The 123,340-nt window shown below is 57.9% G+C and overlaps 11 protein-coding genes across 14 annotated transcripts; 5 read left to right on the forward strand and 6 right to left on the reverse strand.

The window, feature by feature from the left end:
• Window positions 1-26,037: 26,037 nt before the first annotated feature.
• On the forward strand, window positions 26,038-27,139 carry CPLX2 (complexin 2; the record flags this gene model as incomplete). Its single annotated transcript, XM_084215798.1, has 3 exons — window positions 26,038-26,068; window positions 26,546-26,721; window positions 26,893-27,139. 3 exons carry the CDS (start codon window positions 26,038-26,040, stop codon window positions 27,088-27,090), a joined length of 405 nt encoding a protein of 134 aa, XP_084071924.1. The 3' UTR covers window positions 27,091-27,139.
• Window positions 27,140-29,315: 2,176 nt separating this feature from the next.
• On the reverse strand, window positions 29,316-32,730 carry THOC3 (THO complex subunit 3). Its single transcript, XM_084215784.1, has 6 exons — window positions 32,522-32,730; window positions 31,982-32,138; window positions 31,033-31,237; window positions 30,549-30,710; window positions 30,360-30,460; window positions 29,316-30,041 (listed from the first exon to the last, which is right to left on the reverse strand). Exons 1-6 carry the CDS (start codon window positions 32,702-32,704, stop codon window positions 29,878-29,880), a joined length of 972 nt encoding a protein of 323 aa, XP_084071910.1. The 5' UTR covers window positions 32,705-32,730; the 3' UTR covers window positions 29,316-29,877.
• A 108-nt stretch (window positions 32,731-32,838) lies between these two features.
• SIMC1 (SUMO interacting motifs containing 1) lies at window positions 32,839-41,712 on the forward strand (the record flags this gene model as incomplete). Its single annotated transcript, XM_084215818.1, has 11 exons — window positions 32,839-33,060; window positions 33,247-33,393; window positions 34,315-35,031; window positions 35,181-35,401; window positions 35,996-36,065; window positions 36,465-36,610; window positions 37,081-37,236; window positions 37,707-37,835; window positions 38,761-38,917; window positions 38,998-39,082; window positions 40,401-41,712. 11 exons carry the CDS (start codon window positions 32,839-32,841, stop codon window positions 40,619-40,621), a joined length of 2,271 nt encoding a protein of 756 aa, XP_084071944.1. The 3' UTR covers window positions 40,622-41,712.
• A 197-nt stretch (window positions 41,713-41,909) lies between these two features.
• On the reverse strand, window positions 41,910-48,830 carry KIAA1191. Its single transcript, XM_084216151.1, has 7 exons — window positions 48,700-48,830; window positions 48,436-48,626; window positions 47,048-47,171; window positions 45,760-45,884; window positions 44,470-44,576; window positions 44,033-44,169; window positions 41,910-43,610 (listed from the first exon to the last, which is right to left on the reverse strand). The coding sequence occupies exons 1-7, from the start codon at window positions 48,725-48,727 to the stop codon at window positions 43,402-43,404; spliced, it is 921 nt and encodes a 306-aa protein (XP_084072277.1). The 5' UTR covers window positions 48,728-48,830; the 3' UTR covers window positions 41,910-43,401.
• Window positions 48,831-49,450: 620 nt separating this feature from the next.
• On the reverse strand, window positions 49,451-51,659 carry NOP16 (NOP16 nucleolar protein). The gene is made up of 5 exons (XM_084215841.1): window positions 51,533-51,659; window positions 51,284-51,395; window positions 50,639-50,708; window positions 50,043-50,149; window positions 49,451-49,806 (listed from the first exon to the last, which is right to left on the reverse strand). Exons 1-5 carry the CDS (start codon window positions 51,637-51,639, stop codon window positions 49,663-49,665), a joined length of 540 nt encoding a protein of 179 aa, XP_084071967.1. The 5' UTR covers window positions 51,640-51,659; the 3' UTR covers window positions 49,451-49,662.
• Window positions 51,660-51,780: 121 nt separating this feature from the next.
• On the forward strand, window positions 51,781-52,728 carry HIGD2A (HIG1 hypoxia inducible domain family member 2A). Its single transcript, XM_084215726.1, has 2 exons — window positions 51,781-51,934; window positions 52,111-52,728. Exons 1-2 carry the CDS (start codon window positions 51,820-51,822, stop codon window positions 52,275-52,277), a joined length of 282 nt encoding a protein of 93 aa, XP_084071852.1. The 5' UTR covers window positions 51,781-51,819; the 3' UTR covers window positions 52,278-52,728.
• Window positions 52,729-53,697: 969 nt separating this feature from the next.
• Window positions 53,698-60,118, reverse strand: CLTB (clathrin light chain B). Of its 2 annotated transcripts, XM_084216051.1 has the most exons (6): window positions 59,841-60,118; window positions 58,266-58,309; window positions 57,050-57,167; window positions 56,651-56,762; window positions 56,219-56,272; window positions 53,698-55,722 (listed from the first exon to the last, which is right to left on the reverse strand). In XM_084216051.1, the coding sequence occupies exons 1-6, from the start codon at window positions 60,022-60,024 to the stop codon at window positions 55,551-55,553; spliced, it is 684 nt and encodes a 227-aa protein (XP_084072177.1). In that variant the 5' UTR covers window positions 60,025-60,118; the 3' UTR covers window positions 53,698-55,550. The 2 variants fall into 2 exon arrangements, with proteins under 2 accessions (XP_084072177.1, XP_084072178.1); XM_084216052.1 differs by lacking the exon at window positions 56,219-56,272.
• An 86-nt stretch (window positions 60,119-60,204) lies between these two features.
• On the forward strand, window positions 60,205-75,154 carry FAF2 (Fas associated factor family member 2). Its single transcript, XM_084216050.1, has 11 exons — window positions 60,205-60,985; window positions 66,825-66,893; window positions 67,310-67,444; window positions 67,914-67,990; window positions 69,143-69,281; window positions 70,570-70,655; window positions 70,736-70,827; window positions 72,219-72,396; window positions 73,290-73,461; window positions 73,649-73,792; window positions 74,354-75,154. Exons 1-11 carry the CDS (start codon window positions 60,923-60,925, stop codon window positions 74,534-74,536), a joined length of 1,338 nt encoding a protein of 445 aa, XP_084072176.1. The 5' UTR covers window positions 60,205-60,922; the 3' UTR covers window positions 74,537-75,154.
• A 2,190-nt stretch (window positions 75,155-77,344) lies between these two features.
• Window positions 77,345-94,010, reverse strand: RNF44 (ring finger protein 44). Of its 3 annotated transcripts, none has more exons than XM_084215653.1 (11): window positions 93,871-94,010; window positions 81,913-82,093; window positions 81,314-81,530; window positions 80,638-80,805; window positions 80,288-80,464; window positions 79,945-80,106; window positions 79,742-79,866; window positions 79,490-79,577; window positions 79,226-79,347; window positions 79,036-79,135; window positions 77,345-78,833 (listed from the first exon to the last, which is right to left on the reverse strand). In XM_084215653.1, exons 2-11 carry the CDS (start codon window positions 82,017-82,019, stop codon window positions 78,771-78,773), a joined length of 1,329 nt encoding a protein of 442 aa, XP_084071779.1. In that variant the 5' UTR covers window positions 82,020-82,093; window positions 93,871-94,010; the 3' UTR covers window positions 77,345-78,770. The 3 variants fall into 3 exon arrangements, with proteins under 3 accessions (XP_084071779.1, XP_084071777.1, XP_084071778.1); XM_084215651.1 differs by lacking the exon at window positions 93,871-94,010 and adding an exon at window positions 82,219-82,258; XM_084215652.1 differs by lacking the exon at window positions 81,913-82,093 and having other exon boundaries at window positions 81,314-81,433; window positions 93,871-93,962.
• Window positions 94,011-95,580: 1,570 nt separating this feature from the next.
• CDHR2 (cadherin related family member 2) lies at window positions 95,581-105,323 on the forward strand (the record flags this gene model as incomplete). Its single annotated transcript, XM_084215795.1, has 32 exons — window positions 95,581-95,672; window positions 96,115-96,173; window positions 96,527-96,592; window positions 96,672-96,811; window positions 97,040-97,093; window positions 97,306-97,395; window positions 97,978-98,067; window positions 98,344-98,466; window positions 98,549-98,692; window positions 98,835-98,910; window positions 99,095-99,201; window positions 99,281-99,511; window positions 99,610-99,765; window positions 99,990-100,157; window positions 100,409-100,470; window positions 100,554-100,794; window positions 100,893-101,129; window positions 101,408-101,477; window positions 101,565-102,179; window positions 102,414-102,485; window positions 102,759-102,808; window positions 102,923-103,074; window positions 103,265-103,367; window positions 103,447-103,535; window positions 103,733-103,807; window positions 103,922-103,999; window positions 104,079-104,139; window positions 104,247-104,371; window positions 104,532-104,645; window positions 104,756-104,833; window positions 104,937-104,997; window positions 105,204-105,323. The coding sequence occupies 32 exons, from the start codon at window positions 95,581-95,583 to the stop codon at window positions 105,321-105,323; spliced, it is 3,999 nt and encodes a 1,332-aa protein (XP_084071921.1).
• A 13,621-nt stretch (window positions 105,324-118,944) lies between these two features.
• On the reverse strand, window positions 118,945-122,642 carry SNCB (synuclein beta). The gene is made up of 5 exons (XM_084216018.1): window positions 122,518-122,642; window positions 121,018-121,056; window positions 120,552-120,670; window positions 119,712-119,801; window positions 118,945-119,566 (listed from the first exon to the last, which is right to left on the reverse strand). Exons 1-5 carry the CDS (start codon window positions 122,636-122,638, stop codon window positions 119,534-119,536), a joined length of 402 nt encoding a protein of 133 aa, XP_084072144.1. The 5' UTR covers window positions 122,639-122,642; the 3' UTR covers window positions 118,945-119,533.
• Window positions 122,643-123,340: the final 698 nt, after the last annotated feature.

Here is a 123,340-nt window from a genome sequence, read left to right on the forward strand (position 1 = left end):
GCTGTCCCCGCGGCAGGATGGGGGCACGGAGCCCGGTTTGTTTCCAGGGCTGCATTCCTGCTCCCGGCCCAATGAGCCCCCTGGGGCTCCTGTGTGGGCGTCGGAGCCGCTCTCAGCGCCGGGGCTGCCCCGTCCCTCCACCCGGCCTGGGCGTAGCTGGCAGGTGCTGCTACCCCCGGGTGTTTGCTCAGCTGTCGGGGCCTCCCGGATGGATCTGCTCTCCTGGCTCACAGTTCCCATCCCACGGGCAGCAGCCCGTCCCCTCCCTGCCGGCTGGAGGCAGAGGCAGCAACGCCCTCCGACCCCGGGCACACAGGGACTGGCGCTGATTAAACGCAGCCCCGGTGCTGATAATTAATTTCTTAGAGGATGAATTACTTGGGAAAGCTCCAGAATGAATGTTGTTCTTCCTGCCACAAAACTGCTAAGTCTGTTCGGGCTTTTAAAAAAATCTAAAAGCAAAGGGGAAGAGCATCCCTGATGAAGAAGTGCAGCCGTGCCCTGGGCAAGGGGTGCCTGCTGGTTTGGGGTCTCTGCTGGCGCTGTTCCCTGGACCCATGAGGTTGCAGGCAGGGCAAGAGGATGTGCTGGCACTGCCCATGTCCCAGCAGTCAGGGGACCCTCAGGACAGGCTGTGGGCATCGGCCAGACACCCTCCAGCAGCTCCTTAGACCCAGCTCAATCCGCACCTTGGGCTGAGGCATCCCCATCTCCCCATGGGACCACAGGGATCTGCGTAGAGAGCACCCACCTGCCCTCTCCCGGGCACTGCCTGCCACCCGTGGGGCTGGACGTGGCTGTCCCCGTGTCCCTGTGCCCCAGCCCGGCCCCCTGCGGGCGCTGGCTGCGCTGCGGAGGGAGCAGCCCCTGCAGACAGCGCTGCTATGCAGGGCTCTCCATCCCTTTGGCTTAATAGGAAGCATTTTTCTGTTTCATTTCCCTTACCCTTGGAGCTGAAACCGCCTTTCTGCAGCAAAACACACCAAGCCAAGGAAATTCTTCTCCCTTTGCAGCTCGCAAACTCCCCTCCCTCCTCCAGCAGCAGGAATGGCCAGCCCGCAGTGCCCCCCTTGCCTGGGGCACTTTGTGCTGCTGGAGGGACAAGGGATCCCCATCCTGTCCTCCCATGGTACCTTGGAGACGGCAGGGACAGAGACACTGAGGGGGCTGCAGGATTCTGTTCTCTCCACGTACAAATATTCCCAAACACGGCAGAAGGCAAAGCCTGCCCTCGGCTCACCTCCTCTGGCCCTCCCCGAGGGCACTTCACTCGCTTGGCCTGCTTCAAGGCTGAGCTAAGGCCACCATTCCTTATTGGGTAATTAAGCTCTTAATTAACAGGCTGATTTCCCCTCAGAGCCCTGCCAGCAGCTCTTGGTGCCTCTGTCAGCTGCCTCCAGCAGGGCAGAACCTGCAGGGCCTGGGGGTGCTCCTGTCCCAGCCATGGCTCCGGGCTGTTTTTCCTTCCTCCCCCATGATCTGTTCCTGCCAGCCTGGCACTGGGGCACCGTGACCCAGCCTGAAGGCGTGAGCCTGCTCCAAAAATGTGCCTGCAGCACAAGTGAGCCTGACACATGTCTGGGCTCAGAGTGACACCAAGGAGTCGGGGGCAAACAGGGGTGAGACACTGCCACTGTGAGTGATGCTTAAACCTAAAGCTCCAAGACTAGAGAACCTCCCAGCTTATAAACCTTAAAAAAAAAAAAAAAATACACTATTCGAGACATTCCTGCCTAAATAAAAAATCTCTCAGCAACCTTTGCCACCAGCATGTCCCCTCTGTGTGCTCCTCCCTCCTTCAGGACCGAGCTGGGTGAGGAGGCAGCAGTGCCGTGCCCCAGCCCCAAGCTGGCTGGACCGTAGGGGATAAAATGGAGACCCTGCCCCAGGCTCCCCACCAGCCTCCAAACCTCAGAGAGCCGCAGCAAGCCAGCCGTGATGAGCCGCCGTCCTCGGTGAGATGGCAGGAGCTGCCCTGCAGCGCTCCGGCTCTCGTGTATTCATCACTTGTCAGTTCCCCTTAGCCGTGAAAAGAGAGTTATCCTCCCCCCGGGGCAGAGCCGTCCCGTTCCCAGCAGGGCTGGGGACACGGGGGGCTGGCACTGAGCGCTCCCCATCCCGCTGCCGGGGCGTCTGGGTGGGAGGAGAGACGAGAGTTTGGCTAATCCAAGTGGAAACTAATTGTGTTTCATTGAGGTTTTATCTCTGCAACTGGCAACATGCTCCTGCAGGAGATTTAGTGTGAAGTTGTCTGGTCCCTGCCAAGAAGGCTGGTTTGGTTTTTTTTTTTTTAGAGAAAGCACATTATGCATCAAAGTTGAAATTCAAATCCCTTTTCCTTCATTCCCAGAGTGTATTTATGACGTTCCAGATATTCCTCAGTGCATCACGGTTTGTGGGGAGCCCCCAGTCACTGCAGGAGTCCGGGACCAGCTCAAAGAGCTGCCTGAACTTCTTCTGCTCTATGGTTTTTCCCTTTGCTTTAAGTTGTTGCTGCGTGAGTGGGGGGCTGTGGGCAGGCAGGGATGAAGCTGATGCCCATGAGTGGCTCCAGGTGAACTCCCCCCAGCCTTCCCAGGGCTTCCCAGCCCAGGGTTGCTCCTCTCCTGCTGTAATTTCCACACCCCCGTGCCCCCCGTGTGCAGTCGGGTGCCTGCAGTCTCATCCTGGATGGGGTTGGCAGCAAATTGAGTGTTTTTCCCCAAAGATGCTGCACTCCTCCCTTGGTGGGGGTTTAGCAGGTTCTGAGTGCAGCCAGGAGGTGAATCAGCCCAGCCAGGAAGGGGGAGGAAAGAGGGGGGCTCCAGGAGTTACGTGAAACACGGGACTGCAGCCCTCTCATCCAAACCCTCTGGGGTGTAACCCACCTGGTTTGCTGCAGCAGGCAGGGAGGGTGGATGGGTGGGGGCTCCTTCTCCCCACCCAGCAGCTCCTCTCAAGGCGTCAGGACAGGCCCAGCATCTGCAGTCACTGGAAAATCACACTCCATTTCCAGAAAGGAAAGCAAAGTGTAAATCTCCCTCTCAGATGCGCATTTGTTCCTCTGCAGCAAGAAAAGTGGTGAAAGCTTTAATTTCCGAGCTGGGAGGGAGAGACAAATACATCAGCAGCACCCCGGGTGCAGAGGGAAAAAACATCAATTCTGGGATTACACCAGTGGCCACCGAGATCTCTCCCTCCCTGGCTGTACTCCAGAAACACCACAGGTCTCTCTGCTGGCCCTGCAGCTCCCACCTCTCGCTGTGTTTGGGGGAAACCTCTCTCTCTCTGTGGCCACGAGGGTGGGTATTGCACCAGTGTTTGCCCACAAGCGCCAGGCTGGGGGGAGGCAGGGATTCCCCCGGCTGCATTTCACATTCAGAGCAGGCTGGCCGTAGTGCTCGGCTCTCCCCAGAGATTCCCTTCATAAGAGGGAGCAAATTCCACTTATCTATCCAGGGGAAATTTGCATTTTAAATATCCCAACTCCAAATGTCACCCGGTTTGATCCCCTAAGCTGAACAAATGCAGTGGAGCAGGGAGGAGGCCAGGGTGGCTCACCAGTGTGAACAGGCAGGAAGAAAGGAAAAAAACCAAGGTTAAAGGCATGTACAGATGTTTAATCTGTGCTGAGGTTGAGGATGGGAGCAAACATGGCAGAGACCTTCCCCCTCTTCCAGCCTCCATCAGGGCAGGACACGGGGGAACAGGTATCCGAGGCTCCAACCATTAAGGATTAGGGATTTCGTGTTTGAGATTTTGTTTACACAATAAGACTTAAGACTGCATGGAGTGTAGGTGGATTCTCCCCAGTGCCTGCAGAGGGATTAGTGCCTATAAAGCAGCCAGAACGAGCTAAAAATTGGAGACATCAAAGTGCAGGAAGAGGAATCACGTTCTCAGGGATGGGAGGAGAGGGGAGGAAGAGGGCAATGGTCAAGCCTGAGACAATTGCAGCTGCTGGCCCTGGGGAGGGTGGGGAAAGGCATGGAGCATCCTCCCACTGCAGCTGCAGGGATGCCAGAAGGGATCTCAGGGAGCAGCTGGACCCCAGGTGTTTTCCATCCTCTCCTGAGGCTGCCAAATCTCCCTGACCGCTCCAGTCTGCAGGAGAGGGAAGAGCCCAGCCCTTCCTGAGCTCTCTGCTGCCACAGAGCCATCTCTGGGGAGCACAGCAGAAGAGGGGTGTCCAGCCTGAACCCCTCTGCAGGGCTGGGGCAGGGGGGGAAGCGCAGCTGCAGGGAGGGGAGCCTGATCCTGCTGCTCCTACCAGTCCCCCGTGACCAAGGTGACACTGCCACGAGTCAGCCCATGCCACATGAGGAGGGAACACACTCGCCAGGGCCTGGGGGGGCTCAGCCAAAGCCCTGGACCTGCAGTGCCCAGCCTGCTCTCCCTGCCTGGCTGAGCAAATGAGCCTTCTCCTCTTCACCTCATTAAAGCCATGAGCTGATTCGATTAAAATGGGGCGCCAGCCCTCGTCCCCAGAAGGCAAATGGGATGAATGTTTAAGGCATGAAGTTTTCTGGCCCCCAGCACCTCGTTACCAGTCCAACCCCCAGTGCACAGGGCACTGTCTCCTGCCAGCTCCCTGCCTGCCACACACCTGGGGGCAGATAAACTCACCTAGGGCAGGAGTAGTGCCAGCCCTGCACGACTCTTGGCCCAGGGACCCAAGCACATGGCAAATCAGCCCAGGCACAGCAGGCTTACAGTCACCTCCAGCACTGGCACTTGGGGGTGCCTCTGGCTGCAGCAGCCCACAGCTGTGTGGCTCACAGGTCTACAGGCAGCCCCTTTTCCTCCTTGGCACCTGCAGCGACTGAGTTTGCTCCATCACTCTGGTTTTTGGGAGGCACAGGGTGCCTGTGCTCGCCCTCACAGCCTCCCTGCATCCCGAGCCTCTCCCGCACTCAGGCACGGGACTCAAGTTTTATCCTCACCCCTGTCTCCCAACCTGCGGGCAGGCAGGCACTCCTTCGCCAGAAATGAGTCTGAAACGGTTCAGAGAACTAATTCCCTCCCTCCTTAATGCATGGAAGCTTCTTACACTAAATCTATACAGACACAATTAGCATTATTCATATTCCATATGCTCCACTCCCTTGTGATGAATATTAATCTCCTTCCCGCTCCCAGGCATTAGAGATAACAGCATTGCTGCAGTGGCACAGAGGGTCTGAGGGAGTGCTGCTGCAGGTGCAGACAGTCTCATCCCCCATCGGGAAGGGCAGGTTTTGTGTCCTCTTGGAGCTGGTTTACAGCTGCAGGGCTGGCTAAACAGGGCTGTCCTTTCTGCTCCCACTCCCGGCTGAACTGGTCTCCACCGGGGCTGCTTCAGTCCCCCCAGGGCCCGTGGTTGTGTTGGGCATCATAAAGCCCCAAACCTTCCTGCACTTTTCAGCTCTCCACAGGTTTTGGAGGTGGAGTAGGATTGAGTCAGACTGTCCTGCTTCTGCCAGCTCACATTTCACAGCATTGCTTAGGCTGAGAAGGGGTCACGGGCATTGCAGGAGCTAAACTGACGCTTCTTGGTGCTGCCGGGGGCAGGAGCAGCTTTGCCGGCATCCCAGAGCATCCTTCCTGCTGGGACTTCATCCCTGAAGTCAGCACAGCTGGGCAGCTGCAGCAGCTGGGCCACTGTCCCGGCGCTGGGGCTGCCAGCTCTCTGCACAGCATCTCGCCCCACTCGGGGCACCGCTGGGGCTGCCAGAGGAGCGCAGGGAGGAAGCGATGCAGCCGATGCAGCTCATGCACTGCCGCTATCACACGGGGACAGGCGGCATTCACAGGTCAAGAAGGGGCCACCCCGCACGCAGGCAGGGCTGCATGGACCCTACACAACCCCGTGTCCGTCTGTCCGTCCATGCTTGCCCTCCACACGTGGCTCCAGGCCAGGCCGGGGGTGCTGTGAGTGGGGGCCTGGGGGCTGCGAATTGAAACGCCATACGTGTGGTGGGGGTGGAGAAGATCCAGGCCAGGAGGCTCCGCGTCTCCATACATCCATTTGCATGCCTAATCCGCTGCCGGGGAGGGGAGCGTCAGGTCCCCCATCTGCTCTGCAGCTCACATCATTAGCTGGCTGGTTTCCGAGCCGGCACCGAGCAGAGGTGGGAGTGGAGCAGAGAGCGGAGAAGGGAGGCTGCTCCCATCCCCACGCACCATCACATGTCGGCAGGCTGGGGAGCTTGGGAGGATCCTGCCCCTTGCCGGAGCTGGTGGGCAGCACACAGGGGACAGAGAGAGGCGCGGGTGGAGGAGGGAGTCGGTTCCTATGAGTTCCTAGGTTGCTGCTGTGCTCCAGGCTTCCCCCTGGGCAGTGTGAGAGGCATAGGGCATCTCCTCATCCATCACGGGTGCTGCCCACACTTTAACTTTGCCCCGGGGCAGCGAAAGTCCCCATAGGTGGTTCTTTGCTGCAGGCAAGCCAGGAAGCACCCACAGCCACCAGCCCACTCACGGAGCTCAGCTCCACCTCACGGATCCAGCCACATCAGCCATCCCCACTGCCACCAAACCGGCGTGACGGCCCTGGGACACAGCCCCTTTAAATCCCCACACTCACAGGCTGGGCTGGGACACTGTAAAGGGAAAAATAAGGCAAAGAAATTATTTTCTTCTCGCCAGCAAGCCTGGACTGCTGCCCGTTCCTCGGCTGCACGCTGCCAGCCCGCCCACGCAGCGCACGGCGAGCACTGCAGAGGCCAGCGGGGGCTGGGGGACGCCAGGGGGGTCGGGGGGCAGCGAGGGACCCCCATGCTGGACACCTCTGCTCACTGGGGTGCCTCGGGGGGAGATGTCCCAGCCGGCCCTTGGCTCCCTGGGATGCACAGAACATCCTTCTGCTCCATTACCTGCCCCATTCTCTGGGGCCGTTCCCCTCTCCAAGCTCTAAAATCCCTGCTGAACTCCTGAGGCTGGGGCCACAGGGACCTGCTCCAGCCAGCAGTGCTGAGTAAAATGGGGGTTTCTCAGCAAGCAGCAATGAGAAGGGGGTCAGAGGGATGAAGGAAATGGGGAAAAAGGGGAGCAGGGAGAAAAGAACCCCACATTCCCCCAGGGTTACTCTCCCCCTCTGCTTTCACGCCTGGCTGGGTTCCTTCATTACTTACCCAAGCTGTAAATTGTCTAATTTGGAGCACACCATTTATCCCTGATGTGCACTTGAGCAGCCAGATTTTGTTTTCAGGTGTGTAATTAATTTTTTTTAACGTGATTTCTCTCCTAGGAAACTGCAAACAAACAGTTCTGGCTTTCATGGCTGGGCAGCTCGGGTGAGCGTCAGGGCAGGGATTAGGCAGACAAGGACCTGAGGCTGGATCTCAGAGGATGTGAGGAGCTGGGGTTTTGCAGAAACCTCTTGCTCCTACTTTCCAAATCCTTCACCCTTCAGTGCAGCCCTCTGCCTCCTCCAGCATCACCACGCTCCCCATGGGCACTGGAGAAGGCTTGAAAGGGGAAGCAACAGCCACCTTCCCTGTTCCCAACTCGATCTGCTGGGAATTACCATTTTTATTAAGACCTAACGTGTCCTTGGCTGCTGGGAATGTGATTTGCTCCTGGAATGAGATTACAGCAGCTCCTCAGGATCCCATATCAGCAACCACCTCACTGTGATGATGCTCCCATCCCCAGACAGAGGTGTCTCCATCAGTGGATGCTCACAGGCATCTCCACCACCAGGAGAGGTCGTTCTCAGGCATGACCATGGGGATCCCCTATCCTCAACTCTTTGCCCTTTTCCACATCATCCCTGGGATGTTTGCTGTCTGGGAAGGATGCTGGCTATTTTTGCATCACCCCTCACCTCTCACAGGGCAGGCAGAAGGGAGGATGGAGGAGAGGCAATGCTGGGGGGGGTAATGTCTGCCCCTGCTGCACGTCCCAGATCCCCGCTGAGCGTGGGCCAGGGTCACAGGGGTTCCCAAGTGCTGCTCTGCATCCCGAGCCAGAGCCATCTTCCTCAGAGCAGCACGGAGAATCACCTGCTGTGAATGCGAGAGAGAAACCTCTTCAACACTCCCGCTGCCAGGGAAGTTGTTAGATGAGTTTTGCCGGCGGTTTTCCAGATGAAAGGAGGTGAAAATCACCTCCAGAGGCAGGTGGGAGGATCTGTGGAGAGAGCACTTCGGGGCTGATTGTGCAGATCCCAACCCTCTGCCCTGAAAGCACGGGGTGACAGCTTGGGGGCACAGGAGATGCTCTTGTGCCACCCCAACAAGAGCACTTGGGATGGTGCTGACACTGTGAAAGTTTTGGGGTGGCTGGAGGGAGCAGCCCTGAGGGAGGGCTCCCGCTGGTGACACCCCTGGGACAGGTCCCGTGCCCTCCTCTGCTTCCTGCCCCACCAGCACTGCCCCACCAGTGGCAGCTGCCTGCAAAAGAGATCCGCAGCCCCCTCAAAATGATCCTCCAGGAGTGGATCTTGGCCACCACAAAACCTCTGGAGGGGGGATTCCACCAGCCAGGCCCCCAGAACCACGGGCCAGACTTCCTGGGTGGGGGGGTTTCCCTATGTGTTTGATTATCTGTTGTGACTTTTGGGAAGAGACAGTGCAGTCTCCAGGGGCCACAGGAGGGGGCTGACTGCTCTGCTCCCCCATCCTGCTCCCCTTTGTTCTTTCAAACTGCTTTCCAAGGAGCTGTTTAGCATTCGGAGCAGGCACCCACACCGATTCAAGGTAAAAACTCTGGTTTGCCTTCAAAAACACATCAATCTTCTGCAGTCTGCCATGAAGGGCAGCTCTTGCCCTCCAAAACAGGACAGAGGGCACATGCAGGCTGACTTGGCTTTCCCAAATGTGTGTGGTGTAAAGTGTGTATGCTCCATCCTACAGCCCCTCACCCATCACTGCCCAGCTCTGCAAGCCCCTGCTTTCAAAGGAAAAGGCATCAAAACCCCAATCTCTTCAATTTCCTTTTGGTCTTTTTTTTTTCCCCTTCTCCACTGAGGGAGTTCAGCTCCCAGATATTGCGTGCACAGACACAGAGAAGAAAATTTCCAGGAATTGCTGCTCTCTCTGGGAAATTCATCACAGGGATCCAGGCAGCTGAGTTGATGCCAGGCACTTCCTGCCCAATGTCTGGGGCTGTGGGCAGGCTTTATCTGTGTCTGTGATGAGCTGTACCCCAGCATTCACCAGGAACCAGCACCTTTTCCCATCAAGGTTTGGTGGCACATGAGGGGTAGAAGCTCATCCTCCTAAGGAGAATGGCTGATTTATCTGCATTCCCTTGCCTGATAGAGGCCTGGCTGTGGGCTCACCAGGCGGAGGAGGCAATACTGAAATAGCTTCTTTTCTTATACTTCACGTGGGGATTGTTATTATTATGCCTCTCATGAGTCCCCCCTCTGCTGCCAGCACAGGAAAAACCCCCGTGGTGCCACCATCAGCAGCCCTGCCACCAGGCAGAATGGGACCGTGTCCCCTGGCGCTGCAGCCTGGCCCCTGGCACCATGGGCTTCCCTGTTCCACCCACACATGGTGGGAACATCCTCCCAGGCACCTGCAGTGGCACAGGCAGAGCTGAGGAGCTGAGCATCTCCTCCTGCACTGCACCTGCGCAGCCACCGCCCGCTGCTGAGGAGGGTGAAACGTGTCCCTGCAGAGAGCAAATTCCCAGCACGCCACAAGCCCTTGGACCTTTGCTCCAAAATGTTTATTTATGACTAATCACAGCTATCTCAGTGCCAGCTGGGGACCAGTGTCCACTGTCCCTGTGGCCTTGGCAGCCAGCAGCTCACCGGTGCCCGGTGGCAAAGCCCCAGGCTGTGGCAGCACCGCAGCTCCTGGGGACTCTCACCCTAAGAGTGCAAAGGAGGAGTGGGTGCAACTCCAGCCCACTCCTGGCCATCTCCTCTTGGCAGCTCTGGGCTGGTGGCAGGGCTGGTGGCTCCCATTAGCAAGGTGAAGGCTGGGGAGAAAAATGAGTATTGATCATCACTGTGAGTCCAGCATGAGGCACGCACAGCCCACGGCCGGATCGATAGAGCCGGGGAGGCATCTGCTCCAACTGAGGTTTCTGTGTCCGTCTGGGGCTCCAGGAGGAAGCCTGTGCTGTGCCAGCATCCAGCACGGCCCCTGCACAGCTCCATCCTCCACAGTGCACCCTCTGTCAAGCTCTCCAAGCCGAAATTTCCACCCGGAGGAAGCTCGAGGGTAGGATGCTCACACGTGCATGGCAGGGGTGAGAAGGCAAAGCAGCCACCCCACAGCTGCAGCTTCTCCATCCCTCAGCTTCCACACTGGTGGCATGGAGACAGCCCCAAGGATTCTCTGCCTGGCAGGGCTTCCTCTCTCGGAGCCCCGGCGGCTCCCATCTCGGCAGGGATGCTCTGTGCACACAGGCTCCCGTCAGAGCTACGTTCCTGTCCTGCTCCACATCCCCAGGGCTGACTGCCCTGCTGTTCCATGGGGCGCCCAGCCTTGGTGCGACAGGAGGAACGCTGAGAATTCGGGATTCCCGTCCCTGCAGAGGAGGATGTCGGCAGAGGATGAAGGCAGAACTACACTTCCCAGAGTGCTCCTGGCACTGCCGGGGGAAAGGCTGAGGGACCCAGACACCAGCTCCTCCCTGCTCCTATATTATTCTCCTTCTTGTTTATTTGTGGGTTTTCTGCACTTAACTGTCTGCCTCATCCACTTAATTGGGGGATTATTGCCACTACCTGCCCGCCCGCCAGAGCCCAGCTCATTACTGGGGTTTATTTATTAGCAGCGAGGCAGCAGAAACGCACCCTGCAGCTCCCTCCTCTGCTCCTCGGGCACAGGCAGCTGGAGGCCATGCAGGAAAGCGAGCAGGAGCCAGGATGGGCCAGAGACAGGACCGGGTCAAAGCCAGCCTCTGCCATGCACGGACACGGCACAGCCTCCTGCGGCGCCTGGCATCTGCCTGGGGCACCGCTGCTCTTGGCAAAGCACAGGAGGAGGACCAAAAGCCTGGCTGCTCTTTAAAAGTGTTCCCTGAGCTCGGGAAAGGCCAGCACAGCGCTGTCCTTCCGCTCGCAGCAAGGCACCCCTGTCCTCGGCACGGTGGCAGCTGGTGACAGCCGTGTGGCAGGGCCATCGGGAGCCCACGGCGGGGAGGCGACGAGGCCACTGCCCCCCGAGCCCAGGAGGAGCCAGCAGCGCCCCACGGCTCCTCTCCAAACCGCTGCTCCCATTTCCAGGCGGGAGAATCTGGGGGAAATGTGGGACAGCAGGAGAGAGCTGCATATTGAGCGCTTTGATAAATAAAACATGTCGGGAAGGCAATCAGAGCTGCCCACTTGGCTGCAGCAGCAGCTCTGTCTGCGGCGGCTGCATGGGGGGAATTCACAAGCGGTGCCACCCCGACCGTCAGGCCGCCAGCCCCGGCGCTGCTCCTCTGCTCGCATCCAAGTTTTGCAGCCTCAGCACCGAGGGGGATTGATTTATTCATCAGCCTCTCCATCCCGCAGCAGCCCTGCAAGAAGGAGTGGTGCAGTGAGCTGCTGCGTGATGTGACGAGCAGCACGGCGGGAGCAGGGAGGGACAACCGGAGGTGGCTCCCGGGTGACCCGCAGGTGACCCTGCCGGGATGCCTGGCGGAGGAGGGATTCCCCAGGGTGGGAAATGGGAGCAGCAAACTCCCCTGGGGCAGTGGTGCTGAGCCCTCCTCGGGCATTAAGACACAGCTGTCCTGCACCCCCTTTTCAGGAGGGAGAGACAGGACCCCCCTGTTCAGAGAGCGATCAGAGATCCCAATGGCCAAACGGACTGCAAAGACAAGTTGCAATGCAAGGAGCCCAGCCAAGAAAGCACCAACCCCAGAGCATCTCCAGGGCTTGGTGGGAGCTGTTCTGAGCATCCACAAACCCAAAACAAAATCTAGGGGGGAAAAGGGCCTCAGCTGCCTGCCAGGAACACAAGGGAGCAGCCTGTGGACAGGGACTGGGCAGGGGGAGGATGAGCTCCAGACCCTCGGGCCAGTGGGGATCTTGCAGTCCTCTTGGTCATGCTCTGCACCAATTCCTGAACCAGAGTTTTGTCTTCTTAAAGCCTCTGTAGACAAGTTCTTGCTCTTCTCACACTCCCTCCTTCTGCTGTTCCCTGCCCCATGCAGGAGCCCATGGCCAGCCTGGCCATGTCCCCATCCTGGAGCTCTGCAGCTCCCAGAGCAGCCCCTGCTCCAGCCCCTCCACCTCCTCTGCTCCCCCCTGGCTTTCGTGTGAGCCCTGCAGGCTCCATTGGGCTCATGGCTCTTCATCACCCCCATCCTTAGGATACCCTGTGAGAGAACCTGGGCAAGGGCTTTGTGCGGCAGGGATCACCCATCTGGGGAGCACTGCTGGCACCTGAGACACCCAGAGGTGCCCTCTCTAGAGACCCCTCCTCTGGAGGGCCTGGCAGTGCCACGGGAGAGGAATCACCAGCTCAGGGGGCAGAGAAGCACCGGGGCCTGTGGGGAGAGAGCAAATATTAGAAGGAATTGCTGGATGGGGAGAAACTGGCAGGTTCAGGGGGTCCAGAAGGATGGCCAGGGAGTGGGGGGAGCTGCTGGGTACTGGAGAAACGGGTGGCCAAGAAATGGGGTACTGGAAGACATGGCCACGCACTGGGGGTGGCTGTCATGGCACCGGAGGCACAAACGGTACTAGGAGGGACGCCTCGTACCGGGGGTGATGCGGGGTGAGGGGGGCACAGCCGGGTTTCAGGGGCGGATGGTTGAATAAAGGGGGGCCTGCCGCTCGGTACCGGAGGAGCAATTACCGGGTACCGGAGGGAACCCGCCCGGTACCGGGGCGGAAGGCCGGGCCGGGGGCTGCCGCCCGGGGCGCGGGGCGGTCCGGAGGCGGGCACGGAGGCGGCCCCGCCCGGGAGGCCGTGCGGCGGAGGGGGAGCCAGCACCGGGCCCCCCCTGTACCGCTACGGCTCCCGCCTCCCTTCCGGCGGCGGCTCCTTCTCCGCGCCGGGGGCGGACGGGGCGCACCGGAGCCGCGCCGAGCCAGCCAGGTGGGTGCGGGACCGGGCCGGGCCGGGCCGGGCCCGCCGTGCCGCAGAGCCCGGGGGGGCCGGGCACGGGCGCGGGGATCGGCCCGCCGAGCCTCCCGGGGCCGCCGGCTTATATAACGGGGCGGCGGCCGCGGAGCGGCGGGATGCGGCATGCGGGGCGGGATGCGGGGAAGGATGCAGGTGATGCGGGATGCGGGGAGCCATGCAGGTGATGCGGGGTGCGGGTGCGAGATGCAGAGCTGAGCGGCGCGCCCCCGGGCTGCCCACCCGCAGGTCTGGGGAGGGGGGCACGCCGGTGTGCAGGGAAGGGCTGTCACCCCCGGACCGGGCTTTGGATACCCCTCCGTGCCCGGCCGTGCCCTGCGGTGGGGCTCCGCAGAGCGGGGCTCTGGGCAGGGGGAGGATGCGACCTGATCCCGCCATCACCCCCTGCCCGCAGCCGGGAGGCTCCGTGCACCTTTCTGCCGTGGGGATCTCCGGTACCTGCCGGGCTCTTCCCGTGCCTCCCCATCAGAGGCTCCCTCCTCCACCCTGCTCTCCACGGCTAAGTCCAACCTCTCGTGGAGCATTCCAGCTTCGCCGTTCCCAGTCCCCTGAGATTCAACCCCTCTCCCCTCTGCACTGTCCCTACAAGGCACCTCCTAAGCCCCACAGTCCAGCCCCTGTCCCCGCCGTGTCCCCAGCGCCACGGCTGCAGCACACGGGCAGGTGGCTGCCGTGATCCAGGCCTTGGCAGCACGCGGTGGCAGTGCCACCCGCATGGCACGAGCGTGACCGGGCAGCCGCTGCCCGAGGCTGCCAGTGCGGTGAGTCAGAGCACAGAGGCAGCGCTGGCACCGTCGCTCAGAACAGGGCTCAAGGCTCAGGGCTTCTCCCTGCAACCAGCCAGGCTCCGTAGTCAGGCTCCACCAGCTGCTGGCCAGGGCTGGTGAAGGAACAGGAGTGATTCAAGTCAAGCTGAGGGGCCGGGTTTGGCAAATCAAGGGTGAGGAAGGATGGGCTGGGCTCAGGGCACGGAGAGATGCCCTCCCTGCCAAACCTGCCCTTGTGCCTCGGAGGCTGCAGGACCCCGAGGGCTGCCAGGACAGGCTCTAGCATGGAAACAAAGGAGCTCAGTCCCCATCCAGTAGCGCTGCTCACAGTGTCTGACCCTCACCCTCCTGGGGAAACTGGAGATGGCTCAGCTGAGACAAACTGGCACAGAAAAATGTCTCAAAGTCTCACTTGGCTGTGGGCCGAGTGTTTGTTTCTTCGATTGCCTTGCTTGATGACATTAGTATTGAAATGACCCTGAGCAGACAGAGCTCAGAACACCTCACAGCACCAGAGGATGATTGTGGTTCACACCTTGGCTCTTCCCTGGGTTTCTGCAGGGGCTGCTGCCAGGCAAAGCCCACCAGGTCCAAATCAGGAGCCAAGGGGAGCTGTGTTGAGTTGCCCAGGCTGGTTTATGCTCTGGAGATGAGAAGTCCCTGTGGAAAATCCCTGTGGGGAAGAGGCGGTGATCACCGGCAATGTGGCACATCTCCATTCCTACCCCTGGGCACCAGTGTGCCCCTGTGGCCTGGAGCTCTGAAGGTCTGGCATGGCAGGAGAGCATGATCCCTGCAGCCCAGGCTGCATGGCACCGAGCCCAAGCCCTTGGGCATCACACACTTCCCCAGCAGCCAGGGCTGGACCCAGAGGATCTTCCCCGTGGCCAGAGGATCTCTGCTCTCGCCCACAGCCTCTGTGTTCCTGGTCAGGCCTTCCCATTTGTTCTTATGCCAGCATCATCCTGGAGTTTAAATGCTCCCTCTCCCTCCCTGGTGTTTATTCTCTGGGTGTATTTATAGAGAGCAATCAGGCCTGCTCAGCCAGGGTAAACAAGCCGTGCTCCTGCTCCTGCTCTCGCCTGAGCGCTCGCCGCTCGCTCGTCCCAGGAGCTTTCCCCTCTGCCTCTCCTGGTCCCACAGAGCCTTCCTGCCTGCAGAGACCCTGACCAGCTGCCTTGTCCAGCTGTGGGCTCTCCAGGCTGTGCCTGGCCAGGAGCCACTGTCACCTTTGCTGTGTTGTTCTGCACCACCCTGCTCCTCCTGCACACAGCCAGGCAAGCAGATCCATCCCTCCCTAACTGGTGTCACCAGCCCCTCTGTGACAGTCCCCAGAGGCTCAGAAACATTGCTCATCTCAGTAAAATCCCAGAGCCCCACAATGGTGCGACCCAGACCTGCCCCGGTGTGAGGTGAGAGGAATTGTGCCAGAGGAATTGAGATGTTTGAGGCTGAGGATCTTTGCTTTTTGAAGGCAAGGCAGGTCAGCTTAGCTACAGACCTCAACTGGGGAATGCCTTTGGGGGCTGCTCAGTGTGGCATGGCACCCTGAGTCCTCTGCACCCCTGCAGGAGAGCCAGGACAGCACACTGCCAGCACAGGCTGTCCTCAAACATTGTGACTCTGAACCCTCCTTCTCACCTGCTGCCCCAACAGGAAACTGGTGCCAGACCCAAGGCAGGCCCCAGGAACATCTCCCTTAGGCAGGGAAAGCGCTTTGAGATGTGCCTGAGTTTCTCAGCCCGTGCACCTCACTGCTCACCCTCCTCCTTCCCCAGCCTCCCCTCCTCTCAGACACTTGGACAAGCTCAGCTACTCGAGCAGGGTGCTGAGGGCTGGATGTTCCAAAGCAGAAGAGCTGTGGACTCACTAATGTCTCATCTCGAGCATTAAGTTTTCCCTGGATACTGTGTCTTGTGTCCAGACTGGATGAAAACATCCCTGCCAGTGCCTGGGGGCACTGCTGGCCCTGGAGCTGGGGATGTTCTGGCACCATCACCCTGCTCTGCTTTTCCCTGTCCTCTGCTTTGGCTGTGGTTGGTGTCTGGCTGCCTGGACAGACAGACAGACAGACTGAGCTAGTGCAGCTGTCCAGGTGAGATGCATTTCCATGGTACTGCCAGGCTCTGCCTATTGCAAAGGAGATTAAAAAACTCTTTGGTCTGGCTGAAATAAAAAATGCCCTGCAGGGATTAGAGCAGCACCCCTCAGGACTCTCCGTTTTCTCAGGTGCCTGGGCAGGGTGTTCCTGCTCTTCCCACCCTCTGGGGTTTCAGCAAATGAATATCTGCTGATCTGCACCCAGGCCATGGCAGCAGAGCCAAACTGCCTCTGTCCCAGCCCGGCTGTCTCCTTGGCACGGCGCTGTCTGGAAACCAGACGCCCCCAGGAGCACATCCCTGCAGCTCTCTGCAGCCCGTCTCACCCTGCTCCAGAGCCTTCCCACATCCCAAAGGAGGCAGTGGTTGTCCCCAGCAAAGGTCACCTTCATGCTGCTGCTGAGCCCTTTGCAGGCTGAGCCCTTTGCAGGCTGAGCTCTCTGCATTTCCCAGGGCACCAGGCACCATTCTGGGGTCTCCTTGAGGTCCCGTTGGGGACCCTTTGCCTCTTTCCACAGCCAACCTTCCCAAACCCTCTTCCCAGGGGCTGTCAGTGTCTCCTGCTCCCAGGGTTGGGATGAGGCATCCCTGCTCTGTAAAGCTTTTCAAAATGCAGGCTCCATTATCACAGCCCCTGCTCCTCCACAGCATCGGAGTTTGCCTGTGTTTCCCCTGGGTCATATATTTATCTCCAATTTACCAAAGCCTCCCTCCTTCCCCAGGGTGGAGGAAAAGCTTTTGCTTGAAGTCAGGATGAATTTGTAACTTCCCCAGGAACCTGCTTCTCGAGTTGCAGAGGAGAAATCGCGCCCATGACACATGTCACAGTGACATGAGCCACACCACAGGGACAGCCCACCCCAGGAACTGCCAGCGTGGCACCCAGAGCTGGTACCCAGGTCCCTGCACAGCCCCTGCCCAGGCCAGCATCTCCCTGCATCTCCCCAGGCCTCACAGGGGGATTTCAAGGGCATTTGAGGAAGGGATGAGGTCCCCAGATAGAAGTTTCCTGAGGTCCAGCAGGAGGGGGGAAACCAAAGCACCATCAGGCTTCCTCCAGTTGCTGAGTCTGAGCAAGGACTTTTGTCTGGTGGCTTGTTTTAACTTGCCATTATGTTCTCCAAAGAAGAAATTCATCATGTGCAAGCTAAGGAAGGCAGAGTTAATGTGAAATTTTAAAACCCTTAAAGAGTTGAGAGCCCTCTAAATTTTTAATGAAGGCATCCGAACTGCCAGGTACCTGCAGAGATGGCCAGGAGCCCTCTGCCAGCAGCAGAGTGGGTGCCCCTGATCCAGGAGAGGACCAAAGACCGTGATGAGCTGCCACCTCCTGCAGCTTGTCACCCTCTGCACGCCCTGCTGGGCTCCCACCTGCAGGGAGATGGTGGCTCAGGGCAGCAGGTCACTCCCATCCTTGGAGATCGGGATGCAGGGAGCACACAGACCCACGCAGGTGGAGGAGAGAGAAGCAAGCAGTGGAGTGCTCTGTCTGTCCCCCACCAAGTGGTTCCACTTTGTCTCTGCCACCTGGTGCTGTGGCCCCTCCAAGGCACTCATGCTCTCGCTGTTGGTGTCTCTGCAGGCCCTGCTCCCCCTGCGATGCCCAGCCACCCCCACGAGGTCCTTGTCCCCTGCGTTAGGTGCTGAAGCAGCAGGCTCCTGGTGCTGCACACACCAAGGTAGGAGCGCTGTGGCTCTTGGGGGGCTGGGGGGCCATTTCACTCCCCGTCTTATGGGGGGCACAGCAGAGTCATGGGATGGGTGGGGAGGCTCAGAGGTACCATCTGGGGCTGCCTTGGTGGAGCCAGTCTGATCACCCAAGATGGGGGGGTCTCATCTTGGTGACAATTTGATGGAGGCAAGAGGCACCTGAAGCAGGTCAGGAGCAGGCAGAGTCCGTGGGAGTGAGGACAGCTCAGGCTCTCAGCAGATGCTGGGCACGGTCCCACCTGGAGACCATGGCAAGGATGGTGACTGTGGAGGTGGCACAGGGCCAGGGTTTCTTTTTATTCTTCTTCTTTTTTTTTTTTTTTTTCCATTTGAAAGCCCCCAGATGGGAAAGGTACGAGCCAAACCCCTCTGAAACCAGCCAAGAATGAATTTTCTGGCCCGAGCCCCAGCAGCTCTTGGAGCAGCACGGTGCCTGTCCGGCGTCACGCCACAGCAGAAACCCCCAGCACAGGCAGCTGGGGTGGGCAGCAAGCCCCACACCCAGCCCAGCTACTCCTTGGTGTCCCCTCCCCACCTCCCCAGCCAGGGCAGCTCGGGCTCATCCTGCTCCCACTGAGCTGCAGCTTGGCCCAAGCCCAGGCACCCAGATGTCCCCCCACGCTGCCATGGTGCCCCCCACCATGCAGCCATCTGCTGCCATCAGGGTGCCCCTGGTGTTGTCCCCCTTATCCAGCTCTGTTGCCCAGGCCATGGGGCATTCTGGGCTCCCAAATCTCCCCTCTCACAGGATACAATGAGCCCTTCCCACGCAGAAGGCAGGTGCTCTCCTCAGAGCCAGGCTGGGAGTTTGGGTCAAGTGTCCCTGCTCCTCACTTCCTCCAGTCCCCAGCACTGGTGGCACAGAGAGGGGTTAAAGCACCCCAGTCTCTGTCCTCAACTCAGGTGCCCCAAAGAGCTTACAGGATCTTTACAAAGGCACCACTCTGTCAGCTTGAGGCTGAACCTCAGGGGAGCAGTGCCAAGGGTCTCATTTTTTAGGGTGTTTTGGCTGGCCATTGCTTTGCTCTGACCTGGATGCCCAGCCTTGAGCCAATCACACCCTTGTCCTTCGTGTCTTTTTCCTGCCAGTGAAATGAGGGTGGATATAACCACTTTGAGGCTTTCTGTGGGGAGTGGGTGCCCAAATCCCATGCTGACACAGGGCCAGGAGATGATCCTTGTGCATCCACTACCCACACCGTCCTGACCACCTCAGACAGCGGTGCCTGCACGGGTCCTGTCAGTGTGGCAAGGATGAAAATCTGTGCGTGCACAGGGTGAGGCGCTGGGGAGGCAGCATAGGAGCTCCGGGGGCTTTTGTCTGCTTCCCAAGCAGAGTCTGGTGTGCTGTGCCCAGCCCGGCTCCGCACCGGCCCCTGCAGAGCTGCGGGTGTGCGTGCCTGCCATAAATATTGATGGGGGGGACTCGGCGCCAGCGTGCCCTTGGAGAGGCCGTGGGGATGGAGAGGCTGTCCCTGCTGCATGGGCAGGGCAGCACAGCCTAGGTGAGAGCGCCAAGGTGAACACCCTGTCTGTTCCACAGGGAGGTGGGAGCCATCCTATATGGATGGGGGGTTGGAAGCAGCCAGGTGAGTAAGGCCAGGGGTCATAAACCTGTTTGGGGAGCTGGCCAGACCTGCAGTGAGCCTTAATCTGGTAGCTGAGTCTGCAGAGAGCCACCACAGCCTGTCCCCGTGCAGGCACACCAGGATAAACAGCGAGGGGCTGCAGTGCCTCTGTTTAATAATGCACAGCACAGAGGCACCGGACACACGCAGGGAGTCGGGAGCTGCGGGCATGAGGAGTCACCACTGCAGCACTCCAGTGGCAAGGTCCATCCCAGCAGGGTCCCCCTGGCACTCACAGGTCCATCCTGGCATGTTCCAGTGCTCATTTGGACTCCTTGGGGTTCTGAGTGGCTCTGAGACCAGGGCTGGGTGAGCAGAGGGCACAGAGCAGTGGTGGCAAAGCCAAGGTGGTCGGTCACACCATGGCTGACAGCCCAGCCACTCTGGAGTCATCTTAGCTGGAGCCGGGAGCTGAGTCCCTCTCCGCTTGGGAGGTCCTGCTGGGAGATTCACCCCTGCATCACTGTGTGACACAGATGTAGGTGTAGACGGCAATTTTGGGGAGCTCTGGAGGGCTGAGCAGCACCCCTCTCTCTCTGATACCCTCCTGGGACACCGCCGTGCTGGGAACAGATGGCATTACGGGCTCCATCCTCTCCTCGCCCCATCCCTGGGCCAGCCGCAGCCTCCCCGGCCCGCAGGCGGGGCTGGGACGAGCAGGTGCGTGATGGGGCCCCGCAGGGGTGAGCTCACAGCCGGCTCCTGTGAATGGCCCCCGGGCACAGCCCTGTGAGGAGCAGTCCCGTGATCCGGCCCCACCGCCCATCTGCTGTGGCAGCTCCCTGCCACCCGCTGCTCCCCAAACCACACTGCACCCCGTGGCACCGAGACGGGCAGGGATGGGCTGGGGGTGCCCCGTGCACCCCTTGTCCAGCAAGGAGAGGGCAGGCAGGTCAGCCAGAGTGACAGTGACAGGGCTGTGGCAGCAATGCAGATGGGCAGCAATGCAGAGCGTTGTGATGCAGGAGAGCCGCAGTGTCGGCCCAGAGCCCCTCTGGCTGCAGGGGTGCGCAGGGTGGGCAGCAGGATCCCCCCCCCAAGCCAGCCAGCAAAGCCCAGAGCCAGGGAGAGCCGCAGGGCTTGGGCTAGCAGAAGTTACCCCACAAGGGTGGGTTCTTGCCCGTTTGCTCTGTCCCTCTTGGTGACCTCAGGGGGTCCTGCCACGGTGCTTCTGCCACAGCTGGGAGCTTCATGGTGGAGTGGGGGTCAGGCTATGGCAGCAGCCCACCTCCCTCCCCACCAGCCCCGGGGCTCCTGGTGAGTGCTGAGCAAACAGAGACCACGCTTGCACCCCGTGTCTGACATGGGTGTGATAAGGGCTGAGTGGGTGCTGGGGTCTCTCCCACGTCTGCTGGGGGTCTGTGACTTGCTGCAGGGGCAGAGTGGTGGCCCCGGCATCCCCAGGGACTGATGTGGGTGGCTCTGAGCACCACAGAGTCTCCCCGCCCTGAGCACAGCATGAGGGAGTGACGCCGGGTCCCCGCTGTCCCCGGGCAGTCTGTGCTCAGCCGCTGTCTCCAGACTGATCCCACAGCACGGCTGGTGCCTGTCCCTGTCCCTGCCCCCGCCGGGTGCCAGCCCCAAGGGACCAGAGCTGCTCTTCAGAGGCTGCAGCTGCTGCATGTTTCGTGCTGCCTCTTCCTCTTCCCTGCGCTGCTGTTTTTGTTTTGTTTAAGAGGCTGGGTTACGAATTTTAAACAGGCTCCTGAAAAACCCAATTACCTCCAGAAGACAACCTGATAAAAGCTGCCTAAGTGGCACTGTGGAAATCGCCTTGTGCAGCAGCTGAGGGAAAACCAACATAACAAAGCCTTTGGAAATGGAGTTAACCACTTTTAATCCCTCGGTGCAATGAGAAGGACCAATAATTATTTTCTGCAAAGATGTTTGGGGGGCGGATAAGTGAAATAACTGCCCTGGGCTAATGGGTGACAGTAGGCTAGGCTGGCAATGCTGCAGGGATGGGTGCAGGTATTCCCTCTGCCTGGGGGCTTTGAAAGGGTCCACAGAGGCTGTGACCTTGCAGGGTCCCCATCTGGCTGTCAGGGGACAATGGGGACAATGCCAGCAGGCAGGTGCCACTCAGGCATTGCTGACAGCGGATGCTGTGGCCGATGTGGTGGCACCAGCCAGCCCCATTCCCTCCCTGGGTGCCAGCATGGAGTGGAGCACAGAACTGCTGGGGCCCTGGCTCCTGTGCTGACTCCACAGAGGCATTTGCAGGGTTTGGTGCTGCTGAGAGCTTCCTCCCCCATTTGGCTACGGTGCTGCTACCCAGCCCCTCACACCTCTCCACATCCCTTCCCTTCCTGCTCCCCCAGCATCTCCAGGCAGGCACCCAGCAGGTGAAACTGCCCAGGATGATGCCAAAGAACAGCAGGGCCTGAAGGAGTGCTCGCACTGGGCACGAGCGCCTGGAGCATCCCCCAAACAGCAGCCGGAGCTAGCTGAGCTCTGGCACTGTGCGGGTCCCCTGGATCCATCTCTGTCCCGCAGCAGGGGTGTCTGCAGGGCTATGCAGGGCAGGCGTCAATCCCCAGGGCTGCTGGCTGCTCTTCCCAAGGGATCCTGGCCAGCAGGGCAGAGCAGGGTGCCCACCAGCCCAGCAGCTGCGGTGGCACTGCCGGCACTGGCAGCTGCAGTGCTGGGGCGGGTGGCCTCAGCTCACACGAGCCTCGTGCTTCCCGCAGCAGCAGGGACGGGGGCTGCCTCACCCACTCCCCCCGGCCACCCCACACCCCACGGGGGGACAGTGCTTGGGGACAGTACTCCAGGACACTGACTCCCAAGAAAGGCAAGCCCGATTTAGCACTGGGCACTGGCACAAGGGATGTCCCTGCCAGTTTGGCCTCAGCTGATACTGGGAGCAGTCCTCTCTGGCACACTGGGATCTACTGGAGGAGGATGTGCTTAATGAGCCGAGGCATCTCCAAAGATTGAAAGACTCAAGGACCCATCCCAGGAACAAAAGGAGGCGTTTGTCAGGCGCTGAGAGACGGGCTCGTTAATTCCTCCTGGCTGTCACACTTATCTGTAATGAATTTGTGCTCCGCTGTATTATTTTTAATACAATAGGAGCGGTGCCGCCCGCCCACCGCCCGGCTGCCGGGAGCGCTGACGTCAACGCCCGGAGCAGGGCTGCCGCAGGACGGACGGACGGACAGACGGACGGGCCAAGCACAGGCCTGTCTTGCCGCCCACATGCCCGTCCCACCAGCTGCCAGCAGGCAGAGCGGGGCTGGGCACTAGGGCAGGAGGCTTTTTTACCTTGGAGGTGGAAAAAGGAGTTGTTGGTCAATGCCAGGCTGAGGGGCTGGTGGAGATGGGCTGTGCCAGGGGGTGTTTTTGGGAGCAGTGAGAGCGGGTGAACAAGAGGGACAAATTCCTGATGTGCTGCCCCTGTGCTGAGAGTTGTCCGTGGCAGCGGCCGTGCGTTGAGGCAGGAGCTGGCAGTGGGTGCTCATGCACAAATCTGCCAGTGCATCTCTCTGGAGGTGGCACTTGCACACCAGTTTAGGACTCCCTGGCAGCGAGATGTCCCCCCACTCCTGCCCCACATTCTGCATCACCCCCAACCTTCTCACAGCAGCCCCAGCAGCACCCAGCAGCACCGGCAGCATCTCCGCAGCCCACCCCAGGGGGCTTGTGGGGGCAGCTGCAGCCTGTCCCAGATCCCTGCAGCCTCCCACGTTTAGGGGGGAGCATCCCTGAAAGGACCCCGCACCCCGATCCTCTCCAGCGCCTTTCTGGGCCCCCGCAGGCTGCTGGTCCTGAGCCTCACTATCAAACACCGGCTATCCCAAAGCCCGGCTCCAAGTACCGGTGATGTGATTTGCACAAGGCTCATCTTGTCTCTAAGAACCCAGGGCTGGATTAATTAGGAGGCACCGGCTGCCACTCTGAGGAGCACACACTGTCCCTGTGCATCGGGACAAGGGTGGAGAGTCCTGTCCCGCACTGCAGAGGAGGCTGCAGGAGCCCATCTGCCTTTGGGCAGGTGCAGGGGGGCCAGGCAGGGTGGTGCACCCCATTTCCTACCCAGAAACCCTTCGCTGAAGGGGGTTCTGAGCTCCGTGGGCATCATATCCTCGATGCCACCATAGACCCCCTCTGGCATCCCCTCCCTGAACACCCCAAACCTGCCCTGGGAGCCACGCACGGGGAGCAGCACCAAAAATCCAAAGCTGGGGCCCCCGAGCAGCAGCTCTTGGCGGAAGGGGGAGGGAGGGTGATATGATTTATCAGGGACTTTAATTAAACTCCCGCAGCCGCCCCGCATCGCTGCAGAGGAGGCCGGGGAGCTGCGGGTCGGGGGGTCTAGTGAGGGAGCCGGGGGGTGCGGGACTGGGGGCACCTCCGGCTGATGAAAGCCTCGTTTCGCCCGTTAATTGCCGCGGCGGTGAATCATTAACCCCGCGCAGGACGCGCTTGCCCTGCGGGGTGGTGTCCGAGGGGGCCCCGTCCGCAACCTGGTGAGAGGTGCGGAGCTCCCCGGGACGTTTCCCGGGGGCCGTGCGGCGTTTCCCGGGAGGGGTCCCGCATCCCGCCGCCCCCGCGGGGGCCGGTCCGCGCGGTGGGGGGGGTGTCGCTCCGGGCGGGCCCACGCGTGCCGCCGGGGGCGGGAGGGGGCCGGGCCGCGGCGGGGCGGGGCGGGGCGGAGCGGCGGCAGCGGCGAGCGGCGGCGGAGCCGGTGAGTGCCGGTGCTGAAGGGACAGCGCCGCCGCTGCGGCACCGGGCGGCCCCGGGCGGCGGGCGGGGCCCCGCGCCGCAGACCCCGGGATGGGGTGGGGGGGAGAGGGGTCCCCGCGGCACCGCGTCCCCTGTGCGGCCCTCGCCCCCCGCGCGGTTCCCGCCTTCCCCGTGTCCCCGCGTTCCCCCTCCTCCCCGGTGTCCCCTGCGCCCCCGGTGCGTGTTCCCCGACCCGGGTTCCCCCCTCGTCGTCCTTGTGCCTGCGCCCCACCTCCCCCGCCTTCCCCACGGCGGCGCGCCCCCCGGTTCCCGCACCCCACTGCGGTCCCGGTGTCCCCCGCATGCTGGCTGTCCGCTACGTCCCGTGTCCCCGCTGTCCCCCGCCTTCCCGGCGCCCCCCCGTGTCTCCCGCGTCTCTGCAGCCCGGTATCCCGATGCCTGCCGGTGTTCCCCCCGTTTGCTGTTTGCTGCGTTCCCCCTGCATCGCCCGTGCACCTCCCGATGTGCCCCACGTACCCCGCTATCGCTACGAGCCCCCCCGCCACACGACCCCAGTGCTCCGGTGCTCCCCATGATCCTTGCACCTTGCCTATGGCCCCGGTGTCCCTGCGCTCTCCGGTGTTCCCCCGTCCCCGGTGCCCCCCAAGCCCCCGCTGCAGTCCCGGGGCTCAGCACTGTACTGCCTGGAGGAGCCCCCCCCGCGTTGTCGCGGCGTGCCTCGGGGCTGGCAGCAGCAAACTTCCCGGGGTCACAGCTCATGCGGTCCCCCCAGTCCCAGTGGGGTTCCAGGGAGCCGGGGTGGGGGTACCCGCTGGGCTGCAGCACCCACCGGGCACGCACACACACATGCACGCTGCAAACTGCACCCCCAGGCTCTGAGCACAGCCTGCAGCACCCCACTCACACGGGGCACGTGGGGGGCACGGGCACCCCCCACACACACCCTCTGCCTGTAGTCCCCCGCACGCACACACACACGGAGCACACAAGCTGCCTGCAACACCCCCACACGTACACACACGCGACACAGTCTGCAAATTTGTGTGCACAGCCCCCCGTGCAGCCTGCAAACCCACGGACCTGCACACACAACCCCCCACACTCACACTAACACAGCCTGCAGCACCCCCCGAGTGTGCAAACTCACGCTCACCCGCAGCACAAACACCCAGCAGGCAGACACAGCCCGCAACCCTGCGTGCACACACATCCGCAGAGCCCGCAGACCCCAAAACTCGCACACGCACGCGCTCCAAGCTTGCAAACAGGCTGCAAACCCGCACATCACGGGGACACACGCAATCTGCAGCCCCACAAACTTATCCACATGCGTGTGTGCACGCACCCCCCATGTAAACACAGCCTGCAAGCACCCGCAAACACACCTCTTGAGCAAACACAGCCTGCACGCAGAGCTCACACGCAGCGTGTGCAGGCACGGCGCGCACCCGCTCCGTCCTGCACTGGCAGTGCCCCTGCACGGTGTCACCCACCTGCAGCACCCGCACGGATCACGCACACAGTCACAGGCTGCTGCCTGCAACCCCTGCAGCCCCCAAGCACTGCCGCAACCCGCCAACAGCCTCTTCCCCATCCCTCTGCAGAGCACTCGCGCTGCTGTAGACACACACACGCACACACAGCACCCTGGGTCTGGCTGTGCCACGCTGGCACCCCCACACGAGGTCTGTCACCCCCTCCTGCAAAGCAGGGACACACAGTGCATGGTGGCGTGGTGGGTCCCCATCCCACCAGCCCCCAAACCAGGTGTGGCTCCTGGTGCCACACCAAGGGCAGTGCTGAGGTGGAACATCCCTCTGGAGTCCCTGCCTTGGTGCCTCCACAGGTCCTCAAGGCCAGAAAGGATGTAGGAAGGGCACTGAGGGGAGCAGGCACAGGTCACTTTCTGCCTGCAGACCCCAGAACCTCCCTCTGCCCATCCTGGCAGGCATTTGGGCTGAGGGTGCAGAGGGTGCAAAGCACAGCCCCAGAGGTCATTCCATCCCTCAGTCTGGGCAGCAGGGAACCTTAGCATGGTATCCCCAACCTGTCCTTCTCTGCCTGCACAGGTGGCCCAGGTCAGCAAGCCCAGAGAGCGGTGGATGAGCGCTGGGCACCGGCCTAGCCACACGCACACATCGGCACCATGGACTTTGTCATGAAGCAAGCGCTGGGCGGTGAGTGGGAGCTGTTTCCCCTCAGGGGTCCCCCCTTCGGGAGCAATGCTGGCCCAGCACCCCAGTAGCACAGTGGGAGGGACATGGCAAGGGGACAGAGTCACACAGCAGTGGGGAGCTGCTGCTGAAGCCCTCCAGGTTTCCCATTTCCAGTGCTGTCAGCGGCTGGCTGGGGAATCCTGGCTCTTCTGCTGTTAAGTGGGATTCCCCAGCAGGTCCCCAGGGTGCTAAAGAAGGAGCTGCTGGCATCTACCCCAGCTGACACTGAACTAGGGCAGAACAGTCAGCCCGTGGTACTCCCCAACCCCACAGCCTCCTGAGCCTGTCTGCAGCCCGCTTCAGCACAGGTGGCCCTGGGGATGTCCCAGGTCCTCCTTGCTAGGGACCTCCTTGCCCTCCCTGCTGCTGCAGGGGCTTTGGCAGCAGCACCAGGCTGCAGCACCCTTGGGGACCAACCAAGGGTCTCGTTATGCACAGGGGCCACCAAGGACATGGGGAAGATGCTGGGGGGCGAGGAGGAGAAGGATCCGGACGCGCAGAAGAAGGAGGAGGAGAGGCAGGAAGCCCTGCGCCAGCAGGAGGAGGAGCGGAAAGCCAAGCACGCCCGCATGGAAGCGGAGCGGGAGAAAGTCCGGCAGCAGATCCGTGACAAGGTGGGCACACACCTCCCCTGTGCCCGCCCCTGCCTGCGGCAGGCGGGGTGGGGCTGGGACAGGGAGCCGGCATGGCCGGGAGGAGGGTGGCCCAAGCCGGTGGCGATGGGCACGGGGCACAGCGCAGGCAGTGCCCACTGCCTGCCCTGCTGAGAGCCTGTGTCCTCTCAGTACGGGCTGAAGAAGAAGGAGGAGAAGGAAGCAGAGGAGAAAGCTGCTCTGGAGCAGCCGTGTGAGGGCAGCCTGACGCGCCCCAAGAAGGCGATTCCGGCAGGCTGTGGGGACGAGGAAGAGGAGGAGGAGGAGAGCATCCTGGACACCGTCCTCAAGTACCTGCCCGGCCCACTGCAGGATATGTTCAAGAAGTAACAGCACCGTCAACCCTGCCATAGGGTGCTGGGGCATGGGCGCCCTCTCTCCAACTCCTCCATCAGTTCCCTTGGCCCCAGAGAGGGGGTCCCCACACCCCCTCCCATCCCCTCCTGCCCTGTCCCCCAACCAGACCAAAAGCCCGCCCCGTCCCGTCCAGGCAGGGCCCCCCCACCACGCCAAAGGGGAGCAGCCCTGGCCGGACAGGGCGAACCGGGACCAAATGCACTGATGTAACCTCGCGGCAGGCTAGGGGCATCCAGGCCCTACCGGCCCCCCGGGGTGGCTCCTCGTGCCCCCTGCCCTGCCCCTTCTGTTCTCCCAGGGGACCCCAGTAGGCCTCTGCTAGCCTGCCCCTGTCCCCAACACTGCCATCCCCCTGCCCCCTCCCGCCCTGGGCCAAGCCCAAAGCACAAAGCCAGGCGCCCTGCCCGCAGCTCCCCCATCCCCGGTCGTCGGGCACGGGGGTCCCCCGGGGCTGCCCGGTGTGCTCCTGCATCGGGGGGTAGGAGGGGACCCCCCTCCCCGCATCTCTGGCCCCATAGTTAAAGCCATATCAGTTAGACTGCAATACTTCAGCACCGGGAGCAGCGGGCGCCGCGCTCCGCCAACCGTGTACAAAGGCACGCGCGGGGCAGGGGCCCCCCTGCCCCGTCCCCCGTCCCCGCCGCTCGCTCGTCTGTGTCTTGGCCCCGCTGGCCCCCGTCCTCGCATTAGTGTCTCTGTGCCAGGGTGCGCCCCGTCGCTCCATGCGTCCTCGTGTCCGCTGCTCAGACTCCCACCCCCGAGTCCCCACTGTCCCCGGGGGCCACCCGCGGCGCCCCTCGCCGTGCTGCCGGGACCCCCGCTCTGTCCCCTGCAATAAAGCCAGCGCGGGGCCGAGGGCTGCCGGGCCAGTCCCGGGCTGGGGGTACCCGGCTGCCCTCACCTGACGCTGGACACATGGGTCCCCGGGCCTGGGAAGGGATCCCTGGGCAAGAGCCCCGGGATGTCCCAGGAGCCGCTGCTTGCACCCCAACGGGGGGAGGCAGGGGCACACCCTCATCCCGGCCCGTCTCTTGCCACACCGTGCTCCCCCTCCCTGTGCTTCCTCAGCCACGGCCCCCAGCCGCTCACCAGGGCCCTCCCGGGAGGTGGCGGGCAGCTCGGGGCCCCACAGACATGCTGTGACCATCCTGCTCGAACTAGTCTTTGACGAACTAATAAAATAAAGGGATTTGTACATTGCTCCGGCCTCTTCTCATCCGTTGCTTTCCTGGGCCCCCCATGTCAGCTCCCTCACCCCATCAACCTCAGGGTTGAAATCTGGCAGATCATCACCCCTGGGCTGGCCCCCAGCCAGGCCTCTACAGGTGCATGAAGCAGCCACATGTGGCTCCAAGTCCTGCTCATTCCTGCTGCCTTCCTACTCCACAGGCATCTGTCCTCTCTGGGGCTGGGGACAACACAAAAGGGATGTCCAAGTCATGGCATGACGGTTTCTCCCCCTTTCCCTTGACTCCCTCACTGAATAACTGGGGATACCCAGGGGTCCAAGGGCTGTTTCTGATTCGTCACAGTATTCCACCACTCCAAGAGAGGAGCATGAGGCTGTGGGCATGGTGCACCTCATGCCCCCACACTGAGGCAGACACCCTGGCAGTGCCCAGGTTTGCCACAGCTTGGGAGGCTTCAGCCTGGTGCCAGCCTCAGCTCTGACTGATGTGCCATCATTTACCAGCAAAGAGCTCAGCTGTTACCCAGGCGGCATCAGCAGAGCAGTCACCCAGAAAAGCTTCTGTCAGAAGGAAATATGAGGGTAGAGAACGGCAGAGATCTCGCAGGCAAGGTCTCCACTGCAGGCAGGCTGTGCCCTGTGACCCGGCACGGCGGTGCAGGCAGGGAGAAATCCCCACAGCTCTCCCTGGGCAGTGCGGACAGGGCAGGGGCAGGGCTCAGGCCGGGGCTGGCGGCCGTGGCATGGAACCTGCAGCGTCCTCCATGTCCCGATCTGAGCAGTGTCCCCGCTGTCACCTGTCCCCATCGTGGGGACGCAGCGCCCCCTGGTGTGGTGACAGCGCAGGACAGGGGGCACAGAGAGCGGGGACAGGCAGCGGGGACAAGAGCGACAATCCCCGACAGACCCCTCTGCCAGGGCCTTGCTATGGCCAAGGGAAGGAGGCAGGGGAAGGGAGAGCAGCTCAGCACCCCCCTTCTTCCCCTTCAAATAGCCACAGGCACCTTCATTAAGGAAGAGGATTTATCAAAATTAGAAAAAGACACCACAAATATTTTAAAAAAGACCCAGGTGGGAAAATATCTACCAGTTCAAACCCCGCAACCCTCCCCTCATTGTCACAGCACAGGGAAGGGACATGGGATGTCTGGGAGGGGGAAAGGCAGGTTGTGCTCCCAGAGCTGCCCTTGCCACCAGGTTTTTGGGGACAAGGGAACAGTCACATATTTCATCACTGCTGGGGAGCCTGGTCAAAGCAGAGCACCTCCCATGGGAGGCTCCTCAGCAGCCACCTTCAGTGACTGATTTTCTTTTGCCACTTGCCTTTGGAACAAGCCCCCCACGCCCCAGAGATGAGGCAGCAGAGGGGGGGCCCTGTCAGAGTCCCCCCATTCTCCCCAGCACACAGCTGCCTGTTTATAAAGCTCCCAAGAACAGAACACACAGAGCTGAGCTCAAGGTCACAGCCCTGCCAGGCTGGCAAGGAGATGAGCCAGCTCCTTGCCCCACCTATGCTAAGCTCCCACTCTCAAAGGCAGGCAGGTGTTGCCTCCCTGGGTGCAGCAGCTTCATCAGGAGTCGTTGGGGAGCCCAAAAAGCTTGACAGTGCCAGCCTCCCTGCTGCTGTCATATTTGCCATCTTTGTCGTCACAGGCGAAGGCCAGCAGCGGCCTCTTCGGGTGCCAGGCCACTGTGAAGGTGGGGGACTCACACTGCACCTCCCAGAGCTTCTCTCCTGCATGGAAAAGGAGCCACATCAGCCTGGAGAGCCTCCAGCCCCCTCTGCTGCTCACCTCCCCGAGCCAAGCACCTCAGTGAAGGGGAGAGGCAGCACAAACGCTGCTCCAGCGCCTTTTAGTCACCCAGTGACAAGGTACAGACATGACAGGCACGTCTGCCACAGACTTCTGAGGCAGAGGCTCCCCCTCATGGCATTCTGCTCTGCACAGGAAAGCTCTTCCTTAGCACACGGATTCTCCCCGTGTCCTCCCAACTCCACCAGCACTCCTCCATCCAATTCCCTCCTTGCTGTTCCCCAAAATAAAGCCATTACCTGTCTCCACCTCGGCAATGTCAATGAAGTGATCTTCTGATGCCGAGGCCAGCATCTTCCCATCGTGGCTAAAGCTCAACGTCCGCACGGGCCAGTCGAGCCTGCAGCAACCCAGGGGAGCAGACAGTGAGGCACTGCCACCACACTCCCCAGAGAGGGAGAAAACAATTTTGGGACAGTTCTACCTACCTGGAGAAGCACCTCACACACACCAGCTCATCCACATCCCAGAGGCTAACCAATGCATCAGCACTGCCTGTGGCAAAGTACTTCCCCATGGGATCAAACTTGATGCAGATGCAGTTGGAAGGATGGGCGTTGATGGACTGGATGGGTTTCAGCTCTGGGTAGCTGTGGAGGTGAAGGGAGAGGGCAGGGAGCAGTGAGAGAAGCACAGGGATTCCCTAGAGCAGGGCAGGCATGAGGCACACCAGGACTGGAAGCAAACCCTGCCGAGGCAGGACTCACTGAGTGTCCAGTGAAGGAGGCAAAGCATCAGGGACCATTCTGGGGAGCTGAGCCCAGCCCCCAGCTGTGGCAACCTGAGCTCCAGGCAAGATCATTCCCACCAGAGGGCATTGCTGGGATGTGGGGCTCAGGTTTTCCAAAAGAAGCAAAGGCACTTGCAAAGGACTGCAGCCAGCCCAGCCCACCAGCAGCCACGGGCACCTGCCTGAGGATGTTGATGCAGCCATTCCCATTGGTGAGGAAGAACATGTTGTTATCGTTGTTCCAGGAGATCTCGTTCACTTCAAACTTGAACTGTTCCTCAGCTTTGGAGCGATGTGTCTTGGCATCAATGAAGGTGACCACATCATCCTTGTTCCCCACAGCAATGGTCTGTCCGTCAGGGCTCCAGCAGATGTTGATGTTCTCACCTGAAAGGACAGAAAGGCAGCAGGTCCCATTTCCACTCCAAACCATTCCCAAATGGGAAAGACTACCAGTTCCTCACTCTAACACACAAGCCCTGCACAGCAGCTATCCAGCAAAACCAAACTTGTGAGAAGTGCAGCCTGAAGACAATATGCCACACCCCATTTCAGCCAAGATGGGACCACAACAATCACCAAACAAGGTCATGCCAAGTTCCTCTGAATCCAGTAATCTCTGAGATCCAGAAAAAGCAGAAGCCAAAAATAAATACCTTTGAGTATAGGTAAGAACGTGGCAGGTTGCTGTTACACGACTTTACAGTGCCATTCCCAGCCCCAACAACTCAAAACTAGACATTTCCAAGACCACAGATGGCATTTGGGTTAAGCATCACATAAATTCAAATTGTTTTTCTGAGCCCACACAAGCTTTTATTTCCACCACGGCGCTCTGTAAACATGCTTTTCCCCAGCCTCCAGCCCCACAGCCCACTGACTCCACAGACAAGTACAAAGGACATTTAACAGCCAGCAGCATATTTCAGTAGTTCTACCAGTCCTGATCCCACAGTAAATCAGCTCTCACATGATGAGCGCAACACAAATATAAAGCAGCTAGCAAAGATGTTCCAACCAGAAATAACCACAGGAAAGGTTCAAAGCTCTGTGCCACTGCAGATGGGTCCCACACAGCTGAGCTCCTTCCAGGACACACCTGGGAAGGTGCCTGGGAAGGACAGGACTCACCTTTGGTGTTGACAGTGGCGATGCACTTGGTGGTGCGGACGTCCCAGATGCGGATGGTTTTGTCCCCTGACGCTGTGACAAACAGGTCAGGGTTGCTGGGGTGCCAGCAGAGCTGATCCACGCTGTCCCCGTGGCCCCGGTAGTTGTTCTCCTTCACCTGGAGGGAGCAGGCAGACGACGTGAGGCTATGCCCAGCTCTGCTCCCACTCCAGCCCACATCCCAGCACGCCGCATCCTCGCTGGGACAGATCAGGAGCCTCCCCACCCCAGTTCCACCACGGTCACAGCTCCCGCCCGCGGCCGGCCAGGATGGAGAACCCCGCCAGGCACCAGCTCCATTCCCGGCTCGCAGACCCGGCCCGCGCCGCCCTTGGCGATGCTGCTGTTCCGGTGCACACAGAGTACCCACCCCCAGGCCCGGCACCGACCACCGGGACACTCTCCCGCTTCCGGACCCCAGCCCAAGCAGCCGCGCCCGGGATGCCCAAGGGCTCCCGGTACCGATCCGCACCGCCCCCGATGCCGGCGGATCTCTCTCACCAGCCGGTCCTTCTCGAGCAGGAAGACGCTGGCGGTCTTGTCGAAGGAGCCGGAGGCGAGGCGGCGGCCGCAGCAGCTCCAGGCCACCGAGTGCACCTTGGCGCCGTGCGCCGGGAACTCGCGGCTCCGCGTGTTGGCGCGGAACAGCTCCTGCATGGCCTGCACGTAGGGCGACACCGCCATGGCGGGGCCGCCGCCACCGGCACCGCCACCCCCGCGCGCGCCCCGCCCCGGCACCGCGCCTGACGCCACTTCCGCCGCCCCCCCGCGCCCGGCGCGGCCCCACCGGCAGAGCGGAGCCGGCGCCCGCCGCCGAGATGGACAGCAGCGTGGTCCTCGTCAGCGATTCTGACTCGGAGGGCGCCCGCTCGCCACCGCTCCAGCCCTGCCGCTCCCGCCACTCGCTGCCCGGCCCCGCCGTGAGTCCCGCGGCTCCCGCCGGGCACGGCGCCGCTGCCACACACAAGATGGCGGCGCTGCCATGGCGGGCAGGGACGGGAGGCGCGCACGGACAAGCAGCCTCGGGGGCAGTGGAGGGAGTGGGCCCGTGTTCCCCCGTCCCGTCCCAGCCGCGTCCTCAGGGAGCTCCCGCCCTCTTCCCAGCCGGGCTCGGGTCGCCGCAGGCACCGCCCGCCAGCAGAGCCCCGTTCCACAAACGCGCTCCCCGCAAGGGTCCCAGCCTCCTTGGCCATATACCCTTAGAAAGAGCCCGGTGCCTGCCATAGCGTGTCACGGTGCCCTCGCTGCACCCCGAGAAGGGTCCGGCCCTGCAGGGCTCAGCCCCCAGCGGGGTCCGGCCGCGGGATGCGGTGGGGCGGTTGCCGCCCCTGCTCCCCGTGCCGTTCCTCGGCCCTGTCCCCCTCCACCGGCGGGTGCGGGGCCGGTGAGGCCGTGTGGCGGCGGTTCCGGGCACGAGGCTCAGGCCCGGACGGGGAAACGGTCCGGCCCCGCACCGCTGTCCCGGGTCCTGAGGCGGTTGGAGCCCTGCACCTCCCTCCCTCTGCAGCTCCTCTCGCGGCCCGCAGCCCGCCGGGCTTTGCCCTCTCTTTGGGGAAGGTTTGAGTCGGGGGAGGAAAGTGGATTTAAAGTCTCTGCTAAACGTGTTCCCTGCTTTGAGGTGCCGAGGCAGATTTTTTTTTCGAACGAACGAACAGGCTCTGACCCCTCCTGGGCCTGCCAAAAGCTTGGGAAGTGCAGTGTGTGATCTGCTGCTGGTGCAAGCACAGCTGCCTCCCCCATCTGCCTCTCCTTCCCCTCGGACCCTGCATTGCCCAGCGAGGCCCAGATGGGAGTCCCCAAAGTGTCAGAGCTGCTGTAGCTCCAATTGGTGTCACAGATCAAAAGGCAGCTTTGTTTCCTGCCACTCCTGTCCTCCAGAGCAGGTGATGTGACACAGATGAGGTGGCAGGGTTTGGATCCTGTGCTGTTCCTGCCAGTGCCTGGGTACAGGAGGGCTCCCTGTGCTTCCATTGCCCTCCCTGGACATGCCAGCAGGACTGGGATTTCTGTGTGGGAAGGAGCTGAGCAGGCAGCCAGGTCTGCTCTGAGCCAAGGCATGAGGACATGAGCCCTGAGGGGAGTGGGGGAGGGCCTGGGTTGGGCTCAATCTCAGCTGTGCTGCCAGGGAAGGCTGATCCTAGAGCTCAGGGCCACAGGCCCCCTTGGACAGGCAGAAGGGTCTTTGCCCCTTTTGTAGGCTGGTGGCCTTTTTCCCTCTTGGACTGGGACTACAGTGCCCATAGCAGAGGCTCCTGGCAGGACAGGACATTGACACTGCTGCTCTGTCCCCACAGGAGATCATTGACCTGACCTGCGAGGATGCAAACTCAGACCCGACGCCGTCAAGCAGCCTCGCCGTCATCGACCTGACTGAGGACATGTGCAGCCTTCTCCAGTCCACCCTTGGTGCTGCTCAGAATTCCAGAAACGCTGCCCCAGCAGCACACATGTCCCATTCCCAACTCTGCTCTGCTGCAAAAAAAGAAACACAGGCACTGCCAGAGCCAAGCCCTACACCAGCATCATACAACACTTCTGAGAAGCTCAGTTCCACCATAGTCACAGCAGAAACCATGGAGAACTGCAGCTGCCTTTCTCCTGCCTCTAGGCACCACAGCTGGAGCCTGGAGCAGGATTACAGCACTACTGCCTTTAACAGCAGCTTGGACTCACAGTCAGACTCAGACTGCCAGTCTCCATCTCCCCCCAGCCTGGACAGCAACAGCAGCATGAGATCTGATAGCCCAGAGGAAGATCCTCCCCAGCCCTGCCCAGAAAGGAACCTCCCCCCAAGGCTGAGCCCTGCCCCAGTCATTCCTATAACGCCAGGAAAGGCCCAAAGGTCTTGGCCAGAGGCAAGTGACTTCCCACCACACCAACCAATCCAGCAAGCCACCCCAGCCAGGACTGATGCTGACAGCCAGGCCTTGCTGGATAAACTGCACAACTTCAGCAGGAGTGGAGTCCAGCACCTCTTCCTCCAAGGCATAGCACCCAACAGGGAAACACAGGTAAACAGGGTTTGGAGCAGCACCTGCTCCCCTTTGCCAGGCAGTTGGGGGCTCTGGTTATTGCAGTTCCCTTCACAGTGGGCCCCACATCACAGCTGGGTTCCTCTGTGTCCCGGGAACTTTCACCCATTGTCTTGCCTTGTACACAGCAGAAACCGGGGCTCATCCCCAGGGGGAAGCTGAGCATGGTGCACACCACCATGGAGGAGAGCAGCCTGGAGGGCACCTTGTATTTCCTGAACGAGTTTGTTTCCTGCCAGCACTGTCCCCCCAAAGAAATCATCTGCCACCTGATCAAACAGATGCTCTCAGACACCCACGAAGCGGAGATCCTCCATGACGTCTACACGCTGCTGATGAAGATCCAAATGTACGTGTTCCCCTTGTCCCGGGGCTGGCTAGGTGTTCCCAGGGGTCTGCCCAGCTTAAGGGTTATTCTGTGGGGCTCACCCACAGAACAGGGAATGATTTCCTCTATAACCCAGGATAATCCTCCTGCCAACACAGGTACACCCTGGGCTCTCTGAGGGTGGGTCACGGACAACTTGTGACACAAAGGAGCCCCTGAGGACAGAAGAGGGTTTTTGTCTTGCCCTGAAGCACAGGTCTCATTTTTCACTGCTGTGACATGGCAGAAGTGCCTTCCCTGGGCTGCAGCAGTGCCAGCAGTGGCTGGAGCAGCTCCCTGAGTTTCCTCAGGCTTCCCACAGAGAGGTACAATGTTTTATGAGGCCACAGACGTAGGAGTTCTGGTCATCTCCATGGAGCATAACCCCTGTCAGGTACTTCCAAAAAATTAATGTGTTATGGAGAGGAGAAGGGGTGAGAGCAAAGATGGAGAGAAGGCAGGGAAGGCACCTGAGCAGGCAGGGCTGGGAGTGGCTGGGGAAGGGCTAAGAGGCTGCTGTGCCTCCAAGCAGATGGTCAGGCAGTTCAGCACAAATGGACATGGCTGTCCTTGCAGGCTCCATCCAGCCAACATCACCACGGTGGGATGGGACTGGACACTGGTGAAATTCATCATGGAGCAGCAGGTACTTGGCACCTTGTGTGTCACATGGGGCAGGGATCATCCAGCACACGCTGCCTGAGGGTGAGTGTTCCTAAGTGCTTCCTGTGGCTGTGCTCTGCTGCAGAGCTAGCCAGTCCAACAGTGAGTGCCAGCTGGGAATCCCACATTTATCCACAGTGCTCCCTTAGCCCTCTGCACAGTTTTAGGCAGGTCATCCCACTGAAGAAGGCACAGATAAATTCTGGGTCACAGCACTAGTGCAATGCCCAGCAATGCCCCTCAGGGTCTTGCCTAAGCCAGGCAGCTCCTCCTACAACTACTCCTCAGTATGTACATCAGTACATTCCCAAGACAGCCAGCTTCCCTGGTGTTCCTAAGCCTGTGGTCCCACCAGACTCATGTGCTCTCCTTCTGCCTCCAGGAGAAGCCCCCTGGCTGGCTCCTCTTCCTGCAGTACGTGGTGCAGACCCTGGAGGATGACTTCCAGCACAATCTGAAGTCCTACCAGCTGCAGAAGTCAATTGCCAAGAAAGTGCTTTCATGTGACTTGTGCTTCAACAATGTCAAGTAAGGGACACCTACTCCTTGTTCTCTAACCAGAAGCTGAGAGGCAGGGGCTTAGGGAACACTTGTCAAGACTTCAGTCAGACTTTCAGACTTTTCCAAGAAGCAGACTTGGGAGACAAAGGGAAGCATATGGCCAGCTGTAGAGACTAGGAAAAGATTTACAAAAGCAAACCACCACGGATGATGCATGGCCTTTCCAGTCACAACAGAGTGGGCTTTTCCCAGGAATGAGGTCAGATTTGCATTGCTCAGGACAGGACTGAGAAGGAGGCAGTCCTTCCTGTAGGCAAGTGTAAAAATCAAGAGAGCTCCTTTATTGAGCTGTTCAACAGAGCTACTCCCTAACCAATCCAAGTGGGTGGAACATACTGTTCATTGTCAGGGCCTTTCCTCCAGCTCTAAGTGGATTTAGAGGTCAGAACACAGCAAAATTAGGCACATCCCCAATAAAATTCTTATTTCTGTTCCAGGGAAGTGGTCAATTGGCTGGTGGCAGCAGTTACAGGAGTTGGGTTCTCCCAGCCCCAGAAACAGCTACAAGAAGCCAGGGCTGAACACAGCTCATCTTCACCAAGGCTCGCCAGCACTGAGACAGAAGAGGCCCAGACAGCTTTCTTTGCCCAAAAGTAAGCTCCAGAATTCCAAACTCCCTGCTGGCATTATCATGGACCCAAGTCAGGCAGAAGCCAGAGTCACACTCTCACTCTAAGTTCAGGGAACCCAGGCTGTACCTGTGATCAGCTTTGCTGGTTCTTCTTTGGGTTAAAGACTTGGTGAGTAAAGGACTCTCACCTAGTAGGAAACTGGCTCAGTGTCATCCTCTTGCCTGTAGTGTAAGGCTGGAGCTTGTGGCCCGCAGCTCAGGCAGCCCATGCTGCTCCAACACTCGGGAGAGCCACCAAGACCTCCCTAGGGTCAATCTGGGGATGAGCTTTGCTTGCAGAAGCATCAATAGAAGCCACCAGGAGACACCGAACCCGGCCCACTGCATTCCTATACCCCTCACAGCACAAGGCTGAAGCAGGGGCCATCCCCAAGGCTTTGCTTGGCAAGCTGAGGGGCAGTCCCCCTGTGCTGACTGTCCCCTCTCACCCAGGATGATGCTCCTGCTCCAGCGGATGTTGGCCATGGCAGTGGAAGTGGACAGATCTCCCACCTGCAGCTCCCGTAAGATTGCAGACGACATTTTCCCCTTCATACTGAATATCCCCCTGAGGAGCCAAAGGTGAGACAAGCATGTGCAATGCAGCATTTGCCTGTGTGAACAATGGTCTTATTCCCAATTTACATCCAAGTCTGGATGCATCAAGGTCTACAGGGTACAGAAAGACAGGCCAGCCAGCAGGAGCTGGCTGTGTCTCCCATGGAGATGCAACATCACCAGCTGAGCAGATGATGTGTTGATGGAAACACACCCAGGTGGTGTGTTGCTGAGAACAGTCAATTCTCCCACTTGATAAAGTTGTGACCTTAAAACTGTAAAGAGGGTCTGAAAAGCAGTAATGTGCAGCACAGCCAAGCACTGGCAAAGACATCACTGATTCCCATGGGCAACCAGGTTGTCAGAAATATGATGCAGTTCCTGCAGCTTTGTCTTGACATCCTTTGTTTACTTCTTTAAGAAATGCAAATGGGAAGCCAAAGCACAAGGGAGTGAAGAGACCACTAAGCCCACAAGCATTTCAAACCCATCTTTCAATGCCCAGCAAGCAGCCCTTCACATCCTTTCAGCAGAACTCTGTGCACACACACCAGGTATAAAACAAGCCAAACTGACTCTAACCAAGCTGTTGCTTTGCCCAGGACAGATACAAATCCTTCTACCCCTGACCCCACATCACCCTTGCTTGGCTGGGCTCCCTGCAAGCCCGCAGGAATGAGCCTCTGCCACACAGGCTGCTGGGTAGGGTGAAGTGAAGCAGCTCAGTTTGCTTTAGAGACTGTACAGGTCACACCTGAGGATGAAAACAGGGCCACGGCCAAGCTGCATAACAAAAGTCTCTCACCACATCTGCTGGTCTTCCTTCCAGGGCATGGCTGGGTAGCCCCTGCAGTCACTCCACATCTGCACTAGTACAGCAGGAGCATGCTGGAACACTTGTCTCTGGTCAGGCTGTGCTGTCTCAACCAAAGCTCCTTTTGTGTTCTAGGGAAGCTTTATTAAACACCATGGAGAGCCAGCTCCTGCGCTGCAGACTGCTGGAGCTGCTATTCCAGCATAGTTGTGACATGCCCACAACCTCATCCATGTCTCTGGACAAGGTTCTGTATTTCCTGAGCCACTCCTCTGTGCTGCCACAATTCCAGGTATCTAGTCCAACACCTCTCCTTTGACTTGTTTTCCTCTGAGAAAACTTCTAACGACCAAATACTGTCTTCTGTCCTAGGATGAAACACCAACATGGCAAAGGTGGGATGAGATGCTGCAGTACTTGAGTTTGCTACTGCTGAGTTACCATAGTGTAAAACTGGGTAAGCAGTGCTTGTTCTGGCCCTAACAGTCTCATCAAGAGGCTGCAGTAGAAGAGCCAAATTCCCCTTCCTCCTCTTACCACTACTGGACTCATGGCCAGTGAATCTTAGACTGTACCTCCATCCATGATAGGAACTATTCCCAGCAGTCAAAGAAGTGATGTTGCATTAATCAGAGCACCCACCTTGCTTTGCCAGGTTTAGCCCCTGCAAAATAGCCTTCTTCCTAAAGGAAGGAAGCACTTCCCAGCACTGGGCAGTGGACAAGAGGGTGCTTTGTATACCCACTGTTGTCTAAGTTGCTGCACAGTGGGTAGAAGAATAGGGTGGTTTAGGAAGAAAAGCAGAAGGCAAAGGGATCATAGAATATCCCAGGTTGGAAGAGTGACACAAGAACCATTGAACTCCGCTTCTGGTCCTGCATAGACACCTCATAATCCCACCCTGTGCCTTTGAGAGTTGTCCACACACTCCTGGAGCTCTGGCAGCTTTGGAGCCATGGCCATTCCCTGGGCAGCCTGTTCAGTGCCCAACCACGCTGTGAGGGAAGATGTTTTTCCTAATAGTCAACCTAAATCTCCCTTGGCACATCTCCAGCCATTCCCTCAGGTCCTGTCACCGTCCTACAGAGCAGAGATGGGAGCTGCCCTGCCCTCCTGAGGAAGCTGTAGACCCCAGTGAGGTCTGATCTGTCTCCTCAAGGCTGAACACAGCAAGTGACCTAAGCCACTCCTCATGTGGCTTCCCCTCTAGACCCCTTCACCATCTCTGAAGCCCTTCTTTGGGCAAGGCAGGACACTTTCAGCACTTAAACTGTGTAGGGAGAACCATCCACAGCAGCCATGCAAACAGCAGCAATTCTGACCCCAGGAGAGTGGCAGAGTCACAAAACACTCTGTAAAACTCTGTATTTTGCCAGAAGTCTCTTCCAGCTTCAGGTGCTTTAGCCCAGAGTTACAGCTGTCATGAATGAATGCAGAGGAATCCACCATCATATATGCAAAGTCTCACTCTCCCTCAAGTCCTAGAGTGTTGTTGGGCTCTTTGGAGACTCCTTTGCAGCTGCCCATTTTGCCATTCACACAGAAGACAAGGATTACACAAGCCTTGCCCCTTCCCATTCCTGGGCTCTCTCTGCATTCCAACTGAGCTCCAGGAGGGGCCAGTTCCTTCTTCCCAAAGTCTTGTGCAGAACCATCAAGGATAACAAGAGGATCAATCCCGTTTCCAGCACTGCCTGTGGCACACTGGGGTCCGTCCCAGCAGCTCAGGCAGCCCTTTGGGTGTTGCCTCTCCCCACCAGCATTTCCTCTTGCAGAGCACCTGCGGACCTCTGTCAGTGACCGGATGAAACTGATTGCTCAGAAAACCAAGCCCAGGCTCCAGGACAGTGATGACATCAGCCAGCTGGACATTCAGCTGAAGATGAATGACTTCATCACCAGAATGCAGAAGACCTTGGGGGAGCCTTTTCCCCCACAAATCCAGGAGAAATTGTTCATGCTGCAGGAGTTGTTCTTCATTGTCACTGCTGCTTGATGGAGACAACCACTGCAGCAAGGGGGACAAAACTTTGTGTTCTAAATATAAACCCCCCATCTCATGCTGCAATCTCAGCATCATGGGGTTGATTTATACAGTTCTTTTGAAAGACTTTTGGTTTACATTGTCTCCAAATTTCCATTCAAGTTTGCCTTGTGCAGTTTTGCAAAGCACTTTGTACACTTTAAAAAAATGAGTTTTTTCATGTTTGCTAAGACACTTTTGTCTTGATGCCAGCACTGCCCAAAGGAAGTATTTGCCCCCACAAATCCAGGAGAAATTGTTCAAGCTGCAAGAGTTGTTCTTCACTGTCACTGCTGCCTGATGGAGACAACCACTGCAGCAAGGGGGGGACAAAGCTTTGTGTTCTCAATATAAAGCCCGCCCATCTCATACTGCAATCTCAGTATCATGGGGTTGGTTTATACAGTTCTTTTGAAAGATGTTTGGTTTACATTGTTTCAGAATTTCCGTTGGAGTTTACCTCATGCAATTTTACAAAGCACTTTGTACATTTAAAAAAATAAATTCTTTTCATGTTTGCTAAGAGTCTTTAGTCTTGGTGCCAGTGCTGCCCAAAGTCCAGAGCTCTGTCACAGATCACACCACAAGGCCATGCTTTACCCCAGCCTTCCCAGTCTGTGGGATTTACCTCTGTAATCAGAATCACAGCAGCAGCTTGTGCCTCATTACCTGAATCTGTTCCATGACTTTGAGCTCAGATTATACTCCAGGAGCACAGGGAGCACCAGCATTCAGAGCTCAGACTTCCCCAGCCCAGGTGAATCATCCTCCATCAGCAGCACTTTAAAGGGCAGCTCAAAACACTACAACAGCACAAAGCCACAACTTTCCAGAGGGGAACTGGACATCTCTTGGGAAACACCAGCCTGGTTCCTACTTTTTGCCCACTTCCACAGTACAGGTGGGAAACAGCACACAAAGCAACAAGAGACAAAATCTCAGGAACATGAATTTGGATTGCTCAAGAAAACAAAGATGTCGTGTTTAGTTTCATCTGCACAAGCCCTAAGACAGAACTGAGCCTGGCTGTAAATCCAATCTCCCTGTGAAAGGGGAGTTTGTGGGCAAATATTTCACTCTATAGTGAAGTGCTGCCAGAGCCTTATCCACCAGAACTTTGACCCCATGCTCACTGGACAGCCCCAAATTTCTCCCACATGCTCTGCCAGCACCAACACACACTGTGGACCTCCCTTCCACAAGGATTTTATTTTCCTGTAACAAACAAAACAAACATACACATTAGGAGACATGAATACAGTCAACAAATAAATTAATGTCAAATGAGAGCCTGATTGCCAAGGTGCGAATGAGTGGTGACAGAACTGCTGGTTTGGTGGGGGACTTTCACACAACACATCACTGGCAGTGCTGCTGAAGCTTGAGAGAAAGCAGTGCTACAAAATGTGCTGCTTCAGAGGAGCCAGCAGCCAGCCAAGGAAGCCAACCCTGTGTCACCCTCCAGGGAGAGTGTTTGGTTTAAGTGAGAAACCTGGAGCTCAACAGTTACCACCTGTCAAGTAACCTCTATTACAATGTCCTGGCAACAGAGAAGCTTCCACTTCCAGATGCCAGGCTGCTGCTGGCTGAGGGACTCTGCAACACCATTGTGATATCAAGTGGAGACCTGAGGAGACCCATTTGCCACAGCACAGGTGAGGATTCTCAGAGCAATACTGCCTACCATGGTTAAGGGATTAGATGGTAGGCAGGAATTCCTTCCACTTTTCTTGAAAGCTGGTGTTAGTTGTTCCCAGGAACTGGTTCAGACTAGATCAAGGATCACATCCAGCTGTACCTTAGCAGGGTTGTTCTGTCCTCAGTCCTTCCCCAGCCCTGCAGAACACACTTAATGATGATAAAACAAAACACCCTGTCTGAGAAGTGTTCCCAGTGTCTAATACATTCTACACAATTCTAGGGGAAAAAACCAAACCAACAAAAACAAATCAAGCAGCATCCAGAGTGCCAAAACACGTGCAAATCTGCTGTCTAGAACACAGGACAGTGCTGTTTTGCAGAACAAAGAGAGGAGGATTACTTGGTTCAAGCCACACCAGCTTTGATTACTTCCACCTTCTTGGAGGAATATGAAGAGTTGGAAGAAAAGGAATTCTTCCTCATTACTTCAAAGTTCCATTAGATTCTGCTCCCTGCCTTTCCAATGAGGGCATCTTAGAATGTTCACTAGTCCCTGTTCCCTTTAAAAAAACATTCCAAGAACAAAAAACATGGTCACACTGGACAGTGAGGGAGTGCCACATTTATACTGACCTACCACATACCCCATCTTCCTTCTGGCAGTTAATGGTCCAGTTTTCAGTCCTTGCTTGTTCATATTGTTTTCTGCTTGATCTCTTGACAGAACCAGTCCCCCTGTGGGTCCTTGGGCACTGAGCAGGACCAGACAATCAGATTCCAGAGATATAAGCCAGGTGCTCACACACCACATGGAATCCTGTCCAAAAAAAAACATGGCTCAGGGTTTCACTGTGGTGTGGTGTACTGGGAAGCACATCCAGAGCAGCCTGGCAGCCCAGGCCAGTGCAGTACAAGCAGACAGGATGGTTTCATTGCTTTAGGACAGTGCAGGAGTTTTTCCAAGACTGGCTTTAGCAGGACAATCATGACGGTTTCTTTTTCTGAGATGAAGAGCTGGAAAAGGAGACTTTCCTACTTTACTGCAGCACACAGGACAGGGAAGCAGAGCCTAAGACACCCTGTAGCCTGCTAAAGACACTGGAAGCTTTCCTCTAGAACCCAGTGGGAGTGAGCACATTCAGATCCCGAGGTTTGATATTGTGGGAACGTGGAGATTGTTTCCTCCCATCTGTGCCTGGAATGTCCATTTTGGGTGGCTTGAAGGTGACTGGATCCTCTGTCATCCTTGTAGCCTGAGCACGCATCAGCTCCATTGGGGATGGCTTCTGGGCACCCTTATAGGACTGAATGGTAAATCCTCCTGATGAAAAAAAAAAACCAGGAAAACCAGTCAAATCCTCTTCCTACTGCTGCCAGGAGTGAGCAGTGTCACTGACACTCAGCACCACAGCCAACCTATGCCAATTCCAGCATATCCTGTGAAGCCTATTTCACATCAGGGGTGAGCACTTCCAGCCATATCAGAGAAAGAGTAAAAAGCTGTCACCTTCACACCCTGCCCCTCCCACTGCAGCTCACTGCAAGTTATTTCTACTTCCAGATCCTTGGCACAAGTTTTACCCAACTGTTTTATATTTAGGCACAGAAATTATATGACTAACACACATTTCCAAGGTGGTCCTGGAGAGTAACAAGGCAAGCAGGATAAGACTCCAGAAAGAGCCAGCAAAGTCTATTGTGTGACAGTTCCTACCTTGGCAAGGCAGATTTTCAAGAACATACCTGCATCACTGGCTGATTTCTGGACAGCTCTGGGTCCAAAAAAGCTCCATCTTTCAGATGACAATCTGTCCCCACCACCTTCCATAGCAAAGTCTGAGCCAGTGATAGAAGTAGAAGATCCCTGACTAAACCAACCCCTAAGGAAAAAAATATTTGGGATGTTTAAAACATGAGAATAAATACTTCAAGTGACCCCACTATACCAGAACTTTTCATGTAGTTAAAAGGGGCAATTTAAGAAATCTTAATAGGCTTGTTACAACCCAGGAAAAGCTATGCATGCTCAAGTTCCACAGGCTTCCAGCATTTGGATCTACCCAACACAAATCCTCACCAGGCTCTAAATTTCACCCTGTGCAGTCCCTCACAAGATAGGAAAGTTATTATTTGCAGCTCCCACCCCAGCAGCCTGTAGGAAACCAAAGGAGGCAGAGTACCTGTTTCTATGCCTGGGGGAGGAGTGGGGGGTGCTGCTGGGAGTGGACTGAGCAGAAGAATTCTGTTTGTCATCTTTTGTTGTCTCTCCATTCTGCATTTTTAGGTTCTGTCAGGACAGGCAAGAGAAACAGAAGCAACACAGCTTAAATACTGGACATAAAGAACAACACCCAAATTTTTTTACCAAAACCAGACAATTGTTTCCATCACAGGTGATAAAGAATAAGTATCACCAAACCTAAAGTTGTATCCAGTATTACAATACCTGTGTACATCCCCTTAAGTTTCTCTTCACGTCAAATATTAGCATTTTTAAAGTTCACTTTAGGCTACAGAAAGGAGCACCAGCACTCATAGGGAGGTTGTGGATGCAGCACAGCTCACTTCAGCTACCTGGTAACTGCTCTGTGCCACAGCATCCATTTGTTTCCAGCACTTATCAAAGCAACAAAGCTTTCAGTCCCACCAGTTCTCTAAGGGTGAGACCAGCTCTCACAGAAGGTACAAGATCAAGAATACCAGACCCTGTGAAGCAATTAGTGTACATCAGGATGGAAACACTGTCCTGGAACAGAGATGAACCTGGGCACAAAATAAACAGGAACTGGGTGTAGGCAAACCATGTTATTTACAAGCTGGACAGTACAAACTGAACTTTGAAGAAGTCATTTGAAGGGCAGTTACAGTTCAAACACAAAACACACAGGGTACCTTGTAATGTTTCCTGTGGCTATTCAAGCCACACTAATGCAATTCATCGACGCAGTTACTGAAACTTTGGCCTCGTGGGAGGACACTGCAAGAGTTGACTATTAAACTCCAACTGCAAAATTTTTTTAAGAGCTCAACAATCCACAGTAACAGCTTCATCCAAGACTTTTGTTTTCAGTAAGACACATCAGGTCACTTCCACATTGGAAATGTACAGTTTACAAGTTCTCTTTGGACACATAGTTGCAGAATTCAACTGCAGGGCACCATTCAAAAGTACAGCAAGAAATTAGAAATTGTGTAGGGTTGTCCCCACTTGGAAAGACAACTGTCATAGTCTGATATGACAGTAAAATGTGACAGATTTGAGGAAAAAAAAAAAGCTGTTTCAAAACTACAAAAGCTAATGTTAACTTTCAAACAAAAGTGGGTAAACTTTACTACACAATGAGGTAAAAGCCTTCAGAGGAAGCAGCTTAAGGAAAGTTTTAGCAACATGCTCCAAAAGTTATGTCACCAGGTAAATGTTAAACCAGACCCATCCTACATAGAGAAATGCAATGGAAAACAAGCCTTACGTGGACTGCCTCAGCCACTCGGTGGTACTTGGTCTCCTCAGTGGTGAGGCCTTTGTGGGGTGTGTAGCCAGCTTCCCTCAGCCCTGCCTGCTGCTCAAAGCGCTGGATGCTCTCCTGAGTTTGCTCTGGAACACACAAGAGCACAAGTTCATACAGAAATGCCACCACAAGCAGTTCTGGCAACTGAATGCAAACCCCTTTTTTCATCCTTCACACATTGTAACAAGCTAAGGCAGAAAGATGTAGCTGGTGAGATATTCTGACATGACAACCACCCTGAGACACAGGGCTAAGTGAGATGAGCAGTGATTTGTCTCAAATCAGACATACCACAAATGCAACACCTGTAATTAATCCCATCTCACCCCTGACACTGCATCACTCCTACTCACAACTTCATAAATCCAGGAGAACCCAGTAAGTTGGACACTTTAAGTGGCCCATTGCATTCAAGGGAGCCTTGCAGGTCATGTTTTAAAGACTCCCAGTGACTTTAGATCAGGTGAAATAAGCTATTTCAGACAGACATAGAGCCAGCATCTAATACACTGATATCAGCTTCAGTTCTGAAAAACATAAGCACTTCCTGCAAACCCCAGCATAAGATGTTCATTCCCTGGTGGAATGAGGAGAAAAATCAAAAGGAACCAGAGCACAAAAAGGTAAGTGGAAAAGCCCACTGTCTTCTTTAAAACAGGTAACAATCCCTGTTTTTGTAGCTGCTGAGAGAAGAGGCAGCATGGACAGATTAACACAGAAATAATTCCTCTTATTGCAAAAGGGCACATCATCTCTGCAAACATAACTGACCCAATTTTATTTTAAAGCATCATGATTTATGTTTAGAAGTGTTGCAGTTAGCAAGGCAGCTGCTGCTATTAACAACATCAATGCCAGCAAGTGTTCCATTAGCACAGTGTGTCAGCTCCCCTCACTACTTGGGTTAATGGTAGAGCTCTGCCTGTCATTCAGAAATAGCAAGTTAATAATCAAACAGAGCAGCAGCAGCCTCTGCACTCCACCAACAAGGACTGCAGTGTCCTGTCAGCAAACAACAAACTCTGCACTCCTACCCCACCCCTGGAAACACAGAAGCACCACATGTGGCCTATTCCCCAGTTCCTTGCTTCCTTCTAGAAACATCCTCTGAAAAAAACAAACTCACACAGCACCAGAGCAGAGTCAGTCTGAACCTAAGAGTTGTCCAGGAATTACTCTGAGGCATCACCAAGCTGGAGCCCCCTCAGTGCCCAACCCACACATGACAGAGAGAGAGGTGAGTTCTTACTTGTGATAAGGGAGTTCATGATGATGTGAGTGGCCTTGGCCTTCACCACAGGCACCTTGTTCACACTTTCAGTGGATGATGAAGGAGTTATGACAGGCTTCATGTTGGCATCCCCTTCCTCATCCTGTGGGGAAGCAGCAGGGGACAATTTGAGATGGGGAAGCATCTCAGCACCTAACTGTAACTACACAAGTGAGACAAGACCATGCTGCTCTGGCCTTCATCTCATGGGAGAAATCCCTAGGCTGTGCACACTGCAGCAGGAATGGTCAGAACCTTAGAATTCATGGCAAGGAACAAGTGACTTGCATCCAACATCTGAGCACCTACCAGGCTCAGAACAAACAAGTTGTTAGTCCAAGTACAACAAGGCCAACAGGAAAGAAACGAGAACACCTGTTCTCCTAAATGCAATCTGGATTTCAAGGTCAGCTGGGTAAAAGCACCAAGAGCACCTTCCACAGGCAGCTCAAGCACCAGCTGTTCACAGAATGGCAGTCACAGAGCAGAGCCTGGAGTGAACAATTTGTTTTCCCACCTCATTCCTTACATGTTTCTTACTCAGTGTGCCCAGTGGTCATAGTTTGACCACTGACCACTGAACCCCAGCAAAGAGACAGAAAAGAAATGCTAGAAAACAAAGTATCCTGTGAAACACTGACTTCCTCCACCCAACACAAGAGTTCCCTATGGGAGAGTTTACTTTTTGTACCAAACCACAACTTTTGGTTGTCTCCCACAAGAGATTTAAAAACCAAAGAGGTATACAGTAGAGGTTAAGACCAAAGGGATACAGAATTAAGTTCTTCCATCCAACAACATTTAGCTTATTTTCAAACTTAGAAAACAGCCTCTGAATTTAAAAGGGCTGGTTCTGCACTCAAAGCATAGAATCCCAGAATGGTTTGGGCTGGAAGGGATCTTAAATATCATCCAGTTCCAACCCCCTGCCATGGTAGGGGAACACTTTCCACTACAGCAGCTTGTTCAGAGCTCCCACCAACTTGAACACTTCAAGGGATGGGGCAACCACAGTTTCTCTGTATAAACTGTGCCAGTGCCTCACCACCCTTACGGTAAAGGATTTACATCCAACCTAAACCAGCCTCATGCTCTAGCTTAATCACACCTGGTCGCTGGGGGTCTTTTAACCACAAACAGGGAGGAGACACTCAGCACACGTTTGTCCCATCCACACCTCCCTGTGCCCAGAGCAAAGCCAGGCAGCAGCGCCGGGCTCTGTCCCCAGCCCCTCCCGAGGGTTCTGCTGCGAGGCAGGGGGGCAGCGCCAGCCGGGCAGAAGGGGTGTAAGGACGGGGGGATGCCCGGAGACGGGTGCCAGAGCTGCGGGGCACGCAAGGACACGCCGGGATCAGCCAGGGCCGTACCTTCGAGAGCTCCTGGTACTTGCGCTCGGGGATGACCGGCTGCTTCCACAGCACGCTGGCGCACAGATCGGCGGGCGGCGGCGTCATGGGCGCCGTGTCCTCCAGGGCATCATCGTAGCTGAAGGCGCGGCGTGGAACGCCGAGGGGCAACGACATCCTGCCCGAGCGGGCCCCGCCGCCCGGCTCCAGCGCTGCGGAGAGAGCGCAGCGCTCAGCGCCGCCGGGCCCGACCGAGGCCGGCGCGGAGCGGGTGGGGAACCTTACCGGGAGCGTCGGGCTTCCCAGAGCTCATGGCGGGGGGGCTCAGCGGGGCGCGGCGAGGAGCAGCAGGGCCAGGGCCGGAGCGGCCATAGCGGAACGGCCGCAAGTCCCCTCAGCCGGCGGCTGCTTGCGCCTGCGGGGGTGCTCTTATAGGGGCGCGGTCTCGCGAGATGCGGTCGTTCCGCGCGGGGCACGCTGGGAGGTGTAGTTCGGGCGGGGAAGGCGGGGCTTGCCGGAGAGGCGGGGCCGGGCCGGGTCCCCAGCGCGGCCACGGCCCCGGTGGCGGGGCTGGCGTTGGGACCGTGTCCTGCCCACGTGTCCCGCCCTCCTGCAGACAGGAGGTTGCTGGGTCAGCCCACAGGGTGCTAGGTCCTGGAAAACCAATCCTGAAAGCTGGCAAGCCCATCAGGAACAGGACTACGTGGCAGACAGTCTCACTGTGACACCTTTTCTACAGCTGCTCCTTCTTCTGTCAATTAAAGGGTGACCTCTCTGCTGCCCTCCAGTTCCTCAGCAGGAAAGGGACCCCAGCCTGCTCTCCCAAGCTGCAGGCACAGGGAAAAGCCATAGCACACAGTCCTGCTCCAACTTACACTGCCTACGGGACAATCAGCCAAAGTCCGAGTGCTGCCCAAACCCAGCCCTGTCACTGCAGGGGGGGGACTGGTGCCCAAGGCCACCAACACACAGGCGGGCACCAGGAGCTCTCCAAAGCAGGACTGCACCAAGCCAGAGCCTACAAACAACCAGCTAGAAAGAGTATTTTATTTTAGCAAAGTTAAAGAAATGCTGGCTGCCACACAAAAAGTGAGCAGAACAGCACAGTCAGTGCCGGTGCCAAAAGAGCCTTTCATGGATAGTTAAACCCTCTCTGCCTAGTGAGGTTCTTCCTCCATCACCAGAGGCTGTTTCAGTTTGGAAAATATTCATGTCAAGCCTGCAGGTAAACCTGAGGAAAAAGAGCAGTCACTGCACTTCCATTTTTTCTGGCTTGAGTGATGCAATGAAATTTTTGTACTCCTCGGGATAGAAATTCTTGTACACATTGATCTTCCTCTTAATCTGTTTGGGAGTATCCTGGTAGTAGTTCTTCTCATCCCGAGCCATTTCCTGCGACAAAGGAGAAGGTAAGTCAGAGGAACAGCCCCAAGAGCAAACACCAACCCAGCCCACCCACACCAGTGTGATCACTGCCTGACTCAGACAGGGAGCTGGCCACAGTTCAAAGTGGTTTTTTCCCTTAAGAATCAGCTGACTGCAAAACAGGATCCAGGACAGAGAGGATTAGCAGATCTCATGCTGCTGTTGGGAATATCCAGGAGTGAATCCCTCGCTCTGGAATGTACCTTGTAGTTCTCCCCGTGGTTCTGGATCATGTATCTCACATAGTCAATGAGGTCCCGTGAGAGCGTGTTCGACTTCTTCTCAGGGAGGCTGGCCTCCAACTCCATCTCTAGGCACAGGGCAGAGGTAGCATGAGGGAGGGGAAGGAAGCAACACCACCTCAGAGGTCCCCAACCTCCCCCCAAGGTTGACTCCAGCCACACAGCCTGGCTGCTGGCGCATGCAGGGATGTTTCCCAGCATGTTGGTGCAAGAGAATGGCCCAGACAACATCCAGGCCTGCACTGCAGCTCTTCTCCAGCTCACACAGGAGCAGCAGACCCTTTCAGCCCAGGCTGCAGTGGGACTGCTCAGAGCTGCCCAGCCCACCACTGAAACAGCAGGTACTGCCTCCATGGCTTCTTGTCACCCTGGAGCCATGCACCAGCACATCTCGCAGTGACAAGAGCCCTCCTGAGGCTTCAGGGACAAACACTGTGGAAAAGACAAGCTCTTCCACAAGGCTGGATAAGAAACAACACCCTTCCCTACCCCTGGCACAGCACAGGATGACAAAATAGCCCACAGAGTCACAGGAGAACCCCAAATGCAGCACTGACCATTCACCACGTACGGCTTCCGCACTATTTTCTTTCCTGGCTGTTGTCCATCGCTTTCCAATTCCATCCCCTGAATTATAGCAGAGAAAAGACAAATGAAGAAAAGCTCAATTGGAAGACTGCTGTATCCCCACTCATTGTTCCCAAAACTCCAAACTGCTTCTACATGGTTGCAAGGAGCAGGAAATCCAGCTGGCTTAAGCAGAGCCTTACTTGTGCCATTAAACTGGCTTGTGGGTGAGGCTGTCAGCTGAGAAACGCTGTGTGAATGGAGACAAATGGCAAACAAGGTCATTCCTACTTCTTCCTTGAGCTTCTTGGGGCCACCTTTCACCTGAGTGTTGCCCTCTTACACAGATGGGCCAGGCTGGCACTGCTGTACACAAAGAGCCCTTCTTTGTTATCAGGAACAACTTGGCAGCAGTCTCTGGGAAGTCCCAAGACTGGTGTTCTTTATATTTGTTCTAAAGTCCATTATGTCTCCAGAGCGCTATAGCTCGTTCCCACGCCAGGATCTTGCTGATAAGCACGTAGATCAAGATAAGAAACGTGTCCACTGCCAGAGACTTATCCAGAAACACCTGCCCAGTGCTGCCAGGGTACCTCCCCCCACAAAGGAGCGGGCCGGGCCAAACCCTTCCTTACCAGCAGCTTCTTCGGGATGGGGACAGCCTTGTTGGGATCCTCGGCCAGGCCCATCTCGGCCAGGTTCTGCGCCACGGACTTGTGCGGGTCCCAGGCATGGCGGATGTGCGAGCTGCGCGGGGACAAGCGACATCAGGGCCGTGTCCCCCACCCCGCGGCGGCGCGCGTCCCTCTCCCCACCGACACGTGCAGCGGCTCCCGGCCGCCCTGCCCCAGCCCACGCTCGCCCCCCGTGTCCACGGCGCTCACCAGGCGATGCGGGGCGCGGCGCGGCGGCGGGCGCTGCGGTAGAGCCGCTTGCGGTTGAGGTTGTAGGAGTATTTGTGCCGCCGGGTCTTCCCCTTGGCCTTCGGCATGGCGGACACTCGCGGGCTGGCCACGGGGCTGCCGCGCGCGCCGCGGGGCACCACGGGAAGTGTAGTTCCGAGACAGCAGCGCTGCGCGGTAAGTGCGCGCGTCGGACTGCAACCCCCGGCATACACTGCTTCGGAGGCGGGGCTACGGCAGCCGGAAAGGGCCTTGCTGTCACCTTGGCCATGGCGGCCGGGCCGCCCCCGCCGCTGGAGCCCAGCCCGCTGCCGACGTTCCCTGAGGAGGGATTCGCGGACAAGTTCCTGCGCAAGACCCGCGAGAACCCCCTGGTGCCCCTCGGTGAGGGTGGGGCGGGGGGTGGCGGGACGGAGGCTGGGTGAGGGGCGCGGGCCGGCGCGATGGCCGCCGGTGAGGGGCCGGTCCCTAGCCCCGGGCCTACGATCCCCCTGGGAGGCGCGGCTCGGGTTTGGGAGTCAGGGGGAAGCCGCGCCTCACAACCCCCGTCCTTCCCGCAGGCTGCCTGTGTACCGTCAGTATCCTGGTCTACGGAATCATCTGCTTCAAGAAAGGCAACACTCGGCGCTCCCAGCTGATGATGCGGGCGCGTGTCATAGCCCAGGGCTGCACCTTCGCCGCCCTGCTGGGGGGCATGGCGGCCACGGCCTTCAAATCCCGACAGTGACATCGCACAAAGCGAAGCTGCGGCCACGGGCAGCAGCCCTGGCTAGCAGGGTGGATCCTGGCTGGGGACGGAGTTTTCTGAGAGACTGTTGTGATGTCTCTGTACAGCCAGTTCTGGAGCACTGGAAATGGGGTGAATACACTCTGTGATTAACATGTAATTCAGGCTATGGCTTTTTTTTTTGTTTCCCCAAGAGCTCTCCTGCAGCACTGAGGCTGCATGTCACTAAGGCTCACCACCCCTGTCAGACTTCTTGTTCCTGCTTGATACTGTCACAGGCTGATAAAATTGTGTCTTCTTGGTCGTGGTCTGAGGTGTGGCTGTAGTCAGGCAGTGAGCAGCACTTGAGAAACGAGCTGCCCATGAGGGAACCACTGCTTATGGCTTGGTCCTGGCAGGACAGAGTCCCTAGGAAGCGGGGGAGGCAGTTTGGGAGGTTGTGTGAGCTGTGCAATTGAAACTGGTGAGTAATAAAGTGAATTGCAGCAAGATTCTGACTGATACTGGATTGCAGAGCACTGAGAATCCATAAGAGTAAACAGTGCAGGGAGAAAAAGGAGTGACCGTGGCTGTCTTGAAGCTGTCATGATGCAAGAAACAAGACATGAAACTCCCTGTGAAAACAAGCAGGGAAGTCACATTTCTGAAGTGATGTCTGGCTATGTTCTCTGGGATGTGCTGCTGTTTGGCTGTTCTTGTTGGGGAGTCAGCAACACCTTCTTCTCCAGGGGACCTGCCCTGCCCGTGTCCTGACCAGCACGGTCCCACTGCTGGCTTTGGATCATACCAGGGGCTTTGGTGATCCACGAGGCTTCGCTCTCCCATTCCAGGGCCACAGAGCTGGGAGGACATGGGGCCACAGTCTCTGTTCATTGCACTGTGGCTGCAGCAGCTCATACCTGCAGGGGAAGGGGCATAGACACCTCTCTGCCTGTGCTGAAACACTTCACCCAGCAGCCTGGGCTGTTTCCAGGTGTTGTCTGTGAGTTGGTGCCTGTGCCCCGAGTCCTTGTAAGGATGGGCTGAGGGGTGAACAAACACATGGATTGTCCTGTCCAGGGAATTGTGCTGGTGGGCCTTGGCAAGGAGAGAGGGAAGGCTCTTGCAGGTGGGCAGATCCATGAGCACAATCCCTTGGCAGCTGGAGAAAGGTGCAGTGGACAGGGAGCAGCTCAGCCTGTTTGGACAAGACAGAGCTTGCAGTTCCTTGGGGACAGAGCCAAGCCCCGGGTCCTGCTGCCACTGCTTTGGCCCCATCTGAGCACAAACCCTCTGGCATTCCTCTCACTCCTTTTTTTTTCCTGTAGAATGTTCCTCCTCCAGCCCCATCCTTTCCACACGAGGCTTCATGGCTGTAGGTTCTCCTAAACACAGTGTGCATCCCTAATGCAGAAATACAACAGTGCCCTGTAGGATTGGAGATGTTGGTTTATTGTAACAGGTAATTTGGACAGTCACAGATACCAAAGCCGAGGGGATGTAGAACAGCTGTGGGCACGGCTCCCCGAGAGCTGCCCCGGCCTGACATGGAGCACATGGCAGCTGGGGCACCCAGGGGCCCAGCTGCCTGCGGGGGCTGGAGGGACAGAGCACGGGGGGGCACATTGTCCCCCCACAAGTAGCCAGGGGTGCTTCCTGCTGCTCTGCAATGCAAGGCTGAGGCAGGCAGCCAAGTCCCCAGGTGTCCTGCAGCACAGCAGAGCTGCCTACGCATGCTGGAGCTCAGGGGGCCAGGCAGGAATGATCAGGCCTATGGGCAGGGGGCACAGTCCCAACACACAACAGCAAGTGATTCCCTACACACCCATTTACCTTCCCAGCCCACTGGTGAGATCATGCCCCAGAGCCATGGGTGCCCAGGCACCCCCCACAGCTGCAGCAGCAGGACTGGTGACATTCTGGCCCTGGAGCCACAGCTGCAGGGCAGGAGAGCTTTGCACACTTGATTTCCAGCTGAGCAGGGCTCTGCAGAGGGGCTCAAGTGAATGTTTTGTGGGCTCTGCTCTATGTGCCCCCAAGCTGCTGCAAGCCCTTCCCAAGCCCTCAACAGGCCAAACCCAGAGCACCAGCTCAAGGCTGTCCCTCTCCTGCTACCCAGGATTTGCAGGTTCCCAGGACTGGTGCCATCCCTGCCAAGCAGAGGAGAAAGTTTGAGCAGGGAGCAGGACTGAGGCATCTCCCCACACTGCCTTAGGTGGGCAAATCCAGGGGGCAGAGCAACTGCAGACAGACGTGCAGGCTGTTCTCAGGGCCAGTATAAGCCCCAGCACCAGAACTCCGCCCAACCCTGCTCTGGGCCCCCGGGTTAGGAAGATGGGGGTTTGACCTGCCTCACAGCAGCTGGACCTTCCTACCTCCTTCCCTGCAACACAGCCTCCATCTCCCATTCTGTTAGCAAGGGAAGGAGCAAGAGCAAAGCCAAGGGTCCCCCCAAAGCCTGGAATCCCACATTCCCAACTGCTGGTGTTCATGGGGGAAGGACAGGAAACATCCTGCATGCTCCCCCTACAGTCCCTCCCAGCGACCCACATCACTGTGCTGCCAGCACTGCAGGATGGATGGGACATGGACACTGGAGCTGCACCAACTTTTCGGGGCATAGCCAGGCTGGGCAGAGTTCTGATGGGCTTAGGGCAGCTGCTGGCAGTCCAGGCCCAACCTGGGCACCTGTACACACATTCTTCTGGCCCTGCCAGTCTGGCAATGCCATGCTGCAGCCACATTCCCTGCAGGACCCAGCAGTATGGAGACAAGCCAGGGGTGTTTCTCCACCCTCCTAACCCTGCTCCAGATCTGCTCTAAATCCCAATGGAAAGGCAGACAGCAGCCCGGGATCCCATTGGGATCCCTGCCTCAGGGCTAGGACTGAAGCATGGATATGGGGCTGCCAGGACAGCTGCAGGCAGGTTTATTCCCAGCACAGGGCTGAAGTGGGGAACACAGGATGGGATATTCCCTGCTCATTTAGCCAGGCCCTTAGACATAATCTCCTGAAGAGCCTGGGCTGGGGCTTCCCCACTAACTCAGCTCTGCCACCCAGTGCCGCTTCCCGGGGAAATGCCACAGTGATTTATAAATAAGTGTAAAAAGAGACCAATGCACCTTTTAAGCAAAGGAAAACCATGGGGAGAGTTATACAACCAGTGACTCGAGCACAGCCGAGGCGCAGATCACGGAGCAGGCAGTGGGAGGCCCTTCCTGGGCGGCCCCTGAAGCCACCTGACTCAGTGAGCCCAGCCATGCCCGCTGTGCTCCCGGCTGTGCCAGGCACAGCTAACGGGACAGGGGCGTCTGTTTGAGGGAGATGAGCACCGAGCGCATCCGCGAGACATCCTTGCTCTGCTTGCTGCTCTTGGGGTTGAAATCACACAGCTGGGCCACCTTCTCCCACTCAGAGCCTGGGGTCTCCTCCTTGGACTCCTTCAGGAATGCTTCCTCCGAGGCCCTGCGAAGATATTGAGGGCTGTCACTGGCAGACCCCTTGCCAAGGAGACTCATCCTTCTGTCTTAAAAACCCTAGTGTTCCTGCTTCCTGTCCCTTTACTCCAGCTGATGAGCCCAGTGTCCTCTGGGACCAAGAGACACGCGATGCTCAAGTCTGCCTTTGGCTGCACTCACCCAAAACATCATTCATCCAGGGGTGCAGGAGTATCTGCCTGCTCCCAAGACTTCACCCCCATAGAGCCATCCCCAAAAAGGCATAAGAGCCCACGGCTTTGCATCTTCAACCAGCTCCCACAGAGGTGTTTCTAGGAGCTCCACTCATCTCCTAAAACTCCACCATTTGGAGACACTCAGGTGCATCATCCTCCCTCTGGTACCTCACCAGGCCAGTACCCAGTACCTCCCAGCATCCCCCCTTCCCTTGGCTGGGCAGACAGTGCTGGGGCCGGGACCCCCAGAGCCTTTGGGGCAGGATATGGTCTGTAAGAGGCACATACACGTAGCCAATGACATCGGCGTCCGGCTGCTGGTAAAAGGCTTTGTCAGCGATCCTAGCCCCGGGCACAGAGAGAGAGAGAGTGGAGCGGAGCAACAGGCAGGCAGAGGGTTAGAAAGAAAGAACAGAGGGGGTTAGTCCTCCCAAAGAGTGACCCACACACTTCAGCACACCAGGAGAACCTGGAGCCCAACCCTGCCCCCCCCTGCAAGCCCCAAGCAGGGGCAGAAGGCACCAAGATCCCAGGGTGATCCCAGTGTGGTTCAGCCAGAGCGGCTCTGCACAGCCACCAGAGCCACGCCAAGACCTGGGGACTCTCCCCTTGCTTGGCAAGGCTCTGTCCCTGCAGGGCTGGACCCCTCTGTGGGGAAAGAGACCCTCCAACATCCCAGGAAGGCAGACAGTCCTTTTGGCCATGCTGACCCTGACATACCTGTTGTTTGCTCGGTTCTTCTCCATCTGCTCATTCTGACGCAGGTTCCACTCCTCCAGGTCCTTCTTGGCCTTCTCACGCCACTCCTGCTCAGTCACCTTCGATGCCGCATCTAAGGCCCGAGTGAGACAGAGCCCATCAGCCACACTGGCACCTGCTGGGTGTGCTGAGCAGCCCCTTGGCAAGCAGGACAGCTACAGCCCCTCAGACCTGTCCCCAGTCCCCACCAATACCGGCCAAAAAGCACCACAGCCCTAAGGATATCAGATCTTTGGCAGGGGCATGAGACATCTCTTTGGGATGCAGCAGGGTCACCAAGAGGTGAGGGACTTCAAGGGCCCTGACTACCATGTCACAAGGTGCCACAAGCACAGGGGGCTACATGGCCTTGGGTCTCACCCAGCTCCTCCAAGCGCTTCTTCTGCTCCTCCCTCCACTTGCGGATGCTCTCGGGTTCCTGGGTCAGCCGGTCGGCCTTGGCTATGGCTGCGTAGGCATCCGTGGGGCCATTGGACTCCTGCGACACATGAGCACCTCACCATCACCAAGAGCCCAGCCCAGCCACCTCCAAGGGCTGGCAGCAGTCAGGACTCCACACTCCTAGCACTGACAACCCAAGATCAGAGGTAGGAAGGGTGACATCTTGGGACACGTGGGACAGTGTTCCCAAAGTGCTCTCCCAGCCTCAGGCCCTGTCACCTAAAGCCTTCCCAGCATCTCCCTCCTTGACTTGCTGCTCGCTGTCACCACAGCTCTTGTATCCTCCGGGCAGCCTCACTGCACAGGGCAGACACTGGCCTTGGAACTGCTCCCCAGGGATTCCCTGGCCCTCACTGGGGCCCAGACAGCTCCAGGACCGAGCTGCTTCCCTCACATCTGAGCTGAGGGCCCTGCCAGGCCAAGCACCTCCCCTAACACCTTCCACTGGCCAGATGCCCAGTCTGACACCAAGCTCAGCAATGGGATTACAGCTTTCTTCCAAGATCCTCAATCTAATTAAGTCTGTCCCATTCCTGATGCGATTATTATCCTGTAAACCAGGCCTGGGCAGCGCATATGCCCCACTGATGGGCACCAAGTGGGGTGAAGGGCTTGTGAGAGGCTTGCGCTGCTGAGAGCAGAGCGGGGCTTCAGGCTCCCAAAGGGATCTGAGACCCAGGTGCGTACCCCCGAGAGTCCCCTGGCCACAGGGTAAGTGGTTTTCATGGGAGATCCAAGTCCCATGGCAGCCCTATCCTGCCTCTGGCCTCTGTCAAGAGAGGCTCCTGCCTGCCCCAGAGACCTCCAGAAGCTACCCAGGCTGGAGAGAGGGGACTTCTTGGGGAATGGACGATTTGTCACCTTCTCTTAGGGCCCAGGCACTCCTTCATGGCACAAGCCACCTGCAAACAGATGTGGGGCAGATCATGGCCAGGTGGGACACATCTTCTCTTCAAAGAGAATGGAGCAGCCAGGACTCCCACAGGAGACCCAGACCTTTCCAGGAGCACCGTAGCTGTTCTGCAGCTGGATAGCAAACTCCAGTCAATGCTGGGGGCAGAACAACAGATTGCTGGCGCCATACCCACCCAACCTTCCTTAGCAGCCCTAGGCCAGTAAAAGGCTGAGCTCTCACCTGAAAGACATCTCCATTGACAGTGGCTCCTCCATTCTGGAAACCTGCTCGAGAAAAAGGAAGAGAGAAGGAAAAACACAACTATGGCAGCTGCAGATGATCCCAGAGAGGCTGGTGTTCATGAAACTACATCAGAACAGCTTCTGGGAGTTTCTCTGTACCTTTTTCAGCCCAGCACACCCATGGGACGACATCCTCCCAATGTTTTGTCCTTGGTGGGATTCAGCAAGCACCTCTCACTCTCCCACACAAACTTCTGCAAGCATTTATGTCTTTATGGTGTTTTCACTGGTATTTAATCTTATCTGAAGATTAGGGAAACTGCTCCAGCGTAAGACTAACACAGGCTACTGCTCTCACTGTAGAAACACAACCTGACCAACCCCAACCTGCAGAGGGATACAGCTGATCCAAGAGCTGCCGGCCAAGTGCCAAGGCAACTCTCCAGGGACACAGCCCATGGAAACACTCCTTGTGTTCCACCAGGACAGGAGGGCATGCCTGCAGGCCGAGGTCCTTGGGAGCCCACCTGGGATGAGCTGCAGGGTTGGTAATGAGGCACCCATCTACCCGCACAGCCCCAGAGAGCTGCACATCTGGGTAACAAAGCCAGCCCAGGCAGGGGGCTCTCTGCTGCCAGGATTGAAGAGGCTTTGAAGGAGTCACGCTCCAGGCCCTGAGCTTTCCCCAATGACCACAGAGCTTCTCCTGGCCAGCCAGCTGCAGGCACACAGTGCAGCTCAGGCCAGTACTGTACCCAAAGTGCTCAGCCCCATGACTACACCCAGCTCCAGCCTGTCTAACTGCATTTATCACTGTGGCGGTCAACACCTCTCCAGGCCCAGATCTGGCTCCATGGCCCTGTGTGCAGAGCTCTGAAACTACTGCTCCACAGACAGCATGAGGAGACCCTGTGGGGCTGGGTTAGGGGAAGGAGTCAGAGTCCTGTGGCAACAGTGCCTCCATGTCCACACAGAGCAGATGCCAAAGCCCCTGCAGGCTGGGGACAAGAGAGCAGAATTAGCACATTCTACCTTCAGGGCCCGGGACCACAACGTTCCCAATGGCAATATCTTCCATTTTGCATCCCAAAGGGCTCTCCTGTCTGTGGGGACAGTGACAAGGCTGTCATTGCTCCTCAGTGCCGCCTGGATGCCTTTTACACTGCCATAGCTGGGAGCACTGAAACATGGAGTCGGGAGTCCATCCAACCCGGGAAACCCAGCACAAGGGGGAGAAATCGCCCTGTAGCTGGCACATCCCAGCTCAGGATTCACCCCACATCCCCGAGGTTTGAGAAGCCCTTTAAGCCCAAGCACAGGCCCAAACGACCCTTGCTAGGATACCAGCCTGGCCCACAGGGTCACCCCGCCACCGGCCCATGAGATGCAGCACAGACCCCATCACCCACCGGGGATGCAGTGCATCCCCCGGGGAACCCAGCCCCGTGTGGATGCGGCCCAGATCCCTGCCTTCGAGGCAGAAAGGGACACAGCCCTCCATTACCCCACAAGGTCGGGAGCCCGCCCGCACCCACCGGGAGCGCAGCCGGGCGGCCCCCGCGGGCGTGCTCACCCTGTTCCGGCGGGGCCGCCTGCCCGCCCGGGGCGGCGGCCGCCTCGCCGTCGGTCGGCCCGAAGCCCTCATCGTTCTCGATGCCCGCGATCTCGCTCTCCTGCTGGGCCAGAAAGGCAGCGGCCGGGTCCTCCTCGGCGCCAGCGCCCTCAGATGAGGAAAAGAAGCCGAAGTCGTCGGCCATGACCGGCCCGCCCGCGCCGCTCCCGGTCCGGCTGCGCGGCTCGGCTGGGCTGGGCCCGACTGTGCCCGGGCGGAGCTGTCGCTGTCACTGCGGCGGCGGGCGGGGCAGCCGCGCTGACATCAGCACCGGGGCGGGCCCGCGGGCACGTCCCGCCTCCCCGCCAGCCGCAGCGGGCACGGGGAGCCGGGGCTGCCCGCCTGACTCCCCCGGGGTTCGACTGGCCGCGGTTCCGCCGCGCCGACCCCTCACACGGGCGCTCGTAGCCGCGGGTGGGAGCGGGGGCTCCTCACGGCCTCCTCCATTTTAGCGGCCGCCGCCATCTTGGGCCCGGCGCACGGGCGGCCCAGCGGGACGAGGGGTGCCGGGCAGGAGCCACCCGGCGGGACCGGAGGTAGCGGGCAGGACCCACCCAACGGGACCAGAGGTGCCCAGGCAGGACCCACTCGGTGTCCGGCAGCCCCTGCGGTGACGGGAACACAGCCAGCTCCCGGGGGTCTTCGGCTCATATTCCCCCACCCCCCTCGGGCTCAGGGCCCGCTCCCACAGCAACAGGCTGCCCCCTCATCCCCGGCCTGTTCCGGGAACACCCGAGCAGCCCTTGGCACGCTTCGGAACTCCTCGTTTGTCCGCCGGGAACACCCGAGCGGTGCTCGGCACACTTCGGAACTCTACGTGCGACCACCGGGGACACCCGAGAGCGGCCACCGCCGCCGATGGGATTCGGGCATCTCCGGACAGGCCCTAGAGCACTTCGGTTGTGTCCGGAATGCGGCCCGGCAGTTCCGGCGGTGGCCGATAAACAGCCATTGGCAGCGCCGCGTGGGGCTGGGGTGGAAGTGTGGGTGGGCGACGTCACTTCCGGAGAGTGACGGAGCGGCGGGTCAGAGGCGGCAGCAAAATGGCGGCGCCTGAGGAACGGGAGCTGACGGCGGAACAGACCGAGAAGCTGCTGCAGTTCCAGGTGCCACGTCCCGGGGGGCCCGTGTCGGCCGGCGGGAGCGGGGGAGGCGGTGCATGGACACGGAACGGGCTGAGCTGGGCCCGCCCCGCCGGCGCTGGGGGGTACGGGGCTCACGGAGCCGGATAGGCCCGTCCTGGAGCGGGGTGTCGAGCTGGGCATGAGGGGACGGTGAGAGGAGAGACACCTGTGGTCCCGGTCCTGGCCGGGGTGAGTGAGGTTTCCGTGCCCCTTACACTTCGTCGGGGCGGTGTTCTGTCATCGGTAATTGAGAGGTGACTGCTCAGTACACTCCTTGCAGGAAAAACTCCTTGGTAAGTCCCGGCCATTTTAATTAGTCTGAAAATTTTCCTTTTCGTAGCTGGGGGAGCCTTTCCTGGCACCGAGACAGAGTTATCCAGTGGGTTTCTCTGGAACATGGTTCCTGCCCCTCACGATTGGGTAACGCCGCTGGAGACTGTAATGATCTAATCTGTGTCTGCTACACAACACAGGCAAGGTCGCTTAACCTTTGCTTTGCGAGGCCTGGGGCTGTGTGGCCGATGAATGATCATAAACACAGTCTGAAGATGTGGTTTGTTGGGGAGAAAATAGTGCTGGGCAGCTGAAATTCTTAGGGTTGCTCAGTGAGGAGTGACTAAATGTGGTGAGCAATGAAAATTACCTTCAGGTGTCTTGGGTTTGTTTCTGAGCTGTAGGACACCATGTGGTATTCCTTGGATTGCAGTTCTTTTACAAATACCCTGATCACTTTTAAGAGTGCTTTGTCTGCTTTTGTTGTGTCACATGATTTTTTTAAGGCTGTGCATTGAAAGTTTGGTGTGATGTAACTGTAGATTTTAAGGGACTCCAGAGGCATCTGGCCCTGCCTTCCCCAGGTGACACAGTGCAGGAGTTTGTCATTCCACTGACTGACTTCCCAAGCCTTCACCTGATTCACAGCCCCCTGACTTAATTAACGTGCTGAGGTGTTTTGCCATGACTGGACCTAGGAGGAAACTTGCTTTACAGATGTCCCCTCTAAGTCTACTGCAAACTGAGTTCTTTGGGTGGTCAAATACAGACAAAAGGCACAGAGCAATGATAGCCATTGCTGTGCCTGTGCTGCCTGGTGAGTAGGTGAGGGTTTTGCACGTATAAATGTCCTATTCTCTTGCTGTGAAAGATCCTGGTTCTTGCTCATCTGTTTGATCTAGACAGGTAGCACCAGCTGCTCCCACCACTGACTGCTGCTGTTTTCAAACCCCTATGGGTAGCTGTGAAGTGAAATAATCCTGTTTCCCTGTGCTCCCTGGTGTTGTCATGGACAGAGAACCAGAAGGAAGAATTCATACTTTAGTCCAGCTTCCTTGTCAAGCTCTGGTTTGAGGCACAGGGAAGCACTCCTCAGGCTGTAAAGGGAAGACATTTTTTCACTTAACCACTGCTGTGCAGAGCCAGATGTGAAAGCTGTGGTCCAGAAAGCTTGGATACCAGCCAGGATCCTCCCTCATCTGAGGTGTGTTGGATCAGCTTTCTCCAGGGCTAATGGCAGACCCACTGGTGATTCCTTCCCCTCTGATATGTCCCACCTAGCTGAGAAGGGCTTGGGTGTGAGTCCTGCTGCATCCTCAAAAGTAAATCAGTCCTCTTGGAAGAGATGTTTTTTCTCAGACTCCAGTAGGAAGAATGAGGTGTTTGGGGAGATTAAGTAAGTGTCATTAAAATAATTTGTACATTGCCTACAAGTCAGCTTGGAAAGCCTTCAGGGATCCCTGCTGACTTTGCAGGGAACAAACACTTCGGTGCTTTCAAGGATAATTTCACACTTTGTGATGTGCCATCATAAGTAGGCTGTACAATATTCCATGGTGACAGAGCACTGCACTTCCACAGAAGGTTATATCCCACTGCACTGTGCTGTGAGCAGCAGAGCAGACCAGGAAAGAAGGCAGGATGACAAGGATGAGGTAAGGAATAGTAGAAGGCCCTCAGTGAAATAGAGAGCCACAGGGAGGGAAGCATTGAGCAAGGACTGCTCTTCACCTAGCAAACAGCTCTTTGGGGTGAAGATGCTGTTGCCCCAAACTGTTTATCCTACTTCTGCTGGAGAGTGCACCTTTCCAGGCAGAGGTGAATGTGCTGTCCTGTCCTGGCCTGAGCTGTTGGGCACGGCTCTGTGTTAGTGCCTGCTCTGCATTAATTCTACTGCTGTTTGTGTGCTGGGTTCTGTAGTGCTCATTGCAAACAGCTTTGCTGGCAGAAAGCTGAAACCAGCAGCTTCCTTCTTGTGGGCAGGGCTGGAACAGGGCAGCTGTCTGCACCATGCTGGGGCAGGTTAATAAAGGAAAAAAAAAACAGTAGAGAGAACTGGGATAAATTTGAAATGAAAGCAACAAAGCCTCTTGCATACTTTCAGCCTCCCATTTACTGCCAGAGAGCTGCCTAATAATGTAAGGGAATAAAAGCATCTAAATTTTTCATCTGTCAAGACCTAGCTGTCCTGACATTTGGAGAGAGAAGTTTACTGTGAACAGTTTAGGAAAGCTGTGGAGTTGTGATTCATTTGGGAGATGGAAGAAACAGCAGAGCAGCTTTTCTAGGATCTGGTTATTGATCCGTGCCCATTACACTTGGGCTGATGTCTGATATTGTAATATGCTAATGTAAAGTAATGGAGTGTTATTTGCAAGACAGTTGGCACTCATATAATCTCTGACTTCAGCTGGGGAAAACAGAATGCTCAAGGCTGGATATGGCTCTGATTTAGGGGAAGGAGGAAACCTGAAACTCCAGGCAGCTTTCCCACTCAGTGAATCGATCAAAACCCTCAGAAAGGCATTTGCTGTAATATGCAATGAGAAATTCTTGGTTAAGGCGTTTTTCCAGTTAGAACTCAGATGTTCTTTACCCTTGGAAAGTAATTCTCTGGATTTGGCAGTGGGTTGGGAAGTAAGAGCAGTGCCAGTTAGTCCTGTGGATTTGCATCTCCTGTGCTGCGTTTCAGCATCGGAGTGGATCTGTAGAGGCAACGGTTTCGTAAGTCCAGTTTACAACCTTTGTCCACTCAGAGTATTCCTTCTACTTTTGAAGCATGAAATTGTACTTTCCACTCTTTCAGTATTGAGAAGATTCTGAGCAGTCTCAAAGGTGAGAGATACAAATAATTACCTCCAGCAAAAGTTTCCTTATGCTTTACTATAACACTCTTGCTTTGCGTGGTGGTTGAGAAGGCACTATTGAACTTTTCTGGCATTTGTGGAATTTAATATTTTGGTTTTTGACATATTGGCCACTATGTTGAGCTTGGATTTATTTGAAGGTTTGCGAGTGCTGGTTTAATGGGACTAATTTTAACTACTTATTATGCCTGTAAGATTCATGCTTCTAAGGACCTAATAAGAGATCTTCTAAGAACTAATAAGAGATCAGAGCAGTAATGTTTGAAGATGCTGGTTATTCTCTTAGCCCTGATGATACTTAGAATGTCCTGGTTTGTGATGTATGTAAGTTTGCAGCTGATCAAAGTTCACCAGAGATGCTGAGGCAGTGGAAATTATGTGGAGTTTCAAGTTTCTGATCTGTTTCCATGACTTGGTGAAGCAGGGGCCGTAGGAATGCCATGGGGGTGATAATGACCAGTATCAGTGTTTGCCAGCAAGAGTTGTCTGAAGTGGCAGTTGAACTGTGGTGCTGCCATTCCTTACATCGGGCGTGGGTCATTCTGAGCCCTGGTGTGTCTCCCAGAACATGGTGGAGCTGTGGTGTATCCAGTGGAGCGCATCAGAGTAACAGCCAGCAAGGTGCTGAGTGTTAAAAGCTGCCTTTGCCTGGCAGCTTTTCCTGCAGTGTTTTATTGTGAAGCCTCATTGATCAGACAAGTGGCGGGAGCTCGGCACTGTGCTGCTTGGAGTGGCTTTGTCACTTCTGCTTTGAGTTGAGAGCAGCTGAATTAAGATGCTAAGGAAAAAAATAAAAGGAAATTCACCTCCCTGGAGAGCTCGTGTAGAAGACTGAGAAGTGGCTAGAGCTGCCTGTGACTGTGGTGGTGGTCAAGAAGAGTGAAGTTGGCTGGCTCTGGTGTCTCTGTGGAGCTCAGATGGTCTTGCAAATGCTGCAGTGTTTCAGTGCTCATTAAATGCTTGTTGGTAGCTCTGCTGCTTTCTGACCTAAAACTGCAGAAGAATTTTGCATAATTTAAAAAGGAGGGAATACTCGGTGATGTTCTTAGTGCTCACAGATAATCCCGGCATTTAGAGGCAAAGGTGTAAATGAGTTTCTGAATCTTGTAAGCACCAGCAGAATTTCCAGAATATTGGGGAGTGATGATCAGAAAACTTTCAAGGCTCTGCAATAAACACATTGTGACTCCACTGTAAAATCAATTAATTGAGTATATTGCAGGTGCCTTTAATGGTGTCCTTATAAAAAGACAATGAAGTGCCTGCTGTAGGAAAACAGGTTGAAAAAATAAAGGCAGAATGCAAAATAAATTGAATTAAAAATAAATAAAAAATAAAGTCAGGGTACAAACCCAAAATTTTACTCTGGGAAGCACATCTTCAAAGAAAGATAGCTGAACTTAAACATTAAATGATGAAACTGAGTGATAATCAAAGGTATTCTAGCAGCAACAGTTGAGTTTACTGAGCTTTATTTCTTCTATGAAATCCAGTTCTGCAGCGTTCCCTTGCAAGGCTTGCGGCAGACTTACTTTTTAATAAATATTTATATACCACTGAACAGCGACTTGAAGTGCTTTTTTTTTTCCTGAGCTTCTGCAGTCACAGTGCTTTAAGCAGTCTGATTGGGTCTGTGCAGTAGAATGAAACAATGATTTTTGCCCAGTGGATTGGAGAGAAGGTGGTGATCTGGACACTTTGTGAGAAAGAAGCCAAGAAATGCTCAAAAGTTTGAACTGAGCCCAGAGGTTGAATAGAGCATTTGTCCACAGTGTTTGTTACTCGGGTGGAAATGGCATGTGGAATGTATGAATGGGGGCAGGGAGAGGAATAGATGCACCATCCTTCTCCAGTAAAAAAGAAATTCAGTGCATTCTTAACTGGTCAGCCTGTCAGGAGTCCATCAGGGGCTTTTCAAGAAAGCAAGGAAAACACCTGCTCAGACCTTAAAGCAAGTGCAGTGGGGAGGGATGTTTGTGGTACAGTGACAGGGGTGTTCCTTCAGCAAACGTTTGTCTCTGTTCAGGAGATATTGATGTGGCTTCCTATAATAACAGACACAATTGTTTGATCTCTTGTGCAGAAATTCTGATTGGCACAAGGCTAAAATACACCCAGTGGCTTTGAAGTTTGTCAGTGTGTTTGGACTTTTTCTGTTTCAGGCCCTGTGTTGGACTGTTCCTGCTTTTTTTACTACACTGTTTACTATTTTACTTCCCCTGTGGTGCTGGGAACATCACCTTCAGTAATGCCTTGCTCATTTTGGTTTTAGTTTCTGTTTATGCTGGCAGTGAGTGGAGTAACAGTCATCTTGAGTTTTCAGAAATGCTTTGTCTGTATTTTGAGTTCAAGATGATGTTTGAGGGCATTGGCCCGGCACATCTTTCCAGAGTGGAGCCTGTGGGCAGTATTGTGTGAAACCCTTGACTGTGCTGAGTGCTGTTGTAGTGACAGACCTTGGGCACACTGAGAGTTGGCTGGTGCTGGAAGAGTGCAAAGGCCTGTTTGAGGCCTCCTGTGTGTTTACAGGTCACTCTGCTCTTAAACTCAGAGCAGGGCACTTAAAAACTGAGCATTGTGATAATGTGTTGCGGTAACTCCCACCATGTGCTCATGCCTTGTTAAGAGCAGTCAGAATGCAGCACTTCTGGCACTCATCTGCTTTTATTCTCCTCCTTTAGGACTTGACTGGCATAGAGTCCATGGACCAATGTCGCCACACACTGGAGCAGCACAACTGGAACATAGAGGTACCACTGAAAATGAGACTTGTAGCAGTTTCCAAGTACCTGGATTAAATGCAGCCCGCTGTGGGGGGGGCCCTACCAGTAAGATTAATCTGACCCCCCCTGGATTTACCCAAGTAGCTCTTTAGAGCTGTATCTCCACACATCTGGAGAGCTGATTTCAGCCAAACACAGCAGAGTCATTATGGCTGTGAACAATCCCTTGACTGGCACACTATGTGGCCTCCCATGGAGCCTGTGTGCTGGCTGCCATGGAGAAGGCTTTCCACATGGGGAAGAGCACTGGGGGTTGCTGTTTGTCAGGATTTGTGCTTATCCAGTGCCCTGGGGCTGTGGACAAGTAATACCCACTGTCACTGTCCAAAGCATAAAAACCATAAAGTGCCTGAAACCTCCCTTTGCTCTTTTTTATGTCAAAGGCAGCTGTGCAGGACCGACTGAACGAGCAAGAGGGTGTCCCAAGTGTCTTTAATCCTCCTCCACTGCGGCCGTTGCAGGTCAATACAGCTGACCACAGGATCTACAGCTACGTTGTCTCAAGGCCACAGCCAAGGGCAAGTTATCTTACAGTGGATTTTGTCCTGCTTCTTGGCTGACTCTCTATGAATACAGAACTTGCAAGCAGGGAAAGAAATTGTTTTCTTTGCATGCTCTTATCTCCTTTCTAAATATTTTATCTTACAAAAACAAAATGTAGGCTGTTCCTTCAGTTTCTGTTACTGCTTTGGAGATTTTCTCCATGCTGTGATTCACAGTATGAGGACATTTTTTTTTGTCATAGACTGTCTTGCTGTGGTGTAGTAAAGCCTTTATATCAGTTGAACTGGAGCAAAGGACTGTCCCCTCCATGTGGCAGTGATCATGTTTTTCTTTTTAGAGCCCCCCTTAAATGTGTACTAACTAAAATACAGTATTACTCTCCATTAATGTTTTACAAACAAATTTGCACAAGCACCTGTAAGACTTGATGCTGTTAGGCTTTTTGTATAGCCAAGAAAATTAATTCCTTATTTGTAATTGCAGGGCCTGTTAGGATGGGGTTACTACTTCATAATGCTTCCATTCCGATTCACCTATTACACGTTACTTGATATATTTAGGTAAGTCCTTGTTTGTGCTGACTCACTTATTGACTGCATCAGGGAACACACTAGCTCGGATTTGGCTGGATCTCTGTCGCTTAGATCTTCAAGCCTCGTGGCAGATTTTCCATTTGTTTCCTTAACTGTCATTATCTGTGGCCTTGTAAAGTTCCTGTTTAATAGGAAATAAATCTTGTTGCAGAGAAAAAGAGCACCTTGCAGCTCTGTAAATGAAGTGTTTAATTGGGTGTCTAACTCCACACAGCCTTACAGACTGAGTGCCACACAAAGGGGTTGCAAAACGGTGTCCAGCTGTTTGGTATTCTTGGACAAACATCAGAATCGTATCCCATTGGGCTGGGCTGCAGATTAACCTGCCCTAATTCCTGGAATTTTTTTTGGCAAAACCCAAACTGTAAACACCTCTGCTTTATTCCCTTTGCTGTCTTTTGCCTCTTCTCCCTTTACTGCCCCAAAGCACTAATTCTCCTTGTCTCCTTTACAGCATTGATAGAGGGAAAAAGGAATGGTAGTGGTGGTAGATAGCCAGTAGTCCTGCCATCTGCCCTGGTTTGGCAGTTTTCCCTGTTGTATTACTTTTTTTCCCCATTAAAGACATTTCCAAAGTTCATTGTATCTTCTGTGCATCAGTAGAACTAAACAGCTCTGATAACTGCCTTGAAGTGAAGCAGTTTCAGCTTCACTTCAAGGAATGACAGTTTCACAGGACTCATAGTTAATGTTCTCTTTCTGCAACTCTTTGTACATTGGAATTGTTAGTTCTGGATTAGCAGAAATGCAGTTTTCAAAGTTTTCTGGACAAAACTGTGTGGCTTTTAACAGCCCATCTTTGACTAAATTCTTCAAACCTCCTACTGTTGGTGTGGCTTATGCCTGATGCTTCAGAGGAAGCTGAAACTGTTTAATCACACAGAACTCAGATCCTTACTGATCCCTGGCATGAGATGAATCTTCACTGGGGGTTGGTTCTGTAGCAGTGGTATCAGTGTGGAGCAGAATGCCAGTTTAGGTTCAGATTATAAATGTTCAAGGGTCTCAGCTATGACTTTTTTCCTCTTTATGAATCCCAGTGACTATCTGTAGAAAAGAAAACCTGTGCCTCAAGAAGTCAGTGAGCTGAATTTCCAGTGTCCTTTGCTTCCTTCCTAGGTTTGCTCTGCGTTTTATACGCCCTGATCCTCGTAGTCGGGTCACCGACCCAGTGGGTGACATTATTTCGTTTATTCATATGTTTGAGGAAAAATATGGGAGGATACACCCTGTCTTCTACCAGGGAACTTACAGCCAGGTCAGTGTCATGTGTTGCTGCCTAGGTCCTGGGGAGTGGTGATTTTGCCACGTGGTATCAGGGCCTACATGGCAAAATTTTCATCTATAAGCCCAGTGTTTATCCCCAAACTCTCTGAACAGGGTAATGGAGAGCTAGTGAACAAGTGTATTGGGAAACCAGTGTCTGCCAGGCTTGATGGTTTGCCAAGCCTGCAAAGTTGGAAAGCAAAGCTACTCTGGCTGTTCCTCGACCGTCTGTGTGACTCTGTAGCCAACAGCTTTTCTTTGTAATCCTGCCTTTGTTTTTATAAACTGGCGTGCTGTGCCAGAGTCTGTCCTTCTGTTCACGAAATTGGGATTAACTGCCTGGGCTTGTATCACAATGCAACTTCATAACAGTTCAGGGACTCAAAATTGAGAGGGAGCCCCTAAGAATTTATGGGAGGTGAGTGTCCCATATATCAAATCTGAGGGGGCTCTCCGTAGAAGAGGGATATCCCCATGGACATTGCCTCTTGCACAGCTTCTCTCAGCCTGGCCAAGGGAAGGGTCTCCTGCAGAGCCTCCCATCAGACACTTGGATCAGCACTGCTTCCCAAGTGCCTGGGGGAAAACTGTCAGTGCGTGTCTGCTCCACACTGCACAGTGATGGAGCTCACCGCCTCTGCAGCTCTTTTAGGCTCCTCTGTCATTCCTGGAATCCAAACTCAAGTACTTGTGGAATGGTTAGGCTACCAAAACTCAGTGCCAGTAAAACAGGGAGCATATTGTGCACTTATCCTGTGGTCTTGTTAAAAATGCTCTTGGGTGGGTGGAATCCAGACACTATAGATGTGGAAAGGGAGGGATTCTTTTCTTTGTTGTCTGGTTTTTGGGAGGCCTGCAGCATTATTTCTTACCTGTTTTAATAGAATTTTCATTTGGTGTGATTTGAAGATTGTATCCTGTGCAGACTCAAGGGAAAGCTCAGCCTTGGCCACTGTGAGTCCAAGGGGTGAAGGAGGTTCTTCACTGCTAGCTGAGTCTGGTGAGGCAGCTGAGGTGTCAGTCCATGTCATTGCCTACCCAGTTTCACTCTGAGTTCAGTGTTCCCCAAAGCCACATCCTGAGAGGATATGAGAGAACACCACTGTAGCCCTCTTAAATAAAGGCTCATTTAGAAGGTCTGACAGGTTCATCCTCCACTGCTGCTTCACTCAAACCACTCTAGTGGCAGAGTACAGGCCTGGGTCACTCCAGCCTTGTGGGTGCTGCATTCCCCTTGCCCAGAGACCGTGTAACTTTACCTGCTCTGCTCTTATGCCAAGGCACTGAACGATGCCAAGCGGGAGCTGCGCTTCCTGTTGGTTTATCTTCACGGGGATGACCACCAAGACACAGATGAGTTCTGCCGGTAGGTAGGAGAATTTCCCAAGTACCTGTCTTTGTATTTGAAATTCAGCTTCACTCACATGGTCTCTTCTCATCCCCCAGCAATACACTGTGTGCACCTGAGGTCATCACCCTCATCAACACTAGAATGCTCTTCTGGGCTTGCTCAACCAATAAACCAGAGGGATACAGAGGTGAGTGTGTCCCTCCTGGGCTTTACCTGTCCTCTCCTGTCTCTGTAACAAGCCAGATGCTCTTTGACAGATTTACACATGTAAAACACTCTCTTGTCTACTTGAACAAAATACAACAGATTTCAGGATTGCATGGGGAAATACATGTGTTGGTTTCCTGGGATATTTCAAAGGTTTGGATGCCAAGGAAATACATTCTGATCTTCACCTCCACCATTCTGTGTGTTTCTTGGCAGTTGTAGTTCTGTGCTCATTGCTGTGGGCATTTAGGCTGCTTTCAGTGCCTTGTCAGTGGGAGTTGGTGGGTGTGTGCTGGGGATAAACTGAGTGGAAAAACAAGTATCCAACTAGATCTGTCCTTAACCCTGGCTCCTGTGATGCCTGAGGCCAGGAACGACTTGTTAGGTGCATTCTTTCCCTTTCTGAGACAGTCACCTTAATCCACAACCAATCGCTTTGTCTCCTCAAAAGCACACAGTGTTTGAGAACTGTTGATACCTGACCAGACAGCAGTTTGGTAAGGATTTGCTGCAAGTGGAGCCTTTTCCCAAAGTTTTGTTCATGGCTCCTGTGTTGTTTCGACCATTTCTTTTTCATGGTCAGGAAAATGCTACATTTGGGTCACTCTTGGTTCCATAGTTCTGCTCCCAGTTACCGACAACTTGAGAGAACAGCTCTCTGAGGAGACAGTCTTTGACTTATTCCTGTTTCATTGCTGCAGTGCTTTGGAGTCAGCCTGGGAAGCAGAGCTGGAAGGGATCGTGACCTTCCATTAAATCCCTGAGCTGCTCTGGTTTTGTTTGGGGGGCTCCATTGGTAACAAAGGCTCCAAGTTGCATGATGTGCCATGTGAGTTTCAAGGAGGGAATCAACAGCCATATATGAACAGTAACTTAAGCACATCATCTGTTCCATTCCTTGATTCAGAGAGAGCCTGCCTCCAGCAAAGCCAACCTAAATTTGTTCAGAAATGTTCAATGTGGACATACTTCCATCCCCCCATGACAGTTTCTTCCAGAGTCCAACCATCCCTCATCACCTGAGCAAATGTTTACATGTACTTGTCCTGTGTTTCTCTTCCTGCAGTGTAAACCCGTGGCTTTGTCCCATTTTCAATGGACATTCAGAGCCATTTACTTCCTTTCTGCTTGAGTTAAAAGAGCCTTTTTTGGTTACTTGAAAGCTTGGGGGTTTTTTCCCGTCAGTCATTTCCTCCCTTTGCTAACTTACAGGGTTTGATTTTCAAAGTGGAGCCTGAGGCCCTTTTTTGCCTTGGAAGAGAGAATATCTGGGGAAGGTGCTTTCCTTGGCCCTCAGTGATGGGAAACCCTTGTGCTGTACCCCTTGGTGACCCTTGTGTCTGGGGTGGTGACGTTTGTGCCTGTTCCCAGTGTCGCAGGCCCTGCGGGAGAACACGTACCCGTTCCTGGCCGTGATCATGCTCAAGGACCGCAGGATGACCGTGGTTGGGCGGCTGGAAGGCCTCATCCAGGCTGATGACCTCATCAACCAGCTGATGTTCATCATGGATGCCAACCAGACATACCTGGTGTCCGAGCGCCTGGAAAGGTAAGGGTGGGACCAGAGCCCCAGCAGCACAAACCGTGCTGAGGCAGGCTCTGCTCTGTCCCTTCCTCCCTCCGACACCGTGTGTAGGCACATAGCTCAGCACCTCCCGTTCTGTAACACAGCCCATGGGCTCTCCTCTTACCAGGGGCGTCATCAGTACATAAATTCAGGCCATCTTATAGCCAGGGAGCCAGATGGGTTGCACACACAATCCCACCACTGAAAGGTGGATGTGAGTACTCTGTTCTCTGCAATTGGAGCACACCTTTGGCATGCTGGAGCTTTGCAGGGAAAGCTTGAACAATAACCAGTAGGATCCAAGTGGGAGCAAAGGCACTGCAGGCAGGAGAGCTGGTGTCCACAGCTGTGTGCTGCTGCCTGGGCTGGCTGTACTGAGCTCTGGCTGCTTTTCTGGTGGGGCCTCACAAGTCCCTGGTGACTCTTAGGGACGTACAGGTTGCATCCAAAACAGGATCTTACCATTTAACTTTCTATCTGTCCCTCCTCTGCCCCATGCTCTGTATGTGAGGACCCAGTAATACGTTCCAGTTTATGAAATGTGCAAGGGACTACCTGAAGGAGATGAAACCAGGAAGAATCTCAAATATGAGGCAGGAATCCTGGGCACTGTTCGTGTACTGTCTGTCAGCTATGTCAAGCTGCAGGGGTTCAGAAGCCTTTTAAGTTCAATTTTACCCACCCTTGGGAAGCAGTTTAATTGTGAGGGACTGTGCAGACCTGGCTTGGCCTTTTGGGAGCTTGTGGTACCCCAAGGCATTACTTGCTGTGTGCTTCTATGAGTTGGAGGCTGTCCCTGCACTTTTGGGCCTGCCCTCAGCCTGCCATCACTTTAGGGCCTGTTAGCCCTGACCACTTCCCAATCGTGTTTGCAGGGAAGAGAGGAACCAAACCCAAGTGCTGAGGCAGCAGCAGGACGAGGCATACCTGGCATCCTTGCGTGCGGACCAGGAAAAGGAGCGCAAGAAGAAGGAGGAAAGGGAGAGGAAGAAGAAGAAGGAGGAGGAAGTGCAGCAGCAAAAACTGGCAGAAGAGAGGCGGCGGCAGGTGAGAGCAGAGGGATTGCAGGTGGGGCTGCAGTGTCCTGTGGGATGCCTGGCCTGCAGTAGGAATCGCTTGTCTTGCTTCGGGCTTAAGCATTCCCGAGGCTCCTGGAGCAGCTGTGCTGCAGGGGACAGGCACAAAGGTCAGCTGAGTGCACAGCCATTGCTCCTGCTCCCTCCTTGCCTTGCAGACACTGCAGGAGGAGAAGGAGAGGAAGTCGGAATGCCTTCCTCCAGAGCCCCATCCCGACGACCCAGAGAGCGTCAAGATCATTTTCAAGCTGCCTAACGATTCCAGAGTGGAGCGGCGATTCCACTTCACACAGTCATTGACGGTGAGCTTGGGGCAGAGCTGAGGGGCCTTCCAGAGCAAGGGCTGAAGAGACTTGCAGGTGGCTTTTTTCCCTTGGATGTGCCAAATGGTGACCTTTGCTGAGAGCCTTGGCAGGCAGAGCTGCTCCTTGGTAAGGAGAGTGCTATAGGGCCTGGTTCCACCAGCTTGGAAGAGCAGAAAAAGTGGCAGAAGCTGTTTTTGCCTCCTGAAAAGCTGGAAGGTGTCTCTGCCCGTGAGTGGGCAGGTTGGGACGAGATGATATTTCAAGTCCTTTCCAACCCTTAACATTCTATAATTATATAGAATATAAATATTCTATTATAATTCCACTGCTCCCTATGAAATAAATGTGTAGGAAGAGTCAGAAACAGTGTCTGGTTTCCCCAGTGCTCTGTGCCCTGTGCCAAGCCCAGTTTGATGTGTGCCAAGGAAATGGCTGTCTCAGGTCTACAGTGCAGTGATGGTGCAAATTTGGGAGCCTTCCCCCACGAGATGCCAGGGATTCACTCTGCCTGTGTCACTGCTCCCCCAGCTGGCAGTTATTTCTGTGCTTCTTTCGCAGGTGATCCACGACTTCCTGTTCTCCTTGAAAGAAAGCCCTGAGAAGTTCCAGATTGAGGCCAACTTCCCTCGCCGTGTCCTGCCCTGCCTCCCTACAGAGGAGTGGCCCAACCCCCCGACGCTGCAGGAGGCGGGACTCAGCCACACGGAAGTCCTCTTTGTGCAGGACCTCACGGACGATTGACACTTCCTTTTGGTTTTGTTTTTGTTTGTTTCGTTGTTTCGTTGTTTTGTTTTTTTTTCCAGAAGACACAAAACGGAAAGAGAAATTCATATTATTATTATAATACAATATTTTTTTTAAAAGACTGCGTACAAACGAGGGATCAGAGACCACATGGCCCGTGCCAGCTGTGCTGTGTGTGTGCGCTGGCGAGAGGACGCGTGCACACGGCCATCCCCTGCACCGGGGGGCACACAGGGGGGAGCTGGTGTTGCCCCTCCGCCCTCCCTGGGGAGGAACAGGAATGGCAGCTCTTGGTAATTATTGCTTTTATTGATGACAATAATAATAAAACCCCAGCAACCCAACATCTTGTGAAGATTTGATACTCTGCTGCTCCTGAGAGACACAAGACCGAGCACCGGAACGTGCTGGGATTGGGGTGGGAGGAAAGGGCTGGACAGACTCTCTTCAGCTTCCCTCTGTGTATAAATACTGTTCTTTTAATATTTCTCTTGCTTTGTAATGACCAAAGGAGATTGGGGTTGACTATAGTATTAACTTTTTGATAAAGAGCTGGTTCAATTCTTACCCATGTGGGGCCTTGCCCAGGGTTCTTAGCCTGCGTAGTGTAATAAACTCTGCCTCTAGCATGTCTGTGCTGATGCTTTCTGCCCCTGCTCCAGGGAGGGGGTCAGCTGCTCTGGCACTTGTGGCTCCCAGAACTGGGGGTGCACTCAGCTTCCAGTCTCACACTGGTGATTTTGTGCCCATGGAGCTGTTGCATGAGATAAGAGCGTGCCCAGCATGGGCGACGGCAGGGCTGGGGCTGCTGCTGTGCCACCTCCTGTGGCATCGGCTCTGGGCTCAGGGAGGGAGGGAGCTGATGAGGCTGGGTCAGCCCCCGTGGAGCAGCTGGGAGGTGGAAAAGGTGTGGGAGGTAAGGCTGGTCCCTGCCAGAGGCTTGGCCCGGGCTGTGGAGCTGTGCCATCAGCTGCCCAAAGGCAGAGGGGTAGGAGCCTCTTCCTGCAGTAACCTGTCCTGGAGCCAAGAGTGGTTGGGGGTGGAAGGAATCTCAACACGTCATGGGCAGGAACAGAGGAAAGCCTCTTCCCTGGCCCAGCATGGGAATGGTGGAGGGTTGGGATGGAGGAGAGGTGGAAGGTGTCCCACTGCTGTGGCTGGAGCCACCCAGGGAGCTGTGCTGTCCCGGGATAGCAGTCAGGAGGAATTTCCCATCTCTGCGCAAGCTGTCAGGGGGCTCTAGGTGAAGAGAGGGTGTGTGGGGCTGCTCAAAACCAGATCCTGCTGGGGGCAAAGCAGCCAACCAGTCCCTGCTCCCACCCTCTGGCTCTCCTGAGCTCTCCTCCAAGCCTCTCTCCAGGGCCCTTCCAGCTGCAGCAGCTCCTTCCCATCCCTGGCCCCCCTCTTCCCCTCAAGCCCCCATGGAAACAAGAGCTGGGCCCAGCGTGTTGGTATACATCATACATTTATTAGTGAATATCCCTCTCAAAATCAGCCACAACATTAAAAAAAATAATGATTGCACTACTTGGTCAAGCAGAACTAGCAACTTTCATTTTAAAAAAAGTACAAATCTGTTAAAAATTTCAATCAGTATAATACACATATATATAATACAACATACTAGTTATGTTAAATGCTACAAAACCAATATGATTCCAATGGAATGGAAAAAAACAAACACTTTTAGAGCTTTAAGAACCTTTTTTTCTATATATTAGCCTTTTTTCAAATACATACATGGGAAAAATGAGGTAACTGTAAAATGTGCAAGTAACAGAGCAAAAAAAATTATATATATATATTTATATATATATATATATATATATAAAAACTTTCTAACACAGAACACACGTCCTAGCACCTTCCGGGGAGCCGCGGGGAACGCGGGGGTCCCACCGGAGGGCCCGGGGACTGGTATAATAGAACAGTAAACAGTCCACTATCCCACCACAGGAATTCATTGGTAAACAGTGGTATCTACAGCGCAGTCAGCAATCACAAACACCCTAAATAATTGTTTTTTAGTATTTTTTTTGTCATTTTTTCTTTTTGTTATTTTTTTTTAAATGATACTTTTAGCTGCTCATTGGAATAAATTCTGCAGCACACGAGCTGTGAGCTTTCGAGTCGCCGTCAAAGGACCGTAAGGCTTTCCTGGCTCCCTGGGCACCGCGAGGGCGGGAGGGGAGGAGGGGGCGTCTCCGGGGGCGCGAAGCCGGGGACTCCTTTGGTTATCTGTCACTGAGTGAGGGACGGGGAAGGGGCCAGGGTCCTGCCCAAGGGGCACCGAGCCCAGCGGTGCCGGCACCCGTGCCACAGCGGAGCGGGTGGCGCCGGGCTGGGGCCCTTGGCCTCGATGCTCCGCACAGAGGGCAGCCGCCGGAGAGGTGGGAAAGGGCGGCGAGGGGGAGCTGGTCCGTAGCCCCCCCACCGCTCGCCACCCCCCCGCGCCCGACCGGGCAGCGTCCGGGGCCGGCCCACCGGTGGCTGGCACTGCCCTCTGGCCCTCAGCGTGGGGAACACCACCGTGCCCATCCATGTGCCAGGCGCGGCCCCTCACCTCGCACCCGGCCGAGCCACCGCCGGGGGCCAGCCCCGCGCCTGCCCCCCGCCCCGCGGGGAGCCGCCCCCTCCCACCCCGGTCCCTTGCACACGCCGCCGCCGCGGGCGCGGACCCCGCGGGGACGGCCCTGAAAGTCTCACGGTCCTGCTGTGGCGTTGCGGACATGTGCAGTACAGTGCATGGCAGTATCAGCTGAGCACAAAAACCCCTCTCCCCACCCCCCTCACCCCACAGCCGGCTAGACGTAGCCAAGACCACGTTCCAAGCTGGTCAGACATGCATGCATATTTGTGAACATTTACATAGGGCTGGCGTCCGCTCGGAAGCTCCCAGGCGAGTCAGCGACGCGCCGGGAGGGGAGGGCGGTGCTCTCACCACCACCCCTGCCACCGCCTCCCGTCACCCTCCTCGCTAATTAATCATGCAAAACAACGGCCACGCGGGATTGATGGAGCCGGGCGGCGGCGTGGCGGCTTCCCCCCCAGCGCCTGCAAGGGCAGGGGGATACGGTGGCAAGGGGACTGCTCACAGCTTCCCCCGCACCAGCCGGGCCAAGGCCAGGGTAGCACTGAAAATACTCCACGAAGTTATGAATAAAACCCCCCCGCTCTGGGGGCCGCAGCCCAGCCGGCCCCTCGCTGCCCACGGCCGGGGAAACCGCGCCGTCCAGCCAGCAGGACGGGGCATGGGGCTACCTTGATTTACGTCGTCGGGACAGAGATACGAGCAGGAGCCAGGGGCTGGGCAGCACTTCCGGGACAGCACATGCCCAAAGCCCTAGGGACGGGGTTGGTGTCCCCTCCTCAAGCTTGGCTGCCTTACGGGATGCCACAGGGCCTGGCCCCGGGAGCTGCGCTGGCCAGGCACAGGGGAATGAACAGGGAGAGGGGCCAGGGCTGCACCAGCACCATCCTCCTACTGGCGAAACACCCCAAGCAGCCATAGCCCTCTGGGGCTCCCCAGGGCAGCAGAGGCAGGAGAGAGGCCGTGCCAGGCTGCGCACAGGAGCGGGGACAGAGGCATTCCTGTGTTCCTGCCTTTCTGCCCCAGCCACACTGCAGGGTTGCTGGTGTCCCACCTTGGCCACACTCTGCCAGCTTCCTTCTCCGGCTGTCCCTGGGGCCTGGTGCTGCCGGCATGAAACCCGCAGCGCTCCCTCCTCTCTCCTCCCCACGTCCTCCGAGAGCAACGCTGAGGGGAGGAGCCGCCTGCGTGCCCCTAGGGCAAACGGCCAAGGAACCAAAAACATGACCGAAACGAAAAGGAAACAAGGGGGAAAAAAACTATCGTAAAAAAAAAAAAAAAAATAGTGACAAAGGGAAAAAACCACTAATTCCCTAGGAGAGTACAAAGACCTGGAAAGTGATGGAGCAACAACAGCGTCTTTGGAGCGCAGAGGGCACGGCCACGCACCTCCCGCCTCCAGCACAACACGATTCGGGGCCCTGGGAGCGCAGCGGGCAGGTGTCCGGCTGAGTCCGTGCCCCGGCGGGGAGGAGGAGGGCTGGCCGGGAGCCCAGACTGCTCAATGCTCACCACATCCGAGGAGAGGCTTTGGGGAGGGGGGGTAAGCACAGGGTCAGGCCCTAGCAGCGGGCAGCAGCCCCCGCCCCAGCCCGGCGTCCTTGTCCTCTAGCGAATTGTGCGGCACAGCGCCCGCCAGCCTCAGTCCGCCTCCCGCTGCACCTCCGAAGCGTCCGCCCGGCAGATCGGGCACGTGCGGTTTGCCTGCGGGCAACCAGAGATGGGGGCAAGTGAGCAACCACTGGCAAGGCTGGAACCACATCCCAGGAGTGGCTTATCCAGCCCTGCAGTGCTTGGCCCCAGCTCCCAGTGCATGCAGAGCACTGAGGCCACCCAAAAGGGAGCACCCCATACCCCCAGCAGCCCAAGAAGCCACCCTGCTCCCCAGAGCGGGCACAGGCAGTACCTTTAACCATTTGTCGACACACTTGGCGTGGAACTCGTGGTTGCAGGGCAGGACGCGGAGAAGCTGCCGGGCCTCGAAGTCGCTGAAGCACACGACGCACCTGGGGAAAGCAGCCATCAGTACAGCCCCACTGCCAGCCATGGCCCCCAATCCCAGCCAGGCGCCCCATGTGCACCCCAAGCTCACTCACAGGGTCTGCTCAGACTGGTGGCTCTCGGGGTTGAAGCGGTAGGACGGGAGGTGCTCGATGTCTGCTTTGGTGAGTCCCCGTGGCTTGGCCTCCCCCAGCCGCTCGGCCAAGTTCAGCAGTGCCTGGAGGGAGATGCAGAGGCCGGCTCAGCTCATCTCCTGTTCTGGCACAGCACCCTTCCAAGCTTCCCCCTCCCAGCAGAGCAATCAGCAACCCCCCCCAGCTCTCCCATCCTATCGCTGTGAGGAAGCCAAGCAGATTCACCTCATAGTTCTCCATCTCTACATCATCCACGTCCAGGTCTAAGCTGATCGTGGGCCCCACGGCTGTTGGCGACACAGGAAGCATAGAACTGGGGGGAAGGACAGGGCAGTCAGCATGGGGCCACAAACCCCAATGTCCACCCTGGCACATCCCAGGGGGCACAGCCCCCTGTGCCATCACAGTGCCATTGTGGCCCCCATCCACAGTGCCTCCCCTGCCCTACGCATCCTAGAATATCCCACCAATACTCACAGGAAATAGGGCAGGAAGCTCGGATAGTACGGAGGAGGTGGCGGAGGGGGTGGCGGTGGGGGCAGCGCCTGTTGCAGCCGGTACCGCTGGGTGTTCAGCCGCCGAGGCATCATATGGGGGTATGGCTGCAGAGAGAGATGGGACACTCAGAGTCCTGCCAGCCCCAACAGCGTTCCCAACCCCTCCCCAGGATGGGGACTCACCACGCCAAATGGCAGTTCTTGGTGCAGCGGGTCATGGGGGAGGTAATGCAGCGGCATGGAGGGTGACAGCGTGGGAGCGTGGTGAGACGGAGGGTACGTGAAGCCTGCGATGGGGTGCTGCTCCCCTCGCAGGTCCACGTCATTGTCTATCCTCTGCAGAGGCTGGGGGAAAAGAGTTAGAGGCTGGGAGGAACATCCCAAATTACACCTCCCCGACGCTACGAAGACAGAGGCACTCTGGGCACCCAGCCCACCACCCCCAGCTCAGACCCACAGGGGTTGCAGGAGGACAAGACCCCAAGGTGGTGGGTGCATCACGTCCCCAGCCTCCACCCCAACTCACCATACGTGGATGCTGGGCTTGGAGAGGTACGAACTGCCCCAGGGGGGCCATGTGGGGCGGCTGGTGGGGGGGCACTGGCGGTGGGGGTGGGTGCAGGATGTAATGGTCGCTGGAGATGATGGGGGGGAATGTCTGGTAGGAGACGGGAAGTTGTTGCATGGCACATGCCTGAATCAGCTGTGGGGAGAGACAGAGAGAAAAACAAGGGTCAGACACCCCTGCCCCCTCCCCAGGGCTTCCAAAGGACCCCGTGCTGCCAGAAACTTGCACTACAGCGGACTTGGGTACCCACAAGACCTCTGGGCACTCATGGCCCAGGCTGTCCCCAGGCGTCCCCTGCTGTGACTCACCGGGGGTGGGAGGCAGCAGAGCGGGTAGTGCTGTCCGCTGAACATCACTGAGCATGCTGGGAGCTGCTGGGTGCTGCACCCAGGGATGTGCTGGCCAGCGTGGATGGGGAAGCCTTGCGTCGTTACGGTGGTAACCGTGTAGGAGAGAGGGACAGGTCCCTGGTGCACCTAAGGACAAGGTGCCGAGGGCACAGTCAGGGTACAGCCCTGTCTGAGCTGTCCCTGTCCTGACAGGGTCATAGCAGGACATTGGGCACTCAGCACTGGGACAAAACACCTGGCATGCCCATCCCACTGGTGTGGCCAGAGACACAGGCTGAGTGAAGACTCAACTTGAGGGAGTTTTGAGCCCTTCTTTCCTCCACACAGACTGGCTGACACAGCCTCCACCACATCACCATTACCATGGATTATAATGACAGTTGTCACATGAACAACACTACAAGGGGACTGTCTCCAGCCCCTGGGAGCAGGGACCACCCTGGACATACCCAGAAGGCAGAGGGACCCCAAGATTTAAATCTTGGAGAACCAGAGCATCAGCAGGCTCAGGGCTGGGTGATGCCAGCAGCAAGTGGCTAGAGAGGACCCAAGGACAAGTCACCACTCCAGACAACAGCCCAAAGAAGACCACAGGATCAGAACTGGGAGTGGGGTTGGGGGCTGCAGCACCTACCTGGTCATGCAGATCCACCATGAATGGGTTCTGGTGGGGTGGGTGAGCGGCTGGGTGAAGCATTCGTGGCGGCGTGCTGGGAAGAGCGTAGGCGCGGGGCTCATCTACAGGGACGTGCGGCTGCTGGGGGAAGGCAGGGTGCACCTGGGGCTCATCCTGGCCCAGCAAGGTTGCCAGAGGTCGATCGCGTCGTCCCCACTGACGCCTGGCAGAGGGGCTGTGGGGCCACCGCAGGAGAGAAACAGAGCAGGAGTGACCCCCCAGGCCAGAGGGGCACCACAGCCCCAGGCAGGATGGCTACAGGATGATCAGCCCAGTGCCCAGGGTGAGATACTCAGGGCATTGTGCCATGTCAGGCTGGACAGCTCCAGAACCAGCTTCTCTGCTCACCCTGCAAGTACCCTCTCCATGACCGCAGTACAAGAAGGACCCCTGCTCCCCAGGGACCCCTCATTTGGGCCAGGTGGATGTGCTTCCCTGTCAATGTCCCCCCAAGCCCCACTGGGAGCCGGTGTCTCGCCCCAGCAGGACCAGATAACCGGCCCCACAACCCCATGTGCCACAGGGGACAGGGCTCTACACCATCCTGCAGCCCGTACCTTCGCCGGAGGTGGTCGGGGCTGCTGCAGGGTCCCCCCGAGAAACGGCGCTGGGCAAAAGGGGCAGAGGGCGGCCGCCTATTCACTGCCAGTTCCCATGGTCGCATTGGTGACGTCAGGAGGCGGATGGGCACACGGGACCTCAGGCTCCAGGCAGGGCAAGACACCAGCACCTTGAACTCTGCAAGAGGGACAGCGGGTCATGGCACTGTCCCGCCACCGCTCAGGCTGCTGCTCCATCCTCACAAGGATGGTGGTGCTGATAGCTGGAGCTCTTGCTGCTCCTCCACCTAGAGCTGCACCCACCCCATCTCCTGGGGCTGCATATGGCCCTGAGAGGGGCTAGGAAGAGCCTGTTCCCAACTCCCTTGTTGCTGCTCCTCCCCTTCATGGCCAGAGTCACCTCCCATGCACAACACAAAGAGAGAGTGAGAGAGAGAGAGAGAAAGACTTATTTCTGCACTTAGTTCTGGCACAGAGGAAAGAAAGTGATGAAGAGCCCTGTGGCTATGGCAGCATCCCAGCCTGCTCACCGGCCAACAGGGAACCAGGGAACCGAAGCACGGCATGGGGAGTTTCCAGCAGGTCCCTGATGCTGCTCTGGGGTTGCTGTTTGTTGCTGAACTCCTGCACATCCTATTCTGGAGTGACACTGCTACTCCAGTGACCGGCGCAGGGGCTGGTGGTGGCAGCACGGCTCATGGCCCTTGTCTGTCAACTCCCTGCTGCAAACAGGGTGCAGCCACACATCCCCACAGAGGAGGGGACAAGCATGGGCTGTGCTGAAGCCATGGAGGCAGCTCTGCCCCCATACATGCTCCCCAAGGCAGTGGGAACACTGCCCCAGCCCTGCCCCATCTCCCCTCCTGCACCCAGCCTGACTAGTGTTCCTGCACCAGAGCCCCTTTCCAGGACACAGCTTAAATCCTCAGCCCCAATCAACCCTGGCACTGCACAGAGACATCTGCATTTGGGGCTGGGCTTCCCCAGGCTCTGCTTTCCCAGGTCCCAAAACAGCCTTCCTTGCCTTAATGTGTATCCAAGACCCACCCTGCACACCCTTCCACTGCCCAGCTTCCTTCAGCTTCCACAGCATCAGGCCAGCAAACGGCAGCAGCCATGGCTTGGCACCGCAGCCCACACACCCCTAAATCCAGCTCACTGCCGGCTGCTGAGGTCCCCCCCAAAGCAGCTTCTTCAGCTCCACCTCCTCCTCAGTGCCCATGGCAAAGACACACCCGGGACAGGAAAGACACTCCGGGGACCTGGAGCCTGGGGAATGCTGCTCAGCGGGGGGATCGCAGCCCAGCAGAGAAGTTGCAATGTCACTTTTGGGTGATGGGTATCAACAACCACTGGGACAAGTCCTGTGGCACACACAAGTCACTTCTTAACCTCACCTTCATCTCCACACTATTGTGGAAGCTGAAAGCAAATTTCTCTCTTTGTTTTGGTAGGAAAAAGGAAGAAAAGCAAAAGCCACAGGCTGAGCTCTCCCAGAACCTGTCTGTGACTGTCGCCAGGGAAGGGGGTGTGCCTGACCAGGAGGTTCCTTCCACAGGGAATTCATTCTGTCCACCTCGAAGCTCTGCCCGGCTGCAATATGCCCCTGAGTGGGCTGGGAGCCAGAATGCAGCAATAACCCAGGTTCAGCCCCACTCTGAAGAAGCCTCCCTGAGGTGTTACTGCTTCCAGTTCCACATCCTCACTCTCGGAGCACACGTGGTGCCAAGCCCCTGTGTGATCCAGCGGGCACCTTCCAGAGCAGGCACCACAGCAATGGGCTTAGGGATGGGCAGCACGTCCACAGAGGAACACTGAAGCCATACAGGGGCTCGCCTGTTCCCGGGACCTCCAGAGCGAATGGCTGCCTGCGCCCCTGGAACCCCAGGACGGCATCCCGAGGCAGGACGGCACCCCCGACTTGCGGGACAGCGCTGGCCGGCCCTCGTCCAGCCACAAGCAGCACCCGTAAGGTACCCACCCTCCTGTCCCAAGCGGGCACACCCGGCTCCCTCCGCACCCGCGGCTGGAAACCACCAGCCACGCCGAGCAGGGTGACCGTGACCCCGCGGAGGCCATTGCAGCTCGGAAACGAAGGGGATCGCGGTCCCGCAGCCCCTCGGAGGGGCGGAGGGGGGGCGGTTCCCGAGCCCCGCCGAGAACAAAGTTAGCAGCGCGCCAGCGCTCACGCCCGGTGCCATCTGCTCGGGCAGAGCCGGGCTCCGGCGCTGCCGGGGGAGCCGCCCGCCCTAGGGGTCCTGCCACCCCGCTGCCACCCACCACCGGCTCCGTCCCGGCAACCCGAGCTCTCCCGTAGCCTCTTCCCCGCCGTTCCCAGTCGGGCGCCGCCAGCTCCCCCGGGAACGGAGTCAGCGCTGGCCCCGCCGCACCGGCAGCCCCTTCGGAAGGCCGACCCCCACTCCCAACCCCACCCCCAGACCCGACCCGAACTCGACCCTCTGTGTGCGGGACGGCGGCGCACGGCGGGGCGAGCAGCACATCCCGGAGCGCACCGACGGAGCGCCCCACCGTGCAGCACCCCGGGGAGGCACCGCGGCCACCGGCAGCCGGGAGCGCACCCCAGCCCGCGCCCCCCGCCGCGGAGCCCTGCCGGTGCCGGTGCGGATCTGTGGCTTTAAGAGCGGCCGCTCCGGGGCCATGTGCTCGGCGCCAAACAAAAGCAATAACAAAGGCGACCGCCGGACCCCGCAGCCGCCGCCCGGGGCAGGTGCCCTCGGGGGTCCGGGGGGCGGCCCCCGCCCCCGCCCCGCTCCCGCCCCCCCCCGGCCCGCACGTACCTGCACCGATGGCCTGGGCCGCCGCTCCGGTGCCGCTGCGGCGCCCCCGCCCCCTCCCTCCCGCCGCTCTTTGTTCGCCGACGCCGGGCCCGGGCCTGCCCCCCCCGCCGGCCCGCCGCCGGCCCTCCCCTCCCTCCCTCTCGCCCGCCTCCCGCCGGGCCGGCCCCCTCCCCGCCGCCGCTGTTTCCGGTGCCTCTTTGTTTTCCGCGGCGCGGGGCGGCCGCGGCGGGCCGGGGTGCGCGGAGGGTGCCTGTCCCTTTAAGAAGCAGCGGGAGGCACCGGACCGAGTCACAGCGCTCGGGGGCACCGGGGGCGCGCGCGGCTGGCGCGGGGGGGGAAGGAGGGGGGCGGCCGGGGGCACCGGGGGGGGGTGGGGGGGCGGCGCGGTGCGCGCGCGTCCCACGTGACCAGGCGTGTCACGGTCCGCAGCCATCTTGGAGCGCGGGGCCGCCACGCGGGGCAGCGACCCCCGTCCGGAACCACCGGGGTGGGCCCAGAACCGAGGGCACCGGGCACCCACCGCCCTTCTCAAGTGGCTTGGTGCCGCTACCGGCCACCTCGCCCCGCTGGGACAGGCCCTAAGGCTGGTGGCACCGTACCTGCGGCGGTGCCCCGCATCACTCCCGGGCCCCTGCTCACCGGACTGGCAGCTCCGTGGGCCTGGTGGGCCGCGGGGACGGCAGTCCCGTGTGCCCGGAAGTCGCCGTGCTTCTGTGCTGGTGCGCAGACAGCACCGGGGTGGGGAAGCAGGGCCTCGGCTCCCCACCACCTTCCGCGCTCGGACAGGAGCATGGAGGAGCTACTCCGGTCCCGCTTAGGACATCGAACCCTTTGCCCGCACCGACAGCTCTCCAGGGCATCTGTGGCCAGTTCAAACTTTTACGCACCAGAAAAGCCCCTTTGGTTCAGAAAAGCCTCCTATTCTCTCACATTAATTAAGCAAGAAGCAGGAACTACTCGGACCATCTGCACACCTCCAGCTCACCTGAGCGAGTCACCCGGCTGGTGGCTAACGCTGAGAGCCGGACGCCGAGAGGCAGAGCCACCAGCTCCCCGGGAGCTGCACGCCGAGAGGCAGAGCCACCGGCTCCCCGGGAGCTGCACACCGAGAGGCTGAGCCAGCGGCTCCCCGGGAGCTGCACACCGAGAGGCTGAGCCAGCGGCTCCCCGTGTGCCCCAGCAGCACCGCTCAGGCACCAGTCAAATCCCCGTGCTCAGGACAGCACATCGCAGCAGCTTCACTGAGCGCCAGATGCTGTATCTGAGCCAAATTTCCCCCGGTTACAACGCACACTTAGAAATTCCCAGGTAGGCGAGCGAGCCAGCCGGCAGCCCTGATGTAATGCCTATAAACCAGCCCTCCCCTGACAGCTGGGCTTTAAAGTGCTAACAACCAAAAGGGAGCTAATTAATTTGTAGCATCACCCCTTTCAAAGAAAACCTCAGATTGACGATTTAACAATTCAGTAGCTCGTTGTTGCAATGAGCAGTCGGATTCAGCTTTGCTCGATTCCAGCCCTGTGCCCAGGTCCCTTCAGGCCCCTCTCAAGGCTCTCACCTCTTCACCCCGAATCCCAGTGTGCAGAAGGAACTACACCAGGCTCAAGGATCCTCCAGGACATAGAGCATTCTGGGGCAAGATCCCTCTACCATGACTGTCAGTAGCACTACAGCCAACTGCTTCTGTCCCCATGGTAGGGGACAGACAGGACAGGAAGGCGGCACAGCAGGGCAGACCTATGATGGTGTCAGAGCCACGCACTCAGGCAAGAACTCCAGCAGGAAGAGCCAAAGGATTGAATCAGCCCAAACCTGAACAACCACCCTCCAGGTCTGTTCCACTACAGCCTCTTTGCTTCAGGAGCTGGGGACTACAGGGAAGAGAAGGAAAACAGCACTCTGTCCTTTGACCTTGCCATTGTTTGTGGGCAGAGGCAGCACTGCACCTTCACAAGACTGCCAGGACACTGATCCTGGGCAGAGCACTGGCAGCAGGCAGAGGCCACAGATGGTGGATATCTGTGCAGACGCTCCCTCCAGACCCGCTCCAGCATCACCAGCTTCCCCGTGGGCAGCAGCTATCGATGTCCTCAGGACGGCATCAGGAGAAGCCATCGATGGAACACAGCTCACACTGCTCACGCTTCCTGCCCAGCCAGGCTGGATCATTCCCCTGGTACAGCCACACTGCTGTTCCCAGTGAGGATGGGGCAGCACACATCCAGCCACAGGATCAGAGCATGTGGAAACAGCTCTGCCCACACTGTCTCAGGGACACAGGCATGCACACAGACTCCAACATCACACTGTCCCAGGTACAGAGCTCTGCTTGAAAGGCCATGTGAGGGGCTCAAAGGATGCTACAGCAAGGCTGGTCAATGCTTCTGGGCCAGGACAAGGGATTCCAGTCCAGGGATTCCAGAGACCTGTGACACCCCTGGTGAGTGGGACAGCCCCTAAGCTTTAGATAGCTCTCTATATGCAGGGTCTGCTCAGGCTGAACCTGGATGCTCTACAGCTGACAGGTGGCCCATCCTTTCCTTCAGGATAGCCAGGGGCCAGCAGGACGAAGTCTCCCTGAGTCCAGGCTCTTTAAGAGACCATCTGCTGCCACAGACATGCCACCTCCCTCACCCCATATATAGGTCAGGTCTGACACAGGATTAGCCAGGGTGATCCAGTGGTGAGAGCACATCTCCCACTGGGGGCTTGGTCTGCCCTGTGCTCTCCCCAACACTCAGCATGCCAATGCTTCATCTCCACATTCTCCTGGGCCTCTCAGACAAGTCCAGGGAGAGAAAGAGGCCCCAGATCCTACTCTTTTCTCCCCAGGGCCTAGAAAAAAAGCATGAAAAAACTGGCACCAAGAACACAGAAGCTCTCAGACTGTAGGGAGGGAGGAGCAGTGGGAGTGTCCCTACCCTATCCAAGGCCCAACACAAGCACCAGAGGACATGGGACACCCCAACATCAGCAGGGTAAAGCGCTTCTCCACTGTGGAGATGGGGGAGCAAGGAGCTCCCTCCCTGCTCCACACACCCAGTGGAGCTGAGTTCACTGGCAGTGGAGGCAGGACGCCTCTGCTGTGATCACACACCACCCACTCCCACCCCCGGGCTGACAGCACTCCCATCAAACGCCTCCAGCCACACACACGTGGAGGATGCTGACATGAGGAGCGAGTAGCTGCACAGGCAGCGGAACTGATAACGCCCAGTTTCCTGTCGATCTCTCCCACGTGGATTCTCTGATGTCTAATAGCATGGCTGAGCTGCACTGCAGAGGGAGAACTAGCAGCACCTTCCTCCCAAGAGCCAGAGCCTGTAGCAAGCCAAGACCTCAGAGGCAGCATCCACACCTGACACCTACCCCAACTGACACCATCCAGCAAGTTCAAAGCACAGTGAACACAGATAAACAGTAAGCTTGCAACAAGCCTTCATTTCCTTAGAACAGGGTAAATAATCTGCAGAGATCTCCACCTTCCTTCGTTTGCCCTAGAAACACCAGCACAACCTGAATAGCATGACCAGAAGGCTGCAGGTGCAGCAACTGAGTCCAGCTTGGCCACCTCTGTAGCTCAGCAGCATCAAGGAATGGGTTGTGTCCTCCTCTCTCCTGGGTGGCCTCCTCTCCCCTGAACAGAAGCATGCTGAATTACACACACATCTGTCTGTCCAGACATCTTGCAGCAGCCACTTCCACAGTTCAGCTGTGCATGGGTGGCAGGAAAAGAGCAAATGCCATCATGTTCATCCCCAACCTGCTGCATGGGTAGCCTCCCTGGTCCTTCCTTTCCTTCCTGCTTTGAGACACTGCTTTTCAGGACTCCCTACTCCTCTGCACTTTGCTTTTAGTTCTCATTTCAGACAGCCCTTTCCTAAACCAGACCAAATCTCTCCTGAGACAGAGCCAGCACAGGGTGGAGGGATCACCCCTCTTTTTCTTCTCCACACAGCATCACTGGAGTCCCCAGGTCATCTGCCACCTCTCCACAAGCATCTCTCTGAGTCCAGCCTGCTGTCTACATGCTGTGGATAGCATTAATTGGCATCTGCCAAGTGAGTGGCCAAGGGTAGGAGGTGCCAGGCTCCAGACACCTTCCCCACTGCTCTCCACTATGCTCGGTCAGAGCAGCTCCTGCAAAGGGATACAGGCAGAGCCAGGAGCTGGTGGATGGCGAAGAGCAGTTTCGTTACCACTCAGCAAAACGAAGCGTCTCTTGAAAGCGCTAGTGACAGTCAGGAAGTTGGGCTGGGTGGTTTGTTTTGCATTTTAAGAAGCCTGCAGGGACACGGACAACCTGCGACGATCATTTTCAGAAAGGAGCTCAGAGAAACTCATGATTTTCAGCAACCATTTACCATCCTTTGTCCTTGATTAAAAATTTGCCAAGAGCCGCTTATAAGATGCACCAAAACAGGGAGTGACCACTACCCTAAGTGCAGAAGAGGTTTGCTGCAATACGTCCCCGTACATCACTCAGAGAACCCCACACCAGTGCCTGAGGTTGGTTTTAAGAGCAAAAACATGACTTTCAAGCTGACAGCCCCCGCGCACAAAGCGCAACTGCGGTGACAAGAGAGCAGCCTGGGGCACAGGAGCTGCCTGACCTCTGCTACAGCTCTCAACGGCAGATTTTTATTGTTCGCCACTTTCCCAAAGCACAGGCATGGAGAGAAAACCAACTAAGACACTTGTCTCAAAATGCAAATACAGCTAGGGAGCCCCACCAGCACAGCAGGGGAAAGACAACCTGCCGGAGGGGACCGCGCCTCAGCATTGCCAGGCTTGGGGGAAGAAGGACCAGAACATGGGCCCTCCCTTCCCAGGGGCAACAGCGAGAGGTGCCAGAGGCCTGGATCACCAAGACACAGGCTCACCCAAGAGAAAGTTCCTAACACACAGTACTGCAGGCCAGTCCTCTGCTCTGCATCGCTGAGCTAAAATCCTACTTTCCAGGGTAACCATGGAAGACCCAGAACTACAGCTCTGCAGCCAGTGAGAGCAGGTCTCCAGGGACCAGCCTGCAGCTAGAAAATAATATTCCCAAAGCCTGCAACGAGCGCTGTTTGTTGGGGACACTGCTCAACCTCACCCTCTGCCACGCACAGAGCAAAGTGTGGAGTCCTCCCAAACCACCCCAATCCAGAAAACCCAGACATGCCACACTGGACATGGGACTCATGGTCTGCTTGTGCTCTCCGGGAAACAGCTCCTGCCCTGAAATGCTGAGGATTTGCAGGTGCAAGGGTGGAGGAAAGGATAAGCACCATGGTGCAGCTCTGCTGCCCAGACAATCAGCAGGCTGGCTTCTCCCAACACCCTTGTGAGCTGACAGCACAGATCCACACTGCTCCCCTCTGGAACTGACCTGTCTCAGGGAGCCAGGCAACATCCTCATGCAGCTCCATGACCGCAGGGCTCAGGGCTTGGCTCTCCCAAGTTCCTGCATCAATGTTCGAGGGCTCTGGGAGAGCTCCCCAGCACCAGCACTTTCTTCAGATGTTTTAGCAGCCTCTGGACACATCAGACTGGCACCCTACAGGCTGTGCCTGCAAGGTGGGCACGCAAACCCATTGGCCAACCAATTACCCACACACAGCAGGTGATAAACCATGCTTCTCCAGACTGGTCCAAGCAGGGAGCCAAGGGATCGTGGGAAAATGCTGTGTCCCAGCTCCTCAATAAAGAGGTGAAAACCCCAAAAGCATCCAGAAGCCAGGCTTTTCTGCCGAAAACCAGCGCTGTGCTGCCTGCTACCAGCACCTCCCTAGCAATGCCCCGAGGCCGGCCTCACGTGACAGTGGAGTGGATGCACACAGGAGGAGTGGCTGTAGTGACAGCGTTACAGCTTGTGTCCAACACACAGCTGAGCCCAGCAAATCCCAGCGCTCTGCAGCTCTCCTTTACAAACTCCACACACTGCGCAGGTACACGAGCATCAGTGAGAGCTCAGTGCCCACAGTCCAAGGAAAATGACACCTAGAGGGAGACAACCCAGTGAGTACAGGGCTCCTGAACTCTCTGCTGTCCACTAGCACAAGGACCAGCCCACACCAAGCCCCAGGGACCAAGGACAGCTGTTCTTACACCAGCCCCAATTGCCCAGGGCCGGCTCCTCTGCTATTTCAGCACATGTACTCCCAGCAGGAAAAACAGGACTTCACCCTGTCTAATTCTGTTTCAAGTGACTTTACATCATCCCCTACTCTACCCTTGGTGGCAGGACTTGGGCAGTTCTGCAGACAACCTGGGAGAAAAGTGATGCAAGATGAAGCCCAGCCCTTACCTGCCAGCTGTTATTTCATTCCTCTAACAGGTCCATAAACCAAGGATAATTAAATCTCTCCTAAACTCTCTTCCATTTAAAATAAAAATCTATAGTCCCTATTTCATTAGATGGCTCTAGGTTTTACAGCTTGATCAATTCCCCTCACAGGGCCCTGGTGCTGGACAGGCAGACGCAAACACGCAGCTTCCATGATGTGGATCAATGGGATTCACAAAGTCTTCTACCCCATTCCTTGTTCCTCACTCACCAAAGGGCGCCACACAGCCCAGCAGGCAGGGACAGCGTGTTTCACTGCTCAGGGGAACAACACTGCCATGCATGGCTTCAGAGGTTGGAGTGAGCACCTGGCAAGAACAGAGGCAGCAGCGACACTCCCTCTCCAGAGAAGGGCCCCAGGAACACAGCCATGACCCTCAAGGCAAAGCAGCCCAGCATGCCAGCAGGGTGACATCTCCCTGTTTGCTGCACAGTGAAGAGGGACAAGGCTCAGCTCCCACAGCTGACAGCTGGAGCCAGAGCCCACCACAAGCACCAGCTGGGAACCAAGAGCAGCCGCCACCTCTCTGACCTCCCTGCACACAAAGCAGAAGAGACTCCGGGCTCAGTGTTTCCTTCCCTTCCCAGCCCTCTGCTGCTGCCCTGCCACACAACACCTTCCCCCTGCCAGCCTGCCAGGCCAGTAGGCTCCAGATGGCTCTCGCCACCCCTGCAAGCCTTTCCCTCCACTGCAGCAGGAGCTTCCAAAGCCTGGCAGCAGATGGAGGAACCACAGCAGCAGCCAGAGCTGCACCGAGAGCATCCAGGCAGAGCCCACAGAGTGGACATCCAAGTGCTGGGCAACCCTTGGCCAGCACCCAGGTGCCCCCCAGCACCTATCACATCATCCCCCTCTGTTCTGGGTGCATATCCCTCCCTCCCTCCCTTCCTTCCCACCTTTGCACAGCCAGAAAGCAGCAAGTTGCCATAGTCTGAGTCATGTCAGTGCCAGGACACACCATGGTGGCAGCCACAGAGGCAAGGTCCGGCAGCCCCAGCTCCAGTGAACTCTGCCCTGGCCACACAATGCCAGTGAGGGACAGACCACACCACCAGGGCCCAAATCCTGATCTGTGCTCAAACCAGCTGGTACTTGCCAGGGGAGATCAGGAAAGATTTCTGTTCACCACTTGGAGAGTGCCTTGTTCCAAGCAAGGCTAGGGGAACAAAGCTTTGCCATCCCACCAGGACTCCTTGCATGGCAGCGTGCAGGAAGATTGCAATGGAGCCTCCCAAACACACAAAGGTGCCTCCTGCCTCACCTCCCATGCCAACACCTGCCCTGTCTCCACTGGCACCGTGTCCCAATGCGGGGGGGGAGTGGAGGGGCCACATTTCACCTGCTAAACCTAACCCACTGCTCGAGGGGTGTGACACCACCCGACCAGCCCCAGAGCAGACACCCAAAGGTGACAAACAAAGGCACCCAGCAGGCCCTCCGCATTAGCAGTATTTTTAGACACCACTATGGAGCCGGCCTTATTATTTTCATTGCAACGTGCATAATTACCCACCATGCACCGCAGTGACATCAGACGCAGCCGGCTCTCCTCCGACAGCTGCTCCTCCTCCCGGGGCTCCTGCCTGGCCCCGGGGACCCACCTGCCCCGCCGGGCTCTGCCCTGCACATCTCCCCGGGCCACAAGGGGGGCCTCGAAGTCCTGGGCCATCAGAGCCGACATGGGCGTAGGTGATAGAGGGACAGAGCAAAGCACTGGCACAGGACAGCCAGAAGGCAAGCACAGGGATGATGTCTGGAGCTGCAGGCACACACAGCCAGTTGTGCTGGAGCACAGGGCCGGTGCAGAGCTGGTGGACAAGGTACCAGCACAAAACAGAGCCATGCTCCGGGAAAGAGGGGTTGTCCCCAGATGGAGAAACAGAACCTGCCTAGCCACAGAGCTCAACTGCTGCCCGGGAGAGCAAACCCTGGAGCACATCCCAGCTGCCCACAACGCGGTCCCACACGTCCCCCGTGGGACAGGACTGCCAAGGTTCCACACACAGCCCACGGTGCCAGCACAGATCCTGCCGGGCCGGCAGCACGGCTTGTGCCACTGCCATCACCCCGGGTGCCACTACCCCCACCCCGTCACCTCGGATTCATTTGTTTCCTACCTCTTCCCCTGGCACAACTTTCCGAAGTTTCAGCACTTCCCCTCCTGTCCCCTATCCCACACCGGAGCTTGCCCCGAGCTGGCACAGTTTACCGGGTCCGGAGGAACGGCGGACGGGACACCGCGAGGTGCCAAGCGGGACGAGGACACAGCCAGTCGGAAGCCCCCAGCTGAAGCCAGACAACCAGCCTCAGCAGAAGCCCCTGACTCCCGCCCGGCCGGGGTCGCGGGAGACCCTAGGAAGGGGCTCCGGCCGGGGCAGGCTCTGACAGCCCCCATGGGCAGCCGCGCTCCGGCTCCCTCCCCGCTGCCCCCTCTGTTCCCGCGGGGCTCCCCAGCAGCGGGGGCTCCTCCCACTGCCCTGCGGCTGCACGGGGCCTGGCTGCGCTTCACGGCCGCTTCCCCGAACCCCAATGCCCCGGCAGCCGCCACCCCCGCCCGCACCGGCCATCCGCCCCTTCCGCGCACCGGGCCCGGCCCGGCCGCCCCCGCCGCACCGGGCCGCGCTCGCTCCTCCGCCCGCCGCACCGGGCCCCGCAGCCCTGCATCCGCCCCATCGCTCTGGGCCCTGCCCGCCGCCCTCCCCGTCCCGCTGTCCCAGGGCTGCCCTCCCCCTTCCCCCAGCCCCGGGCCGTGCCCGCCGCCTCCCCCTGGTGCCCCGGCCCTGCTCCGCACAGCCCGGGCCTGCGGCCGCCGCCGCGCCCCGTACCTTCGGGAGGCGCGCCCCCGGCGCTCGGTGCCGTGCCCCGGCGCTGCCCGCCCCTCAGCCCGCTCGCATGGCGCGGCGGCCGGGCCCGCCGGGCTCCGTGTCCGTCCCGGTGCCGGTGCCAGTCCCGGTGCCGCTCCCGCTCCGGCCTCAGCCCCGCCTCATGGCGCCCCCGCGCCCGCCGCGCCGATGGAACCGGCCGCGCCGCGCTGCCCCCCCCCTTCCCCGCGCAGCGCCGCCTCTCCCCCCCCGCGCCGCGCCGATGGGCGCGCCCGCCGCCTCCTGCCGTAATGAGCCTAAGAGCGGCGCAGCAAAACTGCACCGCGGAGCTCTCCGGCCGTAATGCTCCGAGCGGCAGCGCATCCACGGCACCGCGGCTGGGCTGGGGACGATCACAGGAATTAGAGAATCACTGAATCAGTTAGGTTGGAAAAGATCCCTGGAATTAGAGAATCACAGAATCAGTTCGGTTGGAAAAATCCCTGGAATTAGAGAATCACAGAATCAGTTAGGTTGGAAAAGATCCCTGGAATTAGAGAATCACAGAATCAGTTAGGTTGGAAAAGATATCTGAGATCATGCAGGCCAACCTATGACCCAACGCCACCATGTCAAGTAGACCGTGGCACTAAGTGCCACATCCAGTCTTTCCTTAAACATCTTCAGGGGCGGTGACTTCACCACTCCCTGGGCAGCCCATTCCAATGCCTCACAAACCTTTCCGGGAAGAAATTCTTCGTGATGTCCAGCTTAAACCTTCATTGGTTGCCAGGGGGAAGAGGCTGACTCCCACCTGGCTACAACCTCCTTTCAGGTAGTTGTGGATGTCTCAGGACAGTCCTGGGAGGTGTGGAAATGCCCCAGGACAACAAGGGACAGTTTGCAGAACAGTGTCCAGCACCAGCCCCAGGAGTCTCGGGGAAGGCACCCCGGGACAGCCCTGGGGGACTCTGGGGGTACCTGCAGGCAGCTCCTGGGGTGTCTGTGAGGATGTCCTGGAGCAGCCTCTGCAGGAGCTGGGGTGGTCCTGGACCAGCTCAGGAGAGCTTTGCTAAGGGGTGGTCACAGTCTGTCCTCTGCAGCCCCTTGTCTGGGGGTTCTCTGACCCAGGTGTAAGGTGAGATGGGAACTTCAGAGTAGGCTGAGTGTCTGGAGAGACTCCAGAGTTTTTCCAGTATCCAGGCCCTGTGGGTTCCCCAGAGAACAGGGACACGGATGCAGGGGTCCAACAGGCTGGCCATGCCCCCCCACCACCACCTCCCAGCCCTTTTCTGCCTGAGCAGAGCTGGACAATCCACCCTTGTCCCTAGCGGGTCTGAAGTAGGTCAGGGAGGCTGGGCCAAGCTCCTGGGGAGGGGAGTGGGTGGCAGGGAGTGCAGAGGGCCCCAGGCATCCACCCCAGTGGCCACACCACAAGGCTGGTGCCCACCCCCTGTCCTGGTAGGACCCCAGTGTCCCCAGCCCAGGGTTTGCAGGGCATTTCCCTAACCCCTGGTCTTCTGGGGTGATTTGGGATCCCTCTGCATCCCTGCAGGCTCCACACCCCTTCTGGGAGCTGGGGGTTGCTGAATGCTGAGGGACAGCACCCAGCACGGAGAGCTGGGGACTTGGTTTTGGGGAGTGATCCTGGAGCTGAGCTGGGTGGGAACTGCGGGATGAGAACAAGGAATACGGAAGGTGGGAGAGGGATTTCTCACCCCTTAATTGCAGTTAATGATTGATGAACATGTTTACTGCAGGAGGCAAAGGTCTGGCAGTGTCAAGATGAGAGTGCAGAGGCAGCATCCCCAGGGACACAGCCACAGGTAAGGGATGTCAGCCCCTCTCCCGGCCCCCATGGGCACCGTGCTGCTTGGGGGGGAGGTGGGGGTGTCTGTCAGCTGTGGAGCTGCCCACAGGCACAAGGAGGAAGACACCCTGGTCATGCCATGGGCTACTCTTGGACTCCAAGCACTGCTTGGAGAGGCCCTGTTGGGCACAAGCAGTGGAGCCTCCAGCCATGTCCAGGACAGGCTCCTGGGGTCCCCCAGGCACACCTACAGTCTCCTCTACCTGGAGGTCACCCCTGTCCTCCCATGCCATGTCCTCAGGAGTGCAGTGTGGAGCCTGGTGTTTGCTCACCAGCCCAGCTCAGCAGAGGGGACTGTCCCCACCAGCACCTCTCCTGCCCTGGTGGCTGCTCCCAGGAGGGATTTGGGGGGCAGGCCTCAGTCTCTCAGGTGCTTGTTCCCTGGTGTGTGCCCACAGGCATCCTGGCAGGATGGCATGGCGCTCTTTGGCGCTGCTCCCCTTCCTCCTGGCAACAGGTAAGGACTTTCTTGGCATCTGGCATGGGTGGGGGAGGTGTTGGAGCTGCTTGCAACCCCCAATACTCTTTTTCCATTCCCTGGGGCAAGCTGCAACCCCAAAACAGCTGCCTGCCCCACTGGAGATCCAGGGCAGGGCAGGGCTGGACAGCAGGGAAAGCGTGGGGGCTGCAGCTGGGAGAGAAGCACAGTCTGGAGGTGTGGGATGAGCACAAGGGCACAAGGGCTGGGGGTTCCCCTGCCTGCCATGGAGACCCAAACCATGGCTGGGAGCTTGGGCTGGAGCTGAGGAGGTGCTGCCAGATGTGGGTCTGCCCAGCACAGTGATGGTGCTCAGCTCCTCTTCCCTGTAGTTTCAGGAAACACAGTCCCCATCATCAACTCGACCATGTTCTACGTGCCTGAGGACCTGGAGCTGAGTGAGTAGGGCGGTCTCAAGAAGGGTCTGGGGTGTCAGAGGAGTGACTGGGGGGGTTCTGACACTGCCTGTGCCTCCAGACCAGTTTGCTTTCCAGCTGGAGGCTTATGACCTAGACAATGACCCTCTCACCTACCGAATCGAAGGGACAGACTCCTTCTACTTCTCTGTTGACTCCCAATCAGGCAGAGTGACACTGAAGAACTCCCTGGACCGTGAGGTGAGGGCAGAGGATGGGGTCAGATGTCCCTGCCTGAGTGGGAATCTGGGGGTATGGGGATGGAGGGCAGAGCCTGTGGGTCATTGCCTGGCCCCAGAACCCAGCTCCTGGAGGGAAGGTTGTCCTCACAGAAGTTGGGGCTCAGCCCTACACAGAGGTTGGGGCTCAGCCATCCAAGGATTGAGCTTCACCTTGGCCCTGACCAGGTCCTGCCTTGTGTCCCCTTAGGTCCAGGCCAGGCTCACCATCACTGCCAAAGTGTCGGATGGTGTAAATAATGAGGTGAGTGCTGGGACAAGGGCTGGGGGGCTGCAGGGGGAAGGGAGCCCCCATGGACAGGTCCATGGACAAGGCTCAGTGGGAAGGCAGTTGGAAGCTGGTGGGTGATGCTGGCTGGCTAGCCAGGGTGGAAATGGGGTGCCAGAACTGCACCCAGCTCTGCTGGCCACCATATCCCATACCCCCATCCTTGTGCCCTCTCTGACACCTGGCAGGTTTCCAGAAAAATCACCATCATCGTGGAGGACCGCAATGACAACGCCCCCGTGTTCCAACACCTGCCATATAATGCCATCATCCCCGAGGTACCTTTCTGGGACCTCCCAGTCCCCACGGGCAGCAGGGCAGGGGTGCCGGGCGGCTCCTGTGGCATGGGTGTGCCAGCAGTGGGACAACAACAGGCTGGGAACAGTGTGAGCCCACAGCTGGGTGTGTGTGTGTCTGGACGTGGAGGTGTCCACGGTGCAGCCAGCACCTGGGAGCACTCTGTCACCAGGGCAATTCCCAATGGGAGCCTCTGCGTCACCCTGAGACGACTGGGACTCTGCCCTTGCAATGAGCTCAGGGTGTGCCCAAGCTACCTGTCAGCCCAGGACACCGTGACACTGGATCAAGGTGTAGATGGGGCGTGGGGCTGTGTCTGACCCCCATCCAGCAGCTCCAGGGCTGGGGTGTAGCCTCTGCTCCCAAGGGGCTGAGGGAGGGTGGGAGGGGGGGATCCAGCCTCTGCCTGGCCTGAGCAAGGGCAGCAGCTCATGCCTGAGTGTCCCACGGCACCAGGCAGTACCTGCAGCCCTGCAGGGCCAGAACATGCCAGGGCAGGGATGGCAGGGTCCAGGCCCAGCATCACCCCCCTGCTCTGTCACCACCACCCCCTGTGTGCCCAGAACACGACTGTGCACAGCATCATCTACACCGTGTTTGCCAACGACAGCGACATTGGGAACGCCTCCAAAGTCAGCTACAGCATCCAGGAGGTGAGCACAGAGCACTGTGGAGTGGGTCATACCATAGCCAAACCCTGGGCCACCCCGTGCTGCTGAGGTGCCCTATGGCCAGGGCAGCACCTGGGGGGTGCAGGGAGATTTTGGGCAATGGGTGGAAGGTGCTTTCAGTTTCAGGCCAGGCATGAGCCAGGTGGCTGGGGGCCCCCATGGGCCAAGCCTGGCAGAAGGATGGGGATAGAGCCTCCATCTCTGCTGGGACACCTCTGCTCCCTGCCTTGGTGATACGAGCTGATGTCCCCTGCTCAGGTGATCCCAGACAACATGAACAACCTCCAGCTCTTCTACATCCTGGCCAATGGGAGTCTGGTGCTCAATGGTTCCCTGGACTATGCCAAGAATACTTTCTACCAGATCAAGATCCTCGCGCAGGTGGGGACCATCCAGGCTGGGGGTGCAGGGCTGCCAGGTAAGGGGGCTGTGTGACTGATAGGTGCTCTGCTCTGCTCCTCAGGATGGTGGGGGATGGCTGCACAACAATTGGATCATCCAGAAGAGCTCTACTTACCTGTCCCTGACCATTACGGATGTGCCCAACTTGGACCCACGGTTCCTCAATGAGCCCTACTTGGGCTCTGTGCCTGAGAACTGTGACCTGGTCAGGAGCCTGCCTGCCCCAGTGTCATGTCCCTGCCCCTGGCCTTCCCTGGGGGCTCTTATGCCCTGAAATGTCCGGGCCACCAGGCCTGTGGGCAGCTGGAGATGTCACAGGTCCTTCCCTGATGGCCATGTCCCCACAGGGCACCATTGTGCTGACTGTCTCCGCCATGGACCAGGACACAGGGGTGAATGATAACATCTCCTACATCATCACCAGTGAGTGATGGGGCAGAATGGGTCAGGCAGGGGATGACACAGGAGAGGTGGTCAGGCAGCAAGGGGTACCCTGGAAACTGGTTCTGGGCACCCAGGCTCTGCCAGCCTGACCTGCTGGCAGAGAGAGGGCCAGGACTGCCTTTCCCAGGGTCTACCACTGGTTCCTGCTGTCCCCTTGTCCTAGATAACAGTGTTCCTTTTGTTATCAACAATACAACGGGCACCATCACTGTGAGTGAGCCCCTGGACCGTGAGCAGCTGCCAAGTGATGAAGTTCTGCTGAATGTCACGGTGAGTAGGAGATAGCAAGGGGAACCCCATCCTCTTCCTCTCCCTGGGCCTCTCCAACCTGCTCTCTCCTCCTCCCCAGGCACGTGAGGAGCACCCAGATATCTACGGCAAGAGGGCTCAGACCAGCACCCTGGTGACAATCCTGGTGACTGATGTCAATGACAACAAGCCCCAGTTCTACAACTGCTCCTTGTCCAGCTGCAACTTCTCTGCCAGTGCTCAGAACAACTTCACAGGCAACATCATAGAGCACTCCTCCACCAGACTGCCTGTGTCCAACCTCAACATTGTTGCCTACGACCCAGATAAGGTAGGAGCCTTATCCCAGCCTGTCCATGGTGCTGGGCTGCGGTGCCAGTGCCCGTCCTTGCTGCACCGCTCACCCTGGCTCTTGTCTCTCCCTGACAGGGCATCAACAGCAATTTTGAGCTGAGCCTGCAGGGTCCGAATGCCAACGCCTTCACTGTGTTCCCCACAACGATTGCGGGCGCAGGGGAAGTCCAGATCCTGGTGCAAAACTCATCCTTAGTGGACTACGAGATAAGCCATGTCATGGTGGTGCAGGTGGGACTTGTAGGGCTGGCCTGCTCTGTGGAGGCAGTTCCTGCTCCCTGCCTGCGTTGGGGCACAGTGGGGACACGGCCCTTCTCTTGCAGAGCTCAGGAGTAAAGCAGAACAGGACTCTGCCCTGTTAGTTTGTTTGGTGCAGGGAAGCTGGGCTGGAGTGTGACAGGTCTCTCTAATGTTTGGGGGCTCATGTGAGACACAGTCCCTTTTCAATCCTGCAGATCATTGCTAATGACACAGGGAACCCTACAGACTGCTGCTCCACAGCCACCGTGACCATTGACCTAATCGACAGCAATGACCACATCCCTGAGTTCCCCCAGAGCACCTACAACCTGTCTGTGATGGAGAACAGCCCCGATGGCACCGTCATCTCCCCAAACATCACGGTCAGGCACTGAGCAGGGAGTGGGCACACCTAATATCCCCAAGAAGGGCACTGGGCACACCTAGCACTTCTAGTACAGCTTGTGCTGAGGGCACTGATCTCTTCATACACGCAGGAAGTACTCAAGGGAGGGATCCCTTCCCTATCAGCACCACATTTTTGGGGTGCTCACTGTCAACAGCCACTGCCCCAGACTCATCACTGCTCTGACAGCTGAAACAGATTGACCAGATGGTTCCTTCTGTCTTTTAGGCCTATGATCCAGACAGTGGTGTCCTGGGCCAGATCACCTACCAGCTGCTCCCAGAGAACATGTACGTAAGGGCACAGCCAGCCACGACCAGGGCATCATCCTGGAGAGTGGGCTCCAGGCCTGAAGGCCCTGTGTGTGCCACAGCCGTAACGTCTTCGCGGTGAACGCCACAACCGGGGCACTGCTGGTGCACAACGGGAGCTTGCTGGACCGGGAGACTCGCTCCATCTACTACGCCAACCTCCAGGCCAAGGATGGGGGCGGCCTGGTGGGCACCACGGTGCTGGAGATCACCGTGCTGGATGCCAATGACATGGCACCCGTCGTCATCGGCTCCTACTTCATCTCGGTGGAAGAGGGGCAGAATGTTAGTACACAGATCCAGGTATGTGCCAGCAGAGGTGAGGGGGTGACAGGGCTGTCAGAGGGGAGGGACTGTCCCAAGGTGCCTGACAACCCTGTTCCAAACGTTGACCTTTTCAGGCCATCGACAATGACATGCCTGACAGCTGCAACAGCAAATTGGGCTTCATGATCCTGCCAGGACCGTTCAGCAACAACTTTACCATCAATAGAGACACAGGTGAGATGCACAGCACGGAGCCACTGGACCGCGAAGCCTTGGAAGATGACCATGGACAGATGGTGGTGACAGTGATGGTGTACGACCACGGCACGCCACCACTGAACACCACGGTGAACGTCACCATCACCGTGGGGGTGAGCCCTGGGCACAAGCAGGGACATGCTGGGGCAGGCTGGGGCTTGGAACTGGGATGGATGGGCAGGGCGGGGCTGTGGAATCCTTGGCTGTGGCAGAGGTGCCGTGTCTCCAGGCTTTCTGTGGGGGCAGAGTGAATAGTTGATGCAGGGAGGCAGGAGAGGGCTTGTGTAGCTCCTGCCTGTGGGCAGGCAGGTGCCCACATTCCTGTCCCCAGCTGGCTGTGGGGAATCCTGTTTCCTGGAAGGGCTACAGCCATGGGCTTTGTCTTCTGCAGGACCTGAATGACAACATTCCCGTGTTCCTCAACCAGTCCTATGAGTTCTCAGTCTTTGAAGACTCTCCAGGTAGAAGTTGCATGGCCAGGTTTATGGGACCAGCAGTGGCCCTGAGTCAGTGCCCACTGCCCACTCAGTGTCTGTCTCCACCTACAGGGTCCTTTGTGGGTGAGGTGAAGGCCACAGATGCCGACCGGACGGAGATCAATTCCCGCATTTCATTCCGACTTGAAAGGGGCAATGGCTCCAGCAACTTCATAATCCGCTCAACCCGCCTGGGGCCAGGGAACTACAGTGGGCAGCTGTTTGTAGACCCTGAGATGTCCCTGGACTACGACACGCTGCAGCAGAAGTTCTTCACCCTGACAGTGCTGGCAGAGAACACCGCTGCAGACAACTCAGGGGACAAGGCCAACGTCTCAGTGACAGTCCACATCCTAGATGTCAATGACGAGTCCCCCACCATCCTGCCAGGCTCGCTGCAGGACGTGTTGGTGGCTGAGAACGGGACACAGCAGGGCCTGATCCGCACGCTGAATGCCTTCGACCCTGACACCAACCACTCGCTGGTTTTCCAGGAGCTGGCGGTCGCCTGCTTCAAGGGGGACAGCAGTGCAGAGGATGTGTGCTGGGACTGGTTTGTGCTGGCACCCAATGGCTCAGTGCTGGTGAACAGCTCAGACATCGACTATGAGGTGTGTGACAGGGTCCTGCTCACACTGAGGGTGGAGGACCTGTACACTGAGAAAGGAAACCGCTACAGCCAGAACGGTACGGCCCCACTGCCCCCTCCTTCCCCACCACTGGGCATGGCAGGTGCTGGGACTGCCTCTCCCACCTCCCACGAGAACCTGAGAGCTGGGTGGTTTGGCTACAGAGGGAGGGTGTCCCCAGTTCTTTTGACCTGAGCGTTTTGGGAGGACAGAGCTCCCACAGGAAGCAGAGGATGGTGCTGCAGGGCTGCACTTGTTGGTGATCAGAGCTCTGTTTTTGGGACACTTGCAGAAACCCTGAGGATCATCATTACTGATGTGAATGACAACGCACCAGTCTTCGAGGACATCTCAGAGACTTTTGGTGAGCAGCTGGGGTTGGCACATCACATGGGCTCCTTGCTGCACCCACACATGCCCTGCCACATTCCCCAGCAGCGAGGATCTTCCCCAAGCCCAGAGCAGGGCTGAGCAGTGCGGGGGCCAGGCTGGGGTTAGTCAGTGCTTTCCATGAAGGCTGTGGGGCCAGGGGCAGCAGTGGGTGCCTGGAACCCTGGGGCTGTGTGGGTGTGGGGTCTGCAGCAAGTCTGGCTGCTCACCAGCATGACTGCACCATCCATCTGTCTGTTCCTGGCAGTGGTTGTCCCTGAAATCTCTCCTGTGGAACTGCAAGTTGCTACTGTGAAGGTGAGGAGCTGCCTAGCTGTCTCTGTCAATCTGTGGAGCCTTGTTCACTTGTCCCCACCATGGGCAGGCAGGGGCCATTCCCACCCATGCTCCTGCCATGCTCTATCCCTGCAGGCCACAGATGCTGACTCAGGGCTGGGAGGAACCATCACCTTCTCCATCATCAGTGTGGTGCTTGTGGAGGACAGCGGGGTCAGCCGGCCCTTCGAGAACCTCTTTGGGGTGTCCACAACACCTGACAAGGGCGCCTACATCGGGAGCATCCGGTGAGGCCATGGGGCTGGGCTGGGGAGGGAGGGATACAGCTCAGCTCCTGCCTGCTGCAGGGCCAGCATGGGCTGGAAAGGGGACAAAGTCTTTCTGGAGTCCTAGCCATGGAGGTAGGATGGAGCTTGAGGGATGGCAGGGGACACGCTGTGCAGTGCAGTGGGATCACTGGTGTTCCTGTCCTCACAGAGTGGCCAGCAACCTTGATGAATCTCTGAAGGGGCAGTACAAGGTGACAGTGGAGGCTAAGGATGGTGAGGAACCGGTGCACAGAGCACAGACCGTGCTGAGTGTGAGTGTCACCCCCAACCTCTGTCCCAGGACACCACCCACCCAGCCCAGCTTTGCTCACCCCTGGTCCCCACACACAGATCTTCACGGTGGATCAGAGCTACCGCATTCGGCTCCAGTTCGTGACAACGGTGGAAGAAGTCCAGAGTAACTCCGAAAATATTAAATTGTAAGGGGTGCTGGGCCGGGGCTGGGGGTGCACGGATGGACCCACCAACTGTGTCTTTCAGCTTCATGGACTGTGAACAGGGTGGGCCAGGCAGGTCCTCAGCAGAGGGGGCTTCAGGGGGTCAGTCTGCTTCCTGTGCCCATGACCAGAACAGCAGGATGTCCAGCCCAGCTTGCCCCCCTCTCTCTTGTTCCTAGGGCCCTGACCAGCGTGACCAAGGCAGCAGTCTACGTGGTGGCCATCCGAAGCGTGGAGGACACCCGTGACACCCAGTGAGTGGTGGTGGGGAAGGGGACATGGTGGTGGCATCAGGGGTGTCACCCTGGGTCAAGGCACCGTGCCCTGCACCCCAGCACCACACTCCCCCCATCTCTGTGATTCTGCAGCGTGGACGCCAAGTCAGTGATGGAGGCCTACTTCGTGTACAGCAATGGCACAGCCCTGGATGTCAATGACCTGAGCATGTGAGTGCTGGGGTTGTGCACGGGCACTGCCACATGCTGGAACCAGCCCAGCTACTCACGCCTCTGCTTCCCTTGGCAGACTCATACAGTCCGATCCAGTGGGCTTGGCTGAGCTGGTGAAACTGGGCCTGGCTGTCATTGTGAGTGGGGCCAGGCAAGGGGCACGGGGAGAGGGCAGCAACCCCTTTGGGGCTGGCTGGGGGGTTCCCCTGGCTGGAACTGTGTCCTCACCCCCGCTCTGTGCCAGGGCCCCGGGGAGGTGACAAAGCCCACCAAGGAGGTGGAGCTGATTGGCATTATCGCAGGATTGGCAGCATTCCTGCTCATCTTCATACTCATCATGACCCTGGTTTTGGTACTCACCACCAGGAGGTACTTCACTGCCTGCACCCCCTCCAACCACTGCCCACCACCCCCTTCCTCACCAGCACCCCCAGACCCATCCCCATCCTCCAACCTGCTTCTGCCCACCCCATCCCACAGCCCAGCTCCTCTCTGCCCCTCTCACCCACCCCATCCCTGGGCTTTGCAGCTACAAGAGGAAGCTGAATGCCATGAAGGCTCTGAAGGCAGCCACAACATTCAACCCTGCAACAGCTCAGCAGGGAGCTGGCATCCCCGGGACCAACCAGTACAACGCTGAGGGGTGAGTGAGGGGCTCCCTGCAGCAGGTGGGGAGAGACCTGGCTTGTCCCCACATCCAGGGGCTGCAGTGCTCCAAGGGGCAGCACTTACCTGCTACCCATCCCTGACCAGGGCCAACCCCATGCTGAACCACCCACTGGATCCCTCCCACGACCTGGGCTTCCATGAGGACTCCATCTCTGTGACCAGGTGAGCTCTGTGGGCAGGTTCCAAAGGCCACAGGCTGTCACCTCATACCTCACTTCTCCAGTGCCTGGGTCCTTTTTTACCTCCCACCCTCCATTCTCCACAGCATGAATTCCCTGGATGAAAATACAGTAAATGCACCAGCAGATGACAACTTTGAGGTCGAGGTAAGTGTGCAAAGAGCTGCCAGTGCTTGGCAGCTGGGAGTCCTGACAGAGCACCCTGCACCTTCTTCTCTCTGCTGTGGTCCCTAGGGCCTCATGGACCCTTTGTGTCCTTTACTCTGCACCCCTCAACAGAGGGAAAAGGAAGGACAGGTGTCCCTGCCCTACATCTCTGTCCCATCCCTTCTGACCACACTCTCCTCCTGCAGCAGGTCAAAATGCAGCCAACAGACCCCACTGACAAGGAGGTGCTGGTGGCTGCCCTGAACCTGAAGGAGCCCACCAAAACAGCATACCTCAACACCACCTTCACCACCACGGACTTGTGAGCGGGCTCACAGGGTGCAGCAGGGCCAGAGCAGGACTCGGGCAGCTGCTTCAGTGTTGATATGTTCATTGTCTAGCAATAAAACTGTTCCACGGGGGTCACAGTGTCCTGTGGTCGTCAGCCCATCTGCCTGGGGGGCTCAGTCAGCTTGGTGTCATCTCTCCCAGCATGAAGTGCTGGTTTTGGGCCAGCTGGTGCCAGAGGGGAGGTGCCACTGTTGGGCTCAGCTGGGCTTCTTGTCCCCAGGACCCTCTCTGCCCCGGGGGAGGGAGGTGCAGGCAGCCCCCAAAGAGGTTTGTGCAAGGTTTTATTACCCAATATCCACATTGACAGACTGATCCTCCCGCCCTTCCTCCCCCCGCCCCACCCCCAAAAGAAATGAAGAGGAAAAAAAGAAAATAGGTGATGAAGCTGCAGTGCTGGTGTGCCACAGCTTGGCAGTGCAGGGCTGGAGGTGAGCACAGCCTGGGGCAGGGTGGCAAGGGGATGCCCCAGGGCTCCTGGTCTCCCTGGCATGGCCGTGGCACCAGTCCCACAGCCCAAGGCACTGAGCAGAGCCAGGTCCCAGCGAGTGCCACGGCACAGAGTGGGCACTTGCCACGGCCCTGGCTGCCAGCTGGCACTTCAGCAAGCCCTTTGCAGCCCCACAGGGACAAAACAAGCCCAGGACGTACAGTGTGGGTTTAGGTGGGCAAGAGTTTACCTTAACAAGGGAAAACGGCTGCAGTGGTGACTCTGGCACCTTGAGCCCTCCTGCACTTCTGCCTAGAGGGGATGGTGCAGCTCTCCAAGCACCCCTTGTCTGCAGCCTCCTGCCCATCAGATGCTGGACATGGCCTGGGCCCCCTTTGCTGTGGCACTGTGGGGCTGGTCCTCTGTATGGGGCCAGGCTTGGGGGGCCAAGATCCACATCTTGGCAGGACATTGAGGTGCTGCCAGCCACAGGGATGCTGGCCTGAACACAGGGATATTCATCCCCCTGCAGACTGACCCCTCACTCCCAATGCTCTTCAGCCTAGCAGAGCACAGGCAACGTAGGAAGAGTGTTTGGAAAGATGGTCTCAGCCTCCCAGGCCACTGAGGGGAAGGTGGCTCCAGGCAGGACGCTCATGGCTGAAAGTGTCTCTTAAAAAGCTCCAAAAATGCAAACACAGTTCAAGAAAAGCTCCCCTCCCCCCCACCCTGTAAAACCCCAGCTGTAAAAAGTGGCAGCGTTTTGCAGTCATCGTGTCCCCAGCTGCCGTCGGAGAGGAGAAGCCAGCGAGCCCAGCGGGACACGTGCCCGTGTCCCCAGCACATGGGGCCTTTCCAGCATCACTGGGGCAGCTGGACAGGCCTGGAAGCAGGGCAGACTTCATGTCCACCACCAGACATGGCGAGGATGTGCTGCTTCCAGGCAGGTGGAGCTGGGGGCCATGGGGACACAGACTCCCCAAGCACCTCCAGCCATGGTGACAGGGATGAGCAGCTCTCCATCACACACATGGTTGGCCCCTGTCTCTCTCATTTGAGATCTGTCCTGGTGCCCTGTGTGGCCACATCTTCCCAGCTCCAGGGCACCCACAACATGGCAGTGGAGCAGAGAGAACAGGGAAGTTGGGGGATTGGTGCTTGCCATGGGTGGCTGTGGGGACCCACTCATGCACAGCCACAGGTTTGTTGGAGTGTGGCCAAGCCCTGGACAGGCAAAGCAATGGCAGGGCGATACACCACTGTCTCTCCAGCATGGGAAGTTGGGGTGCCAGAGTTCAGGGCAGCCAGCAGCACGCACCCTGAGACATCTTCAGACCTGTGCCACGGGAAGGAGATGCACAGGAGCAGCTGCCTCCATCTGTAAGGAGCCACGCGCTTCCTCGTGCTGAAAAAAGCCACCAAGCACAAAGACAGGGCACCAGTCTCATGTCCCAGGGCACCTCCATGGGGCTACACTCACGGGGGAACCCCAGGCTGACAGGGAGGACCCCAGCAAAGGAGACACCTTGTCCCAGTGTGCAGTGCTCCATCACCACCACAGCCCTACACACTGGCACCGGGTGTCTCGGGACGCCAGGGCAGGGACCCATCCCCACTTTCTGCAGAGAAGCCCCGAGGCACCCCCACCCTGCCAGCATAGGCAGCAGCTCACTCCATGGCAGGGCCGGCACGGGAGCAGCACCGGGGCCGCCGGACGTTCTGCAGCAGAGCCCGAAAGACACTGGGCTGCCTCTTGGCCTCGCCCTTGCGGGGCCCGCCCTTGACGGAGCCGGTGCGGGTGGCTTGCGGGGTCACCACCCCCTGCCGCCCGTGTTCCTCAATCTGCTTCTCCAGGTGCTTTTGGATGGCCATGCCCAGGACCTCCACCTCCATGGAGGCCCCATACACCTCCCACGTCATCCCCTTCTCATCCCAGCTCACCTCCCGGATGGGCTCCGGAGGCTCCTCCTCCACCACCTCCGGCACCGTCCCCTTCACCTGCACCTCAGGATATGAGGTCTGCGGGGACTTGGCCACCGGTGTCATCGGCCCCGTGGCCACTGAGCGGGTCTCCACAGGCATGGACACCTGCATCTCCGCGTCCTTCTTGGAGGGCTCGAGGCGTGGGGCTGCAGAGGCTGCCTCTCTCTTGGGGAAGGTGAAGGCAGCAGCCCCACATGGGGGGCTCATGGGGCTTAAGGCCACCGACACCAAGGACACGCGGTTATCCACTTGCGTCCCCATGTCTTGTGTCCCAGTGTCCTGGGGTGGGGTCACTTCAAAGGAGTAGGATGCACAGAGCTGCTTGGCTGTTTGGGGCTGCTGGCTGCTCCCAGCACCCACATCCTGGACTGAGCTCCCCTCAGCTTTGCCCTGGCCCAGAGCAGTGGAGCTTGGTCCTGCCTCACTTCGGCCCCCAATCCCCACAGTGCTGGTGCTGGGGGGGTCTGCTTTGCATCCCTGGGGGTGCTTGGGAGCCTCACTGCTCTTCGTCTGGGGAGCAGCACCCAGGGATGTCCCTTTGCTGTCCTGGGGCTGCTCCTGGCTTGGAAGCTCAGCTGTCCCGGTGCTTGCAGTGGGCTCCATGAATGCCACATGTTTGGCAAGAGCTGGCGTGTTCCCCATGTCCTTGCTGGTTGCCTGGAGGCAGGGATCAGAAACAGGGGAAGCGGGGGCTGCTGCATCCTCCTTCTGGGTGTTGGGGACCCCCATCCCTGTGGGACCACAGGCAGAGGCAGCACCACTTGGTCCTCCGCAGCTCCCTGTTGCTACTGCCACACTCTGCTCTGTGCTGGTGTCCTGGAGAAGTGTGCCAGGAGCTGGTCCTGCTGGTGATGGCACCTTCTTCTCTGCCACTGAGTTGGCCTTGGTGCCCTGAGACTCTGCCTCAGCCACACAGCAGGTCCTCATGGCACGGGCTCCCGCAGCGCAGCCAGAGCCGGGCAGGCACTCGCCTGCCACGGGGCAGCCAGGGGAGCTGGCACTGGGCTCGCAGGCGTCCTCAGCCCCAGCCTGGCAGCTCAGCACCTGCAGCCCCTCGGGCTCCTTAGCGCTGCCCATGCCCAGGGAAGGCTTCTCCCATGCTAGTCCCACCACGGGTCTGCAAGAGAGAGGATGGGGCAGTGAGGAGCGAGCAGCACACGGACCCCCATTACACCTCAGCTGCCGACTGTTTTTCTCCATGCCGCCCCTAACAACAGGTTGGGTGGCCACCTGGAGCACTCGCTGTCCCTGGCACAGCCTGTGTGGTGGCACACGGTGCCCAGGCACATGGGAAGGGAGGAGCAGTGTCGGCTGCCTACCGTAAAAGTCAGCTTTCTCCCGGTGCAGCAGGACCGGGAGCGGGATCCAGGCACTGCTGGGGCTGGTGGAGCGGGAGACGCGGTGCAGGCACCCCTGCAGAGAGAGTGTTAGCTGGAGAATGGTTCTGGGCACTAGGCTGAGAACCGCGGGGCTCAGCAGCCCCTCCTGTCAGTGGGAAGCTGGGTACAGTGAAGGGTGAGAGCAAGCTGGGCCTGGGGTCCAATGGAGGCTGCAGAGAAGGGCAGGAGCACGGGGCAGCCTAAGCCCTTCCCTCTCCACCTGAGGGGAACACGGTCCAGTGCCACCTGGCTGTCCCCAAACCCTTCCCAGCTCCATGGGGTAGAAGCACGGCAGGAAGCCCCGAACATTCCGGGAGCTCTGGCAATGCCAGGGAGTCCCTGAAGAGCTGGGAACACATGCGTCCCGCAGGCGTGGGGCACTCCATGCCTCCGGACACGGCCTCTCGTGGGTCCCAGAAAAGGCAGAGCCGAGTGAATTCCCCCAAAGGGAGGCGACAGGAGCCGGGACCAGGCAGGCAGTCACCGACGTCCCCCAGCAGGGCTGAGCCCGGAGGCGATGATCCCCGCCCCGTCTGTAGGTTCCCACGGAGCACCCCGATCCCGGGAGGGCCGCGCCGCCCGGCACCCCGACCTGCCCCGACAGCGTCCCGATGCCGCGGGACCAGTTCCGTGCCCGGTACCGATGCTCCGCGAAGGAGCTGCGAGCCCCGGCACACGCGTGTGCACACGCATGGGCACGCACACGCCAGCACATGGCCACGGGCACACACGCACGCACGGACACGCGTGTGCACGCCCCGGCCCCTCTTCCCCGGCCGAGCCCCGGACAAAGCCGGCCCCGCCACAGCCCCGGCCGGGGGAGGCCGACCCGCCCCCGCCGCCCGTCCCGGGGCTGCATACCACCCCCAAACCCTCCCCCCCCCGGGGGTGTCGGTACGGGGCGGGCGACGGCAACGCCCGGGCCGGTCCCGCCACGTGCACCCCGGGGCCGTCGGTACCTGCGGCGGATCCTCCCGCCCGGTCCCGTCCCGTACCGTCCCGTCCGGCCCCGTCCCGCTCGGCTCGGCTCGGCTCGGCTCGGCGGCGGCAGCGGCGGCGAGCATGCGTAGGGCGGTGGCGGCGGGGGCGGTACCGTGCCCCGGGCCGCTCCCCCCGGCTGCCGCCCGCCCCGGCACCCCCAGCAGCAGTGGGGAGGCGAGGGAGAGCCGGCTCCGCGTGAGGAGGGGGGTCCCGACACACCGCATGTCCCCCGGTGTCATCGCTGTCACCAGAACGGCCCTCCCCGGGAGCCCCCCATGGTCCCACAGCCCCCCCGGTACCCAAAGCATCACCGCGCCGTGCGCCCCAGGGACGAGCATCCCGGCACTCCCCGCTGCACTCGGGCACAGCAGGACACACAACCGGCGCCGGGAGAGTCAGGGGATCCCAAACCTTAGCGTAGGTCCCATGGGTGGGGGTGACAGCAGCACAGAGTCCGGTCCCCCTCCTACCTGGTGATGGAGACGGCCGCTTCCCTCCCGGGCATTACCGGGGACGGGGCTGTTCCCCAGTCAGCCCGAGGGACCGGGACAGCGTGCCAGTGTGGCGGGATGGAGATGGGCTCCCGAGTACCCCTCGCCCGAGGGTGGGGGAGGACGGGGAGGGAAGAACGGCCCCGTCTAGCTCCCGGCAGCGCTTGCCTCTGCTCCCGGGCTCAGGCTTTGTCTAACTCCTTCCCACGCACTCCCGCTCGCGCTGCGGGGGGGATGGCGGCCTGCTCGCCTCACCTGCATCCCTGCATCCCCCCTAAAACCTCCAGCATAACCCCCAAACTTCCCACTGCCCCTCAGCACCCTCTGGGACCAGCTCCCCTCCCCGACCCAGAGATGTCAGCTCAGAGACAGGAGCTATAGATCTATAGGGTCCGGAGGGGGGGGGGGTGCTAAGGTTAGGCAGGTTTCCCCATCTTTGGGATAACGTTAGCACCGGTCCCCCAGCCCTATAGATCTATAGGGTAAGCCTGATTCCATGGGAGCTGGCACACCTGGTTGCTTGGAGACAAGGGAGGTTGGAAATGCTTCTTTCAGTAAACAGCCAGCCTGGAACAAAACCCTGAAGGCTAAAAATAGGGAGGCAGGATATGGAAATTAAATAAAAATCCTTGCCCCCCTCCCTCTCTGGGGCAGAGTGAGGCACTGCAATGTCACCAACGGGCACTCCATAGATGGCTGGAGAAGCTGGAGTGGGGGCTGTATCCCTGTACCCATTAATGTGTCCCCTCCTCAAGGTGTTGGTCCCCACACTTGGTCCTGCCTGCTGGTCCCAGTCCTGCAGCATTGCCTGGACCCAACAGCATGCCTGCAGCGGTGGGGGAACTAACTCCCTGTGAGGCACAGGTGTGGGGTTCTGTCTGTGGTGCCCTGCATGGAATCAGACCCAGTCCCCGGCACATCCCTTTTCAAGTCCAAGGGACACCATGGACTGGGGCAAGTCCTGGCAGAGGAGGGGACAAACACCCCCTGGCCTCTGGCTGGGACTTTACTGCAGGCAGGAGGCTGCGGGGTCACATCCTGCTGCTATTTGCTTCCACCTGCCTCTCTAAGCTCCGTCAGCAGCGTCTCTCCCCATCCCCATCGGCATCTTGCCACCAGCGTGTCCCAGTCCCACTAGAGCTGGCTGGGGGTTGGGGGTCCGGCGCGGGGGGGGTGCCATGGGGAGCATCTTTCCCTCCCCGCAGGCAGCCTTCATCCCAGGCTGGCTGCCTTCTCCTCCTCCTCTCCCCGCCCGGGCACCTCAGGGCTGGCAGGAGAACAATAGCGAGGAGGATGAGTAAGATGGTCCCCATTGCCTTGGCAACGCACTCCCGCGCTGCCGGCTCGGGAGGAGCCAGGCAGCTGCCTGAAAAGCGCCTTCTCCCTCGGCGGAGGGGGTGCTGGCGCAGGTAGCACGGCAACCCCTCCCTGGGCGCCGTGGCCCACCTCCCACGCCGCACGGGCAGCGCCACGTGAACGCACACCGGGCTCCCCCGCAGCCGCCGGCGCCCGCACACGCCGGAGCGGCAGCACACGCGCCCCGCACTCGGCTCAGCCCCAGCCTGGCTGCCCGGGCTACGGCTCCCCGGTGCCCGGCTGTGCCCGGGAGCGGTGGGACACCGCTGGCAGGCTCTGGGTGGGAATGTGATCCCTGCGGCGCTGCCCCGCGGGAAGGAGAGGGGCTCCCGCGGCCTCTCGCGGCCACGGCACCTTCACGCACGGCTGCCCACGGCATCGGCGGGCAGAGATGTCGGGTGAGGAGGTGGTGGGGCGTTCGCAGATGGCAGTGACAGGGGATGCCCAGGGGCACCAGGATTCCATCTCCAGCCACAGCCATCCGTCCCGTGTTGTCCCCCAAGTCATGTCACCAGCAGGAGGACCTCAGCGTGCCCAGAGCTGTAAGTGCCTTGGGATGACAAGGATGTTACCCAGAGACCATGTTACCCAAAAGCACCAAGCACCCTAAAAACAGCACTGTTTTCCCAGCTGCCTTGGTGGGGATATGCTGGGGGGGATATCTGATCCCTGCCATCACCTCATGTCCCAGGTGCCCCAAAACACAGCCCCTGCCACAGCCCTGTGGGATGGGAGAACACTGCATCCAGGACGCTGCAGCCTGGTGCCTGAGAACATCATTCAGGATGTTCCCAGGTACAGACAGGGATATGGCCCCAGGGCCAGCTGGGGACAGAGAGAGGGACAAGGGGAGCAGCTCTGGCAGCTGCTCTGTGCCACTGAGAGGGACCCAAGCACAGCATCAATCAGCCAGAGCTGGGTGGTGACATTGGGGAACAACCCAGCCACACATTTGATCTCTTACCTCAGGATGAGGCAGAGCTCGGGAAAAGAACCAACATAGAGAATCATATAAGCAGTGAATGGTTTGGGTTGGAAGGGATTTTAAAAATTATCGAGTTTCAACATCCCTGCCATGAACAGTGACACCTTCCACTAGATCAGGTTGCTCAGAATCCCATCCAACCTGACCTTGAACGCTTTGAGGGATGGGGCAGCCACAGCTTCTCTGGGCAACCTGTGCCAGGGCCTCACCACCTCACAGGGAAGGATTTCTTTCTAATATTTATCCTAAATCTATCCTTCTTCAGCTTAAAGACATTACCCCTTGTCCTATCACTCCATACCCTTGTAAAAAGTCCCTCTCCAGCTCTCCTTAGCTACTGGAAGGAGCTCTGAGGTCTCCTCAGAGCCTTCTCCAGGCTGAACAGCCCCAGCTCTCCCATCCTGTCTCCACAGCTGAATGCTCCAGCCCTCTGATCATCAATACACTCATCTATCACAACCAGATGCTGCTGTTCCAGAAGAATGAAAGCCTTTCCTACAGTGCCTCTGTGCCTTTGTGGCAGACAGGCAGGGACTCTTCACTTCTCCTCTCTCCTTTCCCAGGGGCTCGTTTCAGCAGCTCAATGAATGCCCATGAAGTGAAAGCCCTGGCTGCATTAACAGCACACAAATGCGCTGTAGTGGGTCAGTACAAAGGGAACATAAAGCACATGGTGACTTGGGCATGGGATGGGGCCACAAGTCAGAAAAGCTCATTAGGTGCTGTGAAAAACAGCAGGGCTTTGGAAGTGCAAGATGCCCCCCTGAGCACAGATGAGTGAGGGCATGTCTTGCTGCAGAATACACAACTGGCAGCCCGGAATGTTGGTGTTGCGCCCCTCAGATGCAATCTCTGTGCCTGGGTTGTCATGGATTCAGCTCTGGCTGGTGGCATTTGTGGCAGGCTCAAAGTCCATATCCCATCCTGCCTTCAGCTCTGCTCTGCAGAGCCTTCATGGCATTACCAGGGAGCCGTGTGTGGCACGGGGAAGCCGTGGCCCCTTGCCTGGATTCACCAACACGGTCACGATTGCCAGAGTCACTTCCTCCCCCTGGGGAGCAGGTGAGCTGGCAGAGAACATCTGTCTGCCTTACCCAGCCTTTTCCAGATGTTCCTTTTTGTGTTGCCATGGTGGGTGTGAGGATGAATCCAAGGAAATGCTGGGTGAGTTCACTCCTCGTTTCCCTGCCGACAGCCCATAACTCACGCTCCATTTGCACAGCCCTCCCTCCCCGGTGCCGATGCGCTCTGACGAGTGGGGGGAGACGTTTGTAGTGAGTAACACTCACCCAGCACTATGAAAAGCAGCCTGGGGAGGCAGAGGGGGGTGAACTCTGGTTTATGGGTCGGTGCATCTGGCTGGATACACGCTGAGGGAGCCTGGAGTGGGGATGCTCCCACCACTGCCTGCTGTGCTGGGGGAAGGGGCAAATCAGCAAGGGCTTAGAAGGGCAGTGAGCAAAGGGAGCGGGAGTTCACACATCTCTTTTTTCCATTCCTGGGTCCCCAGCTGCTGTGACTAAACTCCCTGGAGCCAGCAGGCAGGGCAGGACAGCTGCTGGATGCTGTACTGAGGCTGTGTGGTTTTTCCTGGGGCCTCTAGTAACAACTGTGTTTTGTTGTTCTTGTGCAGGAACACGAGCCTGAGAAAATAACAAGGCCTTTTACTGTAGAAAAGGCCAAGAAGGAGTTTGTAGGTGGTAGGATTGTCCTGGCTCTGTAAGCAGTGTGTGCTGGCAGCCAGGGGAGCAGGCAGCAGCTGCCTGGCCAGGCAGATAAAGAGGCTGCCACCATCACTGCCTGTCACTGTCCCAGTGCTTCACCATCCCTTCACACCTTACTTTGCCTGCCTTGAGAATTTGGACAGGCTTGTTCTCCTCCTGGGCAGGGCCTCACTTGGACATTTTCCTGTACTCCCACTGGCCTGCTCAGACTCAAGGAGGAGTGAAGGTTTCTCCTGCCTCGACATGTGAGAGAGAGTTCAGTGAGTGCTGATCACAAGGCAAAGACCTTTACACTCCTTCTTGGTAAGGGCCAAGGCAAAGACCCCGTGAAAGCCAAAGCCATTCACACCTGAGGAAATCTGGAATATGGGCAACATCACACTTTGGTCAGGGTGTGTTAGAGACCATGACCAGCCAGTGGAAATCACCCAGTTCTAGATATGCTTTGGATGGAGCTCAGCAAATGAGTTGCTGATGTGACTGATTTTTCCACCTCCGCAGGGCCTGGGATTGGTGTGCTGGCCCCTGATGTCAGTACTTGGGGAGTGGGAGAGGGATAGCAAACACCTGCACCCCCTCAGTGAGGCACTGGGTAAAATCTGATAGCACCAGTTTGGAGCCTGAGAGCTCGGTGGGACCCTGAGAGTACCAGCACGGCATTTTCCCCTCTCCTCCCAGGAAGGACCTTCCCTCTGTTCCCTGCAGACCAGGTCGAGCTCACAACTGCGGTGAGGTGCTTCCCCCTGCTGTAACTCCAGCAGCTCCTGCTCTTGGCCAGGCGCTGCTGCCCTGATCCAGCGCCCGCAGCTGCCCTTTCCCGAGGCCACTGACAGGGAGGAACAAACTGGAAAACACACAGCTGAAGTGCTGCTGGCACTCTGTGTATCCCTCCAAGCCCTCTCTCCTCAGAGCAGTTCCCTGCCCCGTGGAAGAGGCTTTGAACCAAGGCTGCACCCTGAGCTGCTGCCCGCAGTACCCTCAGGAATAGCCCTGTCTATGCTGATTCTTTTTCTCTCCACACATCCTTCTGCTTCGCTGATACAGCTGATACAGCAGAGAATGAGACAGCTGGAAACCTTGACTACTCTGTGGATAGTTCTGCTGAGTTTTGGGACTCGTTTTGCAGTGTCAGTTTTGCTTTTAGGAGCTGTACCAAGCTGGTAAGGGCTTCGGGGCAAACAGTGGAAAATCCTCCATCTCAGTAAGGAAAGTTTATCTTCCCCATGGCCCTGCTCTGTGCTGGTGCTGCAGCAGCCAATGGCAGGAGTGTGAGGTGCAGGATTGCTCAGATTGTGCCTGGATGCTGCATGGTGCCCACCAAGGGACTGTTTCTCACTGGATCTGTTTTCTATCAGGACTGGCTCCTAGGAACTGAACAGCATGCTGTGCTTGGAACATCACGTCCAGGAGCTCTGGAGGTGATAAAGACAGGATGAGCAGACTCTGCTTTTCACTACCCTTCCACCAGCCAAGGAGATCTCTGTCCTGCCAGGTCCTAATCTCTATCCAGCCAAAACATTCACCAAGAACAGCTATGCTGAGGTTTCTATTTGTGCTTTTCAGCAAAAGCTCCTGAGAGGGAGCTGTTACCAGCACAGAGGGTCAGGTTAAATGTTTGTCCCCACAGCTTCCCTCTCCCCACACCCCACATCTCTGCTCCATGTCACTGGAGGTCTTTGGCAAAATGGGCTGAACACCTGCATAGGTCTGGTGCCTGCTGTATCTGTGTGGGGGACACAGACAGAGCCATTTACAATTCCAGAAGGATCAGCACCAAGGCACAATGAGACTATGAGCAGGTGAGTTGAGCCCAGTCATCCCAGTCACTGTTCTTTAAGGGGTGGTGGTCAGTGCCTGTCTCTGAAATGCCCACAGAGAAGGTGGCTGTCCCTGGTGTCCTACAGACCCAGCTCTGAGGGCTGTGCTTAACACTGCCAGGCTGGGAACAACAGGACTGTCCTGCACATTCCAGGACCACAGCCCCCCAGCTGACTTCCCAAAAACAGATCCCTATGACAGCAGCATCCTGGAGATGTCTCACAACACCCTCATCCCTGCCACTGTTGAGAATCAGCCCAGGAGGGAGAACACACCGCCCAGAGCAAGCAAATGCACAGAGCACTCATGCCACATGCTCCTGACAGACCCTGCACTGGTGTGTGAGTGGCAGCAGCACAGCTGAACTTGGGCTTTAGGAATTCAGCAGCCCAGGAAGGTGCCACATCACCACACGGATATCTTGCCTGCTGTGCCAGAGGGATGGAGGTGGAGGTAGCAGGTTACATAATTTGGGGGAAGGAAAGCCCAAGCCCCTCTGTTTGCTGGCAGGGAGCAAGGATCATTGGAATGACCTTGGCTGGCTCTTCTCCATTCTCAGTCTTCATTGTTTTATCAGATCTTCCCCCAGGGAAGAGGAGATGATGCTCTTGAAGGTACTGGGGTGTCACCATGTTGGCACTGAAAATCATGGGCAGCAGAAAAAAGTGAGCAAATTACATTTGGACAAATACCAGCTACCTCCCACCACTGTGTGTAGGATTGTCCTACACCATGGAACAGTCAGCTGAGGTACCTGAGGGCTCTTTGCCTCACCCATCCTTGTTCTTGGGCTCTTTGCCTTGCTACAAAGACCCTTGGCTGAGGGGTTCCCACCCGTGGCACCTTATCACAGCTCCTGGCAGGTCAGCACAAGGCTCATCTTCCCACAGTGACTCCATCCATCTCAGATAAAGCCTCGTGCTCAGCTGTGCTCCTTGTTCCTGCTGGGTCCCTGTCCCTCTCTCTGTTCCCACAAAGCTGTGTACCCCATTTCCAGGGTTGTGCCAGGCTTGTGCCTGGTGCTCACACCTGGCACTGCCTCCTTGGGGGACCTCTGCCCCGCTCTTGCTGCCAAACCCTCCTGGAACACACCAGCCTCACAGCTCTGCCCCCTCTAGAAAACTACAGCCATGCCTGCAAGTCCAGCCTAGGCGTGGACAGGGAAGCCAGAGGAGGAGTTCACTGTGTGCAGTGAGGGCAGCTGCACCTACAGGCACAGCACCCAGGGGAGCTGCCCCGTGAGGGTCACAGCCCTGCTGTGCAGGGGGTGTGCACAGAGGGGACACCCTGCTTCCTGTAAAGCATCAGTTTGAGCAAGTTCTCTCCTCGCTCTCTGGCTTCCAGCTCTCCCAGGCACGAGCCTGTCTCCCCCCACCCTGCCTCTGCCTCAGCCCCTTTACAGCCCCCCTGGCATTGGGGCAAGCCATGCTGCTGCTGGTTTGGGTCTGCTTGTCCATGGATAGCAGAATTGGACAAGGGAAGGAAAAAATGCTCTAGGGGAACAGCCAGCCAGCCCCTAAAGAGCTGTCTCAGTCCTTCCAATAACACAGTGAGCGCTATGAGCACTGCTGCAACCAGAGCCAGGCTGGGATTTGCTGGCATCAGCAAACCTGTTGTGTGTCCGTGCTGACTGCTGCAGCTTCGCTCCTCGCTGGCAAAGCTGGAGCCAGCACAGGTGGGGGATCTCATCTCATATTCATGGCAGGGACACTCAGCCCAGCCTCTCACCTCAGCTTGTGATGCAGTCAAGGGGCTAAAGGCTAGCTGGGGGTCCAGGCTGGGTTGGTGGTCCTGCCTGGGAGAGCTGAAGACCCAAGGATGGTGCTGTGGGGTGGGCACAGAACCCCCTGCCACGGCAGACACCCCACAGAATGTGTGACACCCACCTGCCCTTCAGGTGGTCACACTGCATCTGAACAAGATGTGGGTGACAATCACACCTCCCCTGCCCCTTGGGGGGAGCAGGGCCATGTAGGGAGGGGGGAACCAGTGCTGGAGCCCAGGGCTGTGTCTACCCTGGCTTCTTGTTCTCAGCCCCACAGGGCCCCCTGCAGATGCAAAGCCCTGCAGACAGGCAGGTGGTATGGGGTCACTGCCTGCACCCCAAGTCTCAGCCAGAGTCTGTCTGGAGTCAGGGCACAGTGACCTGTGTGATGCAGCAGCCAGCAGTCAAAAAAACATCTTGTCCTCATGAGCAACCACTCCTGCCCACTCCCCCAGCACCAGCCCCATTCCTCTCTGCAAAACTACCCCTGCCACCAAAGCACGGGGTCAACCCCTCCCCAGGGACCCCACAACCAGGACCAGGGAGCTACAGACAAGAGTTGGCTTTATTCACGGAAACGGGGGCAGCTGTGTCACTGGCAGCTGCCCTCGTATTGCACATCCAGCGACGGGGAATATCCATGCCACGTCACAACACAGCGTCGGCACTATGGGACCTCGGGGGAGGCGCAGGCACCGTCACCACCCAGCAGGCTGGGGAGCGGGCTGGGGCGCCAAGGGTTCACAAAGGCAAAAGACCCGTCCACCCATAGATAGAGAGAGAGATATATATAAAAAAAAATAGTTCCACGATGACCAGAGCAGAACCACAGGGACACGCGTGCAAGCGAAATGTACAGCAGCCCGCGAGCAGGTAAACATGCTTTGTACACACACAGACACGCCAGGACACAGCCGGGGTTTATGGCGCTGGGAGGGAGACAGAGCCATAAACCCGGGCCTCACACACACGCACACACTCTCACACTCACACTCACACACACACACCGGCCCCTGCGGGCAGCGCCCACGGCTCGGCCACGCGCCAGGGCTTGGGGGCTTGGACACAGCGGGTGTTTCTCACTGCTAGACATGGTACGGAGACACGGACACGGTCCCTTGGAACGGAACTGGAGGAAGAACTCGTGAGCGAACAGGGCAGGGGCACCCCTGCTCCTCCCCGGCACACAGGCACCGGCCGGGGCCGGCTGGAGAGGAGCAGGGGGCTACCGGCGGTTCGTTGTGCTGCTGGTGGAAGAGGCAAGGATGGGGGTCCATTATGCCTCTGGCTCGTATTCCTGGTATTCCTCCTGTGGGATGGGAAGGGAAAGAGCCAGTGAGAGAGTTCAGGCGGGGCACAGAGCTCCTCTCTTCTCCAGCCTAAACTCAGCTTTGCTCTGGACAGTGCACGGACCGCTGTCACACTGTGTCCACTGTGCCACCCTGTCCCCTCACCTGCGGGGGTTCCTCGTAGTTCTCCCCCTCTGGCTCCAGCAGCGGCTCGACCAGTGGCTCCTCCACAGCCTCCTGGGCCACCTCCTCTGCCTGAGAGTGAAGGAGGGGGTCAGTGCCACACACATACACACACCCACACCCACATACAGCACCCACCCTCCCTGCCCCTGCCAGACCAGCAGTGCACCCAGGATACAAGGGGCTCTATGGGGAACCAGTGGGACCTTGGGCACACAGCACCTAGCTGGGAGGTGACATGCACCGGTCCATGGGAGCAGGGGCTGTGTGTGTATGTCCCTATATACACTATTCCCAGCCCCAGCCTCGGGCAGGCAATGAGTGCTGGCACCACGTGGGCCTCGACAGGCTCCAGGAGCTGGCAGGGCTGCGGGAGCATCCTGCATCCCTGGCAGGGGAGGGCGGTGCTGGGTAACCCCTCCCCGGGGCTGGCAGGCGGGAAAGGGGGGCAGCCAATCCCCCTGTGCAGCGGCGGTGGCGGCGGTGGCCTCATTTCTTCAGCTGATGCTATTTTGGGCTAAGCTGGAAGCCAAGGGCTCATGGGGCGGCGAGCTGGAACCCGCCGCCCCTCCCGCAGCTGTCAGGTCACCTCGCAGCCGCCGGAGCGCCGCAGGCCCGGGCCCGGGCCGCCATGGCAGGCCCCGAGCGCGCACACGTCCGCAGAGGCCGCGCACGCGGCCGCGCAGGCCCGGGGCACGAGGAGACCACCTGGGCACCCTCGTGCTCTCTGCTGTGGGACTGGGGAACGGCCAAAGGGCTCCTCGCCAAAGCTGGGCACGTGCCAGCCTCCCCGCGGGCATGGCAGTGCCTGGGGACTCTCACCTTCAGGTCTGCAGGGAACTCCTCCTTCTTCACCAGCCCGGTGGCCGCTGCGATGTTGCCGGCACCGGTGAAGGCTGCTTCGCCCAGCTGGGACGCCTGCTCCTTCGCTTTCTCAGCCACTGCAAGAGCCAGGGGTGCCCATCAGTGCCCCCCCGTGCCAAAAAGGGTGCCCAGCTGTGGCTTCATGCCCTGTGCCACCCACAGGGGCAGCTGGCGGGGAGATGCTGGGCAGGATCAGGCTCTCCTCACTTCCTTGCCCTGGTGGGGAGGGGAGGGGGCCATGACACTGCTCTGCAGCTGGGCAAGGAGTGTGAGCAGCCGCTGCAAATCCTTGGTTGCCGGCCCTGTTATATAAGAGGCTTTAGCAGAGTGACATCAGCCCCTCAATTAGCCTCTGATCTCGTTAGTGTGGCCGTGCTCTCAGGGCTGGAGGGGTACCGCGGCAGGAAAACAGAGGGGCTCGTACCTGAGGTTACGCCTTGCACCACACCTTGGGTTTTACTCCCTGAGGGTAGAAAGAGACAGAGATGGGGTTAGAGGGACTGACAGCTGGGCTCCCACATGTGCCATGCCCGGGACCCTGGCAGGGCTCTGAGCCAGGACAGCAGCCTGTCCACACCCCACGCCAGGGCACCTGGGGGGTGAGCACTTGCCTGGCTCCCCTCAAGGCTCCTGTTGTCCCTGCAGGAGCCAGAACTGGGGCAGCACAGGGCTGCCACCACGTGCCAGGCAGGGCAGAGACCTCAGGGCCCAGCACTGTGTCAGGGCACAGCCAGGCAGGGTGAATGCCAGCCATGCTGCTGAGAAAAACCTTCCACAGGATCCAAACCTAGAGCTGGTGCCAACAGAGCATGGCAAGCCCCACAGCTGGAGTGCCCAGAGTCGGGTGCTGCTGCTGGCTCTGCCAACCCTGCCAAGCTCCCTCAGGCAGAGTGACACCACCCAGGATACCCCACGGAATGGGAATGGGTTGTCTAGGATGGAAGGAAGTGTAGGGGCTGGGCAGCCCCTGTAGGATGGGGCCTCAGGCTGTTCCTTGAGCTGCTGTACCCCAGTCCAGCAAATACACCCTAGTGAGGATGGGGGCCCAGGGTTGGCGCCCACCACTGCCCAGGGGAACAGTTTTGGGGCCTCAGCTTTCCTACAGAGCTTGTGCCCTCTGGAGCAGAACAGAGCCTCAGCTCAGCACCCTCCTACTGCAAGCAGAGTTGGCTTCAGCTCCCTCCCTGGGCATTCCAGCACCACAGCCAGCCAGGCACACAGACTGCCCAGGAACTGCTCCTCCTGCCAGCCATGTCTTCTAGGACTTGGCCCCGAGCAGATCCCGCCCCCAAGGGGCAGCACGGAGGGACCCCTCAGTCACCAGCCGGGCGCAGGGGAGATGCCGGTGTGGGATCAGCTCCAGCCTCTCCACGGGGGACAAATGCAGTCCCCACCGCCTGCCCCAAGACAGGCACATCCCAACACAGGGGTCAGCACCTCCATCATGGTCCCTCTGCTTTCCTGCCCCAAAGCATCCCGGGCACAGAGCTGAGAGACCCTCAGGCTCAGGCTGGGAGCTGCAAGGAGTCCAGTCCCCGAGGGTTCCATCCCCTCAGCCTGGGGACCAGTCCCCGACTCTGCTCCTGCCTGCGGAGCCCACTCTCCTGCCCCGCAGATTCCCGGTGGGCAGCGAGGCACTGCGGGCACCGACCCTCTGCCCCGGGGCACTCCGCCGCAGGGTGTCGTGGCGGGGAAGGAGCAGGGGAGAGGGGGAGCGGGGCCGGAGACAGGTGGGAACGCCAGGGGGACGGCAGGGGGATGGGCAGGAGGACGCAAGGGCAAACGCAGGAGCCGGCAAGGGCAGGCAGAGAGGGCCGGCAGGGCAGGCAGGGACGGGCAGAGATTAGTCGGGCTGGGGAGGCAGGGGGCAGGCAGGGGCTGGCAGGGGGCTGGCAGGGGGTAAGCAGGGCAAGCCGGTCCTTACCGACATAGAGGACCCCTTCCTTGGTCTTCTCCGCGGCCTCGGCCACCCCCTGCTTGGTCTTCTCAGCTGCGGCGACCACCCCCTCCTTGGCCTTGGACAAGCCCTTCATAAACACCTCCATGGCGGCTCTGCGGGGAGAGGCCGCAAGGCTTCACCCCGCCCCGGCCCCACGCCTGCCCGCCCCGCGCATCCCGGTCCCGCGCATCCCTTCCCCGCGCATCCCGGTCTCGCGCATCCCTTCCCCGCGCATCCCGGTCCCGTGCCCCCGGCCCCGCCGCCCGCCCGACCTGGCTCGCTGTCGGCGGGGACGGGCGGGCCGGGCCGGGCCGGGCCGGGCTGCGGCGGGGCGGGCTCAGTGCGGCTGTGCCGGGGCCGCGCTGCGCCGCGCTGCGCCGTGATGCGCGGGGGGGACCGCGCCGCGCCGGGCTGCGCCGGGCTGAGCCGGGCTGAGCCGTGCTCGGCCGCGCCGAGCCGTGCCCCGCCGCCCCGCACCGCCCCGCACCGCCCTGCACCGCCCCGCACCGCCCCGCACGGCAGCGGCGCCCCCGGCCCTTCGCCGCCCCAGCCCCGCAGGCTCCTTCCCCGCGCTGCACGGCCCCCCGGGGCAGTCGTTCTCCCCATCCCCGTCGCTCATCGCGATCCCACCGCACGTTGTCCCCACGCTATTCTGTCCTGACCCCCATCGCATCCTATCCTACCCTCTCCCGGTCACATCTCCTCTCGTTCCTTGTCCCATCTCGTCCCGATCCCACTGCTTTCCATCTACAGGCTGCCCTTACCCCATTCCATCCTTACTGCCATCCAGTTCCCTCCACATTCCACA

This window comes from Fringilla coelebs (genome assembly GCF_963513975.1).
Source record: "Fringilla coelebs genome assembly, chromosome: 15".
Classification (NCBI taxonomy): Eukaryota; Metazoa; Chordata; class Aves; order Passeriformes; family Fringillidae; genus Fringilla; species Fringilla coelebs.

Coding starts and splice junctions, on each gene's coding strand:
- THOC3 (XM_084215784.1), bottom strand. CDS start 32,704: ATGGCGGTGTCGCCCTACGTGCAGGCCATGCAGGAGCTGTTCCGCGCC. Junction 32,139..32,521: donor TGCTCGAGAAGGACCGGCTG/GTGAGAGAGATC, acceptor TGCTCCCTCCAG/GTGAAGGAGAACAACTACCG. Junction 30,711..31,032: donor GGCTGCATCAACATCCTCAG/GCAGGTGCCCGT, acceptor TCACCTCCACAG/CTACCCAGAGCTGAAACCCA.
- KIAA1191 (XM_084216151.1), bottom strand. CDS start 48,727: ATGAGCTCTGGGAAGCCCGACGCTCCCG. Junction 45,885..47,047: donor CATGAACTCCCTTATCACAA/GTAAGAACTCAC, acceptor TGTGTGTTCCAG/AGCAAACTCAGGAGAGCATC. Junction 44,170..44,469: donor TCCCCCAGGCATAGAAACAG/GTACTCTGCCTC, acceptor TTTTTTCCTTAG/GGGTTGGTTTAGTCAGGGAT.
- NOP16 (XM_084215841.1), bottom strand. CDS start 51,639: ATGCCGAAGGCCAAGGGGAAGACCCGGCGGCACAAATACTCCTACAAC. Junction 51,396..51,532: donor GCCGCGCCCCGCATCGCCTG/GTGAGCGCCGTG, acceptor GTCCCCGCGCAG/CTCGCACATCCGCCATGCCT. Junction 50,150..50,638: donor GAAGCCGTACGTGGTGAATG/GTCAGTGCTGCA, acceptor CCCTGTGCCTAG/AGATGGAGTTGGAGGCCAGC.
- HIGD2A (XM_084215726.1), top strand. CDS start 51,820: ATGGCGGCCGGGCCGCCCCCGCCGCTGGAGCCCAGCCCGCTGCCGACG. Junction 51,935..52,110: donor GAACCCCCTGGTGCCCCTCG/GTGAGGGTGGGG, acceptor TCCTTCCCGCAG/GCTGCCTGTGTACCGTCAGT.
- CLTB (XM_084216051.1), bottom strand. CDS start 60,024: ATGGCCGACGACTTCGGCTTCTTTTCCTCATCTGAGGGCGCTGGCGCC. Junction 57,168..58,265: donor TCAATGGAGATGTCTTTCAG/GTGAGAGCTCAG, acceptor CATGTGTCGCAG/GAGTCCAATGGCCCCACGGA. Junction 56,273..56,650: donor AAGAACCGAGCAAACAACAG/GTATGTCAGGGT, acceptor GCCCGGGGCTAG/GATCGCTGACAAAGCCTTTT.
- FAF2 (XM_084216050.1), top strand. CDS start 60,923: ATGGCGGCGCCTGAGGAACGGGAGCTGACGGCGGAACAGACCGAGAAG. Junction 60,986..66,824: donor AGAAGCTGCTGCAGTTCCAG/GTGCCACGTCCC, acceptor CTCCTCCTTTAG/GACTTGACTGGCATAGAGTC. Junction 69,282..70,569: donor ACCAGGGAACTTACAGCCAG/GTCAGTGTCATG, acceptor TCTTATGCCAAG/GCACTGAACGATGCCAAGCG.
- RNF44 (XM_084215653.1), bottom strand. CDS start 82,019: ATGCGACCATGGGAACTGGCAGTGAATAGGCGGCCGCCCTCTGCCCCT. Junction 81,531..81,912: donor CCCGACCACCTCCGGCGAAG/GTACGGGCTGCA, acceptor GTGGCCCCACAG/CCCCTCTGCCAGGCGTCAGT. Junction 79,136..79,225: donor CACCAGTCTGAGCAGACCCT/GTGAGTGAGCTT, acceptor TGCTTTCCCCAG/GTGCGTCGTGTGCTTCAGCG.
- SNCB (XM_084216018.1), bottom strand. CDS start 122,638: ATGGAGGTGTTTATGAAGGGCTTGTCCAAGGCCAAGGAGGGGGTGGTC. Junction 121,057..122,517: donor GGAAGGGGTCCTCTATGTCG/GTAAGGACCGGC, acceptor TTCTACCCTCAG/GGAGTAAAACCCAAGGTGTG. Junction 120,671..121,017: donor GGTGCAAGGCGTAACCTCAG/GTACGAGCCCCT, acceptor TGGCTCTTGCAG/TGGCTGAGAAAGCGAAGGAG.